This window comes from Heptranchias perlo, unplaced genomic scaffold (assembly GCF_035084215.1).
Source record: "Heptranchias perlo isolate sHepPer1 unplaced genomic scaffold, sHepPer1.hap1 HAP1_SCAFFOLD_66, whole genome shotgun sequence".
NCBI classification, from domain to species: domain Eukaryota; kingdom Metazoa; phylum Chordata; class Chondrichthyes; order Hexanchiformes; family Hexanchidae; genus Heptranchias; species Heptranchias perlo.
In genome coordinates, this window is record NW_027139688.1 from 2227364 (window position 1) to 2371542 (window position 144179).

General features: G+C 45.1%; 3 protein-coding genes across 4 annotated transcripts; 1 reads left to right on the plus strand and 2 right to left on the minus strand.

Moving 5' to 3' along the window:
* Positions 1-22209: 22209 nt before the first annotated feature.
* LOC137318193 (NACHT, LRR and PYD domains-containing protein 3-like) lies at positions 22210-58033 on the plus strand. 2 transcript variants are annotated; one of them, XM_067981149.1, is made up of 11 exons: positions 22210-22293; positions 34933-35028; positions 43291-43457; positions 43773-43944; positions 44038-44103; positions 51796-53533; positions 55249-55335; positions 55520-55690; positions 55834-56004; positions 56145-56312; positions 56485-58033. In XM_067981149.1, the coding sequence occupies exons 2-11, from the start codon at positions 34965-34967 to the stop codon at positions 56570-56572; spliced, it is 2892 nt and encodes a 963-aa protein (XP_067837250.1). In that variant the 5' UTR covers positions 22210-22293; positions 34933-34964; the 3' UTR covers positions 56573-58033. The 2 variants fall into 2 exon arrangements, with proteins under 2 accessions (XP_067837250.1, XP_067837251.1); XM_067981150.1 differs by lacking the exons at positions 22210-22293; positions 34933-35028; positions 43773-43944 and having other exon boundaries at positions 43373-43457.
* A 20989-nt stretch (positions 58034-79022) lies between these two features.
* LOC137318194 (beta-1,3-galactosyl-O-glycosyl-glycoprotein beta-1,6-N-acetylglucosaminyltransferase 3-like) lies at positions 79023-81341 on the minus strand. The gene is made up of 2 exons (XM_067981152.1): positions 80574-81341; positions 79023-79808 (listed from the first exon to the last, which is right to left on the minus strand). The coding sequence occupies exons 1-2, from the start codon at positions 81303-81305 to the stop codon at positions 79281-79283; spliced, it is 1260 nt and encodes a 419-aa protein (XP_067837253.1). The 5' UTR covers positions 81306-81341; the 3' UTR covers positions 79023-79280.
* A 50558-nt stretch (positions 81342-131899) lies between these two features.
* Positions 131900-133703, minus strand: LOC137318159 (probable G-protein coupled receptor 139). Its single transcript, XM_067981119.1, has 2 exons — positions 133634-133703; positions 131900-132801 (listed from the first exon to the last, which is right to left on the minus strand). Exons 1-2 carry the CDS (start codon positions 133701-133703, stop codon positions 131900-131902), a joined length of 972 nt encoding a protein of 323 aa, XP_067837220.1.
* Positions 133704-144179: the final 10476 nt, after the last annotated feature.

Sequence of the window (144179 nt, forward strand, 5' to 3'; positions counted from 1 at the left end):
GTGCTCATCCAAATGCTTCTTGAATGTTGTGAGGGTTCCTGCCTCCACAACCCTTTCAGGCAGTGAGTTCCAGACTCCAACCACCCTCTGGGTGAAAAAGTTCTTTCTCAAATCCCCTCTAAACCTCCCGCCTTTTACCTTGAATCTATGCCCCCTTGTTATAGAACCCTCAACGAAGGGAAAAAGCTCCTTAGTATCCATCCTATCTGTGCCCCTCATAATTTTGTACACCTGAATCATGTCCCCCCTCAGCCTCCTCTGCTCCAAGGAAAACAAACCCAATCTTCCCAGTCTCTCTTCATAGCTGAAGCGCTCCAGCCCTGGTAACATCCTGGTGAAAGTGCTTGAAAGGCTAGCTGCAATTAAAGTAGATTAGCACCCGGTCCGGATGGGATGCATCCTAGGTTGTTGAGGGAAGTAAGGGTGGAAATTGCGGAGGTACCGGCCAATGATCCGTGGATGTGGTGGTGCTGTCAGAGGACTGAAGTGTTGCAAATGTTACACCCTTGATTAAAAAAAGGGTGCAAGGATAAACCCAGGAACTACAGGCCAATCAGTTTAACATCAGTTGTGGGAGATCTTTCAGAAACGATAATCCGGGATAGAATTAACAGTCACTTGGACGAGTGTGGATTGATTCGGGAAAGCCAGGACGGATTTGTTAAAGGCAAATCGTGTTTAACTAACCTGATAGAGCTTTTTGATGAGGTAACAGAGAGGGCAGATGAGGGCAATGCAGTGGATGTGTTGTATATGGACATTCGAAAGGCGTTTGATAAAGTGCCGCACGGTAGGCTTATCATAAATATTGCGGCCCATGAAATAAAAGGGTCAGTAGCAACATGGATATAGAATTAGCTCAGGGACAGGAAACAGAGTTTAGTGGTGAACGGTTGTTTTTCGGACTGGAGGGAGGTGTACAGTGGTGTTCCCCAGGGGCCGGTGCTGTGACCACTGCTTTTCTTGATATATATTAATGACTTGGACTTGGGTGTACAGGGCACAATTTCAAAATTTTCAGATGACACAAAATTGGAAGGGTAGTAAACAGTGAGGAGGATAGTGTTAGAATTCAAGAGGATAAAGATCGGCTGGTTGCATGGGTAGACACGTGGCTGGTGAAATTTAACGCAGAAAAATGCGAAGTAATACATTTCGATAGGAAGAACGAGGAGAGGCAATATAGACTAGAGGGTACAGATCTAAAAGGGATGGAGGAACAGAGAGATCGGAGGCTTTATGTGCACAAATCGTTAAAGGTGGCAGGGTAGATTGAGAAAGCGGTTAAAAAAGCATAAGGGATCGTGGGCTTTATAAATAGAGGGATAGAGTGCAAAAGTATGGAAGACATGATTAACCTTTATAAAACACTGGTTCGGCCACAACTGGAGTATTGTGTCCAGTTCTGGGCACAGGATTTCAGGAAAGATGTGAAGGCCTTAGAGAGGGTGCAGAAGAGATTTACTAGAATGATTCCATGGATGAGGGACTTTAGTTACGTAGATAGACTGGAGAAGCTGGGGTTTTCTCCTTGGAACAGAGAATGTTGAGAGGAGATTTGATCGAGGTATTCAAAATCATGAAAGGTCCAGACAGAGTTGATAGAGAGAAATTGTTCCAATTGGCGGAAGGGTCAAGGAACAGAGGACATAGATTTAGGTGATTGGCGAAAGAACCAAAGGTGACATGAGGAAAAACTTTTTTAGACTGTGAGTGGTTAGGATCTGGAATGCAGTGCCTAAGGGGGTGGTGGAGGCAGGTTCAATCATGGCCTTCAAAATTGAACTGGATAAATACTTGAAAGTAAAAAAAAAATCAGGGCTACAGGGTAAGGGCTGGATTGCTCTTGCATAGAATCGGTGCGGACTCGATGGGCCGAATGGCCTCCTTCCTGCTGCAACCTTTCGATGATTCATATGATTCGACACCGGGATACTTATTACAGAATCCGACTCCTCACTGTGAAGGGCACACACTTTACCCATGGACACTTATAACAGAGTTCCACTCCTCGCTGGAAGGGACACATAATGTACACAGGGAGACTTGCTGCAGAGTCCGACTGCTCACCGGGAGGGACAGACACTGTACACTGGGACACTTGTTACAGAGTACAATACTCACTTGGAGGGACAGACACTGTACACTGGGACACGTGTTACAGAGTCCGATACTCACTGGGAGAGACAGACACTGTACACAGCGGCACTTGTTGTAGAGTCCGAATCCTCACTGGGAGAGGCATACACTGTGCACGGGGACACTTGTTGTAGAGTCCGAATCCTCAATGGGAGAGGCATACACTGTACACGGGGACACTTGTTGTAGAGTCCGAATCCTCACTGGGAGAGGCATACATTGTACACGGGGACACTTGTTACAGGACCCTACTCCTCAGATAATGAAGCTGTCCGTTCCCGCATGCAGCAAGACCTGGACAACATCCAGGCTTGGGCTCATAAGTGGCAAGTAATATTCGCGCCAGATAAGTGCCAGGCAATGATCATCTCCAACAAGAAAGAGTCTAATCATCTCCCCTTGACATTCAATGGCATTACCATCGCCGAATCCTCCACCATTAACATCCTGGGGGTCACCATTGAACAGAAACTTAACTGGACCAGCCATATAAATACTGTGGCTACAAGAGCAGGTCAGAGGCTGGGTATTCTGCGGCGAGTGACTCACCTCCTGACTCCCCAAAGCCTTTCCACCATCTACAAGGCACAAGTCAGGAGTGTGATGGAATACTCTCCACTTGCCTGGATGAGTGCAGCTCCAACAACACTCAAGAAGCTCGACACCATCCAGGACAAAGCAGCCCGCTTGATTGGCACCCCATCCACCACCCTAAACATTCACTCCCTTCATCACCGTCGCACAGTGTCTGCAGTGTAGACCATCCATAGGATGCACTGCAGCAACTTGCCAAGGCTTCTTCGACAGAACCTCCCAAACCTGCGACCTCTACAACCTAGAAGAACAAGATCAGCAGGTACATGGGAACAACACCACCTGCACGTTCCCCTCCAAGTCACACACCATTCCGACTTGAAAATATATCGCCGTTCCTTCATCGTCTCTTGGTCAAAATCCTGGAACTCCCTTCCTAATAGCACTGTAGGAGAACCTTTACCACACGGACTGCAGCGGTTCAAGAAGGCGACTCACCACTACCTTCTCAAGGTCAATTAGGGATGGGCAATGAATGCCGGCCTCGCCAGCGACGCCCACATCCCATGAACGCATAAAGAAACACACACTGTACACAGGGACACTTGTTACAGAGTCCGACTCCTCACTTGGAGAGACACACACTGCACACGGGCACACTTGCTAGCTTGCCTGACTCCTCACTGAGAGAGACAGAAATTGTGCGCAGATTGCGATTTATCACTGGACGATGCACATATTGTGGAGAGGAACACTTGTTTCAGAGTCCAACACCTCACTGGGAGGGGCACAGGCTATAAACAGTTACATTTGTTACAGGGCCAGACTCCTCACTGGGAGAGACACACACTGCACGCAGGGACACTTGTTACAGAGCCCGACTCCTCAATGGGAGAGACACACACTATACGCAGGGACTCTAGTCACAGAGTCCGACTCCTCACTCGGAGATACACACAATGTACGCAGGGGCACTTGTTACAGAGTCCGACTCCTCAATGGGAGAGACACACACTGCACACTGGCACACTTGCTAGCTTGCCTGACTCCTCACTGAGAGAGACAGAAATTGTGCGCAGATTGCGAATTATCACTGGACGATGCACATACTGTGGAGAGGAACACTTGTTTCAGAGTCCAACACCTCACTGGGAGGGGCACAGGCTATAAACAGTGACATTTGTTGCAGGGCCAGACTCCTCACTTTGAGAGACACACACTGTACGCAGGGACACTTGTTACAGAGCCCGACTCCTCAATGGGAGAGACACACACTATACGCAGGGACTCTCGTCACAGAGTCCGAATCCTCACTCGGAGATACACACAATGTAGCAGGGACACTTGTTACAGAGCCCGACTTCTCAATGGGAGAGACACACACTGTACACAGGGACACTGGTTACGGAGTCCGACTCCTCACTTGGAGATGCACACACTGTACACAGGGACACTTGTTACAGAGTCCGATTCTTCACTCGGAGATAGACAAACTTTACAGGGACACTTGTTTCAGAGTACGACTTCTCACCAAGCGAGGCACAGGGACACTTGTTACAGGGACTGATTCCTCAGTGTGAGGGGCACAAAGTGTTCACCGGGACACTTGTAACAGATTCGGACTGCTCACCGGGAGAGAAACACTCGGTACACAGATACACTTCTTACAGAGACTAATTCCTAACTGGGAGACACACACTGTACACAGGGACACTTGTTACAGAGTCCGACTCCTCACTGGTAGTCACATACACTGTAAATAAGGACACTTTTTACCGAGTCGGAAACCTCACTTGGCGAGGCACACACCATACACAGGGACACTCGTTAGAGAGTCCGACTCCTCTCTGAGCGAGACACACACCGCAATGAGGGTCACTTGTTACCGATTGGGTCACCTCACTGGGAGAGGCACACGCTACGCACAGGGCAATTTATTGCAGAGGCCGACACCTCACTGGGAGATCCAGGCATTGTTCAGGGAAACCTTTTACAGAGTCCGACTCCGCCGTATGAGAGACGCACACTGTACACAGGGACACTTGTGAGAGAGTCCGGCTCCTCAGTGGGAGAGGCACAGACTGTACACAGGGATATTGTAACAGTGTTCGACTCCTCACTGGGTGTGTACAAAAAATGTACACATGGAAACTTCTTACAGAGTCCGACTCCTCACTTCGAGAGACACACACTATACACAGGGACACTTGTGATAGAGTCTGACACCTCACTGGGAGAGACACACACTGTACAAAGGCACAACTGTGATAGACGTCTGACACCTCACTGGGAGAGACACACACTGTACGCAGGGACATTTATTACAAAGCCCGACTCCCCACTGGGAGAGACATATACTGTACACAGGGACAAATGTTACAGAGTCCGACTCCCCAATATTTTTGTATTCGTTCATTGGATGTGGACGTCGCTGGAAAGGCCGGCATTAATTTCCCATCCCTAATTGCCCTTGAGAAGGTGGTGGTGAGCCGCCTTCTTGAACTGCTGCAGTCCGTGTGGTGAACGTTCTCCAACAGTGCTGTTAGTTAGTGAGTTCCAGGATTTTGACTCAGCGACGATGAAGGAACGGCGATATATTTCCAAGTCGGGATGGTGTGTGACTTGGAGGGGAACGTGCAGGTGGTGTTGTTCCCATGTGCCTGCTGCCCTTGTCCATCTAGGTTGCAGAGGTCGCGGGTTTGGGAGGTGCTGTCGAAGAAGCCTTGACGAGTTGCTGCAGTGCATCCTGTAGATGGTACACCGGTGTTGAAGGGAGTACATGTTTAGGGTGGTGGATGAGTTGCCAATCAAGCGGGATGCTTAGTCCTGGGTGGTGACAAGCTTCTTGAGTGTTGTTGGAGCTGCATTCATCCGGGCAAATGGAGAATATTACATCACACTTCTGACTTGTGCCTTGTAGATGGTGGAAAGGCTTTCAGGAGTCAGGATGTGAGTCACTCGCCGCAGAATTACCAGCCTCTGGCCTGCTCTTGAAGCCACAGTATTTATGTGGCTGGTCCAGTTACGCTTCTGGTCAATGGTGACCTCCAATATGTTGATGGTGGCGGAATCGGCGATGGTAATGCCAAGGGGTGGTGGGTAGTTTCTCTCTTGTTGGAGATGGTCATTTCCTGGCACTTGCCTGGCGCGAATATTACTTGCCACTTATGAGCACAAGCCTGGGTTTTGTCCAGGGCTTGCTGAATGCCGGCACGGACTGCTTCATTAACTGAGGAATTCAGAATGGAACTGAACACTGCACAAACATCAGCGAACATCCCCATTTCTGACCTTATGATGGAGGGAAGGCCATTGATGAAGCAGCTGAAGATAGTTGGGCCTCGGACACTGCCTTGAGGAACTCCTGCAGCGATGTCCTGGGGCTGAGATGATTGGCCTCCAACAACCACTACCATCTCCTTTTTTGCTACGTATGACTCCAGCAATTGCAGACCGTTCCCCCTGATTCCCATTGACTTCAATTTTACTAGGGCTCCTTGATGCCACACTCGGTCAAATGTTGCCTTGATGTCAAGGGCAGTCACTCTCACCTCACCTCTGGAATTCAGCTCTTTTGTCAATGTTTGCACCAAGGTTGTAATGAGGTCTGGAGCTGAGTGGTCCTGGCGGAACCCAAACTGAGCATCGGTGAGCAGGTTATTGGTGAGTAAGTGCCGCTTGATAGCACTATCGACGACATCACTTTGCTGATGATTGAGAGTAGACTGACGGGGCGGTAATTGGCCGGATTGGATTTGTCCTGCTTTTTTGTGGACAGGACATACCTGGACAGTTTTCCACATTATCGGGTAAATGCCAGTGTTGTAGCTGTACTGGGACAGTTTGGTTCGAGGCGCAGCTCGTGCTGGAGCACACATCTTCACACTACAGCCGGGTTGTTGTCGGGGCCCACAGCCTTTGCCGTATCCAGTGCACTCAGCTGTTTCTTGATATCCCGTAGAGTGCATAGAATTGGCTGAATACTGGCTTCTGTGGTGGTTTGCATATCGGGAGGCCGAGATGGATCATCCACTCGGCACTTCTGACTGAAGATGATTGCAAACGCTTCAGCCTTGTCTTTTGCACTCACGTGCTGGACTCCGCCAACATTGAGGATGAGGATGTTTACAGAGCCTCCTGCTCCCGTTAGTTGTTTAATTGTCCACCACCATTCATGCATGGATGACAGGACTGCAGAGCTTTGATCTGATCCGTTGGTTGTGGAATCGCTTGGCTCTGTCTATAACATGTTGCTTCCGCTGTTTAGCGTGCATGTAGTCCTGAGTTGTAGCTTCACCAGGTGGACACCTCATTTTGACGTACGCCTGGTGTTGCTCCTGGCATGCTCTTCTACGCTCCTCATTGCAACAGGGTTGATCCGCTGGCTTGTTGGTAATTGTAGAGTGAGGAATATGCCGGGCCATGAGGTTACAGATTGTGCTGGAATACAATTCTGCTGCTGCTGATGGCCCACATCGCCTCAGGGATGCCCAGTTTTGAGCTGCTAGATCTGTTCTGAATCTATCCCGATTTGCACGGTGATAGTGCGACACAACACGTTGGATGGTTTCCTCAGTGCGAAGAGGGGATTTCGTCTCCGCGAGGACTGTGCGGTGGTCACTCCTACCAATACTGTCATGGACAGATGCATTTGCGACTGGTAGATTGGTAAGGACGTGGCCAAGTAAGTTTTTCCCTCGTGTTGGTTCACTAACCACCTGCTGCAAGCCCCGTCTAGCAGCTATGTCCTTCAGGACTCGGCCAGCTCGGTCAGTAGTGGTGCTACCGAGTCACTCTTGGTGATGGACATTAAAGTCCCCACCCAGACTACATTCTGTGCCCTTGCTACCCTTAGTGCTTCCTCCAAGTGGTGCTCAACATGGAAGAGGACTGATTCATCAGATGAGGTAGGTGCTAATCAGCAGGAGGTTTCCTTGCCCATATTTGACCTGATGCCATGCGCTGCCATACGCTGCTGTCTGAATTTCTTTCCACTGCATTGAATGGAAGGAAATCTGCTGGTTGTAGAAGAGGCGTTTAAAACTACCCCGAGACTTTACTCTATGCACTCCGTCCAAGCGATGTTTGAAGGCCAATCAGTAAAAATGAACTCCTGCTCCATTATTCCCTGTACGTGCCAGAGCAGGTCGATAAAGCTGCAAAAATGACATTTTCCATATAAATAGGAGCATATAGTACAAGTGTAAAGAGGGAATGATTAATTTCTACAAAATAAAGTTCAGGCTACTGTTAAGGCTTTGTGGAATGTTTGAGCGCTACATTATAGAAAGGACATCAAAGAGTGTGTGGCGTATATTGACCAGGATTGATCCAGAGATGGAACGCTATAGTTATGATGAGATTCTAGGACTATTTCCACTGGAGCAGATAAAAGCAAGGAGGATTCGCCCGCCAGATCTCTCTCTCTGCGCTCCATCATTTAGATGTTTAACGCCCGGGCGATAAGGACCCAAATCTTCCCCGTAGACACCCTCGTTATTTGCTTACAGATGCCACATCTGTGAATAATTGAACGACAAGGAGGGTAGGTTTGAAGAAGTAGAACACATGTTCCAATTTTCAAATGGTAAACTTTCTTTTGTTCAGAAAGATCATGAGCCGAGATATTCCTTCAAGAGGGAGCTGGACCGGTTCTTGTTCGGAGCAGAGATCGCATTATATAGAAGGAAAGTATTTTTATATATAACACTTGGTCCATCTGATCGACTGGACTGGTTTCGATCGCCTGAGTGAGTCGGAGAGGAATTTTCAGGGGCACTTTTTCACTCATTGGCCTTTTTGCCTCTCCCAGGAGATCACATTGCAGCGGGGGAGGGGGGGTGAGATGTCAAGGGGGTGGGAAGAGTGTTCAGTCATGAAGCTTCGGCCTTCACGGTGTGGGCCAAGCTTGACGCACCAGCTGGTCTTTCCTGCCTGTCAATTGCATACATTCGTAAATCATCGTTAATGATTGCGTATGGAACACCTTTACTGCTTTTAAGAAAGAGATGTCAACTTGTTTTCCTCTAAATTGGCCAACATCCATTAAGTAGGGAGTTAAGAATGCCATAGACGTAAGCGTTCCTCCATCAACTTGCACTATTTGCTCGCCTCTGGTTTCCATTGTCGAGTCCAGCTTAGTTCTATGATTTAAAACATCGACATATAAAGCTTAGTAACCTTTCTAACATATGGGCTAATTTGATACTTTGCCCTTGAAACTATTCAGGGCGAATATTTGCTTAGAAATTTTAAGCGCAAATAGGATCGGCCTCTGCTGGGAACTACAGGCCCATCCGCCTAACTTCAGGTGGTGGGGGAACTTTTAGCGACAATAATCCTGAACGTCAATAATTGCACTTGGGAAACGAGAAGGTAAGAAATGAAAGCGAGCACGGATTTGTTGACGGGATGTCGTGTTTGACTAACTTGATTGAGTTTTTTTGCTGAAGTAATGGAAAGGGTTGATGAGGGTAGTGCGGTTGATGTCGTGTATATGGACTTTCAAAAGGCCTTTGATAAAGTGCCACATAATGGACTTGTTTGCAAAATAGAAGACCTTGGGATTTAAGGGGCAGTGGCCACGTGTTCACGAAATTGGCTAATGGACAGAAATCAGAGAGTAGTGGTGAACAGTTGTTTTTCAGACTGGAGGGAAGTGTGGAGTTATGACCCCCAGGAGCCGGTGTTGGGCCCACTGCTCTTTTTGATATATATTAATAACCTGGACTTGGGTATACAAGGCATAATTGTAAAATTTGCAGATGAAATGGAACTCGGCAATGTAGCAAACAGTGAGGTGAACAGTAAGAGATTCCAGGATTCCAACGTGGCTGGCTGCGACAGCTTCTTTGAGTTTAAATCCGTACATGCAATTCTCTAATGTGGCTCATTCCTTAGTTCAGGACATTCCATAGATTGAATAGCGAGGCCCCATCCTGAGACAAAACCTCTGGAGACTACAACTGCACAATGAATATATCCTTAACGACCAGGCGGCGAGCATTGCTTGCCTTTCTCTATCTCACTGCTACCAAAGAGACAAGAGGCCAGCGATACCGTCATTCATTTTTACCTAAAGAATCATCGAGTTTGACGTGTTTTTTCCCCATTCTTGTAATGTCCTGCACAATATTTATCCCTCACAAAAAGACAAACAAATTATCTGCTGATTATCACATTGTTGTCTGTGGGATCTTGCTGCGAGCAGATTGGCTGCCACGTTTCCCAACATTACAACAGTGACTACACTTCATTGGCTGCAAAGCACTTTGGGACATCCCGATGTCCTGACAGGCGCTATTAAATGCAAATATTTTTAAAACTTTTACTTTACATTTACTTTTGACCTTTTCATTGTCTCTCTGTCTGGGCATTGCTGCTCATCGAAGTGAGGCAAGTTGGTTTTCAGGAGTGGAACATTGTCTATTCCGAGACCAGTGTCAGCACTCGGTAGTCTAAATCTTGTATAAAATAGAGCAACGCAGCCTGTAATCTGCTGCCATTTTGTGGCTACCTGCAGTACTGTCACTCTGCATCTTTTTCATTCCTTCTTTGGATGTTGGCGTCTCTGGCAAGGCCAGCATTTATTGCCCATCCTTAACTTCCTTTGAGAAAGTGGTGGTGAGCCTTCTTCTTGAACCACTGCAGACCGTGTGGTGAATGATCTCCCGCAGTGCTGTTCGGTATGGAGTTGCAGGATTTTGACCCAACGACGATGAAGGAACAGCGAAAACTTTCCAAGTCGGGATGGTGTGTGACTTGGAGGGGAACGTGCAGGTGGTGTTGTTCCCATGTGCCTGCTACCCTTGACCTTTTAGGTGGTAGAGGTCGCAGGTTTGGGAATTGCTGTCGAAGAAGCCTTGGCGAGTTGCTGCAGTGCATCTTCTGCATGGTACACACTGCAGCCACTGTGCGCCGGTGGTGAAGGGAGTTAATGTTTAGGGTGGTGGATGGGGTACCAATCAAGCGGGCTGCTTTGTCCTGGATGGTTTCGATCTTCTTGAGTGTTGTTAGAGCTGCACTCATCCTGTCAATCTGAAGCGTTCGGTATCAGTCCAGTAACGATTTATCTCTACCTTATTGTAACCAATGCAACCGCAGAAAATGCCATTGTCATAGTAACATAAGAATGTAGAACAGCTTTGTGTGTCATTACTCTGTGAAGTTAAGTTCAATAATTATGGCGATTTCTGGCCTGGCAGCAGCAAAGAAACAACAACTTTAACCATGAAAACTGCAGGACTGCCGTCGACCCTCAATTGGTTCACTGATGTCCTTCAGGGAGCAGAAGCTGTCCCGGCTCTCCAAGGAGTCATTTTAACTTTGGGAGATAGTGTAAATTGTGCGTAATCGTATTCGCCGCCTGTTCTACACCCCCTCCGATTTTGCATCCCATTGAAGTCATGGACGAAGAATTCGATATCCCCCATTTTACATCATCGCTCAAAGTTAACCACCCTCCCCTACCACCACGATGTTGTGGTCGTCACCTGACTCCAGTCCGCCATTATATGGTGAACCAATGGGTCTAAACCCTCTTCTGCGAAAGATACTGGAAAGTATTCATGGTGTTCTTTAAACGGGAATTGAGAACACAAATTGTCCTGGAGAGGAAGAAAATTCTCCCTGCTCTTCTTCCAAAAAGTTCTGCGGGATCTTTTGCGTCATTTCAGAGGACAGACGGTGAAATATCAGCCCACATTGTGTGCTCAAATCTTTGGACTGCGGTTTGTTCGCTGCAAACTTCTGACTCAGAAGCGAGAGTGTTACCTCCAAGCCAAGGCTGACACAGGCCGTGTGAGGGTTCGTCAGATTTTGGTACGGGGCTTTGCTTTTTACTTTATCTTTCACATTTCTGGCCCTCTGGATATCCAGCCTCGATTTGAATTATTACACCAACAAGGCAGAGATGGAAACAAGGCGGAACCGCGGTGTGAGCTCTCGAGTGTTGACGTTGGGGCATTGGAGACGAGATAGACCCGCTGATTCCAATGCTCGGACGCCATAAGCTGTGATGCCCATTCGGTGAAGGAGCTCGCGGAACATTCTCGGTTAAAATGGAGACCGTGTTATTGCAGCTGATGCTTTGGGCTTATTTCCAACGTATGTATCTTGCCGTGTACCTGTAATAAAACGATGCATTAACATTCCAGTTTACATATAATATTTGCAGATATTACAAGAACTACGGACCCCACAGCATTAACCACTCTGTCATGTGACTGTCGCGTTTCACGATTATTTGACTATTTTCCACTGGAAATATTTAGAAAAAGAGTTGCTTAAAAAAAGCGAAAAGTGCATTCATACAGTCTAAAAGAAGCACAGAGACGTTAAACAACCAGCGGACAGATGAGGAGAATGTCTTTTTCACGCAGCGAGTTGTTACGATCTGGAACTCACTCCCTGAAAGGGCGGTGGAAGCAGATTCAATAGTAACTTTCAGAAGGGAATTGGGTAAATACTTCAAGAGGACAGAATACCAGCGCTATGGGGAAAGAGCAAGGAAGTGGGCCTAATTGAATAGAACTTTCAAAGAGCCAGCAGAGATACGATGGGCCGAATAGCCTCCTTCTATGCTGAGTGACTGTATGATTCTCTACTTGGCAACGTAGACAGGGTGCTCGTTTATTGGTTAGTTGTCCTGCTCTACAACTAACTTGTTTGCTAGACCACTTCAGATGGCGTTAAGCGCCAACTACATGATGTGGGACTGGAGCCACATGCAGACTGAGTGAAGTACTTTGAGATGTCCCGAGGTTGTGAAAGGCGCTGTGTAAATGCAAGACTTCCTTTCTTTGATTTATTTTATTATGAGAAACGTTGTTTCCCATTTAGTTTCTATCGAATATCATTACTTTCTGATTATCCTATATTTTAGAGGGTCACTCGAAGCAAACACTGGTCAGTATCTCGACAGCCGAAGGGGACGCGGTCGAACTGCAGTGCCAGAGTGGAGCAACTTTGGCCGACGGGGAAATCCTCTTTTGGTTGAAGCAAGAGGAGATCGAGAGAGCCCCTTGGTGCTAATACTCGAAAACTCGAGGACACAGGGCACTAAGAACGGGTATGAGCTCGTCAGACGCTCCAAGAAGAAAACGATCTTACGAACCAAGAAAGCCGAGACAAAGGACAGCGGGATTTATTACTGCGTGTCCCAGGGAAAGGAGCCGCCATTAGATAAACCCAAGTTTGGAGATGGGGTCAGGTTCATTGTGGAGCCAATTAAGGAGGATTACTAATATTATCAACAGTCTCCCTTTTTTCGCTTTCCTCTTCGTCTTGTTCTTTCTTTCTAACGGCGTTTGTTTCCTGCTGTCTCTCTTCCCCCTAACACCCAAACATCGTCCATGTACTATAATCGAACAGGCCCCAGCCTGCCCCTGGAGCTTTCCCCGATTACTCGTTCCTAAATAGGGCTATAGGAACAGGAGGAGGCCATTGTCTTATTAATATTCTGGCATGGGTGGAGGATTAGTTATCTAACAGGAAGCAGAGAGTTGGGATAAATGGTTCATTCTCGGACTGGCAACCAGTAGCCAGTGGTGTTCCGCAGGGGTCGGTGCTGGGTCCCCAACTCTTTACAATCGATATTAACGATTTGGAGGAGGGGATCGAGTGTAACATATCAACGTTTGCAGATGATACAAAGATGGGAGGGAAAGTAGAGAGTGAGGAGAACATATAAAACGTACAAGGGGATATACACAGGCTGGGAGAGTGGGCGGAGATTTGGCAGATGCAATACAACATTGGAAAATGTGAGGTTATGCACTTTGGCAGTAAAAATCAGAGAGCAAGTTATTATCTTAATGGCGAGAAACTGGAAAGTACTGCATTACAAAGGGATCTGGGGGTCCTAGTGCAAGAAAATCAAAAGGTTAGTATGCAGGTGCAGCAGGTGATCAAGAAGGCCAAAGGAATGTTGGCTTTTATTGCTAGGGGGATAGAATATAAAAACAGGGAGGTATTTCTGCAGTTATATAAGGTATTGGTGAGACCGCACCTGGAATACTGCATACAGTTTTGGTCTCCATACTTAAGAAAAGACATACTTGCTCTCGAGGCAGTACAAAGAAGGTTCACTCGGTGATTCCCGGGGATGAGGGGGCGGACATATGAGGAGAGGTTGAGTAGATTGGGACTCTACTCATTGGAGTTCAGAAGAATGAGAGGCGATCTTATTGAAACATATAAGATTGTGAAGGGGCTTGATCGGGTGGATGTGGTAAGGATGTTCCCAAGGATGGGTGAAACTAGAACGAGGGGGCATAATCTTAGAATAAGGGGCTGCTCTTTCAAAACTGAGATGAGGAGAAACTTCTTCACTCAGAGGGTAGTTGGTCTGTGGAATTTGCTGCCCCAGGAAGCTGTGGAAGCTACATCATTAAATAAATTTAAAACAGAAATAGACAGTTTCGTAGAAATAAAGGGAATTAGGAGTTACGGGGAGCTTGCAGGAAATTGGACATAAATTTAGATTTGAGGTTAGGATCAGATCAGCCATGATCTTATTGAATGGCGGAGCAGGCTCGAGGGGCCGATTGGCCTACTCCTGCTCCTATTTCTTATGTTCTTATGTTCAGCCCTTGGAGACTGTTCCTCCAGATCATTGCGGACCTCTAACTCAATTAAATTGAATTTATATCCCTTAATACCCTCACCTAAGCAAAATCTACCGATCTCACTCAAGAAAAATTAAGTTGTCGCCCAGACATCCACAGCCATTTTGCGGCAGAGAGTTCCAGATTTCCACTGCACTTTGTGTGAAATAAACGCTTCCTGATTTCATTCTCGCAAGGCCTCGGCCTAATTTTAAGATTATGCCCTTTTAACATAGAAATATAGAAACATAAAAAATAGGAACAGGAGTAGGTCATTCGGCCCTTGGAGCCTACTCCACCATTCAATATGATCATGGCAGATCCTCAATCTCAATACCATATTCCAGCTCTCTCCCCGTACCCCTTGATGCCTTTTCTGTCTAGAAATCTATCTAGCTCCTTCTTAAATATATTCAGTGACTTGGTCTCCACAGCCTTCGATGGTAGAGAATTCCACAGGTTCACCACCCTCTGAGTGAAGAAATTTCTCCTCATCTCAGTCCTAAATATCCTACCCAGTATCCTGTGACTGTGACCCCTCGTTCTGGACTCCCAGACAGTGGAAACATCCTCCCTGCATCCAGTCTGTCTAGCCCTGTCAGAATGTTATATGTTTCAATGAGATCCCCTCTCATTCATCTAATCTGGAGTGAATACAGGCCGAGTCGACAAATAACTCCTCATACGACAGTCCTGCCATCCCAGGAATCAGTATGGTGAACCTTCGCTGCACTTCCTCTATGGCAAGTTGATCCTTTCATAGGTAACGAGACCAAAACTGCACACAATACTCCAGGTGTGACCTCGTCAATGCCCTATATAACTGCAGTAAGAAATCCTTGCTGCTGTATTCAAGTCCTCTTGCAATGAAGGCCAACATACCATTTGCCTTCCTAACTGCTTGCTGAATGTTTGCTTTCAGTGACTGGCGTACAAGGACACCCAGGTCCCTTTGTACATCAATATTTCTCAATCTATCACCATTTAAATAATACTCTGCCTTTCTGTTTTTTCCTTCCGAAGTGAATAACCTCACATTTATCCACATTATACTTCATCTGCCGTGTATTTGGCCACTCACTCAAATGTTCTAAATCGCCTTTTTGCATCCTCCTCACAACTCACGATCCCACCTAGTTTTGTGTCGTCAGCAAACTTGGAAATATTACATTCGCTTCCTTCATCCAAATCATTGATATATATTGTGAATAGCTGGGGCCCAAGCACTGATCCCTGCGGTATCCCACAAGTCACTGCCTGCCACCCCAAAAAAGACCTTTTTTTCTGAATTCCCCCACCAGAGGAAACAGTTTCACTGAATCTATCCTATCGAATCCCTTTAACATTTGAAACATTTCAGTTAGGTCATCCCTCAACTTTCTCAACTCAAAAGAATACCGAGGCCAAGTTGATGTATCCTGTCATGTAACATCATTTAACCCTTCCACACCCGTTATCGACACGTGTGGACCATGAAAAGGGAGCATGTCAGGCCATCCAAGGGCTACTTGTACCAGAGACTTGAGCACATAATCCAGGCTGCCACTCCAACGCAGTTGTGAGAGAGTGCTGCACTGTCGGAGCTACCATCTTTCGGATGAGATGTTAAACCGAGGTCCACTCAGGTTGAAGTAAAAGATCCCAAGGCAATATTTCGAAGAAGAGCAAGTTCGTTCGTACTTTCGTTCGTTCAGGAAGCCGCACAATTCGAACAAGGACAGTGATAACGGCTGACGTTTTCAGCCATGTTCTCCCCTTTATAAATCCATACTGGCTCCCTCTGATCAGCTGAACATTTTCAAGGTGTTCAGTCACTCGATCCTTAATTACAGACTCCAGTGATTTCCCGACAACCGAAGTCAGGTCTGTAATTCCCAGGTTTCCCTCTCTCAGCTTTCTTCGATAGTGCAGTGACATGTGCAATTTTCCAATCAAAATGAACAGTTCCTGAATCGAGAGAACTTTGGAAGATTAGAGTTAGGGCATCTGCAATGTTCTCACCTACTCCCTTAAAAACCCTCGGGTGGAAACCATCTATTTCTGGGGATTTGTCACTCTTCAATGCAATGCTGTTAATTTGATTACGTTAATTATAGTGAGTCCCCGTTCCTGATTCAAAATTAGTTTCCTTGGGGTGTCCGGCAGGGGATCCTCTTCTTCTACTGTAATTGCTGATGCAAAGTAATTATTTAACATGTCCACCATTTCCATATTTTCATTTACAATATCACCATTATCTGTTTTTAAGGGGCCCACGTTGGTCTGACCCCGCTCTTTTTCCTCATATAATTGTGAATTTATTTTTGTGAAGGTTTTTTTTTTGTTGTCACTGACCTCTTTTGTCGTTCAGGGCTGGTTTTTATTGGCAAATCGAGCATTTCCAATTCGGGGTATAAACTGGTTCTGTTTATCTGTTCAAGTCGAGCTTTTCCCCATTCGGGGTATAAACTGGTTTTGGTTATTTCCGGGCTCTTGTCTTTCAGTTTTACTTTTCAAAGATCCAATCAATTCTGCGAGGTGAAGCTTGTGTTTTTTACGTACCCCGAACAATAACTGACTGCCCCTTAAGATAAACTTGCTTAAAAATGGCGATAAAGTGCCATGAAAGTCTTTGGTTAAAATGTCAAACAGAACTAATGATAATTAGAAAGGAAGAGAGAAAGAGAAGGCAAGAGAGAAAAAAAGCAAGAAAGGAAGAAAGAGAGAAAGAAAGAAAGAGAGAGAGAGAGAGAGCTGGGTGGAACCTTAGAAAAAGCGAACGAGGTTATTAATTCATGGAACCCGAAGCTTTGCCGTACAGAAGGATATCAATCTTTTTCTCGGGCCTATGTTCCCTCTCCCAGAATATCCTCCTGGACCTGCTTCGATATAGTGAAAAAAACAACAGGCAGGTTTTGGAGTCTTTCATCCGAACTATAATCCTTCATTGCTGGCATCATTCTAGTTCATCTTTGTCGTCGCCTCCCCATAGCTCCAATATAACGGGATGCCCAATAAGGCCCAGTATTCTGTGGCCTGACTGATACGTGATATCAATTCAATCTCACTTGCTTCTTTTTATGTTCAACGGGCCCACATTTAACAACAGGTGTATAAACTCCGGAATGCCTTTTTAAAAATAGTCCTTTGTATCTGTCCTTTGGCTTTTAATAATCTGGTTATCTGGATTCCTTGAACCATCAATGCTTCGGGAACAAATATGCATCTCCGTTCCTCTACTCTGCTAAGAGTCTTAACCTTTGGGCTTCGCTGACTTGCAACGTTTCTGTTTTAATGTGCCGCTCATTGGTCTGCTTCATTTATTCCCCCAATAACAGTCCAGTTGAAAATTATATTAATCCAATGGTTGAACTAAGGTTCATATTTCTCAACGTGTCCATGAAATCTTCGTCCACGGCAGTCAATAGGTTGGGTTCATCCCCTCAGTACACAGGAAACGGCAGTTACACAGCGGCTGGTTTTATACGTTTAGACCCATGGAGACCGGGGATGTGATCGATTGCAAGATGAGACACGTCACCGCATCGGACGGCAACCTCCTGCAAACAGATTATGGAAAAGGTGCGTTTCAACATTTTACTGCTCGCCATTATCCATTGGAGTCGATCAATAATCGGAACAGGTGCTACCCGTGGCTCAGTGATCAGCACTCCCACCTTTGGGTCAGATGGCCGTGGGTTCAAAGCCACTTTGGAGACTTGAGCGCATAACCCAGACCGACATTCCGAGTGCAATACTGAGGGAGTCGTGCACTGACCGAGGGTCAGTACTGGAGTTCTACACTGTCCGAGGTTCGGTACTGTGGTTGTGCTGCCCTGTTAGAGATGCCGTTTTTCGATGAATCCTTAAACCGAGGTTCCGTCTGTCCCCTCAGGTTGACCTAAATGATCTCAAAGCCACTATTGGAAGAAGGGCAGTGGAGTGCTCCCCGATGTCCTGCTCAATATTTATCACTAAAACAGTTGACCTGGTCAATATCACATTGCTGTTTGTGGGATCTTGCTTTGCGCCAATTGGTTCACCGGTTTCCCGACATTACAACAGTGATCGCACTTCGAATGTTACTTCATATCACTTTAGGGCGTCCTGAGGTCGTGAATGGCGCCGTAGAAATGTCAATATTTTTATATGCGCCAAAAGGAAGAGGTTCCATTTATAAATCGCGTTAACTTTTTAAATGAAGTAACCGTTGTTTTGTACCGAATTGCCTGCCTGGATTATATACTGGAACCCGTGACTGGCGGAAAACCACTGAAGTATATCCAGGAGTCGGAATAAAGCGCCGTTAAAGTGCGTGTAGAGAAGAGAGCCCTGAAGGGCCTGAGCTCCAGTTCTGTTCATAGATTGGTGCATAATACGTCCAATCCACTTCCTTTAAAGATTTACCTTTCATTGGCCAGACGCGATGCCCAGTCAACAAATTAATATCATCTGGACTAGTCTGGAAGTGAGAAACGCAAAATGAGGTGAAGAAACCGCTCCGGTAATTGTTATATTTAATATGCTGTAAATATAAAGTATTATTCGGAGGGAATAAGTTCACTGTCTCACTGTGTGTTCGCGATATCATGAACATAGCAGGAGAATTGATATGTTCTTCATTTCGAGGGCAAAGCATTCGAAGAGGACGCGTTTTGGATTTCAGTAGAAATAGATCTGAGGAATCTTCCCCACATTTCGGATGCCGCTAACAGATTGCGGGAATATAAAATCTCCCTCCTCCAGTGAATACTTAGACCGGTATATACTTGCTCTAAGCTTCCCTCCTCCTTTAAGAAAATCTTTCTTTAAAGCACATATTTTTTCAATAGACCCATGACGGCTTCAGATGCAGAATTACTTACAAATAAATCACCCTCTTTTTAAATTTCATTTTGAGATCATTACTAATAAGTCCAGCAATAATAGAATTAGTAATAATAGGAGAAAAACAGCGATATTTCGGAGTTCAGGACTTCTCCCAATAAATAAAGGATTTGAATTAAGCATCGTACAGGTTTATTTCATGTCAATTATACCCTGGCTACTTAAGAGGTAAACCTGCTCTCATCCTGCCCCCATGCAGCCCATTCCCATTCCTTAGAAATGAATGTTCATCGTGCTCCCATTCTGTTCCAACATAATAGATAACATAACAGAGAGCAGTGTATCCAAGTTTGCCGGTGACACAAACATAGATGGCATAGTAAGTAGTGTAGACGGCAGCATAAAATTAGAAAGAGACATTGATAGATTAAGTGAGTGGGCAAAACTGTACAGATCGATTTCAACGCAGATAAATGTGAGGTCATTTTCGACCAAAACAGGATAGAGCTGAGTATTTTTTTAAAGCTAGGAACAGTGGAGGCCCAATGAGATTTAGGGGTCCATGTACACAGCTCACTAAAATGTAGTCGTCAGGTAAAAAAAAAAAAATTAAAAAGACGAATGGAGTGTTAAGTCTTCTATCTAGAGGGCTAGAATATAGTGGCAAGGAAGTTTTGTTACAGCTATACAAAGGCCTTGTTGGACCTCACTTGGAGTACTGTGTACAGTTCCCGGCAAAGCAGCTTAGAAAGGTTATAATGGCCTTGGGAGGAGCGCAGTGCAGATCCACCAGAATGTTACCTGGGCTCCAAGTATTAAATCAGGAGGAGAGATTACATAAACTAGGCTAACGTTCCATGGAATATAGAAGGTGAAGGGGTGATCTGATTGATAGTTTTAGGATTTTGAATGGAATTGATAGAGATAAAAATTTCACTCTGGTGGGGGAGTCCAGGACAAGGGGGAATAACTTTAAAATCAGAGCCAGGCCATTCAGGATAGAAGTGAGGAAACACTTCTTCACACAAAGGGTGGGAGAAGGGTGGAACTCTCTCCTACAAAAAGAAGTAGATACTAGCTGAATTAATACTTTTAAATCTGAGATGGATAGATTTTAGCTGGTCAAGGGTATTAAGGGATATGGAGCCAAGTTGGGTGGATGCAGTTAGGATACAGATCAGCCATGATCTCAATGAATGGCGGAATACGCTCGGGGGGCTGAATGGCCTACTTCTGTTCCTATGTATCTATGAATGAGAGTGCGAAGTGTTTTGATCAGAACAGATCAGATCAGAGTCTTCTACCCCCCACATTCACTAAGGCAGTGCTTCTCAGACTTGTTTTACTGACCCTATTCGTGATCCAGGTCCCATTTCCGTTGCCCCTTCTTTCTGAGACACAGGTTACATTTTACACACCAATACTCCTTGTTTGAAGTCTCATCCTATGGGGTGCGGAGGGGGGAGGGAAAATATCCGGGATTTCCGCCAATCCCTATCCCTTCCTATGTCTTTCTCTCCATTAAGTTAATGGAGCATAATTCATAACATTTACTCTGTGTGTCGTCTCCAAGTAGTGAGAAAAATATTTGAATATTAGCTATTGTTTAAATGCCTGTCTGTCTCCTTCACTCGATCTTCCTCTCTACCTCTCTCTCCATGCCTCTCTGTCTCTCCCTCTCCTTCTCTTTCCCTTTCCCTCACCCTCTGTCTCTCCCCTCTTTCTCTCCCCCTCTCCCTCTCTAACTCTCTCTCCCTCTCTATTTCTCTGCCTCTCTATCCCTGTAAAATGTCACGTATTGATTGCCAGGCCAGTTAGAATCGAGATGAGGAAATGACAGATTCAGGGAGAGTAGGGGGAGGAAAGACTGACAATAAACAGCTCCAGCAGCAGGTAGTGGTTATCAGATAAAAAGTGGGACTGCTCCAGTTTAATTGCTTGGGAAAATTGAGATGAACAAGCAGATCAGCTATGGGGAATATTAAATGTTCAATAATTAAATTACAAATTAAGCTCTTTCACGGTGATAACCGGTTTAAGTCAGAAGCAAATGTTCCATGTTTAAATATGTGGGTAGAACTAAGAAGCTGAGAAAGCGGTAGGTAGAAACGAAGAATGTGAGATAATACAGAACAGAAAAGTGAGGGTTTGAAGGGATAAAGAACGGGAACGTTAAAGACGAGATGGATGAGGTGCAGGTTAATAATCTCTGAAAAGGAGATAATGGGCGATCTCAAAGGAAGGCATTCATGTATAAATAGCGTTAAAATAAAGTTAAAAGGGAGCTTACAGTAAATATAAAGCAGATTGTTAAGGTGATAAGGGGACAGGAGCAAATGGAGACATTCGGAGGGTTCGTAGAAGAAGGTGAACATCAAGGAAAATAACAAGGGGATTTTGAACTATGTAAGAAATACAATGATAGTCAATGTAAAGGGTGGGAGACTTATAGAGTGAGGGGGGTCGGGAAATGTCAGTATTCTTTTTTTCAGGAGCCGTTGTGAACAAGGCCTTGCTCACTCCTCAGTAACATCTGACCACTCTGACCACTCTGGGCAGTGTGAGGCCCCTGATTGTTCTCTGGAACTTGAACCTTGTTCGACGATGTTGCCCGGCTGGATATTATTGAAATGTGAAGTTTTGTGGCCAGAGAAGGTGGAGGTTCAGTTGTCTATTTTAAATAAACCAATAGGAATGACGTTGGGTTGTGCAGTATCACTAACAGAAAATAAACTGCACAAGATCCGCTCAAACTGAGGAGACACCATTAATATAATTAAACATCAATCTCATTAACACTGTAATAAACTCTCAATTTAAATAACGGGGTCCAGAAGACACTCTATAATTTGCGGTGCCCACCAATCACGGATGACCCCGAGTGCCCCGTTGGACTGCGCAAGTTTCCTCTCCGAGGTAACCAGAGTGACCCCTCCCGGCAGTCGCGCGAAACTTCACTTTAGCTTTTACAACGGGAGGTGAAAGGCGGAATATCACGCATACGCAGTTTGGGCACAATCAGCATGAAATGACAAGGCGGCGCACTGGTGACAGAGCAGGCCTGCTCTCTCGCGCAGGCGCAGTGCTGGCAAAACGCCCTTGCTCTCCCGCGCAGACGCAGTATTGCATCCGCCGTGAATCCGGGGATTCCCAGTCGCGGGTCTGTTTGACTCTTGTGATCGGCGGCGCGGACTGACTGTGACTGAGGGTAAGAATCAGGATCGTTCCTCGGGTTACAGGGGTCGGGCTCTCTTACTGAGTTAACTCTGCTCTACCTTTCCTTCTAGTGTTTTATATAAAACAGGAAGTGACTTTAAAGTGTAAAAGTAACGGTTTTTACTCAGCAGAGAGCGGGTGCGAGCTCTGCAGGGCGGAGGTTGGAACCGCCTGTCTGGTTAATCTTAACTCATCAGCGCTATTTTACCCTCTGTGATCCTGTTCCAAGCTGTACAATCATTTAATTCCAGTTTCACAGGAGGCCATTTGGTTTATTAAACCAAGAGGGAGGATTACTGTCAGCATCAGCTACAGGGGAATGTACTGAACCGGGTCATGATAGAGGGGATCGTCCGCGATATGAACTCCAGGGGGATGGAATGAACCGGGCCATAATTCCTGAGATGGTCCGGGATATAAACTTCCGAGGAATGTACTGAACAGGTCAGTAAGTTCAGACAGTCTGTAAATCGGGGAGAATGGTCCAGTCAGATCAGACAGTATCTAACCCGGGGAGAATGGTCGCAGTGTGATCAGACAGTCTGTAACCCGGGAAGAATGGGCACGGAGAAACACAGAGTATCATAAGCTGCAGCATTCAACGGGGCAGAAGCTGGGCTGTGTGTTAAATAAGAAGGGATTGATTGACTGAGAGCGGCAGGGGGAGGGAATAGTTGGCATTTAATACAGGAAACTTTGGGGTGAAAACTGGCTGGTAATTTCGAGCATTTTGATGGGGTTTGTTGGGAACTCAGCAGTGCTGCTGCGGGGAGAGAACGAGCAAAGGACAGGCCCTTCACTGGGGGAGAACGAGCAAAGGACAGGCCCTTCACTGGGGGAGAACGAGCAAAGGACAGGCCCTTCACTTGGGGAGAACGAGCAAAGGACAGGCCCTTCACTGGGGGAGAATGGTGGAAACAGTAGCGAATAAATTAATAACAGGGCTGTGTTGGGTCACCTGGAGCGAGGGACTGAAGTTCAGTATTGGAGCTGATTTGGGAACAAGGGGCCCACCGAGCCTAGTGTTGCAGCTGGTGAGTTTCCGGGGGATGTGAATAATCGGAGGGAACAAACTCTTGTAAACAGAGTGGATCAAGAACTAATGAACTCGATCACTTTCAGTGCCAGTGTTGGAAGCCCGGCCCCTGCAGTAGTTTGAAGACGTCTCAGATTTAAAGCAAATTTTATGAAATTTATCCAAATTTTGTATCGTTTCAGTTGTACAAAGGTGGTGACTATCAGATATTTTGCCATCGAATTCAGTATTTTAGCAGTAATTTAAATGGTCACTGTTACAGATTTAGATGGTTTAAGACCATCAGATTTTCAGAGCTGTCAGGGCCTCTTTCTGTCAATGTAATTACTTTATCGATGTCCTTCTGTAGATGCGGCGCTGGTTAATGTTCTGTACTGGAACTGACGGTGCATTCAGTAAATCCGCAGTATCAGGCCTTGTGTAAAAAAAAATCCGTTATTGAATCGGAGCTTCATGGTTAGAAAAACTTCCTGAATGTTCAGGGTTAATCTTCGTCTTAACTAAACTCAGGAAACGTGAAGTTGGTTTTGTTATTTCCGTTTCAGTTATTTTCCGTGACTGGTTTCCTCTACTACCATGGTAACAATCTCTGCGATCTCAGAACAACAGATCTTGTTTCCAATCTACATCCGAACGGCCTTGAAACATTTGAGTGTAAACTCCTATATACGGTTTCGGCAGTGCAGTAGTAGGACCATTTTGTATCTGAGCAGTAGGTTATATAGATACATATAACATGTTAGACTCCCTTTTCCATGGTTTAATAATACTTTTCCTAAATTGATAAAGGCTGTTTCAATACCTTCCGAGGAGATAAGTTTGCTCCACGTGCTATTCAGTCCTCCTCGCCTGCCAATCTGGCTTGTTTCAACTAATGCAGTGAAATCACATTCCAGGTCATCTGTCCAAGTATGAGCAAGGCCATCGAGGTTCACTAGTAATGAATGAAAATCGTATTTACAACGCACACTTTCTGTAAGCGTCACACTTCCTCTGATATTCATTACCTGATACACATCAAACTTTACAATGCAGACATTAAAATTGGAGTGTCTGCTCTCACTCCCCGTTACTGCGTTGTTGGTGCAGGGCAGGTTCAGCGGGGTGTCGGTGTGGGAATCGGTCAGAGGGTTGTCGGTGTAGTGCTGGGTCAGTGGGGTGTCAGTGGGGTGTCAGTGTGGTGGCTGGGTCACTGGAGTGCCGGTGCGGGGCCGGGTCAGTGGTGTATCGGTGTGAGACTGGGTCAGTGAGTTGTCGGTGTAGGATTGAGTCAGTGGGGTGTCGTTGTGTGACTGGGTCAGTGGGGTGTCGGTGTGGGACTGGGTCAGTGAGTTGTCGGTGTAGGACTGAGTCAGTGGGGTGTCGTTGTGGGACTGGGTCAGTGGGGTGCCGGTGTAGGAATGGGTCAGTGAGGTGTCGGTGTGCGATTGGGTCAGTGGGGTGTCGGTGTGGGACTGTGTCAGTGTGGTGTCGGTTTAGGACTGGGTCAGTGGGCTGTGGGTGTGGGACTGGGTCAGTGGGGTGGGTGTGGGACTTGGTCAGTGGGATGTGGGTGTGGGCCTGGGTAAGTGCGGTGTCGGTCTGGGACTGTGTCAGTGGGCTGTCGGTTTTGGAATGAGTCAGTGCGGTGTCAGGTTGAGACTGGGTCAGTCACATGTCGGGGTGGGACTGGGTCAGTGTGGTGTGGGTGTGGGACTGGGTCAATGGGGTGCGGTTTGGGATTGAGTCAGTGAGATGTCGGTGTGGGACTGGGTCAGTGGGGCGTCGGTGTTGGACTGGGTCAGTGGGGTGTCAGTGTGGGACTGGGTCAGTGGGGTGTCAGTGTGGGACTGGGTCACTGGGGTGTCGGTGTGGGACTGGGTCAATGGGGTGTCGCTGCAGGTTTGGGTCAAAGGAGTGTCTGTGTGTCTGACTGTGTCAGTGGGCTGTCGTTGTGGCACTGGGTCAGTGGAGTGTGGGTGTGGGACTGTGTAAGTGCGGTGTCGGTGTGGGACTGGGTCAGTGGGCTGTCGGTTTCGGAATAAGTCAGTGGGGTGTTGGTGTGGGACTGGGTAAGTGCGGTGTCGGTGTGGGACTGGGTCAGTGGTGTGCCGGTTTTAAAATGAGTCAGCGAGGTGTCGGTTTGAGAATGAGTCAGTGGGGTGTCGGTGTGGGACTGGGTCAGTGGAGTTTCGGTCTGGGACTGGGTCAGTGTGGTTTCGGTGTGTGACTTGGTCAGTGGGGATTCGGTGTGGGACTGGGTCAGTGGGGTGTCGGTGTGGGACTGGGTCAGTGGGGATTCGGTGTGGGACTGGGTCAGTGGGGTGTCGGTGTGGGACTGGGTCAGTGGGGTGTCGGTGTGGTACTGGGTCAGTGGGGTGTCGTTGTGGGACTGGGTAAGTGCGGTGTCGGTTTGAGAATGAGTCAGTGAGGTTTCGGTTTGAGATTGAGTCAGTGAGGTGTCGGTGTGGGACTGGGTCAGTGGGGTGTCGGTGTGGGGCTGAGTCAGTGGGGTGTCGGTGTGGGACTGGGTCAGTGTAGTGTCGGTGTGGGACTGGGTCAGTGGGGTGTCGGTTTGGGACTGGGTCAGTGAGGTGTCGGTGTGGGACTGGGTCAGTGGGATGTCGGTGTGGGACTGGGTCAGTGGTGTGTCGGTGTGGGACTGGGTCAGTGGGGTGTTGGTGTGGGACTGGGTCAGTGGGGTGTCGGTGTGGGACTGGGTCAGTGGGGTGTCGGTGTGGGACTGGGTCAGTGGGGTGTCGGTGTGGGACTGGGTCAGTGTGGTGTCGGTGTGTGACTGGGTCAGTGGGGATTCGATGTGGGACTGGGTCAGTGGGGTGTCGGTGTGTGACTGGTTCAGTGGGGTGTGGGTATGGGACTGGGTCAGTGTCGTGTCGGTGTGGGACTGTGTCAGTGGGGTGTCGGTGTGTGACTGGGTCAGTGTGTTGTCGGTGTTGGACTGGGTCAGTGAGGTTTCGGTGTAGGACTGAGTCAGTGAGGTTTCGGTGTGGGACAGGGTCTGTGGGTTGTCGGTGTGGGACTGGGTCAGTGGGGTGTCGGTGTGGGACTGGGTCAGTGGGGTGTTGGTGCAGGCTTGGGTCAATGGAGTGTCTGACTGTGTCAGTGTGCTGTCGTTGTGGGATTGTGTCAGTGGGGTTTCGGTGTGGGACTGGGTCAGTAGGGTGTCGGTGTCAGATTTGGTCAGTGAGATGTCGGTGCGGGTCTGGGTCAGTGAGATGTCGGTTTGGGATTGAGTCAGTGGGGTGTCAGTGTGGGACTGGGTCAGTGGGGTGTCGGTGTGGTACTGGGTCAATGGAGTGTCGGTGTGGGAGTGGCTAAATGGGGTGTCGGTGCAGGTTTGGGTCATTGGTGTTTCTGTGTGTCTGACTGTGTCAGTGGGCTGTCGTTGTGGCAATTTTTCAGTGTTGTGACGGTATGGGACTGGGTCAGTGCGGTGTCAGTGTGGGACTGGGTCAGTGGGTTGTCGTTGTCGGACTGGGCCAGTGAGGTTTCGGTGTGGGACTGGGTCAGCGTGGTGTCGGTGTGGTACTGGGTCAGTGAGGTTTCGGTGTGGCACTGGGTCAGTTATGTGCCGGTGTGGCGCTGGGTCAGATGTGTTTCGGTGTGGGACTATGTCAGTGTGGTGTCGGTGTAGGACTGGGTCAGTGCGGTTTCGGTGTGGGACTGGGTCAGTGGGCTGTCGGTTTGGGAATGAGTCTGTGAGGTGTCAGTGTGAGACTGGGTCAGTGGGGTGTCGGTGTGGGACTCGGTCACTGGGGTGTCGGTGTTGGACTGGGTCAATGGGGTGTCGCTGCAGGTTTGGGTCAAAGGAGTGTCTGTGTGTCTGACTGTGTCAGTGGGCTGTCGTTATGGCACTGGGTCAATGGAGTGTGGGTGTGGGACTGTGTAAGTGCGGTGTCGGTGTGGGACTTGGTCAGTGGGCTGTCGGTTTGGGAATAAGTCAGTGGGGTGTTGGTGTGGGACTGGGTAAGTGCGGTGTCGGTGTGGGACTGGGTCAGTGGGGTGCCGGTTTGAGAATTTGTCAGTGAGGTGTCGGATTGAGAATGAGTCAGTGGGGTGTCGGTGTGGGACTGGGTCAGTGTGGTTTCGGTATGTGACTTGGTCAGTGGGGATACGGTGTGGGACAGAGTCAGTGGGGTGTCGGTGTGGGACTGGGTCAGTGGGGATTCGGTGTGGGACTGGGTCAATGGGGTGTCGTTGTGGGACTGGGTAAGTGCGGTGTCGGTTTGAGAATGAGTCAGTGAGGTGTCGGTGTGGGACTGGGTCAGTGGGGTGTCGGTGTGGGGCTGAGTCAGTGGGGTGCCGGTGTGGGACTGGGTCAGTGTGGTGTCGGTGTGGGACTGGGTCAGTGGGGTGTCGGTGTGGGACTGGGTCAGTGGGGTGTCGGTTTGGGATTGGGTCAGTGGGGTGTCGGTGTGGGACTGGGTCAGTGGGGTGTCGGTGTGGGACTGGGTCAGTGGGGTGTCGGTGTGAGACTGGGTCAGTGGGGTGTCGGTGTGGGACTGGGTCAGTGTGGTGTCGGTGTGGGACTGTGTCAGTGGGGTGTCGGTGTGTGACTGGGTCAGTGGGGATTCGATGTGGGACTGGGTCAGTGGGGTGTCGGTGTGTGACTGGGTCAGTGGGGTGTGGGTATGGGACTGGGTCAGTGGGGTGTCGGTGTGGGACTGGGTCAGTGGGGTGTCGGTGTGGGACTGGGTCAGTGGGGTGTCGGTGTGGGACTGGGTCAGTGGGGTGTCGGTGTGGGACTGGGTCAGTGGGGTGTCGGTGTGGGACTGGGTCAGTGGGGTGTCGGTGTGGGACTGGGTCAGTGAGGTGTCGGTGTGGGACTGGGTCAGTGGGGTGTCGGTGTGGGACTGGGTCAGTGGGGTGTCGGTGTGGGACTGGGTCAGTGAGGTGTCGGTGTGGGACTGGGTCAGTGGGGTGTTGGTGCAGGCTTGGGTCAATGGAGTGTCTGACTGTGTCAGTGTGCTGTCGTTGTGGGATTGTGTTAGTGGGGTTTCGGTGTGGGACTGGGTCAGTAGGGTGTCGGTGTCAGATTTGGTCAGTGAGATGTCGGTGCGGGTCTGGGTCAGTGAGATGTCGGTTTGGGATTGAGTCAGTGGGGTGTCAGTGTGGGACTGGGTCAGTGGGGTGTCGGTGTGGTACTGGGTCAATGGAGTGTCGGTGTGGCAGTGGCTAAATGGGGTGTCGGTGCAGGTTTGGGTCATTGGTGTTTCTGTGTGTCTGACTGTGTCAGTGGGCTGTCGTTGTGGCAATTTGTCAGTGTTGTGACGGTATGGGACTGGGTCAGTGCGGTGTCAGTGTGGGACTGGGTCAGTGGGGTGTCGTTGTCGGACTGGGTCAGTGAGGTTTCGGTGTGGGACTGGGTCAGCGTGGTGTCGGTGTGGTACTGGGTCAGTGAGGTTTCGGTGTGGCACTGGGTCAGTGGTGTGCCGGTGTGGCGCTGGGTCAGAGGTGTTTCGGTGTGGGACTATGTCAGTGTGGTGTCGGTGTAGGACTGGGTCAGTGCGGTGTCGGTGTGGGACTGGGTCAGTGGGCTGTCGGTTTGGGAATGAGTCTGTGAGGTGTCAGTGTGAGACTGGGTCAGTGGGGTGTCGGTGTGGGACTCGGTCACTGGGGTTTCGGTGTTGGACTGGGTCAATGGGGTGTCGCTGCAGGTTTGGGTCAAAGGAGTGTCTGTGTGTCTGACTGTGTCAGTGGGCTGTCGTTATGGCACTGGGTCAATGGAGTGTGGGTGTGGGACTGTGTCAGTGCGGTGTCGGTGTGGGACTTGGTCAGTGGGCTGTCGGTTTGGGAATAAGTCAGTGGGGTGTTGGTGTGGGACTGGGTAAGTGCGTTGTCGGTGTGGGACTGGGTCAGTGGGGTGCCGGTTTGAGAATGAGTCAGTGAGGTGTCGGATTGAGAATGAGTCAGTGGGGTGTCGGTGTGGGACTGGGTCAGTGGGGATTCGGTGTGGGATAGGGTCAGTGGGGTGTCGGTGTGGGACTGGGTCAGTGGGGATTCGGTGTGGGACTGGGTCAGTGGGGTGTCGGTGTGGGACTGGGTCAGTGGGGTTTCGGTGTGGTACTGGGTCAATGGGGTGTCGTTGTGGGACTGGGTAAGTGCGGTGTCGGTTTGAGAATGAGTCAGTGAGGTGTCGGTGTGGGACTGGGTCAGTGGGGTGTCGGTGTGGGGCTGAGTCAGTGGGGTGCCGGTGTGGGACTGGGTCAGTGTGGTGTCGGTGTGGGACTGGGTCAGTGGGGTGTCGGTGTGGGACTGGGTCAGTGGGGTGCCGGTGTGGGACTGGTTCAGTGGGGTGTCGGTGTGGGACTGGGTCAGTGGGGTGTCGGTTTGGGATTGGGTCAGTGGGGTGTCGGTGCGGGACTGGGTCAGTGGGGTGTCGGTGTGGGACTGGGTCAGTGGGGTGTCGGTGTGGGACTGGGTCAGTGAGGTGTCGGTGTGAGACTGGGTCAGTGGGGTGTCGGTGTGGGACTGGGTCAGTGTGGTGTCGGTGTGGGACTGTGTCAGTGGGGTGTCGGTGTGGGACTGGGTCAGTGGGGTGTCGGTGTGTGACTGGGTCAGTGGGGATTCGATGTGGGACTGGGTCAGTGGGGTGTCGGTGTGTGACTGGGTCAGTGGGGTGTGGGTATGGGACTGGGTCAGTGGGGTGTCGGTGTGGGACTGGGTCAGTGGGGTGTCGGTGTGGGACTGGGTCAGTGGGGTGTCGGTGTGGGACTGGGTCAGTGGGGTGTCGGTGTGGGACTGGGTCAGTGGGGTGTCGGTGTGGGACTGGGTCAGTGGGGTGTCGGTGTGGGACTGGGTCAGTGAGGTGTCGGTGTGGGACTGGGTCAGTGGGGTGTCGGTGTGGGACTGGGTCAGTGGGGTGTCGGTGTGGGACTGGGTCAGTGAGGTTTCGGTGTGGGACTGGGTCAGTGGGGTGTCGGTGTGTGACTGGGTCAGTGGGGTGTGGGTATGGGACTGGGTCAGTGGGGTGTCGGTGTTGGGCTGGGTCAGTGTCGTGTCGGTGTAGGACTGTGTCATTGGGGTGTCGGTGTGTGACTGGGTCAGTGGGGTGTCGGTGTAGGACTGGGTCAGTGAGGTTTCGGTGTGGGACAGGGTCTGTGGGTTGTCGGTGTGGGACTGGGTCAGTGGGGTGTCGGTGTGGGACTGGGTCAGTGGGGTGTTGGTGCAGGCTTGGGTCAATGGAGTGTCTGTGTGTCTGACTGTGTCAGTGTGCTGTCGTTGTGGGATGGTGTCAGTGGGGTTTCGGTGTGGGTCTGGGTCAGTTGGGTGTCGGTGTCAGATTAGGTCAGTGAGATGTCGGTGCGGGTCTGGGTCAGTGAGATGTCGGTTTGGGATTGAGTCAGTGGGGTGTCAGTGTGGGACTGGTTCAGTGGGGTGTCGGTGTGGTACTGGGTCAATGGAGTGTCGGTGTGGGAGTGGCTAAATGGGGTGTCGGTGCAGGTTTGGGTAATTGGAGTTTCTGTGTGTCTGACTGTGTCAGTGGGCTCTCGTTGTGGCAATCTGTCAGTGTTGTGACGGTATGGGACTGGGTCAGTGCGGTGTCAATGTGGGACTGGGTCAGTGGGGTGTCGTTGTCGGACTGGGTCAGTGAGGTTTCGGTGTGGGACTGGGTCAGCGTGGTGTCGGTGTGGTACTGGGTCAGTGAGGTTTCGGTTTGGGACTGGGTCAATGGGGTGTCGGTGTGGGACTGGGTCAATGGGGTGCCCTTGAAGGTTAGGGTCAATGGAGTGTCTGTGTGCCTGACTGTGTCAGTGAGCTGTCGTTGTGGCACTGGGTCAGTGGTGTGCCGGTGTGGCGCTGGGTCAGTGGTGTTTCGGTGTGGGACTATGTCAGTGTGGTGTCGGTGTAGGACTGGGTAAGTGCGGTGTCGTTGTGGGACTGGGTCAGTGGGCTGTCGGTTTGGGAATGAGTCTGTGAGGTGTCAGTGTGAGACTGGGTCAGTAAGGTTTCGGTGTATGGCTGGGTCAGTGAGGTTTCGATGTGGGACTGGGTCTGTGGGTTGTCGGTGTGTGACTGGTCAGTGTGATTTCTGTTTATGATTGGGTCAGTGGGGTGTCGGTGCCTGCCTGGTTTAGTGGGACCGAGCAACATCAAACCGTGAACTGAACAGGGTCGGTGACAAGGCAACTCCATTAACGGAGCCTCACTGCAAAGAAAAGTTGCATTCATGGGAAAGTTAGATGAATACATGAGGGAGAAAGGAATAGGGTGCGATGGAGAGTGGAAGGAGCAGGCTGTGTGCGGAGGATGTAGACCAGACCGAACGGCCTGCTTCTTTGCTTTACATCCGACATAATTCTGTGTAAAAAAGCGGAAGTGACGATGTTGCATTTTCTGAAGCGGTTTTTTAAAAAGAGAATATCTGAAGCTTTGCTCTGATTCTGTCGCCTGCATCAATCGAACTCCTTTCGAGGAACTGAGAGATTCCAGTCGCCCAGTCAGAGTGAATGGAATGTTATGTAAAAGTCAAATGAGTTTATCATGTTCTTTTATATGAAACCACAAATCAGACTTGTGTATTTCAGAGGAGGGCGTTTGATCAAAGAGACACGCCCAGTTTGTGACGTGGGTGAATAGTTAGACACGTGTATCTCCATCTCCCGCCTCCCTTTCCTCTCGATTTTTTTCATCTCCCGAATCTCTGCCCATCTTACCCACAACTCCATGTTTGAATCTCTCCAATCAGGTTTCCGCTCCTGCCCCAGCACTGAAATGGCAATAATCAAAGTCACAAAAGACACTTTCTGTGACTGTGACCGTGGTAAACTCTCCCTCCTCATTCTTCTCCACCTCTGTTGTCCAGCTCAGTGGGACTGCCCTCGCTGGTTCCAATTATACCCATCCAGTCATAACCGGAGAATCTTCATCAACGGCTTCTGATCCCACTCCCGCACTGTAACTCCTGGAATCCCCCATGGATCTATCCTCACCCCCTCCTATTTCCCATTTACTTCTGATCCCACTCCCGCAATGTAACTCCTGGAATCCACCCTGGATCTATCCTCACCCCCTCCTATTTCCCATTTACTTCTGATCCCACTCCCGCACTATAACTCCTGGAATCCCCCATGGATCTATCCTCACCCCCTCCTATTTCCCATTTACTTCTGAACCCAATCCCGCACTATAACTCCTGGAATCCCCCATGGATCGATCCTCACCCACTCCTATTTCCAATTTACTTCTGATCCCTCTCCCACACTGTAACTCCGGGAATCCCCCATGGAACTATCCTCACCCCCTGCTATTCCCCATTTACATCTGATCACACTCCCACACTGTAACTCCTGGAATCCCCCATGGATCGATCCTCACCCCCTCCTATTTCCCATTTACTTCTGATCCCACTCCCGCACTGTAACTCCTGGAATCCCCCATGGATCGATCCTCACCCTCTCCTATTTCCCAATTACTTCTGATCCCACTCCCGCACTGTAACTCCTGGAATCCCCCATTGATCGATCCTCACCCCCTCCTATTTCCCATTTACTTCTGATCCCACTCCCGCACTTTAACTCCTGGAATCCCCCATGGATCTATCCTCACCCCTCCTATTTCCCATTTACTTTTGATCCCACTCCCGCACTGTATCTCCTGGAATCCACCCTAGATCTATCCTCACTCCCTCCTATTTCCCATTTACTTCTGATCGCACTCCCACACTGTAACTCTTGGAATCCCCCATGGATCTATCCTCACGCCCTCCTATTTCTTATTTACGTCTGATCCCACTCTCGCACAGTAACCCCTAGTAACCCCCATGGATCTCCCCTCACTCCGTCCTATTTCCCATTTACTTCTGATCCCACTCTCGCATTGTAACCCCTAGAATCCCCCATTGATCTATCCTCACCCCCTCCTATTTGCCATTTACTTCTGATCCCACTCTCGCATTGTAACCCCTAGAATCCCCCATTGATCTATCCTCACCCCCTCCTATTTGCCATTTACTTCTGATCCCACTCTCGCATTGTAACCCCTAGAATCCCCCATTGATCTATCCTCACCCCCTCCTATTTCCCATTTACTTCTGATCCCACTCTCGCATTGTAACCCCTAGAATCCCCCATGGATCTATCCTCACCCCCTCCTATTTCCCATTTACTTTCTACCCCTTGGAGACATTATCCAAAGACAATGGATCAGCTTTCACATGTACGCGAACAACACTCTGCTCTTCCTCTCCTCCTCCTCCCTCGACCCCTCCACACCCTCTGCTTTGTCACGCTGCTTGGCCGACATCTATTCTTAGATGCGTTACACATTTATCCAATCAATCATTGGAAAGACGGAAGACACGATCTTCGATCCCCGCCACGAATTCTTTTCGTTCCAGTCAATGTCTCAGATTGAACCAGACTGTTCACCACCTCAGCGTTCGAATTGACGCCAAGCTGAGCTTCCGACCCGATATTCTCTCCATCACAAAGACCGCCTCTACTTCCACCTCCAGTAACATCGCCCACCCTTATCCCTGCTTCAGCCCATCTGCTGCTGAAACCCTCATCCATGCTTTTATCACATGTTCACTCGATATTTCCAATCCTCTCCGGGCCGGCCTTTCTCCTTTCACCCTCGGGAAACAAAGGTGCATCCGATCAGCACCACAATGGACGCACATGCGTGAGCACACACAGCGGGACGCACACAAGTGGAGAATATTCATTGTAAAACAGCAGTCAAATCTACCACTTGTATATTGATGGTGTTTTCTGAGATTGTAAGACCACTAAAGATATTAAAAACAGAAATAGTGTACTTCACCTAACGGATTAAAGTAACATGATCCCTCACATTGTACATTAGTGTTAATATTAGAAGAGTGGGAAATCTCCACATCTCCTACAGTGCTCATTAGTGTTAATATTGGAATAGTGGTAATTCTCCTCACCTGCGACAGTGCTCATTAGTGTTAATATTAGAACAGTGGTAAATCTCCTCACCTCCTACAGTGCTCATCAGTCAGTTACTGATACCATGAGAGTTATTATAAATATATTCAAATAGAAGTACCAACCAGGACACATCTCCATGAACATACGGACAATGTTACTGACCACAGAAAACAGAGGAATCACAGCCAGCGATATATTGTGTGGTGTGGATAGATATTATATTCATAAAGTACCAGAAATTACTATCAAAACTCAACAAATCAAACATATTAAACACAGATCTGTAAATAAAAATACAATACCACCAGACTGTGTGAAACCGAATTAAGGATCATTGAATTGACCAAATAACACCATGCTCCATATCTCGCTCCTGAATATTTTCTACCTCAGGAATAAGGCCGACACTGTGAGTAAATCTTACCAATGGGCGCTCCCAGTGCAGAGTCTCAGTCGACGGGAGCGCTTCTGGAACTGGGTTGTGGAGATCAGATGGACTCACTGGGTTTCACTGGGCAGTCTGTCTCACACTCGATGTGGAGAGTTGATCGTAACACTCGGGAAATGCTCGAACCGAAAGCTAACAGCTGTTGTACTGATGGGGGAGGAAGGACTTGATATGTTTCACACGACAACGTTCTCCTGCTCATTTCAACATTTCTGTCTAACCCTCCGATTAATATTATATTTATTACAGAGCATCGAAATCTGGGAACGCCTGTCACCACCATGGCTGAAGGTCCAAACAGGGGAGAAGATCCAACATCCTCAAAAAGAATGAGAATGGACACAGGTAGGTTCAGAAAATTCATCAAAATATATTTTCTGTCCTGATAAAGGATTCACATCTCGAGCAAGCACCAACAGCTCAGGAAGTGGTAACAGCACAGATACTGCGTAGATAGGGGGAAGTGAGTCACCATCTAGAGGGGCAGTGCAGCCACAGGTGGAGGGAGACCGTGAGTATTGGAACAGTTAAATAGATACCTGGTGTTGGGGACTGTAAGGTGAATAGAGACAGTGATCAGAGGAAGGTCTTCCTGAGTAGCAGTGTGAGACCGGGGATCAGGAGGACACCTATAGTGAGTTGGGGGTGAGAGGCAGGTGGGGACCAGGAAAACTAGAGCGATAGTGGTGGGAGATTATATACTGCGGGGGACAGACAGCCTGTTCTGCAGCTCTGAGCAGGTCCCGAATAGTAAGTTTCCTCCTTGGTGTCAGAGGAAAGAACATTCTGGAACGGACGGGACAATTTCTGGGAAGGGAAGGAGAGCCGAAAATAGTCATGGTCGGAACCAGTAACACGGATAGAAATACGTTTATAGGGGGAATAATAAGACTTAAGCACAAGCCTCAAAGACAAGGCCTACAGGTGGTGAACCCCGGATTGTTTTTCAATGGGCAGATGAAGGAGGGAAATATGAGGCAGGTCAATGTGCGGCTGCAGGGCAGGAACAGGAGGGGAGGGTTCACGGCCTTCACAGAATCATTGGGAGTTATGGCACCGAAGGAGGCCATTTGGCCAATCGTGCCTGTTCCGGCCGAAAAAGATCTGTTCAGCCTAATCCGGCTTTCCAGCTCTTGGTCCGCAGCCTCGTAGGGTGTGGCACTTCAAGTGCACATTCAAGTCCTGTTTAAATGCGATGAGGATTTCTGCCTCTACTAACGTTCCAAGCAGTGAGCTCCAGACCCCCCACCACACTCTGGGTGAAAAATTTCTCCTCAGCTCCCCTCTAATCCTTCTGCCAATTACTTCAAGTCTTTGTCTCCCGGTAATTGACCTCTCTGCTAAAGGAAATAGTTCCTACATGTCCTCTCTATCTATGCCCCTCGTAATTTTATACACGTCAATTCAATCTTCCCGCAGCCTCCTCTGTTCTAAGCAAAACAACCCCAGCCTATCCAAACGTTCCTCATAGCTAAAATTCTCCAGTTCTGGCAACAGACTCGTAAATCTCCTTTGTACCCTCTCGAGTGCAATCACATATTTCCTGTAATGTGGTGACCAGAACTGTATGCAGCCCGCTCGCTGTGTCCGAACTACTGCTTTATACAGTTCTAGCATAACCTCCATGCTCTTTGACACTATGCCTCAGATAATGAAGGAAAGCATCCCGTGTGCCTTCTTAACCACCGAATCTACATGTTCTGCTACCTTCAGGGCTCTGTGGACAGGCACTCCAAGGTCTCTCACTTCCTCTATACTTCTCAGTATCCTCCCATTTATTATGTATTCCCTTGCCTCGTTTCCCCTCCCAAAATGCGTTAACTCACACTTCTCCGGATTGAATTCCATTTGTCACTTCTCTGCCCACCTGACCAGTAAACTGAAATCTTCCAGCAGTCTTTTTTTTTTAATTCGTTCGTGGGATGTTGGCGTCGCAGGCAAGGCCAGCATATATTGCCCATCCCTAATTGCCCTTGAGAAGGTGGTGGTGAGCCGCCTTCTTGAATCGCTGCAGTCCGTGTGGTGAAAGTTCTCCCACAGTGCTGTTCGGGAGGGAGTTCCAGGATTTTGATCCAGCGACCGTTAAGGAACGGCGGTATATTTCCAAGTCGGGATGGTGTGTGACTTGGAGGGGAACGTGCAGGTGGTGGTGTTCCCATGTGCCTGATGTCCTCGTCCTTCTAAGAAGCAGAAGTCGCGGATTTGGGAGGTGCTGTCGAAGAAGCCTTGGCAAGTTGCTGCAGTGCATCCTGTGGATGGTACTCACTGCAGCCAGAGTGCGCCGGTGGTGAAAGTAGCGAATGTTTAGGGTGGTGGATAGGGTGCCAATCAAGCAGGCTGCTTCGTTTTGGATTGTGTCGAGCTTCTTGAGTGGTGTTGGAACTGCACTCATTCAGGCAAGTGGAGAGTATTCCATCACACTCCTGACTTGTGCCTTGTAGAAACGCTTTGGGGAGTCACGACGTGAGTCACTCGCCGGACAATCCCCAGCATCTGACTTGCTCTTCTCGCCACACTATTTATGTGGCTGGTACAGTTAAGTTTCTCGTCAATGGTGAACCCCAGGATGTGGATGCTAGGGGATTCGGCCATGGTAACGACGTTGAATATCGAGGGAATGTGGTTATACTCTCTTGTTGGAGTTGGTCATTGCATGGCAATTGTCTGGCACGAATGTTACTTGCAACTTATTAGCCCAAGGCTCGATGTTGTCCAGGTCTTGCTGCATGTGGGCACGGACCGCTTCATTATCTGAGTGGTTATGAATGGAACTGAACACTGTGCAAACATGAGCGCACATCCACATTTCTGACCGTATGATGGAGGGAAGGTCATTGATGAAGCAGCTGAAGATGGTTGTGCCGAGGACACTGCCCTGGGGAACTCCTGCAGCAATGTCCTGGGGCTGAGATGATTGTCCTTCAACAACCACGCCCGTTTTCCTTTGTGCTAGCTCTGATTCCACCAACTGGAGTGTTTTCCCACTGAGTCCCATTGACTTCAATATTACTCGGGCTCCTTGGTGCCACATTCGCTCAAATACTGCCTTGATGTCAAGGGCAGTCACTCTCACCTCACCTCTGGAATTCAGCTCTTTTGTCCATGTTTGGACCAAGGCTGTAATGAGGTCCGCAGCCGAATGATCCTGGCAGAATCAAAACTAAGCATCGGTGAGCAGATTATTGGTGAGTAAGTACCGCTTGATAGCACTGTCGACGACACCTTCCATCACTTTGTTGATGATTGAGAGTGGATTGATGCGGCGGGAATTGGCCGGATTGGATTTGTCCTGCTTTTTGTGGACAGGACATACCTGGGCAATTTTTCACATTGTCGGGTAAATGCCAGTGTTGTCGCTGTACTAGAACATCTTGGCTTGAGGTGCGGCTGGTTCCATAGCACAAGTCATCAGCACAAGAGCCGGGATGTTGTCGGGGCCCATAGCCTTTGCTGTATCCAGTGCACTCTGCCTTTTCTTGATATCACGTGGTGTGAATCGAATTGGCTGAAGACTGGCTTCTGTGATGATGGGGATATCGGGAGGAGGCCGAGATGGATCATCCACTCGGCACTTCTGTCTACAGCTTTCTTCCTTACTGTCAATCACACGGCCAATTTTGTATCAATTGCAAACTTGTTAATCATGCCCCCTACATTTAAGTCAGAATCATTGATATATGCCACAGAAAGCAAGGGTCCTAGTACTGAGCCCTGCAGAACCCTACTGGAATCAGCCTTCCAGTCACAAAACCACCCGTTGCCCATTACCCTTTGCTTCCTGTCATTGTGCCAATTTTGGATCCAGCTTGCCATTTTCCCTTGGATCCCATGGACCTTTACTTTTCTGACCAGTCTGCCACGTGGGACATTGTCAAAAGCCTTTCTGAAATCCATGTAGTTTAAATCATATGCGCTACCCTCATTGATCATCCTTGTTCCCTCCTCAAAATATTCGATCAACTTAGTCATACACGACTTTCCATTAACAAATGTATGCTGACTGTCCTTGATTAATCTATGCCTTTCTAAATGACGATTAATACTGTCACTCAGAATTTTTTCCAATAATTTGCCCAATGGCCTATACTTACTCGGTCTATCCCTTTCTCCCTTTTCAAACAACGGTACAACGTTAGCAGTCCTCCAATCCTCTGATATCACGCCAATAGCCAGAGAGGATTGGAAAATGATGGTCAGAGCCTCCGCTCTTTCCTCCCTTGCTTCTCTTAACAACCTGGGATACATTTCATCTGGGCCGGGGGTATTTATCCACTTTAAAAAATGCTAATCCCCTTTATACTTCCTCTCTCACTACGATTATCCCATCCAATATTTCACACTCCTCCTTAACTACAATCTCTGCATCGTCCCTCTCTCTTTCTGAAGACAGACGCAAAGTATTCATTTAGAACCATGCCAAAATCTTCCGCCTCCACACAAAAGTTACCTTTTTTGTCTCTAGTAGGCCCTCCTCCTTCCTCAGTTATCCTCTTGCTCTTTATGTATTTATAAAACTTCTTTGGGTTTTCTTTGATTTTACTTTTCAATATTTTTCATGTCCTCTCTTTACTTTCCTAATTTCCTTTTTAATTTCACCCCTGCACTTTCTATACTCCTCTAGGCTTTCTGTAGTATTGAGCTCTCGGTATCTGACTTCAGCTTCCCGTTTTTGCTTTATCCTACTCTATATGCTCCTTGGCATCCAGGGAGCTCTAGATTTGGGACTCCCACCCTTTTTCCTTTTGGAACATATTTGCCCTGAACCCTCACCTTCTCCTCTTTGAATGCCTCCCACTGCTCTGACACTGCTGTTTCCAGTCCACTTTTGCTAAATACCTTGTCAGCTTACTAAAATTGGCCTTTTTCCCAATTGAGAACTTTTACTCCTAGTCTATCTTTGTCCTTTTCCATAACTACTCTAAATCTAACTGAATTCAGATCACTACCACCGTGTTCTCGCACTGATACCCCTTCCACCTGCCCTGCTTCATTCCCTAAAACGAAATCCAGAACTGCCCCCTCTCTTGTTGGGCTTGCTACGTACTGGCTAAAAAAGTTCTCCTGAATGCATTGAAGAATTTTGCGCCCGCTATACTTTAACACTGTTTCTATCCCCGTTAATATTAGGGTTGTTGAAATCCCCTACTATTACTGCCCTATTAATTTTGCACCTCTCAGAAATTTGCCTTCACGTTTGCTCTACTATCTCCCTCTGACAGTTTGGGGGTCTATGGTACACTTCCAGCAGTGCGACCGCCCCCTTTTTGTCCTTCAGTTCCACCCATATGGCCTAATTTGATGATCCTTCTAACATATCTTTCCTCCTTACGGCTGCAATTGTTTCTTGAACCGATATTTCGACCTTCCTTCCTTTTATTATCCCCCTCTCTATCTCGTCTGAAAACCCTGCAACCTGGAATGTTGAGCTGCCATTCCTGCCCCTCTTTCAGTCATGTTTCAGTAACAGCTAAAATGTCATACTTCCACGTGTCTATCTGTGCCCTTAGCTCATCTGCCTTATTCACTGGACTCTTTGCGTTGAGGTAGATGCCATTAAGCACTGCCAAACTTCTTTGTTGTCTATTTTCCAGTCTTTGTTTCATCTGCCTTCCAAACTCGCTTACTAATTTTCTGCCTTTCATTTCCAGCTCTGCTTCTCTCCCTTCTGAATCTACGCTCAGGTTCCCATCCCCCTGCCAAGCTAGCTTAAACCCTCCCGAACAACAATGGCAAAACTCCCTGTGATGATATTGGCCCCGCCCCTGTTGAGGTGCAACCCATCCGACTTTCCAGCTCCCTCTTCCCCTAGAATCGGTCCCAATGCACCAGGAAATCAAGCCCTCCCCGCTGCACCATTTCTCCAGCCACGCATTCATCTTCACTATCCACCTATTTCTGTACTCACTAGCGCATGGCAACAGGAGTAATCTGGAGATTACTACCTCTGAGGTCCTGCTTATAATCTCTTTCCTAGCTTCCTAAACTCTGCCTGCAAGACCTCATCCCTTTTTCCACCTAAGTCATTGGTACCGATATGCGCCACGACCTCTGCTGTTCACCCTCCCCCTCAGAGTGTTCTGCAGCCGCTCAGTGACATTCTTGACCCTGGCACCAGGGAGGCAGCGTACCATCCTGGAATCATGTCTGCAGCCGCAGAAACGCCTGTCTAATCCTCTAACCATTGAATCATCGACCTCTATTGCTTCCCTGAATTCTTCCTCTCCCAAACGCCCCCACCCGGCCCCGCCTTGTACAGATGAGCCACCCATGGTGCCGTGGACTTGGCTTTGGCTGAACTCCCCAGAGGAACCATCGCCCTCACCAGTGTTCCCCGGTTAGAGAGTGAGATGCTCTCGAGGAACTCCTGCATTACCTGCCCGGTTCTCCTTGTCTGTCTGACGTTTACCCAGTTCCTTTCTGCCTGCACACTCTTAAGCTGTGGGGTGACCACCCCCTGAAACATGCTATCAATGTAGCTCTCAGCCTCGCGGATGCACTGCAATGACGCCAATCCCTGCTCAAGCTCCGAAACCCGGAGCTCGAGCTCCTCCAGCCGATGACACTTCCTCCGCTCAGGTCCGCGCTGTGTCCGGCGCGCCGCTCAGGTCCACCCTGTGTCCTGGGCCCCGGCTCAGGTCCGCGCTGTGTTCTGGTGCCCCCCCCTCAAGTCCGTGCTGTGTCCTCAGCGCCCGCTCAGGTCCGCGCGGTGTCCTGGGCCTCCGCTCCGGCACTATTTATAGCTCTGTGCCGCCGTTCCTCCTGCCGACTCCGCTCAGGTCTGCGCTTTCTCCTGGGCACGAGACTGAGTTCAGGGAGAGGGGAAGGGACGGCCACGATCTGAACCCACCAACAATGGTTTTACAGACGGGGTTAATGGAGCAGTGGGAAGGTTTCAGCTGATATGAATGGAGGATGGGGAACTATCTGGATCTGAGCCTGGAGAGAGGAATTCATCAATCTGTTGGATCAGGAATAGAAGACTTAGGAAATAGTGAAAAGTGATGAGCAGGGAAAAGGAAGGAGGTTTTGAAGTAGTGAGAGATAAACTCACTTGGTATTAAACAAAAAAGAAAGAAACAAAATCTGGTCAACATTCCAAAAAGTTGGAGTTGGGATTGAGAGTTAGGGTTCGGGTCTGTGAATCTACAAATCATTCCAAACACATTTGGAAAGTCAGAAGCACAAGAGATGTGATCTGTTATCTATAAAACAGGGCCTGGTTTGTCACAAGATTTAGAGCAAAATGTTCCTGGCTGAGGGGAGATCACAGATCGGCCATGATCTTATCAAATGGAGGAGCAGGCACGAGGGGCTGAATGGCCTACTCCTGCTCCTATGTTCCTATTTTCCTAAAACTAGTTGTAGACGGCGGTCTGAAGGACGGTTTCTATCAATAAGCGAGAACAACAACAACTTGCATTTATATCGCGCCATTAACACAGTGAAACGACCCAGGACGCTTCACAGGAACGATTATCAAACAAAACATGACACCGAACCCATAAGAAGATATTAGGACAGGTAACCAAAAGCTCGGTCAAAGAGGTAGGTTTTAAGGAGCGTCTTAAAAGAGGAGAGAGAGGCGGGCAGTTTTACAACATAAAGCTGTTCCAGGGAGCTGTGTTAAGATAGAATCCATATGTACGCAGTTAAAAAATAGGAAGGGAAATAGGACAATTGGTGGTGGGTTTTTCAGGCCAGCAGGCGGCGGAGCTGAGATAGCGGGGGAACTGGGGAAAACTCGTTGTGGAGGATGAAGTTTTTGGGAGATACAGTATATTTCCTTTAGTTCCTAAAAATGATGATGGAAGTGAGAATGTTGGTGGGCTAGAGGAGGATTCGGACCATAGTTAGAGCTAACTGTAGAGAAGGGTTTGGATCTGAGCCGAGATGGATAAATCACTGGGCCCAGAGATAATGATCCCGAGGTTGTTAAAGGAAGTCAGAGAAGAGACAGGAGGGACTCGGGCCACAATTTTTCAATCCTCGTTTGTTATCAAAATTATACAGGTGGACTGAAGGAGACCAAGTTATGTCTGTGTTTAAATAGGGAGAGAGGATTTACCGGGAACCTAGAGACCAATTAGTCTACGTCAGTTGTGGGCAAACCCATCAAATCTGTAATTCCAGGTCGAATCAGTGAGCATTTAGAGATACAAGAGATGATCAGGAGAGGCTGGAACGGATTTACTGCAAACAAGTCGTATTTGACAAATTTGACTCGAAAGAACGATGGACTGTAGCAGATGCGGTGTATTTGGTTTCACAGAAGGTGTTTTTTCTTATTCATTCATGGGATGTGGGCGTCACTGGCAAGGCCAGCATTTGTTGCCCATCCCTAAGTGCCATTGAGAAGGTGTGGGAAGCCGCCTTCTTGAACCGCTGCAGTCCGTGTGGTGAAGGTTCTCCAACAGTGCTGTCAGGTAGGGAGTTCCAGGAGTTTGACCCAGCGACGATGAAGGAACGGCGATATATTTCCAAGTGTGTGATTTCGAGAGTTTCATAATAGGGCTCACAGTAGGCTTTAGCCGTTCGGTATAAGAGGAAATGTAGCCGCCCGGATAGAAAGTCGATAATGTGTTTAATTTTCTCCATTTTTGTTCACAGATCCGAACACTGCAATCACTGAGTTCCTGACAAATTGCGGCGATTATCAACTGTTCCAGTTGACAAAATTCTACCGGGACAGACTGGAACAGGCGGTCGAAGGAGGGGTGGATGGAGTCAGCTCGTTGTTAACATTCGATAAGCATTTCGATGGGCTCGAACATCGGGTAAGTGGGAGGGGCACAGAATGAGTTTGGATCATTTAAACATCACAGAATTAACAGGACATCAGATCTTAGAATCATGGAATGTTACAGAAGTGAAATAGGCCAAAATCGACAGAAATGGATAAAACTGAAAATATTTTGCATCTGAACCAATGATAGGAAGAGGTGAAAACATCCAGCGAATCGGTCAGTATCTGTACAAAGGACAGGGGAATGGTTCGGGTACAACTCTTGTGTGGATTGAAAACAACGGGAAACAGTTTTAGTGGGACTGGGAAAAGGGGAGACCAAAATATTAATTATTACTCTTTACAGAAAATCGTTGATCTCGTGGAGAAGGGAAACAGGGCGGACAGTTCCAAACTGCTCATTAATCTGGTGATGGAGAAAGGATCTCGGGCCCGAAGGGTGATGTGGGAATCCTTTGTGAAAATGCACCATGCGGTCCCAAAGTTGGATAAAATACTGAAAGAAATGCAGGAGCTTGGTACGGTAAAATGACAAACTGAATTCAGTTTCAGGCCTGAACACTGCAGATTTTAATCTGATATTAGTGATCTGATTGCATTGATTTCAACAGGTTCTGATCCATTTGATTATATGAACATCGCACCAGGTTTATCCGAAATACCCAGTCACCTGAACGGTAAGTGATCAAATGGAGATTTCAAACCGTTTCTATCACTTCAGAGAGTCCGAATGTTTGACTGGAGCCGTTTGTTTCGAGTTTGGCAGAAACTGGAAATCAGAAGTTCATCGGCTGCGGAAACAGAAATTAACCTTTGATTGAGTTTTTTGAAGGGGTAACCAAGAAGATAGATGGGGGCTGTGCAGTAGACGTGGTCTACATGGACTTTAGCAAAGCCTTTGACAAGGTACCGCATGGTAGGTTGTTACGTAAGGTTAAATCTCACGGGATCCAAGGTGAGGTAGCCAATTGGATACAGAAGACAGAGGGTGGTTGTAGACGGTTGTTTTTCAGACTGGAGGCCTGTGACCAGCGGTGTGCCTCAGGGATCGGTGCTGGGTCCGCTGTTATTTGTCATTTATATTAATGATTTGGATGATAATTTGGGAGGAATGGTTAGTAAGTTTGCAGATGACACCAAGATTGGTGGCATTGTGGACAGTGAAGAAGGTTATCTTGGATTGCAACGGGATCTTGATCAATTGGTCCAGTGGGCCGATGAATGGCAGATGGAGTTTAATTCAGATAAATGTGAGGGGATGCATTTTGGTGGATCGAATCAGACCAGGACCTACTCCGTTAATGGTAGGGCGTTGGGGAGAGTTATAGAACAAAGAGATCTAGGAGTACAGGTTCATAGCTCCTTGAAAGTGGAGTCACAGGTGGATATGGTGGTGAAGAATTCATTCGGAATGCTTGGTTTCATTGGTCAGAACATTGAATACAGGAGTTGGGATGTCTTGTTGAAGTTGTACAAGACATTAGTTAGGCCACACTTGGAATACTGTGTACAGTTCTGGTCACCCTATTATAGAAAGGATGTTATTAAACTAGAAAGAGTGCAGAAAAGATTTACTTGGATGCTACCGGGACTTGATGGTTTGACTTATAGGGAGAGGTTGGATAGACTGGGACTTTTTTCCCTGGAGAGTAGGAGGTTAAGGGGTGATCTTATAGAAGTCTATAAAATAATGAGGGGCATAGATAAGGTAGATAGTCAAAATCTTTTCACAAACGTAGGGGATTCTATAACGAGGGGTCATAGATTTAAGGTGAGAGGGGAGAGATACAAAAGGGTCCAGAGGGGCAATGTTTTCACTCAAAGGGTGGTGAGTGTCTGGAATGAGCTGCCAGAGGCAGTAGTAGAGGCGGGCACAATTGTGTCTTTTAAAAAGCATTTGGACAGTTACATGGTTAAGAAGGGTATGGAGGGATATGGGCCAAGTGCAGGCAATTGGGACTAGCTTCGTGGTATAAACTGGGCGACATGGACATGTTGGGCCGAAGGGCCTGTTTCCATGTTGTAAACTTCTATGATTCTATAACCTCGTTTAGATTCCTCATCAATCGGCAACTATTCTATTTGGATTGATGTATCCTGTAAATATATGGAGGTTGTTTTATTTCATTTAATCCAGCTGCTGATCGCCAGCACTTGTGAAGCGTTTTGCACACCTGGCAAGATCCTGATCCACTGTGAATCCCCATACCCACCTGGCAGGATCCTGATACACTGTGAATCCCCATACCCACCTGGCAGGATCCTGATCCACTGTGAATCCCCAGACACACTTGGCAGGATCCTGATACACTGTGAATCCCCATACCCACCTGGCAGGATCCTGATCCACTGTGAATCCCCCTACACCTGGCAGGATCCTGATCCACTGTGAATCCCCATACACACCTGGCAGGATCCTGACACACTGTGAATCCCCAGACACACCTGGCAGGATCCTGATACACTGTGAATCCCCATACCCACCTGGCAGGATCCTGATCCACTGTGAATCCCCCTACACCTGGCAGGATCCTGATCCACTTTGAATCCCCATACCCACCTGGCAGGATCCTGATACACTGTGAATCCCCATACACACCTGGCAGGATCCTGATCCACTGTGAATCCCCCTACACCTGGCAGGATCCTGATCCACTGTGAATCCCCATACCCACCTGGCAGGATCCTGATACACTGTGAATCCCCATACACACCTGGCAGGATCCTGATCCACTGTGAATCCCCATACACCTGGCAGGATCCTGATACACTGTGAATCCCCATACACACCTGGCAGGATCCTGATACACTGTGAATTCCCATACACACCTGGCAGGATCCTGATCCACTGTGAATCCCCATACGCACCTGGCAGGATCCTGATCCACTGTGAATCCCCATACCCACCTGGCAGGATCCTGATACACTGTGAATCCTCATACACACCTGGCAGGATCCTGATCCACTGTGAATCCCCATACCCACCTGGCAGGATCATGATACACTGTGAATCCCCATACACACCTGGCAGGATCCTGATACACCGTGAATCCCCATACACACCTGGCAGGATCCTGATCCACTGTGAATCCCCATACAGCTGGCAGGATCCTGATCCACTGTGAATCCCCATACACACCTGGCAGGATCCTGATACACTGTGAATCCCCATACACACCTGGCAGGATCCTGATACACTGTGAATCCCCTTACACACCTGACAGGACCCTGATACACTGTGAATCCCCAGACACACCTGGCAGGATCCTGATACACTGTGAATCCCCAGACACACCTGGCAGGATCCTGATCCACTTTGAATCCCCATACACCTGGCAGGATCCTGATACACTGTGAATCCCCATACACCTGGCAGGATCCTGATCCACTGTGAATCCCCATACCCACCTGGCAGGATCCTGATACACTGTGAATCAACATACAAACCTGGCAGGATCCTGATACACTGTGAATCCCCATAGACACCTGGCAGGATCCTGATCCACTGTGAATCCCCATACCCACCTGGCAGGATCCTGATACACTGTGAATCCTCATACACACCTGGCAGGATCCTGATCTACTGAGAATCCCCATACCCACCTGGCAGGATCATGATACACTGTGAATTCCCATACACACCTGGCAGGATCCTGATACACTGTGAATCCCAAGACACACCTGGCAGGATCCTGATACACTGTGAATCCCCATACAGCTGGCAGGATCCTGTTCCACTGTGAATCCCCATACACACCTGGCAGGATCCTGATCCACTGTGAATCCCCATACACACCTGGCAGGATCCTGATACACTGTGAATCCCCATACACATCTGGCAGGATCCTGATACACTGTGAATCCCCATACACACCTGGCAGGATCCTCATACACTGTGAATCCCCTTACACACCTGACAGGACCCTGATACACTGTGAATCCCCAGACACACCTGGCAGGATCCTGATACACTGTGAATCCCCTGACACACCTGGCAGGATCCTGATACACTGTGAATCCCCAGACACACCTAGCAGGATCCTGATCCACTGTGAATCCCCATACACCTGGCAGGATCCTGATACACTGTGAATCCCCAGACACACCTGGCAGGATCCTGATACACTGTGAATCCCCTTACACACCTGACAGGACCCTGATACACTGTGAATCCCCAGACACACCTGGCAGGATCCTGATCCACTGTGAATCCCCATACACCTGGCAGGATCCTGATACACTGTGAATCCCCAGACACACTTGGCAGGATCCTGATCCACTGTGAATCCCCAGACACACCTGGCACGATCCTGATACACTGCGAATCCCCATACACAACTGGCAGGATCCTGATACACTAGGAATCACCATACACACCTGGCAGGATCTTGATGCACTGTGAATCCACATATACACTTCACTTAGTTCCAATACCCTCTTAATCTCAATACTCACCTCCTATGTTCCGCACAGACTCTCTGGGCTCACAAGTAAAGAGCAGTGCCTTGAGTCAGATGTTAAGGGTTACCCGCGCCCCTAGAAATCTGACCCACCAGTAAAGAAAAGAGGTGCAGAAATGAGAAACATTGAAAAGTTATCATTTCAAAGCACAGGACGAGACGTCAGTGTTAGATCTGTTCTGAGAATATGTGCAGATATTCACGCAACAGAATGTTAATCCGTGGAGAAATGTGAGGAAAGATAATGTTCAGGGTGTCGAGGAAGTTATTGGCTAGATTCCTAACGGCAGTGAAAGAGAGAACCTTATTCTACTCAAAGAATAGTCCTTAAATTCAGTTGTCTTTTAGACCCAATGGAATGTCTAACGGAAACATGTCTGTTATTTCCCAAACCTGCATTACAGGAAACTAAGACTAAAATGAAACAACTGAGTATAATTATTGGAAGAACAGCTCAAATGAACTGTGACTCTTTTCTGTTCTTACATTATACTGAGTGGAGTGGGCAGTAATTCTATTTCTAATTCTAATCGGTGAAATGGCAAGATGTAACGAGTGGAGTGCCACAAGGATCAGTGCTTGGGCCTCAACTATTATCAATCTATATCAATGATTTGGATGAAGGGACCGAATGTATGGTTGCTAAATTTGCTGATGACACAAAGCTAGGTGGGAAAGTAACTTGTGAAGAGGAGATAAGGAATCTGCAAAGGGAGATAGATAGGTTAAGCGGGTGGGCAAAAAATCGTCAGATGGAGTATAACGTGGGAAAATGTGAACTTATCCAATTTGGCAGGAGGAATACAAAAGCAGTATATTATTTAAATGGAGAGAGATTGCAGAACTCTGAGGTACAGAAGGATCTTGGTATACTAGTACATGAATCACAAAAGTTAGTATGAAGGTACAGCAAGTGATTAGGAAGGCAAATGGAATGTTGTCATTTATTGCAAGAGGAATGGAATATAAAAGTAGAGATGTTTTGCTGCAGGTGACAGTGGTGAGACCACATCTAGAATATTGTGTGCCTTTTCGGTCTCCTTATTTAAGAAAGGACATAATTGCTTTGGAGGCAGTTCACTCGACTGACTCCTGGGATGAGGGGGTTATCTTATGAGGAAAGGTTGGACAAGTTTGGCCTGTATACACTGGAGTTTAGAAGAATGAGAGGTGATCTTATTGCAATATCTAACATCCTGAGGGGACTAGAAGGGATATATGTTGAGAGGATGTTTCCCCTTGTGGGAGTCTGTGGAACTCTCTTGCCCAGAGAGCGTTGGAGACAGTTTCATTGAATATTTTTAAGGCTAAGTTAGATAGTTTCCTGATTAACAAGGGAGTCAACGGTTATGGTAGTTAGACGGGAAAGTAGGGTTGAGGTCGCATTCAGATCAGCCATGATCTTATCAAATGGCAGAGCAGGCTCGAGGGGCCGAATGGCCTACCCCTGCTTTCAATTCGTATGTTCGTATTCGTATTTTATCAAAACATATTCAATGTATGTGTAAAACTTGCTGAAAAATTGTTCGCAATTTCTGAAACACAATAATACAGAATAATACAGGAAAATGATTAGGGACAGGAAAAGGCCAATTGGCCCAAATAAGCCTGTCCCTGTTAGAGAGCTCATCCCACCTACCCCTCCTCTCAGTGTATACACAGAAACATGTTCAATTGTCTCTTCACCCCATTCACACTGCCCCTTTAGTGTCCGTCCCTGGTAATTGGTGCCCCGCTCTCTAACCCTTTGGGTGTGAAAATGACCCTGATTTCTCCCTTATTTCTGCCTTTCAATTTTCTCCATTATTAATTATTTTGCTGATTGTGAGCCTGTTTCCTATTTCCTGTTTCAATACATCCGCGACTGAGATCGATAGATTTTTAGACACAGAGGCAATCAATGGATATGGGGATAGGGCGGGAAAGTGGGTTTGAGGTTGAAGATTAACCATGATCTTAGTGAATGGCGGATCAGGCTCGAGGGGTCTTGTGGCCTACTCCTGCTCCTATTTCTTATGATCTTATATTCTTACTCATTTTGGGAATTCCAGTGAAACATTTCAAAGCTGAAATCTCTTGCCCAAACAAAATACATCAAACCCTCGCACCATTCGCTCAACCTAAACTCTTCATTTCTTAAATCATCATTCTGACTCCCCTCTGTACCTTCAGAATGGCAGTGACATTTACCTGTGATCAGCTGACTATAGAAGTGCAAGTAATACCCCAGATGACCTGCCCGAGTCCTGAAACAATAGCAATTTATCTCCTGTCCATTCACAGTCTGTCCCTCTCTCAGTGCACACAATACCCCAGATAACCTGCCCGAGTCCTGAAACAATAACAATTTAACTCCGGTCTATCCACAGTCTGTCCCGCTCTCAGTGCGCACAATACCTCAGATAACTTGCCCAAGCCCTGATACAAAAACAATTTAACCCCTGTCTATTCACAGGCTGTCTCTATCTCAGTGCACACAATGCCCCAGATAACCTGCCAAGCCATGATACAGTAACAGTGGAGCTTCTGTTAAGAGAGGAAGAGGCTTAGAGAGCGAATTCCAGAGCTTAGGAAGGTGAAGGCACAGCCGCCAATGGTGGAATGATGGAAATTGGGGATGCGCAAGTTGCCAGAATTGGAGGAGTGAAGAGATCGGAGGGTTGTGGGGCTCGGGGGTGGGGGGGGGGGGTTACAGAGATAGGGAGGGCGAGGGCCATGGAAGGATTTGAAAATCAGGATTACAATGTTTCAATCCAGCCGTTGCCATATCGGGAGCCAATAGAGGTCAGCGTGTGCAAGGGTGATGGGTGAACGGGGCTTGGTTCGAGTTGGAATGCTGGGAGCAGAGTTTTGGATGAGCTGAAGTTTACAGAGGATGCAAGATGGGAGGCCGGCCATCGGATCATTCGAGACTGGAGGCATTGATGAGGGTTTCAGCAGCGAATGAGCTGACGGAGCAACGGAGACGGGCGATATTACGGAGGTGGAAGAAGGCGGTTTCTGTGATGGAGAGGAAAGGGGTCAGAAGTTCATCTTCGGGTCAAATAGGAGTCAAGTGGAACTTATGTCCATTCACAGTCTGACCCTCTCCCAGTTCACACAATACCCCAGATTACCTGCCCGAGGTCTGATACAATGACAGTGGAACTTCTGTCCATTCACAGTCTGTTCCTCTCCCAGTACACACGATATCCCAGATAAACTGCCCGAGGTCTGATACAATGACAGTGGAACTTCTGTCCATTCACAGTCTGTCCCTCTCCCAGTGCCCACAATATCCCAGATAACCTGCCCGAGGTCTGAAACACTAACAGTGGAACTACTGTCTATTCACAGTCTGTCCATCTCCCAGTGCCCACAATATACCAGATAACCTGCCCAAGGTCTGATACAATAACTGTGGAATTACTGTCCATTCACAGTCTGTCCCTCTCCCATTACACACAATATCCCAGATAACCTGCCCAAAGTCTGAAACACTAACAGTGCAACAACTGTCCATTCATAGTCTGTCCCTTTCCCAGTGCCCACAATATACCAGATAACCTGCCCAAGTTCTGATACAATAACAGGGGGACTACAGTCCATTCACAGTCTGTCCATCTCCCAGTGCCCACAATCTAACAGATAACCTGCCGAGGCCCTGAAATAGTAACAGTTTAACTTCTGTCCATTCACAGTCTGTCCCTCTCCCAGTATTAGATTCAAGTGAAGATTTGAAACTTTTCTCGGCCATTATTCACTTTCTGGAGAGTTTTCCAGGAACACCGTTTAATTTCCACACGCATCTTTATTAAAGCTGTGAATTCAATCTTGCAATATTTCACTGAATAGTAGTGATATTGAGTAGTTGTTTTTATATTAATACAACTAACATTGAGAACCGTTTTCTGTCTGTTCTATTTGAAGATGTTCAACAGAAACACAAGGAAACACTCCGGGTCCAAACTGAAACAATGAGAGTGAACACGATCCGAATAAGGGAGAAGGTTAAGATTTTCCAGCTGGTCAATCTATACGCTGAACTAACGGTCATTTCGACTGTTCGAGATCGGACACTTGTAGAACATGAACTGCTGGCAAGAGGCCGAGACCATGAAGAGTGGAGAAAGAAACATCTCCGGAGAGAACTGGAAAAAATCCGAACTGGTCAATTGTTCCGGAGCAGTTTTTCCGGGAGAGAATTCAATTCTGGGAGTTCAGCAGCAGTGAGCGGAGTCCCGGGGATTGGAAAAACAACAATGGTACAAAAGATTGTTTATGACTGGGCCACTGGGAAAATATACCCACACTTTCAATTTGTTTTCAGTTTTAAATTCCGGGATTTGAACGCTATTAACTGTAGAATAAACCTGAGCAATCTGATACTGGATTTGTATCCATACTTTGGGAATATTCTGGCAGAACTCTGGAAGAATCCAGAGAGATTACTGTTCATATTCGATGGTCTGGATGAATTCAAGGACACTATCGATTTTGCTGACAATCGGAGAAATACTGAACCTCAGTCCATGTGCACAGATCCTGAAGACTGGTGTGAAGTGTCTGACATTGTGTACAGTTTAATACAGCGCAAGCTGCTCCCAGGATGCTCAGTGCTAGTGACCAGCCGCCCCACTGCATTACATTTATTGGAAAAGGCTGAGATCAGTGTCTGGGCTGAAATCCTGGGATTTGTTGGTGAGGAACGGAAGGAATATTTCAACAAGTTATTTGAAGATCAGACGGTGGCAGCAGCTGTTTTCAAACATGTGGAGGAGAACGAGATCCTGTACACCATGTGTTACAACCCTTCCTACTGCTGGATCCTCGGTCTGGCACTGGGCCCCTTCTTCACACAAAGAGACAAGAAACAGCAGCAAGTTCCCAAGACCATCACCCAACTATATTCTTACTATATTTACAACATTCTGAAAAACCATGGCCGAGAGATTGTCTCCCCCCGTGATGTGTTACTGAAGATCGGTGAGATGGCCTTCACAGGAGTCTCTGAGAAGAAGATTGTGTTTAGAAATGGAGATTTGATTAAATATAATCTGCAACCTTCTCAGTTCCTGTCTGGGTTCATGATGGAACTTTTGGAGAGAGATGAGTCTGTCCACAGCGTGGTGTACACATTCCCGCACCTCACCATCCAAGAGTTTGTAGCCGCACTCGCCGAATTCCTGACTCCAGATCCCGGGGACATCCGGAAACTCCTCACTAAGGCCCACAGTAAGGAAGATGGGCGATTTGAGATATTTCTCCGTTTTGTTGCTGGTCTCTCCTCCCCACGATCAGCTCGGCCCCTGGAGGAGTTTCTGGGTCCATTTCTTCATCAAACAATCTGCGGAGTGATTGACTGGGTGAAGGAGAAGGTTGAAGGACACATTCGAAACACAGAGAGTGAAACTGGCAAAAGGGACCTCCTGAATACATTCCACTACCTGTTTGAGTCTCAGAATAAACAACTGGCACAGGCCACCCTGGGGTCTGTGGAAACACTTACATTTAGTGAATTGCGACTTACCCCGATTGACTGTGCGGTCCTGTCTCATGTAATTGGACTCTGTGATAGAATAAAAAACCTCAGTCTGGAGAAGTGCTACATTCAGTGTGAAGGACTCCAGCGACTGGGACCCGTACTGTACAAATACCAAGAGTTGAGGTAACTGTTAATGTGTCTCTAACTGTTTGGCGAATTGCAAAACAGTCACGGATTGTGTTGCTCCGTAATGAAGGGAATGAAACAGTTCAGTCGAACCCGAAACAAGCAGATTCAACACAAATATACCAAATATAAAGAGGAACGGTTAGTGATTTCCAAAGGACTGGAAAATCTAAAATGGATCCTTGCGAACAAGTGGGGATTTTAGAGTCTTAATCGGATCAGCAAATATAGGTCACTGAAAGAGTCTGATAATTTAATTACAATAAATCATATTTATTATTATTTTTCTCACTGCCTAAGATATGTCCATTGAAGAGGCTCCTTCTCACTGTTACTTGCACGTAGCCGACACTAAGTACAACAGTCCGTGTGTCGGAACATCCCACTCTCTTACCGAGCTGTAGGGTCCAGTGAGAGTCACCGGCACCGGACTGTGAACGTGTGTAGGAGAGGGAAGTCGAAACATCAAACATTCAGTAACAAAGAGCAAAATACAACTTTCGGGCAGTCAATGGTCAGTGAGCGAGCTGCGCTTTCACCAGAGGACGTCAGCATGTTTTCTTAACTCATCAATTACACAGTCCTTCACTCGCGAATACATCCACCATCTCTTCACCCAGCTGGCAGCACTCAGACCTCTGAATCAGAAGGTCGTGGATTCAGGCCCCGATCTCGTAATCCAGGCCGACAATTCAGTGGCATTTGAGAGCTCAAATCTGCCGGGAAAAACGTTCAAACTTAACGGGTTGTTGGATATTAGCCCAGGAGTACAGACACACACCGGCCAGTGGTGGGTCCACCCTACAGCGGAAGTCTCCTGGGTAAACTTGGGGAAGTGAACCCGGGAATTACCCATAATCTATCCCCTGTGTGTGAGGTCCCGCTCGGGGAGGGAACTGCGGAAAATTCCCCCAAAACTCTTGGCCCAGTTACACCTGAAATAAACGTAGAGCCAGATAATGGGGAATAAAGTGAAAGACTCCCCACCCCTATAAACTAGGAGTACAGGTTCATTTAATAAAGTGAGAGACTCCCCACCCCTATAAACTAGGAGTACAGGTTCATTTAATAAAGTGAGATACTCCCCACCCCTATAAACTAGGTGTACAGGTTCATTTAATAAAGTGAGAGACTCCCCACCCCTTTAAACTAGGAGTACGGGGACATTTCAAACTTGTAAGGGGAAAAATAAACTCCCCTTGTTACATAAAATCCTGTGGGACGGATTTTTCAACAGCTGTTCCAGCTGTTTCACAATATAACTCATCCCAAGTTATTATACAGATCAATATAATGCACAGTCTATAAAGTGCAGTGAATCGCCGCTTTATCATTTCAATTCAGGGAAAATTGCCCCATTCCCTTAAAATCCGACGGGATCAGGTGCAGCAGAAATGAGATCCGTTTCCCCAAACATGACAGGGATGGTCACTGATCTCCAGGAGGGGAATTCTGATCAGGGAATGGGACCGGACTGAGGAACATTGAAAGGCTTCACATAGTCAGCACTTTATTTATTCAATACATTTACTGACAGTCCCTAAATATATGGGGAGTTAGATACACTGAGATTCATTGTCGGCGAGAGGAAAATCTGTTCATTCATTTCCTGAAGTTTTTTAAAAAACATTTTCGGTTATATCAGAGAGAGAAATTGTATCGGAACCGGGGTTTGATTCAGTTTGTTTCTCACTCTGTCTGTTTGTGTTTAGACTGGCGAACAATGAACTGGGAGATTCAGGAGTGAAATTACTGTCTGCGGCTCTGAGGAACCCGGACTGTAAAATACAGAAATTGGTGTAAGTATCAGACTGTGAGATTGTGTTTATAATAACCTAATGTCTAACACTGCATATTAATATTAGTATCAGTAATAATGTTATTAAACACTGGCGATTTACCCTGATTCCTGTTCTTCTTCTGTTTCTCTTTCTCTTGTTCTCTCTCTTTCTCCCTTTATCTCTCTCTCTCTCTGAACTCCAGGCTGGCTGAAAACGCTCTCACAGATTCTTGTACCGAGGATCTCGCCATTGCTCTCAGTACAAACCGGTCTCTGACGGTTCTGGACCTTGGTGTCAATGAAGTGGCAGATTCGGGAGTGAAACTATTGTCTGCAGCTCTGAGGAACCCGGACTGTGTAATACAGAAACTGTGGTAAGTAACGGACTCTGTGCGAGATTGTCTTCATAATAACTGGACGTCTAACACTGTACATTATTATTAGTATCAGTAACTTTAATAAATCGTGGGGATTTACTCTGATTCCTGTTATTTCTCTCTCTCTCTCTGATCCCCAGCCTGGATTACAATGATCTCACAGATTCTTGTGGCGAGGATCTCGCCTCTGTTCTCAGTACAAACCGGTCACTGACAGAGCTGTCCCTGAACAATAATAAATTGAAAGATTCAGGAGTGAACCTACTGTCTGTGGCTCTGAGCAACCCACACTGTAAAATACAGAAACTGGGGTAAGCATCAGACTGTGTGAGATTGTGTTTATAATAACTGGATGTCTAACACTGGATACAATGAGTATCAGTAATAGTATTAATCATAAACATTGGAGATTTACCCTTGATTCCTGTTATTTCTCTCTCCCTGACCCCAGTCTATGGGAAAACGGTCTCACAGATTCTTGTACAGAGGATCTCGTCTCCGCTCTCTGCACAAACCGGTCACTGACGGGTCTGTCCCTCGGGTTAAACTCCTTCACAGACCGATCTGTCCCCGCTCTCCGCCGCCTAATAATGACCTGCAGGAGTCTGGAGCGGATCCGGTGAGTGCATGTGTTAATGTTTAATGTAATAAATAAAATATAGATGCGATTCAGTCAATATCATGGGTGATATTTGTCTGTAATTATTATTAAAATATTAAGCCCAGTCTCCCTGTTATTGACACTGTTCTTCAATCTGTTTATTTCCTGTTTAATCAATAATCTGTTTCAGGCTGGAGAAGAACCAGTTCAGTTCAAACGGAAAGAATCAGCTGAAGTCGCTGCAGGACACAAGACGCGGACTGAAAGTGGACTTGTGATCGTTTCAATTGATGAACATCATTGGTTTCATTATATGAACACATTTGGCCGATTTTCTGTCCCTCCCCTTTAAACGGCCGCGCTCCAGTGAGGAGTCTGTCTCTGTATATAGTGTACAGTGTGTGTCTATCCTCGTGAGGAGTCAGTCTTTGTATATAGTATATAGTGTTTGTCTATCCTAGTGAAGAGTCGGACTCTGTATATAGTGTATAGTCTGTGTCTATCATAGTGAGGTGTCAGTCTCTGTATCTAGTGTATGGTGTGTCTCTATCCCAGTGAGGAGTCAGTCTCTGTATACAGTGTATAGTGTTGGTCTATCCTAGTGAGTTGTCAGTCTCTGTATATAGTGTGTAGTGTGTGTCTATCCTAGTGAAGAGTCGGACTCTGTATATAGTGTATAGTCTGTGTCTATCACAGTGAGGTGCCAGTCTCTGTATCTAGTGTATAGTGTGTCTCTATCCTAGTGAGATGTCAGTCTCTGTATATAGTGTATAGTGTGTGTCTATCCGAGTGAGGAGTCAGTCTCTGTATATAGTGTATAGTGTGTGTGTCTATCCTAGTGAGGAGTCAGTCTCTGTATATAGTGTACAGTGTGTGTCTATCCTAGTGAAGAGTCGGACTCTGTATATAGTGTATGCTGTGTGTCTATCACAGTGAGGTGTCAGTCTCTGTATCTAGTGTATAGTGTGTCTCTATCCAAGTGAGGAGTCAGTCTCTGGAGATAGTGTATAATGTGTGTCTATCCTAGTGAGGAGTCAGTCTCTGTACATAGTGTATACTGTGTCTCTATCCCAGTGAAGAGTCGGACTCTGTAACAAGTGCCCCTGTGTATAGTGTGTGTCTATCCTAGTGAAGAGTCAGTCTCTCTATATAGTTTATAGTGTGTGTCTATCCGAGTGAGGAGTCAGTCTCTGTCCATAGTATATAATGTGTGTCTATCCTTGTGAGGAGTCAGTCACTGAATATAGTATATACTGTGTCTCTATCCTAGTGAAGAGTCGGACTATGTAACAAGTGTTCCTTCAACCCTCACATCTCTGCGCCCTTCCAATTCTGGCCTCTTGTGCATCCCCGATTTTAAACGCTCCGCCATTTACCATCGTGCCTTCAGCTGCCGAGGCCCGAAGCACTGGAATTCTCTCCCTGAACCTTTCCATCTCTCCACCTTTCTCTCCTCCTTTTAAGACGCTCCTTAAAAGCTCCATCTTTGACCAAACTTTTGCTGATGCATGGAGCCGGCGGGGACTGGATGGGCTGAATGGATTGCTTCCGTGCTGTCACTTTCCATAATTCTATGATTTGGTCACCTGTCCTAATATCCCCTTGTGTGTCTCAGTGTCAAATTATGATTGTTAACCGCTCCTGTGAAGCACTTTGGGACGTTTTCCTACTGTAAAGGCACTCTATAAACACACGTTGTTATCCCTGTGCTGTGTTAATAAAACTTCCCGCTTACTTCAGCTCGGACATGATCTTGTCGTTATTTTCAATAAACTGGTATTATTGTTTCAAAATATTGAATAAAGGTTCCTCGAAACTACATCCCACCTCCTCTAAACAGCATCGCAGATACAACCGATTTGCCTATTGAAGTGCGTGAGTTTTGCTCGAGAGGCTGGATATCAATTTGCACAAAATGGTGAGACTGTGAGCGAAAGAGCTCAGCTGGGACTCAACAAAATGGCCGCCATGCACCTGCTGCAAAATGGCCGACATGCATCGGACACAAAATGGCCGCCATGAACCTGAAGCAAATCATGGAATGAAACAGCACTGAAGGAGGCTTTTCAGCACATCGTGCCTGTGGCAGCTCTTTGAAAGCGCAATCTAATCAGTCCAACTCCCCCCCCCCCCCCGCACTCTTTCCCAATCGACCTTCATGGAATTTTTTAAAGTATTTATCCGATTTCCATTTGAAAGTTATTATTGAATCTGCTTCCTCCACTCTTTGAGGCGCTACATTCCAGATCAGAACTCGATGAATGAAACATTGTCGCCTTCAAACCAATTATTTTCAATCTGTATCCTTTGGTTAACGACCCTCCTGCCAGTGGAAACAGTTTCTCCGTATTTACTCCACCAGAACCGCTCAAATGGCCGCTCTGTTCCCTTAAATTTGCCGCATCTCCCCGAAACACGAACATTGCCACAGAGAGGGGAGGATGTGGACTGGGACCCCGCAGTTACCCTCAGGTGAGCAGTATGTTGACTGCAGACTGGAGCTCCTTTCCTGAGCCTTTGATCTGTTAGGATGTCTCTCTCTCTCCCTTTGGGTTTCTGCCCACTGTTAGGTTAATCTGGGCTAATCCTGCCCAGGACAGGCCTGGTTTGTCCAGGAACACCAGGGGGCTGTTTGTTGGGACTTGTGACATTCCTGGGGGCGATTTTGCTGATTTGAAAGCTTTAACTCTAAGACCTTGTTGGGAATATTACTGCAGTTTGAAAATATTAAATTCTGATCCCACTCACAGGCCCCACACAGGGCTGGGCAAAGGACAGGCCCCAGTGACACAGATCAATTCTACCCACAGCTCAAACCAAACCCCACAGACAGGGCTGGAAGGAGCAAGTGTGACATGGGGCACACTGCTTCCCCATCCCCACCCCCCTCGCCTGCTCCAACCCCCGCTATATGTATTTCCAGTCTAGGTATATCCCCTCCCTCCCTCTCCCTCGCCTGCTCCAAACCCCGCTGTTTGTATTCCCAGTCTGGGTATATACCGTCCCTCCCCCTCCCTCCCCTGCTCCAACCTCCGCTGTGTGTATTCCCAGTCTGGGTCCACCCATTCCCTCGATCCCCAGAAAGTACTGAATTTTCCCTATAAACTGGGGATTAACCTGCTGATTCATTTGGGCACTTTTTAAACTCACTTCCACGATTCAATTTTTCAACTCAGACGTTCTGGAAGTGTGTGAGAGAGGGACGTTTTTCTAGAAGCTGCGAACTGGGCAGGCTGACTACACACTGGATATATCCTCAGCCTGTATCTCTCCCTCTGCGTTTAACCCGGTCACCTCCGTGTTTTTTCTCCCCCTGTTTCTCTCTCTGACTCTACTGCTTCTCTCTTTCTCTCCCTTTCCGTTAATGTACATCTCTCAGCCTCTCCATTTCTTTCTCTCTGCCTGTCTGCCCCCCTGTATCTCCCTCACTATCAAAACACAAATCCTGGGGATTCCCACCCCTCTCACTCTCACTGCCCTGTACCCGCTTGCTCCAAGATTGGTGCTAAGCGAACATTAAACGTTACAGTGAATGTTCCAATTCTGATATTTAACCCAGTCACCTCCATCTGTGTGTCTCTCTCTCTGACCCACTGTTTCTCTCTGTTCCTATCTGTGCTCCTCGCCCTCATTCTTTCTCTCTCCTCATCTGTTCCTATTTAAATCCCGAGCTCTGTCCCTCTTTCGTTTTCTTTCACTTCCTCTCTCTCTCTGTCCCTATCTCTCTGTTCTTCTTTCTCACCCCCTCTCCCTGGCTGCAGAGATAGTGGATGCATTGGTTTTAATCTTTCAAAATTCCCTGGATTCGAGAACTGTTCAAGTGTATTGGAAGGTCGCAATTGTAACCCCGCTGTTGAAGAAAGGAGGTAGAGAGAAAACAGGGAACTACAGGCCAGTTAGCCTGACATCAGTTGTCGGGAAAACGCTGGACTCCATTATTAAGGACGTTATCGGGGCACTTCGGAAGTCGTAATATGATTAGGCGGAATCAACATGAGTCAACATCGAACATCATCGTGTTCCGACTTGTACAAACATGGTGGAGAACTTCGCGCGTGTTGCACCGCAACTATTCAAGTATTTCGGCCCGATTATGCAATAGATTCCCAGCAATCATTTAAATCTGTTACTGAGGCTAAGAAATTGTGAAAGAATAGATTTTGTCATCGACCTGAAATGTTGATTCTATTTCTCTCTCCACGGGTGCTGCGTATTTCTCGCATATCAATCAATATCTGCGGTGCCCATCAATCACAGTGTGTGTAAAGATCGAGCGGACACAGCGCTGGCTGTATTCCATGTGTAACCGGGTATACTGAATAGAACAGTGGAAGCAGTCAGAGACATCTCCTCTGATGATCTAACACATCCTACGGTGGATTTAACCAGTCCCAGGGGCAGCATCCCCACGACATCTTTCAATCTGCAACCAATAAACTGCAGGATAAATTTGGAAACAGTTTCATCCGAGACACGGAAACTGGCGGGCGGACAAATTGCTGGTTAATTGGCACAATTCTTCATCTGATGCCTTTGCACCGAGCAACGCTCTCAAACCCCGGTATGCAGTGTTACCGGTAGAAGCTCCGAAGACACAGCCTTGCTTTTCGGATGCCCAAACAACACCAGTTGATAAAAGGGAAGGGATATTACATGTTACTGTCTGTGCACCAACACACAGAGCGGTTTATTCGATTCCAATATATGAGAGCATTGATTGCAGATCAATTGTCCTGATTATTAATGTTATTAAACATTCTTGGTCCTTACATTACTTTACCAGTTTTAACGGGTCGCTGATTCAGATTAATAACAATCAAATACATTCAGTAACAACAGGTAAAGACTTTATTTTTAATTTTGCTGGACAGCTTTCAATTATTTCTCAATATCGAGATGACAGAAAAAAGCAGATCAAACAAGGCAACAACTGTTAACATTCGATAATGGCGGAACATCGCAAGCACTGCGAACGATACTGATGAAATGTATCCCAGGACGTTATGGGAGGTTAGGGAGGAAATTGCGGGTCCCCTAGCAGAGATATTTGAATCATCCACCGCTACAGGTGAGGTGCCTGAAGATTGGAGGGTAGCAAATGTTGTGCCTTTGTTTAAGAAGGGCGGCAGGGAAAAGCCTGGGAACTACAGACCAGTGAGCCTGACATCTGTAGTGGGTAAGTTGTTAGAGGGTATTCTGAGGGACAGGATCTACAGGCATTTGGAGAGGCAGGGACTAATTAGGAACAGTCAGCATGGTTTTGTGAGAGGAAAATCATGTCTCACGAATTTGATTGAGTTTTTTGAAGGGGTAACCAAGAAGATAGATGAGGGCTGTGCAGTAGACGTGGTCTACATGGACTTCAGCAAAGCATTTGACAAGGTACCGCATGGTAGGTTGTTACATAAGGTTAAATCTCATGGGATCCAAGGTGAGGTAGCCAATTGGATACAAAATTGGCTTGACGACAGAAGACAGAGGGTGGTTGTCGAGGGTTGTTTTTCAAACTGGATGCCTGTGTCCAGCGGTGTGCCTCAGGGATCGGTGCTGGGTCCGCTGTTATTTGTTATTTATATTAATGATTTGGATGAGAATTTAGGAGGCATGGTTAGTAAGTTTGCAGATGACACCAAGATTGGTGGCATTGTGGACAGTGAAGAAGGTTATCTAGGATTGCAACGGGATCTTGATAAATTGGGCCAGTGGGCCGATGAATGGCAGATGGAGTTTAATTTAGATAAATGTGAGGTGATGCATTTTGGTAGATCGAATCGGGCCAGGACCTACTCCGTTAATGGTAGGGCGTTGGGGAGAGTTATAGAACAAAGAGATCTAGGAGTACAGATTCATAGCTCCTTGAAAGTGGAGTCACAGGTGGATAGGGTGGTGAAGAAGGCATTCAGCATGCTTGGTTTCATTGGTCAGAACATTGAATGCAGGAGTTGGGATGTCTTGTTGAAGTTGTACAGGGCATTGGTGAGGCCACACTTGGAGTACTGTGTACAGTTCTGGTCACCCTATTATAGAAAGGATATTATTAAACTAGAAAGAGTGCAGAAAAGATTTACTAGGATGCTAGCGGGACTTGATGGTTTGACTTACAGGGAGAGGTTAGACAGACTGGGACTTTATTCCCTGGAGAGTAGGAGGTTAAGGGGTGATCTTATAGAAGTCTATAAAATAATGAGGGGCATAGATAAGGTCGATAGTCAAAATCTTTTCCCAAAGGTAGGGGAGTCTATAACGAGGGGGCACAGATTTAAGGTGAGAGGGGAGAGATACAAAAGGATCCAGAGGGGCAATTTTTTCACTCAAAGGGTGGTGAGTGTCTGGAACGAGCTGCCAGAGGCAGTAGTAGAGGCGGGTACAATTTTGTCTTTTAAAAAGCATTTGGACAGTTACATGGGGAAGATGGGTATCGAGGGATATGGGCCAAGTGCAGGCAATTGGGACTAGCTTAGTGGTATAAACTGGGCGACATGGACATGTTGGGCCGAAGGGCCTGTTTCCATGTTGTAACTTCTATGATTCTATGATTCTATGATACAGCGGCTCCGCTCCTTATTCCCTGGAGAAGGGATGAAGTGGCCGGTGCAGCTGACGTCAGTCCAGGCACCGTGTTCATCAAACCTCCGAGTAAAAGTAAATTCACCAGGAATTTTAAACAATCGAATCTTTCCCTAAAACTGGTGGATCTTCCTGTCAATTACACGGTAGAATTGAATTGCATTCCTCGCACAGTGATATTAAACTCGTTGATCAAATATTCTATTCCACTATTAATGTTCATTTCATCACTGACACTTTTCATACTTAAGGGGGATGTCCTTATTTGTCAAGAGTCACTCGGCCAATGAACTGTAGAAACTGTAGAAACCCACGGTCAATGTTGGCGTTAAATGCTACAAAGTGCATGAAATATAGTCGCGTTCCTGTGAGTTTTTACGAGAACCATCTTTATCCCCAGTCTAAACTGGAATAGGGGCTGAAAGTGAATTCTAATGTTCCAACGGGAGCTCAAGTTCGCATTTCTTTCATTTTTTCACCAATCTTAGAATCAGTGTCCAGAGAGATTTCAGCAGCTTCTTCAGCTCTTCTCTGAATTTCCTCTGGGTCGCTGCATAAATACACGTGTTTGGACAGCAACTCAAAAACTTTAGCATAGCTCCGAATTCTGTAGCGATATACCCTGGGTATGTGCGGTATCCTCTGTAATAATTGGGGTTTGTAAATTTGGTAGTTAATAAACTCACGACAGTTGTCAACCACAAGAATATAAAACTGCCCGATATAGTGAAGAGTAAAATGATGGATTTCCTTCGGTTCTCCATCTCTGGATCACACTTATTCTCACTGCTGTTACCCCGGAGTCTCCTGCGGGCTCGACTGGTCACTAAAATCCGTCTGATGGTCAAAGTATTAAACAAGACAATTAAGGTAAAGGGAAGCCAAACAAGCGACATGCCGTGAAACGAGCCGTACGCTGTGATGAGAGGTGAGGTGAAAATAGCCTCACTTCCCCAACAGCCCCACTGCACTTTGTTAATTATTCGTTCCGGTGCATATAGAAACAAAACGGGGATGTTCTTTAAAAAGGTCAGAACAGAGACCGTTGTTAGAACCGCGGCCGCAGTTCTCTCGGTGCAATACTTGGTTTTAAACTTCTGGCAGCAAAGAGCAACAAAACGGTCAAATGTGAAGGAGACGGTGAAGCAAACAGACGAATCGAGGGTGACAGTGGCCATGTACAGAATGAACCTACACACGGGAGTGTGGGAGAGGAATGAAAGTGGGAAGTGATAACTGAAAATATGATACACTATTATATTGATGATCATGACCAGTAGATCCTCTGTTGCCATGGCCACCATGTAGACGGAGATACACTTGGAAAGGCAGCAATTTCCTCGTGAGAGAATCACAATTGACATCGAGTTCGCTGTACGAAAGAGAGAGGAGAGACATAATATTCCAGCGTCTGATTGAAATACTGCATGCAGTAAATGGAGATAACCGTTGAGAGCAGTTAACTCCATTCAGTGAGATTATTAACAGGGAGCAGTGTGAGAACAGGATTACTATTGGACCATTGCAAAGGTCAAGGGCAGCAGGCGCATGGGAACAACACCACCTGCACGTTCCCCTCCAAGTCACACACCATCTCGACTTGGAAATATATCGCCGTTCCTTCGTTGTCGCTGGGTCAAAATCCTGGAACTCCCTTCCTAACAGCATTGTGGGAGAACCGTCACCACACGGACTGCAGCGGTTCAAGAAGGCGGCTCACCACCACCTGCTCGAGGGCAATTAGGGATGGGCAATAAATGCCGGCCTTGCCAGCGACGCCCACATCCCGTGAACGAATAAAAAAAAAGGGCAACCTACCCACACATGTTAATGAGCTGTTGCAGCGCTCACTCTGCAAGGGATGACAAGACGTTCCAGAAATCCACCAAAATCCTTCTGTGAGAGCTGGAAAGAGCATTGTAACATCAGTAAAATTATCAGATTAAGGGGAATGCAGAAAGGGCGGACCAACTGTTCACAAATTGGTCCCAGTCAATGCCGACCGTGTAAAGCTGACGTCCGGGAAAACATGTTCCCTTTTCCAACATGCAGTAAGAACAGTGAGACAGTTAACATGGATTAACAAGAAACAGGGTACTATGGCTCACCGGGGATAATGATGGCTGCGAGAATCGGGTAGTAAATCTCTTTTATCAGCAGAATAGTTACTTGCCCCATTTTCTATGAGAATGGATGAATTCTGTCGGAGCTGCAAGACTCTGACTAGCGCATGGTCTAGGCGGGAGAAGGGATCCCTATATTTACACACACATCAATCATCCAGGGAGTCAATCAGGTTAGATCACAATGAACAATAGTTACAGTCATTGAACAAATAGACTCAGGGAAGTTGTTTTCTTAATTGATACATCAGATTTTAAAAAAAAAGTTATAATTGTATTGGACAGTTTCAAAAAAACACAATCAATTAAAACATTCTTTGCAAATGGAAAGTTGAATCTCCCAGTCCTGCTCCTGACCCTATTGCCACAGGACTGGTGTCAGCAGCTACCATTGAAGTAATCGCCCTGACCCTGCTCTTGATTCACTCCCAGTGCCCCAACTCATACAGCAGAAGCGCTGAACTTAATCCTGCCGCTTTGGTGACGGCCCCAGTCTTGCAGTAGTGAACTTACGCCTCCGGCAGTAGTGGCAACCTACAATTGCAGTAAAGGAGACAGTGCTCTTCCGACACTAGTTGTACCTACATTTACACTAGAGGTGATCGTGTTCCTCTGGTACTAGGGGTACCCTGCACTTACACTACAGGTTACCGTCCTCCTCTGATATTGGACAGGCCTACACTTACACCAGAGGTGATCGTGTTCCTCTGGTACTAGGGGTATCCCGCACTTACACTAATGGTTACCGTCCTCCTCTGATATTGGACGGACCGGCACTTACACCAGAGGTGATCGTGCTCTTCCACTACTGGTAGAACCCGACACTTAAACTACGCTTACTCGAGAGGTGACCATGCTCTCCCAGTACTAATGGTACCACTACACTTACACTAGATGTGACCATGCTCCTCTGATACTGGTGTTATCCCTACACTGACAATACAGCTGACTGTGCTTCTCCGGTCCTTGTCGCACCCAATACTTATACTGGAGGCGACCGTGCTACCCCGTTACTAGTGATACCGTGCTCTTACACCAGAGGTAAGTTGCTGCTATGGGACCAGTGGTTTCATACACTTACACTAGCGGTGACCGTGCTCCTCTGGTTCTCGTGGAAACCCTACGCTTGCACTGGAGGTGAGCGTGCTCCTCCTCTGATTCTAGTGGTTCCTCCACACTTACACTCGAGGTGACTGTGCTCCTGCAGTTCCAGAGTAACCCGACACTTACACTGGAGGTGAGACTTCTCCTCCAGTACTACTGGTCCTTTTATATTACACTAGACGTGAACGTTATCCTATTGTACTCGTGGTATTGCCACACTTACACTAGAGGTGATTTGCTCCTCTGGTACTAGTCTTATCATACACTTGCACTCGGGGTGACCGTGCTCCTCCGGTACTTGTGGTAACCCTACACATACACTAGAGGTGACAGTGCTCCTCCTGTACTTGTGGTAACCTTACACATACATGACAGGTGAACGTGCTCCTTCTATACTTGCTTTAAACCGACACTTACACTAGAGGTAACCGTGCTCCTCTGGTACTCGTGGTAACCCTACACTTACACGAGAGGTGACAGTGCTCCTCCGGTACTTGTGGTAACCCTACATATGCACGAGGGGTGACCGTGCTCCTCTGATACTTGCGGTAACCCTACACATACACTAGAGGTGACCGGGCTCCGACCGTACTTGTGGTAACCGACACTAGAGGTGACCGTTTTCCTCCGGTACTTGTGGTAACCCTGCATATACACGAGGGGTGGCCGTGCTCCTCTGGTACTTGTGTTAACCCTACATATACACCAGAGGTGACCGTGCTCCTCTGGTACTTGTGGTAACCCTACATATACACCAGCGGTGACCGTGCTCCTCCGGTACTCATGGTACCCTACACTTACAAGAGTGGTCACCGTTTTCCTGCGGGACTGCTGCTCCACCTACAATTGCACAAATGTTGATCGTGTTCCTCCCTTGCTAGTGTACCCCGGCAGTGACAAAAAGAGGTTATTGTCCTCCTCCGGTACTTGTGGTAGACCTACACTAGAGGTAACATTTCTCCTTCGGTACTGGTGCCCCTCTACATTACACGAGAGGTGACCGTTTTCCTCTGGTACAAATTGTACATCTACACTTAGAGCTCTCCCAATTTTGGCACAAGCCCCCAGATGTGAGTGAGGAGGAATTTGCAGGACGGACTGGGCTTGATTTGCCTTTGTCGTGTCCGGTGTCTTGCAGTACCACTGCTGACCGAGCTGGCCGAGTCCTGAAGGACAGAGCTGCCAGACTGGGCCTGCAGCAGTTTCGAACATTCAGAAGAAATAGGAGCCGAAGTAGGCCACACGGCCCCTCGAGACTGTTCCGCCATTCAATAGGATCATGGCTGATCTTCGACCTCAACTCCACTTTCCCACCCAATCCCCATATCCCTTGATTGCCCAAGAGTCCTCAAAAATATATCCATCTCAGCCTTGAATATGTTTAATGACCCAGCATCCACAGCCCTCTGGGGTCGAGAATTCCAAAGATTCACAAACATCTGTGTGAAGAAATTCCTCCTTATTTCAGTCTTGAATGGCCGACCCCGTAGCCTGCAATTATGCGTGGTGAGAGAACCAACACGAGGGAAAAACCTACTTGACTTGATCCTCACCAATCTACCTGTCGCAGATGCATCCTTCTATGACAGTATTGGTAGGAGTGACCACCACACAGTCCTTGTGAAGAAAAATTCACGTCTTCACACTGAGGACACCGTCCATTGTTTGAGTGGCACTAACTCCTTGCAGAATGGTCACTGTATGTGGTGGTTTATTTAATATGATTAAAAAGTATTAACCCGACGTCTCAATGTTTCCTCGTTTTCGGCCGATGTTTAAGGGTCATCCTGTAAAAAACCCACTGTACATTTAGCCTATTGGATTCGGGGGGCAAAAACCTAACATTGATGGCGACCGCTTGAACAGGACTAGAGCCATTTGAGCGTTTGAGTGTTTAAAGTTGAGTATGCATTTTGGGGACTGGCCATCTCTAGCCAGGAAAACCCAACATTATCCCTATACCGAGCAGATTCAGGAAATATGGAGGATCTGTGTAAATAAGCAGATGCATCCTCAGTGCGACATGGCGGTATGACTTTAAAGGTAAATTAACGGCCTGAAAAGACAGGTCCTTGAATTGAATCCGCTCAGATTCTTCAAAGCAATCTTCTGAAGACTTGAAAGAAAGGTAGATCCAAAGTTAGAAAAGTGGTTTATGTAGCGGATCGGGCTCCAATCCGGTTTCGGTGACATCAGCCCGCCTCCTCCATCCCCCGGCCTTATCCGCCGCGCTCATTCGTCCGTTGACCAGCGGTCCGGCCCGGATAACTCGCCCATTTTAGGCCCGCGGGGCCGTTCACTCTTCAACCCAATTTTACTGGGAAACAGCGCGCGATCGAGTGGGCGGGCCAGGGCATGCGCACTGCTGCCTCAGAGCGCCATCTCGGCATAAATTACTGTCACGTCGGATAGTTACAGAATACAAATTGATTATTTCTCCAGTAAAATGCAGTGAGTGGGGGATAGTTACATAACACAAATTGATTATTTCTCCAGTAAAATGCAGTGAGTGGGGGATAGTTACATAACACAAATTGATTATTTCTCCAGTAAAATGCAGTGAGTGGAGGATTTTTACTTAATACAAACTAGGACCATAAATATTAAGTAGTCACTAATAAATGCAATAAAGTATTCAGGAGAAACTTATTTTCCCAGAGAGTGGTGAGAATGTGGAATTCGTGCAACATGAAATGTTTGGGCGATTAGCATGGATGCGTTTAAGGGGAAGATTGATAAACACGTGAGGGAGAAAGGAATCGGAGGAGATGCCGATTGGGTTTGATGAAGAGGGGTGGGAGAAGGCTCATGTGCAGCATAACCACCAACACAGACCTGTTTGGCCGAATGGACGGTGTCTGTGCTGTAAATTCTATGTTATTTTTCACTCAAAGGGTGGTGAGTGTCTGGAACGAGCTGCCAGAGGCAGTAGTAGAGGCGGGTACAATTTTGTCTTTTAAAAAGCATTTGGACAGTTACATGGGTAAGATGGGTATAGAGGGATATGGGCCAAGTGCAGGCAATTGGGACTCGCTTAGTGTTATAAACTGGGCGGCATGGACATGTTGGGCCGAAGGGCCTGTTTCCATGTTGTAAACTTCTATGATTCTATGATTCTATGATAATTCTACGGAATGAAAAACTTGAACGTGTGCAGAGGTAGTTTTTTCCCGGATTTGCAACTGTTAGTCATGCATTGAGACTTCATATATGTGCTTACAGCCACAGTAATTGTACAAGAATCATAAACTTGCAGAAGGGCCGATAATGTGTGTGGTCCAAATCCACAAATCAAGGCAAAGCAGGATCAGATTGGCGACATGAATAAGTGGACTATCACATTCATCACCAGATGGACTGCCAGCTTCGAGGAATAAACAATATTTTATTGAGATATCTGTACTTGGTGATTCCGGGAACTATCGATCAGTTGGCTTAACATCGGTGGTGGGAAAGATAATAGCATTTTTACTCAAAGATATAAACATCCTGAATCGAAAATATAATAAAGGAGAGTCAGCACGGATTTCAAAAGGGACAGTCATGCTTGACCAATCAGATTAAATTCTTTGGAGGAGTCACAGAGAGAATAGGGAAGTGTCATACATTGGAGGGAATATACTTGGATTTTCAAAAGGCCTTTGATAAGGTACCATATCTCTCGAGATTTTTATTCCCATTCGGCCCAACACAATGCTCCAGACCAACATGCTTCTACCTTCTCACTCTATCAGCATGTCCTTCTATTCCTTTTCACCTCGTTTGTTTATCCAGCTTCCCATAAAGGCTTCAAGATTAAGGGTCTCAACTACTCCATGTGGCTCCGAGTTCCACATTCTCAACACTCTCTGAGTAAAGTGTTCTCGCCTGAATTGATTATTGGATTTATTTGTGACTATCTTCTATTTATGGCCCCTAGTTATGGACTGCCCCACAAGTTGGGAATGTTTTTCCCTCCGTCTAACTTATAAAACACTTCCATTTTCTATACTCTCTGCCTGTTAAGCCTTTCCTGATCAGCATATCCTCACAGTTCTGGTATCATCCTTGTGAATCATCTTAGCACCTACGTCAATGCCTCATTTACCATTTTATAACATGGATACCAAAAATGTCCAAATAATCCAAAAAAGTCGAACTAAGCTTGTACAAAAGTTCAACATAACTTCTCTGTTTTTCAATTCTATCCCGTTACAAATGAACCCCATTGCTTGGTTTGCCTTTGTTATGGCATTATCAGCATGCGTCGGTACTTCTGGTGATTTGTGTACATGTACCCCGAGATCTCTTCGCTTCTCTCCCCCATTTAACATGCAAGCAGTTTGTGACCTCCATATTATTCCGGCAAAATGCAACACTTCAGATGGTGTCAGCATCAGAGAGGTGACCAGTTAAACTCCGCAATTGTCCAACTTTAGGTAATCGGCCCATCGAGAGGTGGGTTAGCTGCAAGTTTTAAATCTCGGTAATGTTGGAGTAGAGCAACCACCGGTAATGTCAGAGTAGGGTAACTACCAGTACCGATAGAGTCGGGTCGACACAAATAATGTTGGAAAAAGGTCACAAAACCGGAAATGATGTCACAGAGTCACCACCAGTAATGTTGGGTTAGGGTCATCACCAGTAATGTTAGAGTCGGGTCACCACTAGTAATGTTAGAGTAGGGTCACCACCAATAATGTTGGAGTAGTGTCACCACCAGTAATGTTAGAATAGGACCACCACCAGTAATGTTAGAGTAGGGTCACCATCAGTAATGTTAGAGCAGGGTCACCATCAGTAATGTTAGAGTAGGGTCACCACCAGTAATGTTAGAATAGGACCACCACCAATAATGTTAGAGTAGGGTCACCATCAGTAATGTTAGAGTAGGGTCACCATCAGTAATGTTAGAGTAGGGTCACCACCAATAATGTTAGAGTAGAGTCACCATCAGTAATGTTAGAGTAGGGTCACCATCAGTAATGTTAGAGTAGGGTCACCATCAGTAATGTTAGAGTAGGGTCACCACCAATAATGTTAGAGTAGGGTCACCACCAGTAATGTAAGAGTAGGGTCACCATCAGTAATTATAGAGTAGGGTCATCACCATTAATTTTGGAGCAGGATCACCACCGGTAATGCTGGAGTGGGATCACCACCAGTAATATTAGAGTAGGATCACCACTAGTAATGATTATGTATGGTCAGCACCAGTAATGTTGGAGTAGGGTCACCACCACTAATGTTATAGTTGGGTCACCACCAGTCATGATGGAGTAGGATCACCACCAGTTATGTTAGAGTAGGGTCACCACCAATAATATAAGAGTAGGCTTACACAAGTAAACCTAGAGTAGGGTCACCACCAGTAATGTTAGAGTCGGGTAACCATCAGTAATGATATAATTTGGTCACTGCTAATAATTTTGGATTACGGACCAAAAAATAAGGTGTGAATAGGACTACTGTCAATAATGTTGGAGAAGGTTCAGCTGATTAATGTTGGAGTAGGTTCACCACTAGTAATATTAGAGTAGTGTCAGCACAAATAATGTTAGAGTAGGATCACCAAAAGTAATGTTAGAGTCGGGTCATCATCAGTAATTTTACAATAGTGTCACCACCAGTGACATCGGAGTAGGGTCAGGACCAGAAACAGTCGAGTGGGATCACTATCGGTAACGTTAGAGCAGCTTCACCACGAGTAATGTTAGAGTAGGATCACCACCATTAATGTTCGAGTAAGGTCACCACCAGTAATGTTCGAGTAAGGTCACCACCAATAATGTTGGAGTTGGGTCACCACCAGTCATGTTGGAGTAGGATCACCACCAGTAATGTTAAAGCAGGATCACCACCAGTAATGTTATAGTTGGGTCACCACCAGTAATGTTAAAGTAGGGTCACCACCAGTAATGTTAGAGTAGGATCACCACCAGTAATGTTATAGTTGGGTCACCACCAGTAATGTTAAAGTAGGGTCACCACCAATAATGTTAGAGTAGGGTCACCACCAGTAATGTTCAAGTAGGGTCACCACAAATAATGTTAGAGTTTGGTCCTACGAGTAATGTCAGCGTAGAGTCGACTTCACTAATGTTACAATTCGTTCACCCACAGTAACATTTATGTCGGGTCATGTTGCTATCAGATTGACCATCATCAGAACTGCGGTTCTCTTGGTACTAAGCCAATAACCGTTACCTGTAACCTCCGGTCAACACTCACCAACAGTGATGTTAGAGTAGGATCACGACCAGTAAAGATATGGTAGGGTCACCACCAGTAATATTGGAGTCGGATCACCATCGCTAATGATAGAGTAGGATCACCACCAGCAATGCTAGAGTATGGTCCCACAAGTTTTGTTAGCGTAGAGTCACCATCTTTAATGTTAGAGTCGGGTCACCCCCAGCAATGATAGAGTAAGGTCACCACCAGAAATATTTGAATAGGATCACCGACATTAATATTAGAGTAGGGTCACCACCAGTAATGTTCGAGCAGTGTCACCATTCGTAACGTTAAAGTAGGGTCACTATCAGTTACGTTGGCGTATGGTCATCACCGTTATTATTAGAGGAGAATCGCCACCAATAATTTGATAATAGTATCACCACCAGTTACATTGGAGTCGGGTCACGACCAGAAATATTAGAGTAGGATCACCATCAGTAATGTTAAAGAAGGGTCACCACCAGTAATGTTACAGAAGGGTCACCATTAGTAACGTTAGAATAGGGTCACCATCACGAACGTTAGAGTAGGGTCACCCGCAGTAATGATAGTGTAAGATCACCACCGGTCATGTTAAAGTAGATTGACCATCAGTAATGTGAGAGTAGAATCGCCACCAGTAATGTGAGATTAGGGTCACCCGCAGTAATGTTAGAGTAGGTTCACCACAAGTAATGTTAAAGTAGGGTCATCACAAATAATGTTCGATTCGGGTCGCACGAGTAATGTCAGCATAGAGTCACCTTCACAAATGTTACAATTGGTTCATCACCAGTATTGTTAGAACCGGGTCACCACCAGTAATGTTGGAGTAGCATCACCACCAGCAAAGATAGAGTAGGGTCATTACCAGTGAAATAGAGAAAGGTCACCACCAGTTTTGTTAGAGTAGTGTTACCGTCAGTGATGTTGGAATAGGGTCACCACCAGTAATGTTAGTGTATGGTCCCACGAGTTACGTTTGCATAGATTCACCACCTTTAATGTTAGAGTAGGATCGCCATCAGTAATGTTGAAGAAGGGTCACCATCAGTAACAATAGAGTAGAGTCACCATCAGTGATGTTGGCGCAATGTCACCACCATTAATGTTAGAGTAGGCTCACCACCGGTAATGTTAGACTGGGATCAGCAAAATTAATCTTAGAGGAGGGTCCACATCAGTGATGTTAGAGTAGGGGAACCACCAGTAATATTAGAGTAGGCTCACCACCAGTAATATTAGAGGAAGGTCACGATCAGTAATGTTAGAGTAGGGTCACCACCAGTAATGTCAGAGTAGGATCACCACCAGTAAATTTAGAGTCGGGTCATCACCAGTAATGTTAGAGTAGGGTCACCACCAGTAATGTTAGAGTAGGATCACCACCAGTAAATTTAGAGTCGGGTCATCACCAGTAATGTTAGAGTAGGGTCACCACCAGTAATGTTAGAGTAGGATCACCACCAGCATTGTTAGAGTCGTGTCACCGGCAGCAATGTTGGACTGGTGTAACCATCAGTGATGTAAGAGTAGGATCACCACCAGTTATATTAAAGTTGCATCACCGCCTGTACTGTTAGATTATGGTCACCATCGGTGATGTAATAATAGGGTCGCCATCAGTCATGTTCGAGTAAGGTCTCCACCAGTAATGTTAGAGTAGGGTCACCACCGTCAATGTTAAAGCAGGGTCACCATCAGTCATGGTAGAGTAGATTCACCACAATAATGTTAAAATAGGGTTCCCACAAATAATGTTAGAGTAGGATGCCATCAGTGATGTTGGATAGGATCACCACCGATAATGTCAGAGTAGCGTCACCATCAGTAATGTTAGAGTACGTTGTCCACCAGTAATGTTAGTGTAGGGTCACCCAATGCAAGAGCCGGGTCATAACCACTGATCAGTGTAGTACATAACACATTTGAATTATGGAAGTGAAATCATGTTTGTCCAAATTTTTCGAGTTTTTTGAGGATGGAACTAGCAGGATAGATAAAGGGGAACCAATGTATGTCGTGTATTTGGATTTTCAAAAGGCATTTGATAATGTGCCACGTAAAAGGTTGTTCAGCAGTATAAGCTGCCATGGGGTTGGGGGTAACATATTAGCGTGGATAGTGGATTAGTTAATGGACAGAAAACAAAGAGGAGATATAAACAGGTCATTTTCACGTTGGCAGGCTGTAACGAGTGGGGTACCGCGTGGACCGGTGCTTGGGCCTCAACTATTTACAATCTATATTAATTGCTTAAATGAAGGGACCGAGTGTCATGTATCCAAGTTTGCTGACGATACAAAGCAAACTGAGAGGAGGACAAACAGGGTCTGCAAAAGGTTATAGAAAGTTTAAGTTCTTGGGAAAGAACGTGGCAGATGGAGCATAATGTGGGGAAATGTGAGGTTATTCACTTTGGGAGAAAGAATAGAAAAAAAAAATTCTAAATGGTGAGAAGCTTTTAAATGTTGATGTTCAGAGAGACTTGGGTGTCTTGGTACAAGAAACACAAAAATGTAGTCTGCAGCTACTGCAGGCAATTCGGAAGGCAAATGATATGTTGGACTTTATTGCAAGGGGTTGGAGTACAAGAGTAAGGAAGTCTCAATACAATTGGTGAGACCACACCTGGAGTACTGCGTACGGTACAACTTATCTAAGGAAATATATACTTGCCTTGGAGGCGGTGCAACGGAGGTTTTCTGGATTAAATCCTGGGACTTGGGAGTACAGGAACAGATGGATCTGGGGGGATATGGGCATAAATCGTTGAAGATGGCACGCCAGGTTGAGACAGCGGTTAAAAAAGCATCCGGAGTCCTGGACTTTATAAATAGCGGCATGCAGTACAAAAGCAAGGAAGTCAGGATGAACCTTTATGAAACAATCGTTCGGCCACAATTGCAGTATTTTTTCCAGTTCTGGGCACCGCAGTTTCGGAAAGATGTGAAGGCCTTAGAGGGTGCAGAGGAGATTTACCCGAATGATTCCAAGGATGAAGGACTTAAATTACGTGGATAGATTGGAGAAGCTGGGGTTGTTCACCCTGGAACAGAGAAGGTTGAGAGGAGCTTTGATAGAGGTATTCAAAATCATGAATGGTTTAGTCAGAGAAGATAGAGAAAAACTGTTCTAATTCGTGGAAGGGTCAAGAACAAGGCATAGATTTAAGGTGTTTGGCCAAAAAACCAAAGGTGTCATGAGGAAAATCATTTTTGCACAGCGAGTGGTTATGATCTGGAATGCGCTGCCCGAGGGTGTGGTTGAGGCAGATTCAATCATAGTCTTCAAAAGGGAACTGGATAAGTAATTGAAACGAAAAAAAATGTGCAGGGCTACGGGATAGGGCACGGGAGTGGGACGAGCTGGATTGCTCGTTCATTGAACCAGCACACACTCGATGGGCCGAATGGCCTTCTTCCGTGCTGTAACATTGCTTTGATTCTATTCTATGATGAGAGCGTTGTCCTATCGGGAGAGGTTGAGTAGAATGGGCCTACACTCTCCAGAGTTTAGAAGAATGAGAGGTGATCTCATTGAAACATATAAGATTCTGAGAAGGCTTGACAGGGTAGAGACTGAGAGGTTGTTTCCCCTGGCTGGAGAGTATAAAACTAGAGGGCATCGTCTCAGGATAAGGGGTCGGCCATTTAAGACTGAGATGAGGAGGAATTTCTTCACTCAGAGGGTGCTGAATCTTTGGAATTCTCTCTCTCAGAGGGCTGTGGATGCTGAGTCGTTGAGTATATGCAAAGCTGAGAGATTTACATTTTTGAAGTCTAAGTGGGATCAAGGAATATGGGGATCGGGCGGGAAAGTGGAGTTTAGGTTGAAGATCAGCCATGATCTGATTGAATGGCGGAGCAGGCTCGAGGGGCTGTGTCACCTATTCCTGATCCCTTTTCTTATGTTCTTGTGTCTTTAGATGCACGTAAGGGAATCCATTTATTTATTGACCGCCGAAATTCAACTAGTTATAGAACCATCCAAAGATTCCCATTAAGGCGCTTTTATCTGCACTTGTACTGTCCCTGCGAGGTGCTCCAGCTTCGCGTGGACCGCACAGTTATGTGTGAGTGGAACCTCAATCAGGCGTTCCGGGTGATGGAGATAGAAATGAAATTCTGGAGAGAGGTAACAAGGAGTGTCGATGAGGTTGATGCATTTATTGTAGTACGTGGATATTAGCAAGGCTTTTGACAAGGTCAAATATGGCATACTGGGCAAAAAAGCAAAAACCCATGGAATCCATGGGAGAATGGCAAGTTGGATACAAAATTGGCTGAGTGGCATTCGGCAAAGGGGCCTAGCTATTCACAATCTACATCAATGATTTGGATGAGGGAACCAAATGTAATGTTTTCAAGTTTCCTGATGACATAAAACTAGGTGTGAATGTGAGTTGTGAGAAGGAGGCAAAATGGTTACAAGGCGATATAGACAGGCTAAGCGAGTGGGCAAGAACATGGCAGGTGGAATATAATGTGGAAAAATGTGAAGTTATCCACTTTGGTAGGAAAAACAAAAAAGCATAGTATTTTTAAATGGTGAGAGATTGGGAAATGTTGATGTTCAAAAGGACCTGGGTGTCCAAGTACATGAGTCACTGAAAGCTAACACGCAGGTGCAGCAAGCAATTAGGAAGTCAAATGGTATTTTGGCCTTTTTTACAAGAGGTTTTGAGTACAGGACGAAAGATGTCTTACTGCAATTATATAGGGCCTTGATGAGACTGCACCTGGAGTATTGTGTATAATATTGGTCTACGTACCTAAGAAAGGATATTCCTGGGATGGCGGGATTGTCGTATGAGAAGAGATTGAGTGGACTTGGCCTGTATTCTCTCGAGTTTAAAAGAATGAGAGGTGATCTAATTGAAACATACAAAATTCTTACAGGGATCGACAGCGTAGATGCAAGGAGCATGTTTCCTCTGGCTGGGAAGTCCAGAGCCAGGGATCACAGTCTCAAAATAAGGGGTAGGCCATTTAGGATTGAGATGACAAAGCAATTTCGACACTCGAGTGTGGTGAATCTTTGGAATTCTTTACCCCAGAGGGCTGTGGAGGCTCAGTCATTGATTACATTCAAAACAGAGACAGATAGACTTCTGGACATTAAAGGCATCACGGGATATGGGGATGGTGCTGGAAAATGACGTTGAGGTAGAAGACCAGCTGTGGTCTTGTTGAATGGCGGAGCAGGCTCGAGGGGCCGGGTGTTCCACTCCTGCTCCTATTTCTGATGTTTTTTTGCTCTTATATAAAGGTTGACGGGTGTTTTTGTGACTGGAAGGCTGTTTTAAGTCGGGTTCCACAGGGCTCAGTACAAGGTCCCTTGCTTTTTGTGATATATATTAATGATTTGGACTTAAATGCAGGGGGCATGATGAAGAAATTAGCAGTTGATCCGGAGACGTGTGAGGTAATGCATTTCGGGAGGGCAAACAAGGCAAGGGATTACACAATAAATGAGAGGAGACTTAAGGGTGTAGTAAAAGTAAGGTACCTTGGAGTGCATGTCCACAGGTCCCTGAAGGTAGCAGGACAGGTAGATAAGGTGGTTAAGAAGGCATATGGAATACTTTCCTTTATTCGCCGAGGAATATAATGTAAGAGTAGTGAGGTTATGCTGGAACTGTATAAAACACTAGTTAGGCCTCAGCTTGAGTGCTGAGTACAGTTCTAGTCACCTCATTACAGGAAGGAAGTAATTGCACTAGAGAGGGTGCAGAGGAGATTTGTGAGGATGTTGCCAGGTTTGGAAAATTTTAGCTATGGGGAAAGATTGGATAGGCTGGGGTTGTTCTCTTTGGAACGCAGGAGGTCGAGGGTTGTTTTAATTGAGGTGTACAACATTATGAGGGGCCTTGGATGAGTGGATAGGAAGGACCAATTTTCCTTAATAGAAAGGTCAATAACCAGAGGGCATAGATTTTAAGTGATTGGTAGGAGGAGTAGCGGGGAGCTAAGGAATAAAAAAACACCCAGAGGGTGGCGGGGGTCTGGAACTCACTGCCTGAAAGGCAGAAATCCTCAAATCGTTTCACAAGTCCCTGGCTGTGCACCTGAAGTGCTGTAACCTACAGGGCTACGGACCAGGTGTTGGTGAGTGGGATTAGGCTGGATGGCTCGTTTTCGGTTGGTGCGGACACGATGGGCCGAATGGCCTCCTTCTGTGCCGTAAATTTTCGATGATTCTATATATGACGGAGGCTGATCCGATGTCGCCTGTTTTACACTATCGCCAAATTCAATATCCCCCCGTTGACTCATCAGTGCCTGGGTGTCGATAGTCATGGGGTCGCTCTCCCTCACTATTCCCCAGACTGATTCCTAGCGACCCTCCCCCCGCTGTCTTGACAGAGTTTGACTGAAGGATGCTGGAAGGACGGCTGATTTTCAGTCCCTCTGTATTGAGTATGTAAAGTGTCCCTTCATCGCTTGCCTAAATTAAAAATAAAACTAAGTGCATTACCCGAAGTGGGAACGCATCGGAACATTTAAGTTACAATGCTCCAGTTCCAACGATTTATACAGCCTCTATTACAGTCCTATTCATTACAATACCCCAGTTCCAACGATTGATGCAGCCACAATTAGAGACCTATTATTTACAATAATCCAGTTCCAACGATTGATGCAGCAACTATTACAGTCCTACGATTTATAGTGCTCCAATTCCAACGATTGATGCAGCCACTATTACATTCCGTTTATTTACAATGCTCCAATTACAACGTTTGATGCAGCCTCTATTACAGTCCAATTCTTTACAATGCTCCACTTTGAATTAATTATGCATTCACTATCATGCTCATATTCATTACAAGGGTCCTCATTGCCCTAACAATAGGTCCCCTGTTATTTATTTTGTTGATGTGTGACATATTCCCCCATTATTACTTAGCACAATGCCTCATCAGTAATCGTAATCGATTCGCTGTTACAGCCCTGCTTTCTGCCTGGGGCTCATATCTCCCCATTCACTCTTAACTTCCTGTGCCGTGAATCGCTCCATGTCGGACATATTCCTCCATGCATTGCACCGCTGTGTTGTCCAGTTCAGGATCAAACTTGTTGGCGAACAGGGGTTTCTGTTGGGAGATCCAGTGCAAATCTGCAGAAGCATAAACACACAGTAGATGACGGAACCTCCCTCTACAAGACGGATAAAGGGCTCCTTTCTCTACATCACCAGCCTCAAAAGACCACTTCACTGCTCGAGTAAGGATTGGTGGGTCACCCATGCGGTGCCCGGGAGTGTATGGAATGGAGCCGGGTACCTCGGGCATTCTCTGCAGAGTTGCCCAGATGTGTTCATCGGGACTGTAGGTGTCCGCCGACCACTTGAAAAACGCCTGGATTTCCGAGTTCACAAATAAATTACTCACAAATTCTCTGGTGACCAGAATGTATGCGGCCCCCACAAACATGGGGCTACGTATGGGAGGGGGGCTCTTCTCTCGATCTGTTAAGACCACAGTTCCACGAATATCATAATGAAACTTCCATCGTCTCTGAAAGTCAATAAAAGAGCATTCATTTCTCATTATTCGACTTCATCCTATTTTTGTAACGCACCACAACGAGCAGCAGTAACGATTAACAATACATTGAAACTTTAGCTAATGTTTTTTGCTTGTATAAAGTTTGCCTACAAAATTCTGATACATAGAGCGGCTCACAAGAGGAATATCGAGCAGAAATGATAAGGCGGAGGCACAATGCATTGCGACAAATGGCCTCTTGAAGGGAAATGATATGGGAGATGTTAGCAGATTGGTTATTTCGAATTGCTCTGGTCACCCACAAGCCTGGAATTTAGACACGTGAAATTAAATAAGCCAATCAACAATCACACCTGAAAGGACAGTATGTCAAGGCTTTGAAAATAAAGTAATAAACAGCAAATAATCATCTGCCACGTCTTCAGTTGCCTGGGAAGAAGGCCCAATACCGTTAAGTATGAAGTTATCCTCCTATTCTCGTGCCCATACCGAATGATATCAAACATACGATGTGAGGCATGAGGCCGCCGAACTGGAGGTTCAGGTCAGCGCTTGATTCTCCAATGCAGTGAAGCGGGAGATGTGAGACCACCGGACGGGGGTAGTGTCACATTCCTTGTGCTTCAGGTGACGTGTGGTGTCACTGCAGTTTGATGATGAGCACGTTCCAATCATCCAGTCCTTCAAATATCCATTCCGTTCCTTTTGATTACATTGAACCGCTTTCGCTGCCCCCCTTTGGCGGCTGGGCAGATATGAAGCTGGCCCAGTTACCTGTTTATATCCCGGTGGAGGGATCGAATCTATCACATTTGAGCCGTTCATGGCCATGAGAGTGTTGACCACCTCTCGGTTGGTTTTCATTGGAAAGTCTTGTCCACACACATTGATGAGATATCTCCACGGGACTGAGCTCCTCAGCAGCTCTTCCATACAATTCAGATCAGCCTGAACCCTGGACCATGAGGCGTACGTCACTGTCTCTAATTTACTGACAACGAAGACATTACTGAAACAAGAGGCGATGGCCTGGACGGCCGAGTGAAACGGCTTTGGAGACTTCCTGTCCACATGGACGCAGTACACGTTCTGAGGGGCGTAAATACTTCTTAGGAGCCGCTCAAACATCTCGATCTTTTCAAAGATCACCATGGAATAGGCCAGAGGGAAATCGCGTTCCTCGGTGCTTAAGGAGAAAGTGATGTATTTCCGGTTTTTAACAAAAGAATCGCAGTCTCGGGTCATTTTTAAATAATCGATTTCAGTGAAGACTTTATGTTTGTTTGCGATTGTAATCGAATTGATAAGAGCTTTTTCAAGGGATTCTGGGTCACCGCTGATTATCTTCAAGCAAGTCGAGTTCATTTCTGACAGATCGAGAGATGCATAGCGCACGTCATAACCTGGTTTTAGTTTAACTGGTTTCCAATAGTTTACGAACATATTTCCTCCATGGCAAAAATATCCAACAAGAAAAGTCACAGAGAGTCCGCCCAGGATTGACATCAGTACCGCCCGCCTGTAGGAACACCATGCCAATATCAACATTGCTCTTTCAAGGGTATGTAAAAGATAAATATCTGATCCGATTCCCAGATAAAATTCTTTTGCAAATATACAAATAGAGGAATTGTGCTCTTGACCATTCGGCACTTTGTTCCAGCGATTTTCAGCCACCAAATAATTCAAGTCGGATGAAAGCAGCAATTGTGGCTTCATTGGGTTTCAGCTGTCAGCTTTGTTGGACAGGTCCCACCTGCTCCTGATGCCTTGTTCCCACTTCCGATGTGATTTTTGTCGGTCAGACTTTACACCTTCCCTCACTCTCTCACTCATTCACTCCCTCACTCTATCCGCTTTTTAGCGGCACTTGGTGTCGCAATTTCTTGGCGCAGAGATTCAATCTTCGCTTCCCAAAATGTCATTGTAAAAGGTTTCTCCTTCATGTAACTGCTATCAGTTAGTGTAGAGATTCCACATTCTCTGTTGCCGTTTTTTGTAATTTAGGCCTTTCCATAAACTTTTCCTTGAAGATGTTACGAGAAGGCTCGGGCGGGACTCATAAAAGATTCAAAATCCTAAACAGTAAGGACAAGAAAATCAACAACATGTTTCCCAGAGTCGAGAGCAAGAGAACTTGGCGTCAAACATGGGAGGGAAAAGAAAGAAAGACTTGCATTGATATAGCGCCGTTCACCACCTCAGGACGACCCAAAGGCTTTTACAACCAATGAGGTACTTTTGAAGTGTAGTCACTTTGTAATTTAGGAAAACTGACAGGCAAATTGCGCACAGCAAGATCCCACAAACAGCAATTCGATAATAACCAGATAATCTGTTTCAGTGATGTTGGTTGAGTGATAAATATTGGCTGGGACACTGAGGTCATGGGATCCTTTACGTCGACCTGAGAAGGCAGACTTGCCCCAGATTTGGTTTAGCTCTCATCCGAAACAGGGCAACTCGGACAATACACCACTCCCTCAGTACTGCCACTGGCAGGAGAGCACTCCCTCAATATTGCCCAACACCACCTCCACCCTTCGGTATTGCCCCTCCAAGAGTCGAGCATTCCCTTCGTACTGGCACTAGAGTGTGGTACTGCCTCAGCACTCCCTCCCCCCACAGTCATCCCCGCACCCCGACAGCGCGGCACTGCCTCAGCGCTGCCCACCCCGCTCCCGACAGCGCGGCACTGCCTCAGCGCTGCCCATCCCCCCCCCACAACCGGACAGCGAGGCACTGCCTCAGCGCTGCCCATCCCCCCCACCCCCAACCCCGACAGTGCGGCACTGCCTCAGCGCTTCCCCTCTCCCCCACCCCGACAGCGCGGCACTGCCTCAGCGCTGACCACCCCCCCGCAACCCCGACAGCGCGGCACTGCCTCAGCGCTGCCCTCGCCACCCCCGACAGTGCGACACTACCCCTCCGACAGGACTTGCCTTCAGTTAATCCGTTCCAGCATCATTTGATCATCCGCTATGAATCAACATTCACTTATTCGACCTTAAATTTCGGTTTTGATGTGTTTGCCCCCAGCGGAAGCAGACTAATGGGTCTCTGATTACTTGATTTATCCTCTCTCCTCCAATCTTGAACAGATTCATCACCAACGGATCTGTAATTACCCAATTAATCCTCTCTCCTCCAATCTTGAACCGATACATCACTAAAGGATCTGTAATTACCCGATTTCTCCTCTCTCCTCCAATCTTGAACAGATTCATCACTAATGGATCTCTGATTACCCTATTAATCCCCTCTTCCCCAATCTTGAACAGATTAATCACTTGGTCTCATTCAGTGCACAAGTGTATTATTTACGTCTCAGAATGTTTGAGGAATTGTGCAGAGTCCCTCTGACTTCCTTTAACAGCCTCGGGTGCGTCATCTCTGGGCCCAGTGATTTATCCACCACGGCAACTTCATCAGATCCCAATCCTTCTCTTCATTTATCTCTCACTGTTGTCCCCAAACAGTCAGAGGGAGATAGAAGAGCAAATATGCACACAAATTGCTGAGCAGTGCAAAATAAATATGGCAGTAATAGTGGGGGATTTGAACTCCCCTAATATTAACTGGGATACAAAAAAAGTGAATGATGTAGAATGCATAACATTCTTAAATTGCATTCTGGAGAACTTTAGCCAGCTTATAGCAAGCCCAACAAGAGAGTGGGCATTTCTGGATTTAGTTTTAGGAAATGAAGCCGAGCAGAAGGAAGGAGTATCAGTGGGAGAGCATTTTGGTGGTAGTGATCATGACTCAGTTAGTTTTAGCATAGTTATCGAAAAGGACATAGATAGAACAGGTGTGAAAGTTTTCAAATGGGGAAAGGCCAATTTGACTAAGCTGGGAAGTGATTTAGCAAAAAAGGTCTGAAAACAGCCACTTAAAGGTAAATCAAAGTCAGAGCAATGGTAGACATTCAAGTGTGTTTCAAGGAGTTCAGAGTAAATTTGTTCCGAAAGAATCAGGGTTGGACTGTCAAATCCAAAACCCCTTGGATGTCAAGGAGCATACAGGGTAAGATAAGGCAAAAAGGGAAGCTTATGTCAGGTACCGAGAGCTCAATACTGCAGAAAGCCTAGAGGAGTATAGAAAGTGCAGGGGTGAAATAAAAATGGAAATTAGGAAATCAAAGAGTGGGCATGAATAAATACTGGCAAGTAAAATTAAGGAAAATCCAAAGAAGTTTTAAAGAATACATTAAGAGCAAGAGGATAGCTAAGGAAAGTGCATGTGTGGAGGCGGAATATGTGGGTATGGTTCTTAATGAACACTTTGCGTCTGCCTTCACAAAAGAGAGAGACGACGTATGATTGTAGTTAAGTAGAAGGAGTGTGGAATATTGGATGGGATAAACATCGTGAGAGAGGAAGTATTAGAATCTTTGAAAGTAGATAAATCACCAGGCCTGGATGAAATACATCTCAGGCTGTTAAAGAAGCAAGGGAGGAAATAGCTGAGGCTCTGACCATCATTTCCAATCCTCACTGGATACAGGCGTGGTGCCGCAGGATTGGAGGCTTGCAAACATTGTACCGTTGTTGAAAGTGGGAGAGAGTTATAGACCAAGTAATTACAGGCCAGTCAGTCTAACCGCGGTGGTGGGCAAATTATTGAAATCAATTCTGTGGAACAGGATAAATCATCATGTAGAAAGGCACGGACTAATCAAGGACAGTCAGCATGGATTTGTTAAGGGAAGGTCGTGTCTGACTAGAATCATAGAATCATAGAAGTTTACAACATGGAAACAGGCCCTTCGGCCCAACATGTCCATGTCGCCCAGTTTATACCACTAAGCCAGTCCTAACTTGATTGATTTTTTTTGAGGCCGTAAGAAGGAGGGTCTATGAGGGTAACATGGTTGATGTAATCTACATGGATCTTACCAAGGCTTTTGACAAGGTCCCACATGGCAGACTGGTCAAAAAAGTATAAGCCCATAGGATCCAAGGGAAAGTGGCAAAGGTGGCAGGAAGCAAAGGGTAATGGCCGATGGGTGTTTTTGCGACTGGAAGGCTGTTTCCAGTGGGCTTCCGCAGGGCTCAGTACTATGTGCCTTGCTTTTTGTGGTATATATTAATGATTTGGACTTGAATGCAGGAGGCATGATTAAGAAGTTTGCAGATGATACAAAAATGTGTGGTTGATAGTGAGGAGGAAAGCTGTCGGCTGCAGGAAGATATCAATGGACTGGTCATGTGCGCAGAAAAGTGGCAAATTGAATTCAATCCGGAGAAGTGTGAGGTAATGCATTTGGGGAGATCAAACAAGGCAAGGGAGTACACAATAAATGGGAGGATACTGAAAGGTGTAGAGGAAGTGAGGGTCCTTGGAGTGCATGATCCCTGAAGGTAGCAGGACAGGTAGATAAGGTGATTAAGAAGGCATGCGGGATACTTTCCTTTATTAGGTGAGGGATAGAATATAAGAGCAGGGAGATTATGATAGAACTTTATAAAACAGTAGTTAGGTCACAGCTTGAGTACTGTGTACAGATCTGGTCACCACATTACAGGAATGATGTAATTGCACGAGAGAGGGTGCAGAGGAGATTTACGAGGATGTTGCCAGGACTGGAGAATTGGAGCGATGAGGAAAGATTGTACAGGCTGGGGTTGTTTCATTTGGAACAAAGAGACTGAGCGGAGATTTAATTGAGGTGTGCAAATGATGAGGGCCGAGATAGAGTGGACAGGGAGGACCTATTTCCCTTCGCAGAGCGGTCAATAACCTTGGGGCACCGATTTAAAGTGATTGGTAGAAGGATTAGAGGGGAGCTGAGGAAAACGTTGTTTTACCCAGAGGGTGGTGGGGGTCTGGAACTCATTGGCCGAAAGGGTGTTAGAGGCAGAAACCCTCATCACATTGAAAACATACTTGGATATGCACATGGAATTCGGTGATCTACAATGCTGCGGACCAAGAGCTTGAAATTGGGATTAGGGTGGGTGGCTCATTTTCGGCCGGGACGGACACGATGGGCCGAATGGCCTCCTTCTGTGCCGTAAATGTTCTATGATTCGATGACTCACCACCCGGAATGGAGCGCTTCTAGAAGAAGGGCCCCGACCACATTCACAAGGGCAAGTAGGGATGGGCAATTAATCCTGGCCTTGAACGTCCCGACAATGATTAAAATAAACGTACTTCTATTCACGTTACTGTTTCTGACCAGGACTATTAAATGCTCTCCTCGCCTTCCCAGAAAAGACCTCATGCGTTCCAGGATATTCTTCCGACTGACATCAGAATCTGCCTATTCCCCGAACTCGACAACCTGACAACACGATCGTTCTCCTATTCCTGTGGGTAAACTTCTCTCAACTTGCCCCCGATACTCGGGGCGTCCCCCTGCTTCCTGGTGCCACACTGTTGCTGAGGAAGATACTCCTCTGATCACTGTCTCTATCCACCTTACAGTCCCCAGTACCAGGTGACTTTTGAACAGTTCCAGTACTCAGGGGCTCCCACCAACTGTGACTGCACTGACCCTCTGGATGGTCACTCACTTCCCTCTTTCTGCAGTTTATCTGCACTGTTCTCAATCCCTGTGGGAGCTGGAGGGCCTTGACCGATTTATGGACCCCTTGTGAGGACAGAATTGATATTTCAAAGAATGTTATGAACATACCTAAGCCCATTTTCATTCTCGTTGAAGATTTTTGATTTTCCAGCTGTTTGTTCATACTGCCCTAGCGGTGACAGGAGTTTTGAAATTTTGTTGCTCTGTAATAAATCTAATACAATATTAATAGGAGGTTTAGATGGAAATATTAAAGCGAGAAGGAGAAAATTTCTTTAAATATGAAATCAAGCCCCTCCTGCCCCATCAGTACAACAGCTGTTAGCTCTGGGATCGAGCATTTCCCGAGTGTTACCATCAACTCTCCACATCGAGTGTGAGACAGACAGCTGCCCAGTGAAACCCAGTGAGTCCCGCTGATCTCCACAACCCAGTTCCAGACGGGCTCCTGTCGGCTGAGACTCTGCACTGAGAGCGGCCATTGGTAAGATTCACTCACAGTGCAGGCCAGCACCAGCCTTATTCCTGAGGTAGTGAATATTCTGCAGGGAAATACGGAGCGGGACGGTCATTGTGGAATTAAAACATTCTTCACTAGGTTTTATACAAACTGGCGCTGTTGTATTACTTTATTCACATATTTTTGTTGGACGCTATCGTTTGTGAAGTTTTGCTTTTAAATTATGCATTTGATCAATATGCTCTCTAGCCACATTCATAATATGTAGGTGGGAGTGATTCCATGGTCTGTATGGACAGTGACATTGTCTGTGTATTTATGGAGCTGTGTCCTGGTTGGTGCTTCCATTTGATTATAGTAAACACATCTGTCAGGTGTCAGCACCTGAATAATGAACATTGCAGGAGGTGAGGAGATTTACAACTGTTCTAATATTACCAATAATGATCACTGTCGGAGGTGAGGAGATTTACCACTGTTCTAATATTATCAATAATGAGCACTGTAGGGAGTGAGTAGATTTACCACTGTTCTAATATTGCCAAGAACGAGCATTGTACGAGGTGAGGAGATTTACCACTGTTCTGATGTTAACACTAATGACCACTGCAGGAGGTGAGGAGATTTACCACTATTCTAATATTAATACTAATGAGCACTGTTAGAGGTGAGGAGATTTACCACTGTTCTAATATTAACAATAATCGACACTGCAGGAGGTGAGGAGATTTACCACTGTTTTAATAATAATACTTATTAACTTTATAGGTGGTGAGGATATTTACCACTGTTCTACTCATATTAACACTAATGCGTAATGTTATGAATCATGTAACTTTAAACAGTTACTTAAGGCGTAGCATTTATGGTTAGGCCCACCTTCCTGTTGGTAATTTGTGTCGTTACTTGTCATTTAACGATTCGTGATGGACCTTCCATACCTGTTGGTAATTTGAATAGTTTCTTTATATATAAAGATGCCTGACGTACCCTCCCACCTGTTGTCAATTTGAGTAGTTATTTTTTTCTGTGAAGGTTAGTGATGGACCATCTTTACTGTTGGCAATTTGAGTGGTTAGTTATCAATATAAGGATGAGTGATGGCCCCTCCTACCTGTTGGTAATTTGTGTACTTACTTTCACATAAATTTTAGTGCTGGACCATCCTACTTGTTGGTAATTTGACTGGTTACATATTTTTTAATAAAGGTTGGTGATGGTCCCTCCTACCTGTTAGTAATTTGGGTATATTTTTTGTATAATGACTGGTATTGGACCATTTTAACTATTGGTAATTTGAGAGGATATTTTTATATAAAGATTATTGATGGACCCTCCTGCTTGTTGGTAATATGTGTAGTTACTTTTCATGCAAAGATTAGTGATGGAACCTCCTACTTGTTGGTAATTTGTGTAGTTAGTTTTTACATAATGATTACTGATGGGCCCTCCTAACTGTTGGTAATTTCTGCAGATAGTTTTTATATTAAGGTTAGTGCGGACCCTCCAACCTGTTGGTAACTGAGTAGTTAATTTTTATATCAAAATTAGTGCTGGACCCTCCTACCTGTCGATAATTTGAGAGGTTACTTTTCATATCTCGATTATTGATGAACCGGTTGGTAATTTGAGTAGTTTCTCATTATATAAAGAATAGTGATGGACGCTCCTACCTGTTGAGAATTTGAGTATTTTTTTTATATTTTAAGATTAGTGATTGAACCACCTACCTGTTGGTAAGTTGCGTAGAATATTTTAAGATAAAGGCGACTGATGGGCCCTCCTACCTGTTGGAAATTTGTGTCGTTACTTTTTATATGAAGATTAGTGGTGAAACCTCCGGCGTGTTGGTAATTTGAGGAGTTACTTTTTACATAATAATGAGTGATGCGACCCTCCTAACTGTAGGGAATTTCAGTATTTACTTTCGATATAAAGATTTGTGATGGACTCTCCTACCTGTTGGTAATTTGAGAAGTCACTTTTTATATAAAAATAGTGATGTACCCACCTACCTGTTGGTAATTTGTGTAGTTACTTTTTACATATAGATCAGTGTTGGACCCTCTTACCTTTTGGTAATTTCAGTGGTTAGATTTTATATCAAGATTGGAGATGGACCCTCGAACCTGCTGGTAATTTTAGTGGTTAGATTTTATATCAACATTATTGATGGACCCTAGTACTTGTTGGTAATTTGAGTGGTGACTTTTACTGAAAGATTAGTGATGGACCATTCTACTTGTTGGTAATTTGACTGGTAACGTTTTACATATAGATTAGTGTTAGACCCTCTTTCATTTTATTAATTTGAGTGGCTAGATTTTATATCAAGTTTGGTGATGTACCCTCGAACCTGTTGGTAATATGTGTAGTTACTTTTTTATATAAAGATTCGTGATGAATCCTCCTACCTGTTGCTGATTTGTGTAGTTATTTTTTGTATGGATGAGTGATGGACCCTCCTACCTTTTGATTATTTGTGTAGTTTATTTTTACATAAAGATTAGTGATGGACCTTCCAAACAGTTGTTAATTTGCGTCGTTACTTTTTAAATAAAGTTTAGTGTTGGACCCTCCTACCAGTTCGTAATTTGTGTAGTTACTTTTTTAAAATAAAAATTAGTGGTGGACCCTCCTGCATGTTGGTAATTTGAGTATTTTTATTAAATATAAAGATGCCTGATGGACCATTGCATCTGTTGTCCATTAAGTAGCTATTTTTTATATAAAAACTGGTGATGCACCCTCCTGCCTGTTGGAAATTTGAGCAGTTACTTTTTATATAAAGTTTACTGATGGAACCTCCGACCTGTTGGTAATTTATGTAGTTACTTCTTATGTAAAGATTAGTGATGGACCATCTTAACTGTTGGTAATTTGAGTGGCTACTTTTTTATATAATGATTCATGATGGTCCCTCCTACCTCTTGGTAATTTGTGTAGTTACTTTTTATGTAAAGCTGAGTGATAGGCCCCTCATAGCAGTTAGTAATTTGAGTGGTTATTTTTTATATACAGATTAGTGATGGAACCTTCAACCTGATGGTAATATGTGTAGTTACTTTTGATATAAATGTAAATGATGGATCCAGCCAACTGTTGGTAATTTGAGTAGTTACTTTTCATATAACGATTAGTGATGGACTCTCCTACCTGAAGGTAATTTATGTGGTATGTCCTGATTTAAAGAGCAGTGATGGACCTTCCTACCTCTTGGTAATTTGTGTAGTTACTTTTTGTGTGAACATTAGTTATTGAAACTCCCACCTGTTAGTGATTTGATAGGTTCCTTTCTATATATATATATATATATTAGTTATGGACCCTCCTACCTGTTGACAATTTGTGTGGTTACTTTTTAAATAAAGATTATTGATGCACCCTCCTACCTCTTGGTGATTTGTGCAGTTACTTTTTATATAAAGCTTGGTGATGGGCCCCTCCTAGCAGTTGGTCATTTGTGTGGTAACTTTTTAAACAAAGATTACTGATGGCCCCATCTACCTGTCGTGAATTTCTGTAGTTACTTTTTGTGTAAAGAATGGAGATTGACCCACCGAACTGTTTGCAATTTGAGTCGTTATTTTTCATATAAAGATTAGTGATGGACCCTTCTCCCCGTTGGTAATTTGAGATATTAATTTATATATATAGATTATTGATGGAACCTACTACTTGTTAATAATTTGAGTATTTACTTTTCATATAAAGATAAATGATGGACCCTCCTACCTGTTGGTAATTTGAGTAATTCATTTTTCTATAAAGATTAGTGATGTGCCACCTACCTGTTGTTAAGTTGTGTAATTATTTTCGATATAAAGATTAGTGATGGACGCTCCTCCCAGTTGGTAATTTGTGTGGTTAAATTTTATATAAAGATGAGTGATGGACCATCCCACCTGTTGGTAAATTGTGCAATTACTTTTTTTTAAAGATTATTGATCGACCCTACTGCCTGTCGGTAATAAAGTGGTTAGTTTTACTATAAAGATGAGATATGGACCCTCCTCCCTGTTGGTAATTTGAGTGGTAACTTTTTATATTAAGATGCCTGATGGACCGTCCCAACTGTTGTCAATTTTATTAGCTAATTTTATATAAAGATTAGTGATGCACCCTCCTACCAGATGGAAATTTGTGCAGTTACTTTTTATATAAAGATTACTGATGGACCCTCCTACCTGTTGATAACTTGTGTAGTTACTTTTTATTTTAATGTAAATGATGGATCGACCCACCTGTTGGTAATTTGAAAAGTTACTTTTTATATAAAGATTAGTTATGGGCCCTCCAACCTCTTGGTAATTTGAGTGGTTACATTTTGTATAAAGATTAGTGATGGACCCTCCTACCCGTTGGTAATTTGAGTAGTTTCTTTATATATCAAGATGCTTGATGGACCATCCCACCTGTTGTCAATTTTAGTAGCTAATTTTCTTTTTAAAATTATTCATGCACCTTCCTACCTGTTGGAAATTTGTGCAGTTACTTTTTCTATAAAGATTACTGATGGACTCTCCTACCTCTTGGTAATTTGAGTGGTTACTTATTATATAATGATTAGTGATAAACCCTCCAAATTTTGGTAATTTGAGTGGCTACTCTTTATATAAAGATTCGTGATGGACCCTCCAACCTGTTGGGCATTTGAGTTGTTACTTTTTATATAAATGGAACTGATGGACCCACCGACCCGTTGGTAATTTGAGTAGTTACATTTCATAATGGACACTCCTACCAGTTGGTAATTTGAGTGGTTCCTTTTTATATAAAGATTAATAATGGACCCTCCTACCTGATGGTAATTTGAGTAGTTACTTTTCATATAAAGATTAATAATGGACACTACTACCAGTTGGTAATTTGAGTGGTTACTTCTTATATAAAGATTAGTGAAGGACCCTCCTACCTGTTGGTTATCTGAGTGGTTACATTTTATATAAAAATGAGTGACGGACCATCCTACTTGTTGGTAAGTTGTGTCGTTACTTTTTATATAATGATTCGTGGTGGACCCTCCGATCTCTTGGAAATTTGAGTGTTTACTTTGTATATAAAGATTAGTGATGGAACCTCCTACCTTTTGGTAATTTGTGTAGTTACTTTATATATAAAGTGGAGTGATGGACACTTCTACCTGTTAGTACTTTGTGTACTTACGTTTTATATAATGATTAGTGATGGACCCTACTACCTGTTGGAAGTTTGAGTGGTTACTTTTTATACAAAGATTATTGATGGACCCCGTTCCTGTTGGTAATTTGTGCAATTTCGTTTTATATAAAGATTAGTGATGGACCCTCCTACCGTTGGTAATTTGTATCGTTACTTTTTATATAAAAATTCGTGATGGACCCTCCTACCTGTTGGAAATTTGAGTGTTTACTTTGTATATAAAGATTGGTGATGGACACTCCTGCTTGTTTGAAATTTGGGTGGTTACTTTCTATCCAAATATTGGTGATGGGCCCTCCTGCCTGTTGGTAATTTGTGTACTTACTGTTTATCTAAAGATTATTGATGGACCCTTCTACCTATTGGTAATTTGAGTAGATTATCTTTATGTCAAGATTAGTGATTCACCCTCCTGCCTTTTGAAAATTTTCAGTATTTACTTTTCATATAAAGATTAGTGATGGACCCTTGTCCCCGTTTGTAATTTGAGATATTACTTTATATATATAGATTATTGATGGAACATCCTACTTGTTGGTAATTTGTGTAGTTACTTTTCATATAAAGCTTTGTAATGGACTCTCCTACCTGATGGTAATTTGAGTAATTCATTTTTATATAAAGATTAGTGATGTGCCACCTACCTGTTGGTAAGTTGAGTGGTTACATTTTATATAAAGATTAGTGATGGACCCTCCTCCCTGTTGGAATTTTGAGTGGTTGCATTTTAGATAAAGATTAGTGATGGACCATCCCATCTGTTGGTAAATTGTGTAATTACTTTTTTAAAAGATTATTAATGGACCCTACTCCCTGTAGGTAATACAGTGGTTAGTTTTTACTATAAAGATTAGAAATGGACCCTCCTACCTGTTGGCAATTTGAGTGGTTACTTTTTATATAAAGATGCCTGATGGACCATCCCACCTGTTGTCAATTTTATCAGCTAATTTTATATAAAGATTAGTGATGCACCCTCCAACCTGATGGAAATTTGTGCAGTTACTTTTTATATAAAGATGACTGATGGACCCTCCTACCTCTTGGTAACTTGTGTAGTTACTTTTTATTTTAATATAAATGATGGATCGACCCACCTGTTGGTAATTTGAATAGTTACTTTTTATATAAAGATTAGTTATGGACCCTCCTACCTCTTGGTAATTTGAGTGGTTACATTTTGTGTAAAAATTAGTGTTGGACCCCCCTCCCCGTTGGTAATTTGAGTGGTTACTTTTTATGTAATGATTAGTGATGGACCCTCCTACTTGTTGGTAATTTGAGTGGTTACTTATTATATAATGATCAGTGATGGACCCTCCTACCTGTTGGGAATTTGAGTGGTTACTTTTTATATAAATGGAACTGATGGACCCACCTACCTGTTGGTAATTTGAGTAGTTACATTTCATATAAAGATTAATAATGGACACTCCTACCAGTTGGTAGTTTGAGTGATTCCTTTTTATATAAAGATTAATGATGGACCCTCCTACCTGTTGCTAATTTGAGAAGTTACTTTTCTTATAAAGATTAATAATGGACCCTACTACCAGTTGGTAATTTGAGTAGTTACTTTTCATATAAATATTAATAATGGACCCTACTACCAGTTGGTAATTTGAGTAGTTACTTTTCATATAAATATTAATAATGGACCCTACTACCAGTTGGTAATTTGAGCAGTTACTTTTCATATAAATATTAATAATGGACCCTACTACCAGTTGGTAATTTGAGTGGTTACTTCTGATATAAAGATGAGTAATGGACTTTCCTACCTGTTGGTAAGTTGTGTCGTTACTTTTTATATAATGATTCGTGATGGACCCTCCTATCTCTTGGAAATTTGAGTGTTTACTTTGTATATAAAGATTAGTGATGGAACCTCCTACCGTTGGTAATTTGTGTGGTTGCTTTTTATATAAAGATTCGTGATGGACCCTCCCACTTGTTGGAAATTTGGGTGGTTACTTTCTATCCAAATATTGGTGATGGGCCCTCCTACCTGTTGGTAATTTGTGTAGTTACTTCTTGTACTATGATTATTGATGGACCCTCCTACCTTTTGGTAATTTGAGTAGTTTATCTTTATGTCAAGATTAGTGATGCATCCTCCTGCCTTTTGAAAATTTGAGTATGTACTTTTTATATAAAGATTAGTGATGGACCTTCCTAGTAGTTGGTAATTTGTGTAGTTACGTTTTGGATAAAGATTAGTGATGGACCCGCCTACCGTTGGTAATCTGTGTAATTACTTTTATATAAAGATTAGTGATTGACCCTCTACCTGTTTGCAATTTGTGAAGTTACTTTTTACATAAAGCTTAATGAGGGACTCTTCTACCTGTTAATAATTTGAGTATTTACTTTTTATATAAAGCTTCGTGGTGGACTCTTCTACCTGTTGGTAATTTCAGTGGTTACTTTCTGTATAAAGATTACTGATGGGCCCTCCTACCTTTTGGTAATTTGTGAGGTAACTTTTTTATGTAAAGATTATTGATCGACCCTCGTAACTGTTGTTAATTCGTGTCCTTACTTTTTATTGAAACATTAATGATGAACCCTCCTAACACTAGTTATTTTGAATAATTGATTATATAAAAAATAACCAGGATCCTCCTGTCTGTGTGGGAGTTGATTTCTGTCCTGTGGTCGGTTTCGAACTAAAACATTCTTTTATTCCATTTCTCTCAAAAGGGAGCCGGCTCGCTTTGAAGTTGAGCCAGTTTCAAAATAAACGCCTCATTAACCTCAACTTATTTCAGCATGAACAGGAGATCCTGTTCAATTTTCCCAATCAATTCACATCCGTTTCTAAATGACCGAAACTGACAATGCCACGTTAACCAGGAATAATTATCACATTAATCGGGGGAAAGCTTTATCTTCGCAGTGACTCTGATCCTCTGACGGTGTTCCGTCCTCAGGTAACCAAAGGCTGATTTTCCAGGTGCTCGGCAGAGAGCGATAATCGGTCTGTGCGAATGTCGAGGTAGAGGGTCAATCACTAATCTTTATATTAAAGTAATTACACAGATTACCAACGGTAGGCGGGTCCATCACTAATCTTTATCTAAAAAGTAACTACACAAATTACCAACAACTAGGAAGGTCCATCACTAATCTTTACTGAGCTAAACTAGTTGTTCGCTCTGAATTGTTGGTCCCGCCTTTGATTGTTAAAAAAAAATGTTCTGGGAACAAAGAGGTTGAGTGAGTATTACAGTGAAAATCCGTCTGGAGCGAGAAGGACCAGGTTCCAATGCCTGCTGTCTGAACTGCAAATTCTAAATGAAGCGCCATTGGTGCAGGATGGAGTAAATCCCCAATGTCCGTGTTCTTGATTTCTGCCCCGCAACCGCTCTTAAAAGGTGTTTGTGGGGAGACTGGTGGGGACAAGATGGGTTTAGCCCTGAAAGCCCGGTTGTAAAATGGACTGCCTTCAGTCGCGGTCTGATCTCATACTCACAGAATTTTCGGTTCTCCGGCGCTGGAGAACATGATCAGATCGCTGGAAATAGGCTTTAGAGAGCAAGGTGAACGGGAGGAATGAAAGAATAAAACACAGGACAGAAGCAGGGAATTTATATCAATCTTACCTCGATCCCGCAATAAGACACAGGACAGAAGCTGGGAATTTACATCAATCTTACCTCGATCCCACAATAAAACACAGGACAGAAGCTGAGAATCCAAATCCACCTTCCCTCGAGCCCGCAAGGATTGTCAGTCTCTTTATTTCGCTGCAGATTTTTCAGCTTGTTTCCTTATTTCATTACAACCAATCAGGCTCCTTGTTCATTTTAACAGGTCACATGTTTAGAATTTGACCTGACCATTGTTTTGTGAGATTCAGAGTTCGGCCCTCTGGGTGAAAGCTGCTGCCAAACCGCAGGATGGATTTCAGTTATTCAAAACTTCAGAACAGGGAGCGGCCTTTCTGGTAAAATCACATCCAACAGGTTTGAAAATTTGCTGCCAATTCAACTGTGAACAAAGTTTGTTGTACATTTTACTTTATCTCAGTGTGAATGGGGTAGAGCGCGCAGAATTCTTCAATTGAACACAGGAGAATTTTTTTTAGCCGGTATATAGCAAGCCCAACGAGAGACGGCGGTGGGATGGGGGAGAGGCGGGGTGGGGGGGGGGGGCAGCTCTGGATTTAGTTCAAAGAAACGAAAAGGGGCAAGTGGAAGGAATATCAGTGGGAGAGCATTTTGGTGGTCGTGATCATAATGCAGTTAGTTTGAGCATAGTTATAGAAAAGGACAAAGACAGAGCAGGAGTTAAAGTTTGCAATTGAGGAAAGGCCAATTTTACTAAACTGAGAAGTGATTTAGCAAAAGTAAAGTGTAAACAGCGACTTGAAGGTAGGATGACCTGTAGTGAGGGCCCAGTGTGAAGAGGGGAGGTGAGCGGTAGTGAGGTTCCAGAGTGAGGAGAGGGGTTGGCCAGATGTGAGGATACGATGTGACGAGGAGGAGTGACCAGTAGTGAGGGTCTGTTGTGAGAAGGGGGAGGGTGACCTGTAGTGAGGGTCCAGTGTGAACAGGGGGGTTGTCCGCTAGTGAGGTTCTGCTGTGACGAGGGGGAGGGACCGGTCGGGAGGTTCCGCTGTGACGAGGCGCGGGGGGGGGGGGGGGTGACCTGTCGTGAGGTTCCGCTGTGACGAGCGGGTGTGACCTCGAGTGAGTTTCCGCTGCTACGAGGGGGGTGACCTGTAGTGAGTTTCCGCTGTGACGACGGGGGGTGACTTGTAGTGAGGTTCTGCTGTGACGAGGGGGTGACCGGTAGTGAGGATCCATTGTGATGAGGGGGTGTGACCGGTAGTGAGGTTCCGCTGTGACGAGGGGAGGTGACCGGTAGTCTCTGTCAGCATTAATGGAGGCCACTGACAGTATATGTTATTGACATCAGATCGTCTGCCTCCATCTTACATACCTCACACCCTCGGACTTATGGTTAGAGTACAGATCGTTTCCTCCTTTAAGGAGCTTTTCTGGACATCCTACACTGGCTGATGTGTCACACTCGTGTTACTTAAGTTATCCATGTTCGGATTAAGGATCTTCTCATAATGGATATTTTAGGCCATCGGGGGTTGTTGGGTTCGGGCGCGTTGGGTTATATGGAGCGTGTGGGGATTAAACGTAATGATGGACTGAAGTGTGGGACAGGGGCCAAATGTGGAAGTGTCAGACACTCATTCACTGTGAGCCATTAAATGGCCTGAGAGCTCTGAATCTCCTGTCCACGAGAACAGAGCCAATAAGATACCATTCGCCAGCAACAATTCACTCCCGTCTGGTATTGCACGGCCCGTGTGCCTCTCAGTATCATCTCCTGTGCATGTATATTACACAGTGGGTAAAAGGTAACGATTCACTCCTGTCTGTTACTGTATGGCCCGTGTGTCTCGGTATCAGCTCCTGTACGTGTACAGTACACAATGGGTAAAAAGGAATGAGTCACTGCTGTCTGGTTCTTTCGGCCCGTGTGTGTCTCGGTATCAGCTCCTGTACATGTACGGTACACAATGGGTAAAAGGGAACGATTCACTCCTGCCTGATACTGTACGGTCCGTGTGTGTCTCAGTGTCAGCTCCTGTACATGTAGAGCACACAGAGGGAAAAGGGAACGATTCACTCCTGTCTGGTACTGTACGGCCCGTGTGTGTCAGAATATTTCAGAATACTTTTCAAACAAGTATAGATATTGTGGGAATGAGAAAGAAAGTGAAAGAGGGTGAGAGCTAGGCATTTAAATAGGAACAGATAAGGATCGAGAAAGAAAGAGGGAGCGGGGGAGAGACAGGAACACAGAGGGACATAGAGAGAGAGAGAAAGGGAGACACACAGATGGAGGTGACTGAGTTAAATACCAGAAGTGGTATATTTCATGTACCGTTTAATGTGCGCTCAGCACCAATATTGGTCCAAGCGGGTACAGGGCAGTGAGAGTGAGAGGGGTTTGGAATCCCCATAATTTGTGTTATTATAATGAGGGAGAGACAGAGGGGCAGACAGGCAGAGAGAAAGAAATGGAGAGGCAGAGTGATGTAGATGGACTGAAAGGGAGAGAAAGAGAGAAGCAGGAGAGACGGAGGGAGAAACAAGGGGAGAGAGAAGACACACAGATGGAGGTAACCGGGTTAAACGCAGAGGGAGAGACACAGGCTCAGGATATCTCTAGTGTGTAGTCAGCCTGCCCAGTTCCCAGCCTCTAGAAAAACGCGCCTCTCTCACACCCTTCCAGAATGTATGAGTTAAAAATATAAATCCTGGAACGGTGAGTTTAAAAAGCGTCCAAAGGAATCAGCAGGTTAATCTCCCAGTTTATAGGGAAAGTTCAGCACTTTCTGGGGAGCGAGGGAAGGGCTATCCCCAGGCTGGGAATACACACAACGGTAATTGGAGCAGGAGAGGGAGGGAGAGGTAGGGGATAGCCCCAGACTGGGAATACACACAGTAGGATTTGGAGCAGGGAGGGAGGGAGAGGGAGTAGATATACCTAGACTAGGAATACACACAGAGGGATTTGGAGCAGGCGAGGGAGGGAGAGGGAGTGAATATACCTAGACTGGGAATAAACACTGGAGGGTTTGGAGCAGGCGAGGGAGGGGGAGGGAAGGGATCTCCCCAGACTTGGAATACACACAGTGGGGTTTGGAGCAGGCGAGGGAGGGAGGGAGGGAGGTCGAGAGAGGGTGTATCTGAAGTCTGGGAATACAAACAGGGGGTTTGGAGTAGGGGAAGGAGGAAGGGAGGGGATATTCCCAGACTGGGAATACACACAGGGGGTTTGGAGAAGGGGAGGGAGGGAGTGTTGGACGGGATGACCCCAGACTGGGAATACACACAGGTGGGTTTGGAGCAGACGAGGGGGGAGGGGATGGGGAAGCAGTCTGCCCCATGTCACTCTTGCTCCTTCCAGCCCTGTCTGTGGGTTTTGGTGTGAGCTGTGGGTAGAATTGATCTGTGTCACTCGGGCCTGTCCTTTGCCCAGCCCTGTGTGGGGCCTGTGAGTGGGATCAGTATTAGATATTTTCAATCTGCAGTAATACTCCCAACAAGTTCTTCAAGTTAAAGCTTTCAAATCAGCTGAACAGCTCCCCGGAATGTCGCACATCCCAACAAAAAGCCCCCTGGTGTTCCTGGGCAAACTAGGCCTGACCTGGGAAGGATTAGCCCAGATTAACATGACAATCGGCAGAAAGCCAGGAGTAGAGAGAGATAGAGACATCCAACAGGTCAAAGGCTCGGTAGAGGAGCTCCAGCCTACAGTTAACAAACTGCTCACCTGAGGGTAACTGCGGGGTCCCATTCCCAATCCAAACCCTCCCCTCTCTCTGGAGGGAAAACATATCAGTCTTGATCAGCCTTGTGTCCTCAATCTCTCTCTTGCCTCTCACTCTATAGAGTAACTGGTTTATAACTGCGAATTATTTGTAAATGGTGTTGCTGACAGATTGGCTGTGTTACTGAGAGAGTGAGGGAGCCCTGGGCTCTTGCTGTGTTTTTTATGTTTTTACTTTGTTTCAATCAATTTATTTTCTTGCTCCTGAGAATTTGTTTTGAGAAACTGCGACAAGAAAATTCAGAGAGAAAGTTTTCGCAAAGAGGAATCTTTGGACAACGGCCTCCCCTCGAGGCGGCGGGCCGGGGCTTCCCCCAGAGCGGGCGGGCCGGGGCCTCCCCGGAGTCTGCACCCACGAGCTCTGTCTGTTTATTACCTCGGGGTTTAATTGCCTCTCTGGGCCTTCGTTTTGGTGTTTCGGTTTAAAATGTTGAAAATTAATTGGGGCCCTTGTGTTTTAAACAGGTTAAAGCCTGGGATTAAAGTATCCCGGCCTGCAATGTTACACATACAGGGCCTGAGAGGTAATTATAGTTGGAAACGTGAACCGATGTATGGGCTTCGGGGTTTATTCTAATTTTAGAGCAATGCTGGTGTTTCGGGGAGATGCCTTGAGGGAAGACAGCGGCCATTTGAGCGGTTTTGTTGAGAGTAAATAAGGAGAAACTGTTTCCACTGGCAGGAGGGCCGGGGACCAGAGGAAAAAGAGTTAAAATAATTGGCAAATATGTCACGGGATTGAAGAGGACCAATTTTTTTACTCATCGAGTTCAGATCTGGAATGTGCTGCCTGAAAGGGCGGAGGAAGCAGATTCAATAATAACTTTGCAAAGGGAATCGGAGAAATATTTAATAATGTGGAAACTATGCAGGTCAAGGGGGAAAAGGCGGGGGTGGTTGGACTAATTGGATAGCTCTTTCAAAGAGCTGGCACAGGCACGATGGAACGAATGGCCTCATTCTGTGCTGCATCATTCCATTATTTTTTGTCAGGTTCATGTCGGCCATTTTGTGTCATGTTCATGTCGGCCATTTTGTGGCAGGTTCATGTCGGCCATTTTGTGTCAGGTTCATGACGGCCATTTTGTGTCAGGTTTATGTCGGCCATTTTGTGTCTGATTCATGTCGGCCATTTTGTTGAGTCCCAGCTGAGCTCCTTCGCTCAGTCTCACATTTTGTGTCAATTGCATATCCAGCCTCTCGAGCAGCACCCACACGGATCAATACACTTATCGGTTGTATCTGCGATGCTGTTTGGAGGAGGTGGAATGTCGTTTTTATCAGTATTTTAAAACAATATAACCAGTTTATTGAAAATAATGACAAAATCATGCCCGAGCTGAAGTAATCGATGGAGTCTTATTAACTCAGCACAAGGATAACAAGTTGCATTTATATAGCGCCTTTATAGTAAAATGTCCCAAAGCGCTTCACAGGAGCGATTATTAAACAACATTTGACAGTGAGCCACTTGGGGAAACATTAGGACACGTAACCAAAAACTTGGTCAAGGAAGTCGGTTTTAAGGAGCATCTTAAAGCAGAGAGAGGCAGAGAGACAGAGAAGTTTAGGGAGAGAATTCCAGAGCTTCGGGCTTAGGCAGCTGAAGGCATGGCGGTCAATGGTGGAGCGTTTAAAATTGGAGATGGGCAAGAGGCCAGAATTGGAAAAACGCAGAGATCGCGGAGGAATGTAGGGACACTTGTTACAGAGTCCGACTCCTCACTGGGAGAGACACACACTATGCACTTGTTACAATGTCCGATTCCTCACTGGTAGACACACACGGTACACAGGGACACTTATTACAGAGTCCTGCACGTCACTGGGAGACACACACATTGTAAAATGACCCAGTGAGCCCCATTGCAGCCAAGACTGAGTCCCATCCTGGGCCCTTCCTGTCTGTACATTTCCCCGGTGAGTCCCACTGCAGCACAGACTGAGACTCACCCTGGGCCCTTCCTGTCTGTACATTTACCCACTGAGTCCCACTGCAGCCCAGACTGAGCCCCACCCTCGGCCCTTCCTCTCTCCACATTTACGCATTGCCCCATTGGAGAACATTCAGCCCCGGATATCCTGCAGAATCAGCGCTGGGGACCTCGGTGACTGAGTCTCGTGACCCTGTTGCTGGGCCTCATGACGTCACAACGGGAGATGGCGTTCGCTCAGCTCGAGCTGGAAACCGTTCAACGGCCGTTCGGATTTAAACCTGGAGCGCGGCCATTTAAAGGGGAGGGACAGAAAATCGGCCAAATAATGAGACCATTAATGTTCATAAATTGAAACGATGACAAGTCCACTCTCAGTCTGCATCTTGTGTCCTGCAGCGACTTCAGCTGATTCTTTCCGTTTGAACTGAACTGGTTCTTCTCCAGCCTGAAACAGATTAAAGATTAAACAGGAAATAAGCAGATTGAACAATAGTGTAAATAACAGGGAGACTGGGCTTAATATTTCAATAATAATTACAGACAAATATCACCCATGATAGTGACTGAATCCCATCTACATTTTATTTATTACATTAAACTTTAACCCAAACTGTGACCGGATCCACTCCAGACTCCTGCAGGTCAGTATGAGGCTGCGGAGAGCGGGGACAGATCGGTCTGTGAAGGAGTTTAACCCGAGGGACAGACCCGTCAATGACCGGTTTGTACTGAGAGCGGAAACCAGATCCTCCGTACAAGGATCTGTGAAACCGTTACAATGCAGCCTGGGGATCAGAGAGAGAGAGAGAGATAACAGGAATCAGAGTAAATAGCCAGTGTTTATTAATAACACTATTACTGAAACTAATAATAATCTATAGTGTTTCTTACTAAACTATTACTACCACTAATAATAATGTACCGTGTATATTAATAAAACTATTACTGTCACTAATAATAATAATATACAGTGTTTATTAATAACACTATTACTGATACTAATAATAATTTACAGTGTTTATTAATAATACTATTACTGATACGAATAGTAATCGACAGTGTTTATTAATAATACTATTACTTACACTAAAATAATATAGTGTTGATTAATTACACTATTATTGATACTAATAATAATGTATATTGTTTATTGATAAAATTATGACTGACACTAATAATAATGTACAGTGTTTATTAATAAAACAATTACTCACACCAATAATAATTTACAGCCTTTATTAATAGTACTATCACTGACACTAATAACAATGTACAGTGTTTATTAATAACACGACAACTGATACTAATAATAACGTGCAGTGTTTATTAATAACACTATTACTGATACTAATAATAATGTACAGTGTTTATTAATAACACTATTACTGACAGTAATAATAGTGTTTATTAATGACATTATAAATGATACTAATAAAAATGTACAGTGTTTATTAATAATAATACTATTACTGACTAATAATATACAGTGTTTATTAGTAAGACTATTACAGATACTAATAATAATGTACAGTGTTTATTAATCACACTATCAATGACACTAATAATAATGTAGTGTTTATTAATAATACTGTTACTGTCACTAGTATTAATATACAGTGTTTATTAATAACACTATTACTGATACTAATAATATGTACAGAGCTTATTAATAAAATTATTAATGACACTAATAATAATGTAGTGTTTATTAACAATACTGTTACTGTCATTAGGAATAACATACAGTGTTTATTAATAAAATTATTGCTGATAATAATAATATTGTACAGTGATATTAATAACACTATTACTTACACTAAAATTAATGTACCGTGCTTATTAATAACACTGTTACTTACACTGATATTAATGTACCGTGTGGGACATTCAAGAACGACAACAACTTCCAATTATACTAGGCGTTCAATGTAGTAGAACAACCCCAGGTGGGTCACGGGAGAGTTATCAGGCAACATTTGACACCGAGCCACCGAAAGAGATATTAGGACAAGAGGCAGTTTTAAGGAGAGTCTTTAAGGAGGAGAAAGAGGTACACAGGTTTAGGAGGGAATTCCCGAGCTTACGGTCTGGACTGCTGAAGGCCCGGCTGCAGTGGTGGAGGTGAGGAAACTGTGGACGCAAAAGCGGCAAGAATTGAAGGAGCGCGGAGATCTCGGAGGATTCTACAGAGATACGGATGGGTGAGGCCATGCAGTGCAGATGAGAATTTTAAATTTGAGGCTTTCGCGGAACAGGGGCTAATGTTGGTCAGCAAACACAGGGGTGATGGGAGAACGGGACTTGGTGCGAGTTACGATATGGACAGCAGAGTTTTGGATGGGCTCAAGTTGTCGGAGAGCATTGGAATAGCCGATTCTGGAAATAACAAAAGCGTGGTTGTAGGTTTCAGCAGCAGATGGGTTGAGGCAGGGGCAGAGACGGACATTATTCCACAGGATGGAGTAGGCGGTCTTGGTGATGGATTTTGAGTTGAAAGCTCAGCTCAGTGTCAAATCGGCCCTTGATGTTGCGAACAGCCTGGTTCAGCCAATGATAGACCCCAGGGAAGGGCATGGAGTCGGTGTCTGGGGAACGGATTTAATGGTGGGGCCGAGGGCAATGGATTCAGTCTTCACAGTATTTAGTTGGAGGAAAGTTCTGCTCATCCATTGCTGATTGTAGGACAAGCAGTTTAATAAATCAGAGGCAGTGGAGGGGTCGACAGAGGTGGTGGTGAGGTAGAGTTGGGTGTCGTCAGCGTACATGTGGAACCTGACGGTATGTTTTCGGATGATGTCATCGAGGGGCAGCATGTAGATGAGAAATAGGAGGAGCTCAAGGATAGATCCTTGAGGGACTCCAGAGGTAAAAGTGCGGGAGCGTGAAGAGAAGCCATTGCAGGTGATTCTCTGGATACGACTGGACAGATAAGAATGGAACCCAGGCGAGGGCAGTCCCACCCAGCTGGACGATGGAGGAGAGGGATTGGAGGAGGATGATGTGGTCAACCATTTCAAAGGCTGCAGAGAGGTCGAGAAGGATGAGGAGTGATAATTTACCATCGTCACAATCACATAAGATGTCATTTGTGACTTTGATAAGGGCCTTTTCAGTATTGGGGCGGAAACCTGATTGGAAGGATTCAAACATGGAGTTGCGGGAAAGATAGGCAACGATTTGAGAGGCGACAACACAATCAATGACTTTGGAGAGGAAAGGGAGGTTGGAGACGGGAGAGGAATCAAGGGTGGATTTTTTGCCTGGTTCAATTCCTTTCTATCCAGTCGTAACCAGAGAATCTCCTGCAATGGCTTCTCTTCCCTCCCGCACCGTTACCTCTGGTGTCCCCCCGTGATCAATCCTTGTCCCCCTCCTGTTTCTCATTTACAGGCTGCCCCTCAACGAAAACATCCGAAAACACAACGTCAGATTCCACATGTACACTGACGACACCCAGCTCTACCTCAACCCCACCTCCCTCGACCCCTCCACTGTCTCTCATTGCTCACATTGCTTTTCCGACGTCCAGCACTCAATGAGCAAAAATTTCGTCCAACTAAATACTGGGACGAATGAAGCCATTGTCTTTGTTCCCCGGTGTCAACTCTGTTCCCTAGCCACCGACTCCTTCCCTCTCCCTGGCCACTGTCTTCGGCTGGACCAGACCGTTCGCCTCTTTGGCGTTCTATTTGAGCTTGAGATGAGCTTCCGACTACACATCCGCTCCATCACAAAGAACCCCTGCTTCCCCCTCCGTAACATCGCCCGTTTCCACCCTTTCCTCAGTTCATCTGCTGCTGAAACACTGATCCATGTTTTTGTTACCTCCAGACTCCACTATTCCAATAGTTTTCTGGCTGGTCTCCTATCTTCCACCCTCATAAACTAGAGCTCATTTAAAACTCTGCTGTCCATATCCTAACTCGCACCAATACCCGTTCTCCCATCACCCCCTATGCTCGGTGTCCATCATTGGCTCCCGATCTTGGAACATCTCGATTTTAAATGTCTCATCCTTGTTTTCAAATCCTTCCATGGCCTCGCCCCTACCTATCTCCGTAACTTCCTTCAGCTCCACAAAGCTCCGACATTTCTGCATTCCTCCAATTCTTGCCTCTTGCGCATCTCTGACATTAACCGCTCCACAATTGGAGGCCTCACCTTCAGCTGCCTAGGCCCTAAGCTGTGGAATTCCCTCCCTAAACGTCTCCGCCTCCACACCCCTCTCTCCTGCATTAAGACGCTGATCAAAACCTACCTCTTTGACCGAGCTTTTGGTCACCTGTCCTAATATTTCCTTATGTAGCTCGGTGTGAAATTTTGTTTGATGATCGCTCCTTGGGACGTTTTCCTGCGTAAAAGGCGCTTTATAAATGCAAATTGTTCTTCTTGTTGTTGTAAGGGTGGAGGAGACAGGGGCGAAGGGTTTAAATAGTTGGTTTATAATGAAGAGAAGCTGAGGTTGTCTTTGCATTCCGTGATGATCCTGGAGTAGCGAGGAATTCTGACAGAGGAGAGCGGGATTCGATAGTGTTTAATGCGATCCAGCCAGAATGGCTAAAACAGTTGTCCGTAATAAGCGTTCAAATCTTGGACAAGGGAGCGGTGATGGTTGTGGGGAGCAGAGGGAACAGCCAGGGTGAGAGAGAGCAATGGTTTTAACGGGTACAAGGTCATCACAGGTGGAGGTGAGGATGCGATTGAGCAGATTGGCAGCTGCAGAAATATCGTGGTGGCTGGAGGGCCAAAGGTCGAAGTTCGGAATCTGAAAGTGTCGTTGTAAGTGACTTGGGGAAAAGCTTTTTCCAGGCATGGACGCAGAAGGAAGTGAGGTTTGGGAGAGAGGAGGGTATGTGAGTGATGAGTGAAACAAGGAAGTGACCAGAGATTGCTAAACATTTATAAAACACTGGTAGGCCTCAGCTGGAGTATTGTTTTCAATTCTGTTTTCAACACCGCACTTTAAGAAGGAAGTCAAGGCATTAGAGAGGGTGTAGAGGAGATTTCCTAAAATAGTACCAGGGTTGAGGGACTTCAGTTATGTGGAGAGACCGGAGAAGCTGGGATTGTTCCGCTCAGAACAGAGGAGGTCAAGGGGAGATTGAATAGAGGTGTTCAAAATCATGAACGGTTTTGATAGAGTAAATAAGGAGAAACTGTTCCCAGTGGCAGAAGAATTTAAGGTGATTGGCAAAAGAGCCAGAGCCGACATGAGGAAACATGTTCTACACAGCGAGTTGTAATAATCTGCAATGCATTGACCGAAAGAATGGTGGAAGCAGATACAATGGAAAATTTCAAAAGGGAATTGGACAAATACTTGAAGGGAGAACAAAATACAGGGCGATCGGGAAAGAGTAGGGAGTACGATTAATTGGATAGCTCTTTCCAAGAACTGGCACAGGCACAATGGGCCGAATCGCCTCCTCCTGTGTTTTACCGACGATGATACTTTGGCCTTATCTGTGATTGAAACGATGGGAATCGGGAGGCCATGCGAGATGGGAAGGTCGAGGGGCGGCCGTGAATCGGGGTAGGAGAGTTTATATGGAGGGAGAAGTTCTGTCAGATACGACGGCAAAGAATTCAGATCAGATCCAGTTATTCAAAACATGCAGTCTGGTACTTACTCCAATTTCTGCATTTTACAATCCGGGTTTCTCAGAGCCGCAGATAATAGTTTCACTCCTGAATCTCCCAGTTTATTTTTACCCATGTTCAGAACCGTTAGTGAAAGGTTTGTATTGAGAGCGGAGGAGGTATCCTCGAAAGAGGAATCTGTGAGATCGTTATCATACAGACTGGGGATCAGAGAGAGAGAGAGAGACAGAAATGACAGATATTAGCGTAAATCAAAGCGTAGATTAATTAATAATATTACCGATATTATTAATAATAATAATAATCAGTGTTAATTAATAATACTATTGCTGATAATAATGATGTGGAGTGCTTATTGATAACATGATTGCTGATATTATTAATAATGTACAGTGTTTATTAACACTTTTTCTGATCCTAATAAAAATGTGCAGTGTTTATTGATAACACTATTACTGATACTAATAATAATGTGCAGTGTTTATTAATAACATTATTAATGATATTAATAGTAATGTGCAGTGTTTATTAATAACACTATTGCTGATACTAATAATAATGTGCAGTGTTTATTAATAACACTACTACTGATACTAATAATAATGTACAGTGTTTATTAGTAACACTATTACTGATACTAATAATAATTTACAGTGTTAGACATGCAATTGTTATAAACACAATCTCACACAGTCTGATGTTACCCCAGTCTCTGTATTTTAAGGTCCGGGTTCCTCAGATCCGCAGACAGTTGTTTCACTCCTGAATCTCCCAGTTTATTTTTGCCAATGTTGAGAACCGTCAATGACCGGTTTGTATTCAGAGCGGAGGCGAGATGCTCGGCACAAGAATTTGTAAGACCAACATCTTCCAGCCGGTAGATCGGAAAGATTAAAAATCACGGACATGAAAGTACACGTGCGGGGACACACAACAGACGGTGTCACATTTGGCGCCTGTTATACGCTCCGTCCGATATTGCATTTCACAGATTAGACTGGATATCCGGCGTGTCATTGAACGGGCAGTAAAAGTGATTCCGCCGATTGTGCGTCCTCGCCCAAGTACTATTTCAACTCCAGCATTTATTATGTTCTAATTGACACTAATAATAATATACAGTGTTAGACAACCAGTTTCTGTATTTTACAGTCCGGGTCCCTCAGAGCCGCAGACAATAGTTTCACTCCTGAATCTCCCAATTCAATATTACCTAAGTTCAGAACCGTCAGTGACCGGTTTGGAGTGAGACCGAAGGCGAGATCACCGGCACAGGAATCTGTGAGACCAACAGCCCATCGACTGGGGATCAGACAGAGAGAGACAAATAAGTAGAGAGAGAGAAGACGAAATCTGGAAAAAATCTCTGTTTATTAATAACGCTATTGCTGATAATAATGTACAGTGCGAATTCATTATATTACTGATACCAATAAAAATGTATACGGTGTTTATTCATTATATTACTGATATCAATAATAATGTGCAGTGTTTATTCATTATATTACTGATACCAATAATAATGTCCAGTGTTTATTCATTATATGAATGATACTAATAATGTACAGTGTTTATTCATTTTATTACTGATACGAATAAACATGTATAGTGTTTACTCAATGTAATAATGATAGCAATAATATTGTACAGTGTTTATTCATTATATTTCTAATACCAATAAAAATGTAAGGTGCTTATTCACGATAATAATGATACCAATAATAATGTACCGTGTTCATTCATTATATTACTAATACCAATAATAATGTACAGTGTTTATTCATTATTTTAATGATACCAATAGTAATGTATATTGTTTATTCCTTATATTACTGATACTAATAATAATGTACAGTGTTTATTCATTATATTACTAATACCAATAATAATGTACGAAGTTTATTCCTTATATTACTGATACCAATAATAATGTACAGTGTTTCATCATTATATTAATGATACTAACAACAATGTACAGTGTTTATTCATTATATTACCGACACCAATAATAATGTACAGTGTTTATTCATTGTATTACTGATACCAATAATAATGTACAATGTTTATTCATTATATTACCGACACCAATAATAATGTACAGTGTTTATTCATTATATTAATGATACTAATAATAGTGTACAGTGTTTATTTATTATATTACTGATACCAATAATAATGTACAGTGTTTATTCATTATTTTAATGATACCAATAGTAATGTATAGTGTTTATTCCTTATATTACCGACACCAATAATAATGTACAGTGTTTATTCAGTATATTAATGATACTAATAATAGTGTACAGTGTTTATTTATTATATTAATGATACCAATAATAATGTACCGTGTTCATTCATTTTATTACTAATACCAATAATAATGTGCATTGTTTATTCGTTATATTACTGATGCCAATAATAATGTACAATGTTTGTTCATTATATTAATGATACAAATAATAGCGTACAGTATTTATTCATTGTATTACTGATACCAATAATAATGTACACTGTTTATTCATTATATTACTGATACCAATAATAATGTACATTGTTTATTCATTGTATTACTGATAGCAATAATAATGTACAATGTTTATTCATTATATTACTGATACCAATAAGAATGTACAGTGTTTATTCATTATATTGATGATGCTAATAATAGTGTACAGTGTGTATTTATTATATTAATGATACCAATAATAATGTACAGTGTTTATTCATTATATTACTAATACCAATAATAATGCACAGTATTTATTCATTATGTTACTGCTACCAATAAAAATGCACTGTGTTTATTCATTGTATTACTGAAAGCAATAATAATGTACATTGTTTATTCATTGTATCACTGATATCAAGAATAATGTAGAGTGTTTATTATTTATATTAATGATGCCGATAACAATGCACAATGTTTATTAATAACACCATTACTGATACAATAATAATGTACAGTGTTTATTAAGAACACAATTACTGATACTAATTTAATGTACAGTGTTTATTAATAACACTATTACTGATACTATAGGTAATGTACAGTGTTTATTAACAACACTATTACTGATACTAATAATAATGTACAGTGTTTACTAATAATAATGGAGAGTTTATTAATAACACTATTGTTGATTCTAATAATAATGTACAGTGTTTATTAATAATACCAATATTGATACTAATAATAATTTGCAGTGTTTATTAATGACATTATTACTGATAGTTATAATAATGTACGGTCTCTTTTAATAACACTTTTATTGACACCAATAATAATATGCCGTGTTTATTGTTAACACTATTAATGACACTAATAATAATTTGCAGTGTTTATTAATAACACTATTAGTGATACTAATAATAATGTACAGTCTTTTTTAATACTCATAATAATGTGCAGTGTTTATTAAGAACACTATTACGGATACTAATAATAATCTACAGTGTTTATTATTAACACTATTACTGACACGACTAATAATATACAGTGTTTATTACTAACAATATTACTGATACTAATAATAATGTACAGTGTTTATTAATAACACTATTGCTGATACTAATAATAATGTACAGTGTTTATTAATAATACTATTACTGATACTGATAATCATGTACAGTGTTTATTATTAACACTGTTACTGATACTAATAATAATTTGCAATGTTTATTAATAACACTATTACTGATAGTAATAATAATGTAAAGTCTCTTTAAATAACACTATTATTGATACGAATAAAAATGTGCCGTGTTTATTGTGAACACAATTAGTGATACGAATAATAATTTGCAGTGTTTATTAATAACACTATTACTGATACCAATAATAATGTACGGTCCTTTTTAATAATATTATTAGTGATACTAATAATAATGTGCCGTTTATATTGTTAACACTATTATTGATACTAATAATAATTTGCAGTGTTTATTAATAACACCATCATTGATACTAATAATTAAGTACAGTGTCAGAAATCCAGTTATTATAAACACAATCTCATACAGTCTGGTACTTACCCCAGTTTCTGTATTCACTCCTGAATCTTCCAGTTTATTCTTCTGCAGACGAAGCACAGACAGAGAGTGAGAAACACATCGGGGTAAATTTTTAACAGGGAGCCGGGAAGAGGGCGCGTGGGAATTCCTGACAGGGAACCCGGAAGAACGATTAATCTGACGTCTCTTTGATTTCGACATAGGACGTTTTTTATTTTTCCTATAGATTTCCCCCCGACAGGCTTGCTGTCAGTCGGACTGCAGCGCAGGCGGGCGGATGTCAGCCTTCGATGTGGGGGATGGAATCGGAGATGGGCGGGGGAGGGATCGGAGGTAGGGGTGAGGGGTCGGAGATCGTGGGCTCGTTGGTTGATCACGTGTTTGGGATCATGGCCAATGAGCTTATTGGGCCTGGGGGAAGCACTCCTGCTCCTCTGGGCCCACAAGCAGTGCAATTAAGGCACTTACCTGTTGATCCAGGGGTTCTCGCCTCCTCTCACGTGAAAAGAAACAGAAGGCCAGGAAATCCCGACCCCCAGGAGTTAAAAGTAAAAAAATAACAAATAAAATGGAGGCCCGCAGCCTCCTTCAAAGATTTCAGTGACCGACCCTCCTCGATCTGCCTCCACTAAAACCGGAAGTGGGCGTGTTGGATGCGTTTTGGGGTCGGGTTTTACTTTTTCACCTTTTTACCTTCCCAGCCCAACTCACACCCATTGGTGGGATTAAAATTTACCCCATTGAATCAAACACCGGATCCGATTCAAATTCTGTGCCTCAGATATTACAGGAAGCAGAGATGAATCATCAGAAAATTGATGAATCTATTTCACTGTTACTGGGTATTTCGAACTATTGGTGATAATGTGAAACTGGCGTCATCAGATCGGCCGCTGGATATAAACGGCATCCGTTATATACACCGCACATTATACACACCGCACATTATACACGGCATCCGCTATACACACCGCCCATTATACACAACGCCCATTATACACGGCATCCGCTATACACACCGCCCATTATACACACCGCCCATTATACACTCCTCCCGTTACACTCTCCTCCCGTAATACAACTCGCCCATTATACACTCCTACCGTTATACAACTCGCTCATTATACACTCCTCCCGTTTTTCCACCGCGCCCATTATACACTCCTCCCGTTATACAACTCGCTCATTATACACTCCTCCCATTGTACAACTCGCCCATTATACATTCCTACCGTGATACAACTCGCCCATTATACACTCCTACCGTTATACATCTTGCCCATAAAACACTCCTCCCGTAATACAACTCGCCCATTATACACATCCTCCCTTTATACACAACGCCCGTTATACACTCCACCCGTAATACAACTCGCCCATTATACACTCCTCCCTTTATACACAACGCCCGTTATACACTCCACCCGTTATACAGTCCTCCCTTTATTCACTCCTTCCATTATACACACCTTCCGTTTATTCACTCCTTCCATTATACACACCTTCCGTTATACACTCCTCCCTTTATACATTCCTCACGTTATACACAACGCCCGTTTGCACTCCTCCAGTTATACACACCTCCCTTCATACACACCGCCCATTATACACTCCTCCAGTTATGCACTCCACCCATGATACACCTCTCCCGTTATACACGACGACCATTATATACACCGCCTATTATAAACACTGCCCTTTCTACACTCCTCACAGAATACACGACACCCATTATACACTTCTCCCATTGGAAACACCGCCCGTTATACACCGCGCCCATTATACACACCGCCCGTTATACACTCCTCCTGTTATACACTCCTGTGTCCATCCCCCTCTCAAACAGATATGCCACTTTGGATGCTGTTGGGGGGGATGACTTATCAGGGGAAGGCAGCAGCAGCCAACTTCCTGGCACCACGGGTAGCTCTGCTGCACAGGCTGGGAGGATAAAGAGTGGCAGAGCTATAGTGATAGGGGACTCAATTGTAAGGGGAATAGACAGGCGTTTCTGCTGCCGCAACCGAGACTCCAGGATGGTGTGTTGCCTCCCTGGTGCAAGGATCAAGGATGTCTCGGAGCGGCTACAGAACATTTTGGAGGGGGAGGGCGAACAGCCAGCTGTCGTGGTGCACATAGGCACCAACGATATAGGTAAAAAAGGGGATGAGGTCCTAAAAGCAGAATATAGGGAGTTAGGAGGTAAATTTAAAAAAAAAGACCTCAAAGGTAGTAATCTCAGGATTGCTGCCAGTGCCACGTGCTAGTCAGAGTAGAAATAGGAGGATATTTCAAATGAATACGTGGCTAGAGGAATGGTGCAAGGGGGAGGGATTCAAATTCCTGGGACACTGGAAACGGTTCTGGGGGAGGTGGGACCAGTACAAACCGGACGGTCTGCACCTGGGCAGGGCCGGGACCGCTGTCCGAGGAGGAGTGTTTGCTAGTGCTGTTGGGGAGGGTTTAAACTAAAGTGGCAGGGGGTTGGGAACCTGAGCAGGGAGAGAGAGGAAAGCGTAACAGGAAGGGACAGAAGGTATGGAGTAATAGGTAAAGTGTTAAAAAAGGAAAAAGCAGGAACTAAGCGTCACAAAACAGATTTGAAAGTTCTTTATCTGAATGCACGTAGCATTCGTAATAAAATGGACGAGTTAACGGCACAAATAACTACGTATGGGTATGATCTTGTGGCCATTACAGAAACATGGCTGCAGGGTGACAACGACTGGGAATTAAATATGCCAGGGTATTTAACAATCAGGAAGGACAGGCAGGAAGGAAGGGGAGGTGGGGTGGCTATGTTAATAAAGAAAGGAATCACTGTAATACAGAGAAATGATATTGGGACAAAGCATCAAGATAATGAAACAGTTTGGGTGGAGATAAGGAATAATAAGGGAAAAAAACATGAGTGGGCGTAGTATATAGGCCTCCTAATAGTTGCAACTCTGCTGGAAGAAGTATTAATCAGGAGATAGTCGGGGCATGTAATAAGGGAACAGCCATAATTATGGGGGATTTTAATTATCATATTAACTGGACAAATCAAATTGGGCAGAGCAGCCTTGAGGACGAGTTCATTGAGTGCATCAGGGATGGATTTCTTGAGCAGTATGTAACTGATCCTACAAGGGGGCAGGCAACCTTGGACCTGGTCCTGTGTAATGAGTCAGGATTAATTAATAATGTCCTAGTTAAGGATCCCCTTGGAACGAGCGACCACAACATGGTTGAATTCCATATCCAAATTAGAGGGTGAGAAGGTTGATTCTCAAACAAGCGTACTGAGCTTGAATAAAGGAGACTATGATGGTATGAGAGCGGAATTGATTAAAGTGGACTGGGAAAATAGATTAAAGGGTAAGACGGTACATGAGCAGTGGTGTTCATTTAGGGAGTTATTTTACAACTTTCAAAATAAATATATTCCACTGAGGACAAAAGGGTGTAAAAGAAATGACAGCCACCCGTGGCTAAGTAAAGAAATCAAGGATAGTATCCGACTAAAAACAAGGACATATAAGGTAGCCAAACTTAGTGGGAGGATAGAAGATTGGGAATTCTTCAAAAGACAGCAAAAAGTAACTAAAGGATTGATTAAGAAAGGGAAGTTAGATTATGAAAAGAAATTAGCAAAAAATATAAAAACAGATAGCAAGAGTTTCTATAGTTATATAAAAAGAAAAAGAGTGGCTAAGGCAAACATAGGTCCCTTAGAGGATGAGACCGGGAAATTAATGGTGGGAAACATGGAGATGGCAAAAATGCTGAACAAATATTTTGTTTCAGTCTTTACAGTAGAGGACACTAAGAATATCCCAACACTGGACAAACAGGGGACTCTCGGGGGGGAGGAGCTAAATACGATTAAAATCACTCAAGAGATGGTACTCAGTAAAATAATGGGACTCAAGGCGGATAAATCCCCTGGACCTGATGGCTTCCATCCTAGGGTCTTGAGGGAAGTGGCAGTAGGGATTGTGGATGCTTTGGTGATAGTTTTCCAAAATTCCCTGGACTCAGGAGAGGTCCCGGCAGATTGGAAAACTGCTAATGTAACACCGTTATTTAAAAAGGGTAGTAGGCAGAAGGCTGGAAATTATAGGCCAGTTAGCTTAACATCTGTGGTGGGTAAAATTTTGGAGTCTATTATTAAGGAGACAATAACGGAACATTTAGATAAGCATAATTTAATAGGACAAAGTCAGCATGGCTTTATGAAGGGGAAGTCATGTCTGACAAATTTGCTTGAGTTCTTCGAGGATATAACGTATAGGGTGGATAAAGGGGAACCAGTGGACGTAGTGTATTTAGACTTCCAGAAGGCATTCGACAAGGTGCCACATAAAAGATTATTACTTAAGATAAAAAATCACGGGATTGGGGGTAATATTCTGGCATGGGTGGAGGATTGGTTATCGAACAGGAAGCAGAGAGTTGGGATAAATGGTTCATTTTCAGACTGGCAACCAGTAACCAGTGGTGTTCCACAGGGGTCGGTGCTGGGTCCCCAACTCTTTACAATCTATATTAACGATTTGGAGGAGGGGACCGAGTGCAACATATCAAAATTTGCAGATGATACAAAGATGGGAGGGAAAGTAGAGAGTGAGGAGGACATAAAAAACCTGCAAGGGGATATAGACAGGCTGGGTGAGTGGGCGGAGATTTGGCAGATGCAATATAATATTGGAAAATGTGAGGTTATGCACTTTGGCAGGAAAAATCAGAGAGCAAGTTATTTTCTTAATGGCGAGAGACTGGAAAGTACTGCAGTACAAAGGGATCTGGGGGTCCTCGTGCAAGAAAATCAAAAAGTTGGTATGCAGGTGCAGCAGGTGATCAAGGAAGCCAACGGAATGTTGGCTTTTATTGCTAGGGGGATAGAATATAAAAACAAGGAGGTATTGCTGCAGTTATATAAGGTATTGGTGAGACCGCACCTGGAATACTGCATGCAGTTTTGGTCTCCATACTTCAGAAAAGACATACTTGCTCTCGAGGCAGTACAAAGAAGGTTCACTCGGTTAATCCCGGGGATGAGGGGGCGGACATATGAGGAGAGGTTGAGTAGATTGGGACTCTACTCATTGGAGTTCAGAAGAATGAGAGGCGATCTTATTGAAACATATAAGATTGTGAAGGGTCTTGATCGGATGGATGCAGTAAGGATGTTCCCAAAGATGGGTGAAACTAGAACTAGGGGGCATAATCTTAGAATAAGGGGCTGCTCTTTCAAAACTGAGATGAGGAGAAACTTCTTCACTCAGAGGCTGGTAGGTCTTTGGAATTTGCTGCCCCAGGAAGCTGTGGAAGCTACATCATTAGATAAATTTAAAACAAAAATAGACAGTTTCCTAGAAGTAAAGGGAATTAGGGGTTATGGGGAGCGGGCAGGAAATTGGACATGAAGCTGAGTTCGGATCGGTCAATGCCCTGTGGGTGGCGGAGAGGGCCCAGGGGCTATGTGGCCGGGTCCTGCTCCGACTTCTTGTGTTCTTTAGATTTGTGGTTGGGATCAGATCAGCCATGATCTTATTAAATGGCGGAGCAGGCTCGAGGGGCCGATTGGCCTACTCCTGCTCCAATTTCTTATGTTCTTATGTTCCTCACGTTATACAAACCGTCCGTTATACAATCCTCCCGTTATACAAACCGTCTGTTATACGCATCGCCTTTTATACACTCCTATCGTTATACAAACCGTCCGTTATACACACTTCCCGTTATACAAACCGTCCGTTATACTCATCGCCTGTTACACACTCCTCCCGTTATACACACCGTCCGTTATACACTCCTCTCGTTATACAAACCGTCCGTTATACATTCCTCCCGATATACAAATCGTCCGTTATATGCTTCGCCTGTTACACACTCCTCCCGTTATACACACCGCCCGTGAAACACTCATCTTGTTATACACTCCTACCGTTATAAACCCCGCCCGTTATACTCTCCTCCCATTATGCACTCCTCCCGTTATACACCCCTTCCGTGAGACACGCCGCCCGTTATACACGCCGCCCGTTATACAAACTGCCCGTTAAACACCCTGCCGCTTATACATACACTCCTCCTGTTATACACTCCTACCGTTATACAAAACGTCCGTTATACACTCCTCCTGTTATACAAACCGTCCGTTATACACTCCTCCCGTTATGCACTCCTCCTGTCATACACTCCTCCCGTTATACAAACCGTCCGTTATACACTCCTCCTGTTATACACTCCTACCGTTATACAAAACGTTCGTTATACACTCCTCCTGTTATACACTCCTCCCGTTATACAAACCGTCCGTTATACACACTTCCCGTTATTCACACCTCCTGTTATACACACCTCCCGTTATACAAACCTTCCGTTATGCACTCCTCCTGTTATACAAACCGTCCGTTATACACCACGTCCGTTATACACTCCTCCTGTTATACACTCCTCCCATTATACAAACCGGCCGTTATACACATCTTCCTGTTATACACTACTCCTGTTATACACTCCTCCCGTTATACACGCCTCCTGTTATGCACTCTTCCCGTTATACAATCCTCCCGTTATACAAACCGTCCGTTATACACACCTCCCGTGAGACGAACCGTCCGTTACACACTCCTCCCGTGAAACACACTGCCCGTTATACACACCGCCCATTATACACTCCTCCCATTATACACTGCTTCCGTTACACACACTGTCCGTTATACCCCACTTCATTGCACACCTCTCCCGTTATACACTCCTCCCGTTATACACTCCTCCCGTTATACCCCTCGCCCATTACACACCTCTCCCGTTATACACTCCTCCCTTGATACACTCCTCCCGTTATACCCCGCGCCCATTACACACTTCTCCCATTATACACTCCTCCCGTTGTACCCCTCGCCCATTCGACTTCCCTTTCAGTTGAAGTCAATGGAAAAGAAATTGGGGCGCGATGTCATTAGATATTTACCTGTCATATTCTCCAATCAGCGATCCAGTGCTGTTCTCCACTCATTAAATTAGAAATCACCCATTCAGTTACAGCGCTCGTTTTGGCGGAAAGTTCCATTAACTGAGAGATCAAATAACATCAGAGTTCTTTCCCGGGCTGTGTGAGTGGTGAAAGGATCTCTCAGGCCCATCAATCTATCAAGTTGAAGCTGTGAGAACCAGGAAGTGCAGTTCATTCACAAACTTCGCACTGGAACATAGGAACATAGGAAAAAGGAACAGGAGTAGGCCATTCAGCCGCTCGACCTGCTCCGCCATCTGATATGCTCATGGCTGAACTATGATCCAACTCCATATACCTGCCTTTGGCCCATATTCCTCAATACCTTTGGTTGCCAAAAAGCTATCCATCTCAGATTTAAAATTAGCAATTGAGCTAGCATCATTTGCCGTTTGCGGAAGAGAGTTCCAAACTTCTACCACCCTTTGTGTGTAGAAATGTTTTCTAATCTCACTCCTGAAAGGTCTGGCTTTAATTTTAGACTGTGCCCCCTAATCCAAGAATCCCTAACCAGCGGAAATAGTTTCTCTCGATCCACCCTATCTCTGCCCCTTAATATTTTATATGCATCGATCAGATCACCACTTAACATTCTAAACTCTCGATAATGCAACCCCAATTTGTGTAATCTCTCCTCGTAACTTAACCCTTGAAGTCCGGCTATCATTCGAGTAAACCTACGCTGCGCTCCCTCCATGTCCATTATGTCCTTCCGAAGGTGTGGTGCCCAGAACTGCTCACAGTCCTCCGGGTGCGATCTAACCAGGGTTTTGTATAGCGGCTTTAAAAAAGTGTAAGGAGAATCAAGGTAAACAGACACAGAACACAAGCTCAAAATTCGCAATAAACTAACCTTGATTCCCCAGAATTTTCCCTCTCAGTTTCCGGATATTGTGTGCAAGTCCTGCTTTGTAATTTCATTGCATCCAATCCTTGGTTTTCTTCGAGTTTGATCATTTGAGCTGATCCTTGTTGTTTGAGATTTGTTCCCTAGTTTCACCGTCTGGTGAAAGACGCTTTCCGCTCCATGGCTATTAATCAGCTGCAGCACTTTGTTCATTTAGACAAGGAAGTGGCTTTTCTCGTGAGAAAAAAACAAATGGAACCGGCCTGACAACCGCCACCCCGTTCAACTGTGAACATAGTTCGTTCCAAACGTTTCTTTATCACTCAATGTTCAGCGAGTGCAGTAAAACAGACACATCGTTAAACAGCAATTGTTACTTTTCAATGTAGAACATTATTAAAAGCCCACTTTAATTCTCCATCCCTCTCTCTCTCTGCCCTCTCTGTCCTTGGCCTCCGGCACCGTTCCAAAGAAGCTCAACACAAGCTGGAGAAACAGCACCTCAACTTTCGATTCGGCTCTTTAGAGCCGTGCGGTCTCAACATTGAGTTGAACAACTTCAGATCAGAAGCACCATTTTCTGAGACAGCAGGTGCTGGGAATGGTTCTGCTGTAATCATTTACACCTCCTCTGGACCCACCTTTTGTTTCTTGACCTGTCCTATTACCGCCCCCCTTGGCCTTGCACCATCATGCCTTTTGTCATTTAATCACTCTTTCCCTCTATCCTATCACAGACCTTCCCTTGGTCTTAACTCCTCCTCCTTTCCACTGGCTCTGTACTTTCTTAAAAATGTTAAAATCTCGATGTGCCCTCAAGGGGAAACATCCCCTCTATGTCTAAACTATCAATCTCTTTTATAACATTAAAGACCTCTATCAGGTCACCGCCCCGACTTCTCTTTAATAGAGAGAAGATCCCCAGTCTGTTCAGCCTTTCCTGATAGTTGTTAGATAAATAGTACATTGAAGAAGTGACGCCAGAAATGAATGAAATGAATTGATAGGAAGGAACACCCAGACCATAATATTCTCCCCCAGGACCGGATTAATGCAGACAAACTCGGCACGGGGCAGAGCACCTTAGGGTGGGTCCTTAAAACCGCAGAAAGAAAACGGCCGGATCCGGCAGGCCGTGTCCCTGCGTTGCTGCGGTTAAAGCAGATCAGTGAGAAGGACTGCACTGGGCCACTCACATATAAAACAACCTTCTGTACAAGTGCTGTCTTGTCCCGCCAGGTGGGTGCGGGAGAACTGCTGGGACTCCCCGGCAGAGGCGGAGACTCCGAAAGGGCGATAGAGAGAGTGTGGTGTTCTGACCTGCCTCATTGTTTATCGACTGAACAACAAGATTTTTATTATAAGGTGGGTTTGGGTGTGCGGTGAATAACGATCAAGAATTCTGGGCCCATAACATCTGAGCAGATGATAAAACGAGCAGTTTCAGGACATTTGGAATTAAAGTCTAGAGATAGAGACTCTCTTGTCCCGAACCTCTGACCTCTGTCCCACAGATAAAACCACATTAATGATTCAGGGTTCCACTGTTTAATTCTGACCGGACACTGGGGGGAGCGGTGGGTGTGATTTTACCAAACGATATTTAACAAAGTTTACCCTCGATTCTCGCACCGATTACCTGAACTTTACTGTCCTGGAATTCTGCGAAATTCACAACAGATGGAGCTCAGCCTTAAACAAAAACAGCCAAACACATCCGTTTAAAGGGAACGGTCAAACCCACCAGTGCTGAAGTCATTGTCCTGAAACTCTGGTTAACCTTCACATTTACCAAACACCGGAATTAATCATCCAATAGATGATTAAATACAGGAAAAGGAGTTGGCCATTCAGCCCCTCGAGCCTGTTCCCCCAATTAATTAGATCAAGGCTACCAGATTTCACCCTTGAATGACCCAGCTCTAATTTAAAGATTGTGTCTCCTTGTTCTGGATTTGCCCACCAGAGGAAATAGATTCTCTGCATCTGCTATCGAATCCATTTATCATCTTAAACAAATCAATTTAGGCACGCCGGCTGCATGCAACCCCGCCATTCAACGCACCGTACAATTAACAGTGAACTTAATGAGAAATTCTTGTTCGTTTGAATGTTTTTTTATGAATGGAAAACTCTCAGCTCAAAACAACGATAGACTGAAACAAGCAAGAAAGAGAAGGTCTGTGGCGAGAGAGTTCACTTGTGGATAAATATTGGGGGATATTTGGGAGCATCGCTTCAGGGTGTGTCTCCGGCCCAAGAGAATCCTTCATCCTGGTCAAAAGACAAGAAGGAGAAGGAGAGATAAAGGGAAATGTCGCAATCGGTCCCTTGGAATTATCACCACAATCCAGAACCAAAGGTGACATGAGGAAAAACTTTTTTACACAGCGAGTGGTTAGGATCTGGAATGCACTGCCCGAGGGGGTGGTGGAGGCTGATTCAATCATGGCCTTCAAAAGGGAATTGGATCAGTACTTGAAAGGAAAAAAAATCAGGGCTATGGGGATTGGACGGGGGAGTGGGACGAACTGGATTGCTCTTGCATTGAGCCGGAGCGGACATCCGTGCTGTAGCCTGATGATATGGTTCTAATCAACCCTCGGAATTATCACCACAATCTGTCCTCAAACACTTACTCTCTTCGGACACTTCCATCACTGGGAGGAGATATTTATTACTGTCTGAAAACCCCCTTAAAATAAGGAAAATCCAACCTTTATTCCGACTACAGAACCGGAATGGTCCCTCCTGTATTCAAAACTGTATCTGCTGAATATTTACCATGATAAACGTAACTGTTGAAATTCAATATTCATTCCCCCACTAGTTGAGGCGATTGATGCTCAGGGAGACTTTACTTCGGCGGTTAAATGGTTAATATCCTCAAGAACAGAAACAGCCTCCCCCTCAGCTCGCTGACAAGACATTGGCTCTTGGGCCCTGGATTGAAAGCGCAAACATGAGAAATTGATAGGAATTTTATTAAAAATATTTCCATCTGGGACATTAATAATTTCTTTCTAACCATGTGTCTGTTTTAGTGAACTTCCCTGGAACATGAAGAGATAAAGTAAACTGAATAATAAACTCTGTTCACAGTGGTAGCGAATTGTCAAACTGGTTCGATGTGATTTTACCAGAAAGGCCACTCCCTGTTCTGCAGCAGATGAGGAATGTTTGAGTTGAAATTCATCCTGATATTTGGCAGCTGTTTTAACACAGAGGGCGGAGCTCTGAATCTCACAAAATAAGGGTCAGATCAAATACAGAATTTGTGACTTGCTAAAATAAAAAAAGGAACTTCTACCTGGTTGGTTGCAATGAAATAACAAGGATACAACCCGCAAAATCTACACGGAAATAGAAACAGAAATTCCTTGCGGGATCATGGTCAGGTTCACGCTTTTTTTATTTTCTCCCTTTCCTTTTTCATTCTAAAGCAGATTTCCCGCGGTCAGATATGTTCCCCGGCGTGGGGAGCTCTCTATTCCTCGCGGATAGAACAATTCTTTCAGTGTTCGCGTTGACAGTGACCGGGGCAATGTATTTTCGAACGGTGATTTCCGGGCCGAGCCCACTCCTGGCCCCCACCAATCTCCCCATAGACACATTTTAAGAGTGTTTGCGTGACAGAAAGCGACAACACGAATTCTGGTGATTTACCCCATCCTGGTCCAGTGACGCCTCCTCCACATTTTAGAATTTGCAGTTCAGACAGCTGTTGGTACCTGGGTCTTTCTAACTCCTTATGATTTTTAATTGTAACGCGCGGTATTTTTATTCACTGATCCGTTTAGTGCCCAGAACATTTTTATTAACAAATCAACGGCGGGACCAGCAGTTCAGAGCGAACAAATAGTTCACCTCAGTAAAGGGTTGATACATTCGCTCAGATCGATTATCGCTCTCTGCCGAGCACCTGAAAAATCAGCTCCTGGTTACCTGAGGACCGAACGCAGTCATGTCGCTTGTCCGACATCCAGTCTTGGATGAGCTACAAGTTTCTCAAATTAGACATTGGGAATGCGGAAGACATGGTCACAAATTATGTTCCCTCGCCAGTGATTCCATCCTGGTCTCAGCCAATGTCCCACTTTGAACCAGACTGTTCACAACCCCAGTTCTATTTGACGCCAAGCTGAGCTTCCGAACCGATATGCATCAAAAAGACGGACTACTTCCACTTCCGTAACATCGCCCATCTTTGTCCCTGCTTCAGGCCATCTGCTGCTGAAACCCTCATCCATGCTTCGATCACCTCTGGACTCGTCTATTCCAATGCTCTCTGGACCGGCTTCACACTTTTCCCCCTCTGTGAACTTCATCTTCCAAACCCCTGCTGCCTGTGTCCTAACTGGCACCATCGAGAACTCCACCTTCCTCCAATTTAGGCCTTTTGTGTATTTTGTTATAAATTGGAAAGCCAGGTGGTGAAGGTTGGAATACTAGAACCCGGTCTTCAGTTGCTTCCAAGCCTTTATTCACAGGGATCCACATTCCAAACCCCACACCCAAGGTAAGGTCTCATAAATGGATACGAGAGGGTCCCCAAATGATATGCCGCACCTGAATATGATTAACACTAATTGATATAAATCATACAATTAATACATTTCACTCACTCTTCACCTCGTCTATGGCGGCCGCGCCTCCGGCTGTTCAGGCTTCATGATCTCCAACTCCCCCCACCCAATGCGCTCTACCTCTCTCCTCCTTTTAAGATCCTCCATAAAAAAACACTTCCTTGACCAACCTTTTGATGCTCCCTCGATTCAGCTACCATTTTCTAACTGATTCCGCTTCTGTGAAGCGCCTTGGGTCGTTTTTTGATGCGTTACGTAAATTTATTTTGGTGTGAAGAATGAGGGGGCTATATAAAATAATTGGCACACTTTAAACTTTTTCTGAAGAAAAAGCATAGAATATCCTTGGCTTTATAAACAGAGGCGTAGAGTACAAAAAGTAAGGAAGTTACGTTGAATCTTTATAAAACGCTAGTTAGGCCTCAGCTGGAGTATTGTTTCCAATTGCGGGCACCACACTTTAGGAAGGATGTTAAGGCCTTGAAGAGGGTGCAGAGATTTACTAGACTGGTACCTCGGATGGGACTTCAGTTATGGAGAAACTGGGGTTGTTTTCCTTGGAACAGAGAAAGTTATGGGGAGATTTAACAGAGATGTTCAAAATCATGATGGGTTTTGATGGATTAAATAAGGAGAAAATGTTTCCATTGGCAGAAGGGTCAGTAAACAGAGGACACAGATTTAAGGTAGTTGGCAAAAGAACCAGAGGCGAGATGAGGAAAAGTTTGTTTGCTCGGCGAGTATGATCTGGAATGCACTGCCTGAAAGGGCAATGGAAGCAGATTCAATAATAACTTTCAAAAGCGAGTTGGATAAATACTTGAAACAGAAAGAGTTGCAGGGATATGGGGAAAGAGCAGGGGGATTGGAGTAATTGGATAACTCTTTCAAAGAACCGGCACAGGCACAATGGGCCGAATGGCCTCATGCGCTGTATCATTCTATGACTATACATTCGCGAAAATATTAATATAACAGTGTTAAATACCCTCACCCCCTACAGTGTTCACTCGTCAGTTGCCGATAATGAGAGATGTGATAAATATATTCAGATAAAAGCACGAACCAGGACATATCTCCATGAACACACGGACAGTGTCACTACCTATAGAGACCGGAGGAACCACAACCCAGCTACTGAGTACGTGGATTGATGTTATGTTCCTAAAGTACCAGAATTTAATACCAATACTCAACAAATCAAAAATATCCAACACAGGTCTCTAAATAAAAACCAATAGAGCAGCATCAGGCTGTAAAACTGAGTGACGGATCGTTTAATTTATCAACGACCGTACGCTCCATATTTCCCTCCAGATTATTGACTAACTCAGGAATAAGGCTGGTGCTGGCCTGCACTGTGAGTGAATCTTACCAATGGGCGCTCCCAGTGCAGAGTCTCAGCCGATGGGTGCCCTTCTGGAACTGGGTTGTGGAGATTAGCGGGACAAACTGGATTTCACTGGGCAGCTGTCTGTGTCACACCTGATGTGGAGAGTTCATGGTAACACTTGAGAAATGCTCGATCCCAGAGCTAACAGCTGTTGTACTGATGAGGGAGGAGGGAATGGATATCATGCTTAACACGTCAACGTTCTCCTTTTCATTTTAATATTTCTGTCTAACCCTCCGATTAATATATTTATTACAGAGCATCGAAATCTGGGAACGCCTGTCACCACCATGGATGAAGGTCCAAACAGAGGAGAAGATCCAACATCTTAAAAAGAATGAGAATGTACACAGGTAGGTTCAGAAAATTCATCAAAATATAATTTCTGTCCTGATAAAGGGTCCAGATCTCGAGCAAGAACCTGTAGCTCAGGAAGATGTAACAGCACAGATACTGTGTTGATAGAGGGAAGTGAGTGACCATCTAGAGGAGCAGTGCAGTCACAGGTGGAGGGAGCCCCTGAGTACTGGAACTGTCCAATAGATACGTGGTGTTCGGGACTGTGAGTTGAATAGAGACAGTGATCAGAGGATGGTCTTCCTGAGTAACTGTGTGAGACCGGAGAGTAGGGGGGCACCCCGAGTGAAGTGGGGGTGAGAGGCAGATGGGGCGAAGGAGTAGGAGAGCTATCGTGGTGGGAGATTCTATAGTCCGGAGAAGGGACAGAATCTTCTGCACCCCTGAGCAGGTCCCGAATGGTAAGTTGTCTCCTTGGTGCGAGTCTCTGGGAAGGAAAGGAGAGCAGAAAATAGCCATGGTCGGAACCAATAGCACGGAATGAAATACGTTTATAGGGGGAATATTAAGACTTAAGCACAAGCCTCAAAGACAAGGCCTCTAGATTGTTTTGCACTGGACAGATTAAGGAGGGAAATATGAGGCAGGTCAATATGCGGCTGCAGGGCTGGAACAGGATGGGAGGGTTCACGTTCTTGGGGCACTAGAGTGAGTTCACGGGGAAGGGAAGGGACGCTCACGATCTGAACAGAGCAACAATGATTTTACAGACTGGGTGAATGGAGCAGTGGGAAGCTTCCAGCTGATATGACTGGAGGGTGGGCACTATTTGGATCTGAGCCTGGAGAGAGGAATTCATCAATCTGTTGGATCAGGATCAGAAGATTTATGGAATAGTGAATAGTTATTCGCAGGAAAAAAAGGAAGGGGGTTTTGGAGCAGTGAGAGCTAAAGTTATTGATGTCGGGGAAAAAAACGAACAATGGTTAACATTCCAAAAAAAATCGGAGTTAGGATTAAGCGTTATGTATGTGAATGAATGAATCATCCCAAAAACATTTAGAATGTCAGAGGCATAAGACCAGGAGCTATGAGACCATGTGGTTTAGGTCTACGCGGGACTCGGAGCGAAATCTTCCTGGATATAACATTTTGAGAGCAGAGTAATGAAGATTCTAACAATGATGGTGGTGTGAAAATGTGGGACCAGGGTTAGAGATAACTGGAGAAGGAATTGGATCTGAGAAAAATAGTCAAAGTGAATAAACCACTGGACTCATTGCTAATGCACCACAGGTGGTTAAAGGTGTCGAGAGGAGATTTCACATCTAATAATTGTGCTGATGGACGAGAAAGAGTCAAGTTGATGTTTCTGTTCAAGGGGGAGAGAAGATAAACCGGGGCACGAGAGACCAATTAGTAATGAAGAAAATAACAGAACGAAAGAGTGACAAATCCCTAGGACCAGATGGTTTCCATCCCAAGGTTAAAAGGAAGTTGGTGAGCACATTGCAAATGCCCGAATTATAATCTTTCAAAGTTCTCTAGATTCAGGACCTGTCCCTCTAGATTGGAAAATTGCACATGTCACTCCGCTTTTTAAGAAAGGAGAGAGAGGGAAACCGGGAATGAGAGATTAGTTCGCCGAACATCTTTTGTGGGGAAAATGCGGGAGTCTATAATTAAGGATAGGGTGACTGAACACCTCGAGAATTTTCAGTTAATCAGAGAGAGCCAGCATGGATTTGTGAAAGGTAGGTCGTGCCTGACAAACCGGATTGAATTTTTTGAAGCGGTGTCTCAAGTAGTGGACAGGCGAAAGTCAATGGATGTTATTTATATGGACTTCCAGAAGGCATTAAGGTGCAGCAGGTAATCAAGAAGGCCAACGGAATGTTGGCGTCTATTGCTAGGGGGATAGAATATAAAAACAGGGAGATATTGCTGCAGTTATATAAGGTATTGGTGAGACTGCACCTGTAATACTGCATACAGTTTTGGTGTCCATACTTCAGAAAAGACATACTTGCTCTCGAGGCAGTACAAGGAAGGTTCAATCGGTTAATCCCGGGGATGAGGGGGTGGACATATGAGGAGAGGTTGAGTAGATTGGGAGTCCACTCATTGGAGTTCAGAAGAATGAGAGGCGATCTCATTGAAACATATAAGATTGTGAAGGGGCTTGATCGGGTGGATGCGGTATGGATGTTCCCAAGGATGGGTGCAACTAGAAATATGGGTCATAATCTTAGAATAAGGGGCTGCTCTTTCAAAACGGTGATGTGGGGATGCTAGTGATGGACTGGGGTGTACAAAAGAAAAATAGGGTGGTAATAGTAGGGGACTTTAACTTTCCCAACATTGACTGGGACAGCCATAGCATTAGGGGCTTGGATGGAGAGAAATTTGTTGAGTGTATTCAGGAGGAATTTCTCATTCAGTATGTGGATGGCCCGACTAGAGAGGGGGCAAAACTTGACCTCCTCTTGGGAAATAAGGAAGGGCAGGTGACAGAAGTGTTAGTGAGGGATCACTTTGGGACCAGTGATCATAATTCCATTAGTTTTAAGATAGCTATGGAGAAGGATAGGTCTGGCCCAAAAGTTAAAATTCTAAATTGGGGAAAGGCCAATTTTGATGGTATTAGACAGGAACTTTCAGAAGTTGATTGGGAGAGTCTGTTGGCAGGCAAAGGGACGTCTGGTAAGTGGGAGGCTTTCAAAAATGTGTTAACCAGGGTTCAGGGTAAGCACATTCCTTATAAAGTGAAGGGCAAGGCTGGTAGAAGTAGGGAACCTTGGATGACTCGGGAGATTGAGGCACTAGTCAAAAATAAGAAGGAGGCATATGACATGCATAGGCAGCTGGGATCAAGTGGATCCCTTGAAGAGTATAGAGATTGCCGGAGTAGAGTTAAGAGAGAAATCAGGAGGGCAAAAAGGGGATATGAGATTGCTTTGGCAGATCAGGCAAAGGTGAATCCAAAGAGCTTCTACAAATACATAAAGGGCAAAAGGGTAACTAGGGAGAGAGTAGGGCCTCTTAAGGATCAACAAGGTCATCTAAGTGCGGAACCACAAGAGATGGGTGAGATCCTGAATGAATATTTCACATCGGTATTTACGGGTGAGAAAGGCATGGATGTTAGGGAACTTGGGGAAATAAATAGTGATGTCTTGAGGAGTGTACATATTACAGAGAGGGAGGTGCTGGAAGTCTTAACGCGCATCAAGGTAGATAAATCTCCGGGACCTGATGAAATGTATCCCAGGACGTTATGGGAGGTTAGGGAGGAATTTGCGGGTCCCCTAGCAGAGATATTTGAATCATCCACCGCGACAGGTGAGGTGCCTGAAGATTGGAGGGTAGCAAATGTTGTGCCTTTGTTTAAGAAGGGCGGCAGGGAAAAGCCTGGGAACTACAGACCAGTGAGCCTGACATCTGTAGTGGGTAAGTTGTTAGAGGGTATTCTGAGGGACAGGATCTACAGGCATTTGGAGAGGCAGGGACTAATTAGGAACAGTCAGCATGGTTTTGTGAGAGGAAAATCATGTCTCACGAATTTGATTGAGTTTTTTGAAGGGGTAACCAAGAAGATAGATGAGGGCTGTGCAGTAGACGTGGTCTACATGGACTTCAGCAAAGCATTTGACAAGGTACCGCATGGTAGGTTGTTACATAAGGTTAAATCTCATGGGATCCAAGGTGAGGTAGCCAATTGGATACAAAATTGGCTTGACGACAGAAGACAGAGGGTGGTTGTCGAGGGTTGTTTTTCAAACTGGATGCCTGTGTCCAGCGGTGTGCCTCAGGGATCGGTGCTGGGTCCGCTGTTATTTGTTATTTATATTAATGATTTGGATGAGAATTTAGGAGGCATGGTTAGTAAGTTTGCAGACGACACCAAGATTGGTGGCATTGTGGACAGTGAAGAAGGTTATCTAGGATTGCAACGGGATCTTGATAAATTGGGCCAGTGGGCCGATAAATGGCAGATGGAGTTTAATTTAGATAAATGTGAGGTGATGCATTTTGGTAGATCGAATCGGGCCAGGACCTACTCCGTTAATGGTAGGGCGTTGGGGAGAGTTATAGAACAAAGAGATCTAGGAGTACAGATTCATAGCTCCTTGAAAGTGGAGTCACAGGTGGATAGGGTGGTGAAGAAGGCATTCAGCATGCTTGGTTTCATTGGTCAGAACATTGAATGCAGGAGTTGGGATGTCCTGTTGAAGTTGTACAGGGCATTGGTGAGGCCACACTTGGAGTACTGTGTACAGTTCTGGTCACCCTATTATAGAAAGGATATTATTAAACTAGAAAGAGTGCAGAAAAGATTTACTAGGATGCTACCGGGACTTGATGGTTTGACTTACAGGGAGAGGTTAGACAGACTGGGACTTTATTCCCTGGAGAGTAGGAGGTTAAGGGGTGATCTTATAGAAGTCTATAAAATAATGAGGGGCATAGATAAGGTCGATAGTCAAAATATTTTCCCAAAGGTAGGGGAGTCTATAACGAGGGGGCACAGATTTAAGGTGAGAGGGGAGAGATACAAAAGGATCCAGAGGGGCAATTTTTTCACTCAAAGGGTGGTGAGTGTCTGGAACGAGCTGCCAGAGGCAGTAGTAGAGGCGGGTACAATTTTGTCTTTTAAAAAGCATTTGGACAGTTACATGGGGAAGATGGGTATCGAGGGATATGGGCCAAGTGCAGGCAATTGGGACTAGCTTAGTGGTATAAACTGGGCGACATGGACATGTTGGGCCGAAGGGCCTGTTTCCATGTTGTAACTTCTATGATTCTATGAATCTTATAACACCAGGTTATAGTCCAACAGTTTTATTTGAAAATCACAAACTTTCGGAGGTTTTCTCCTTCGTCAGGTGAGTGTCGAGATTTATTGAAAATTACCGCATATATAGTCATAGACCAATGCCTCGTGATTACAGATAATCTTTCCAACTGCCCGTTATCAAGGCCATCAAATTAATTGAATAGTGTTCAGACAGAGAAACCTTAGATACCCCAGACAACTGAATCTACAAACGGCCAGAACCAAAGAAAAAGAGGGAGAGAGAGAGAGAAAACCATCAGAAAGGAAGAGAAAGAGAGAGAATGACCAGTCGTATTAAAAAAAAATAACTTTTTTTTCCCCTGGTGGGGTTACGTGTAGCGCGACATGAACCCAGATCCTGGTTGAGGCCGTCCTCATGGGTGCGGAACTTGGCTATCAATTTCTGCTCGACGATTTTGCGTTGTCTTGTGTCTCGAAGGCCGCCTTCAGAACGCTTAGCCGAAGATCGGAGGCTGAATGTCCTTGACTGCTGAAGTGTTCCCCGACTGGGAGGGAACCCTCCTGTCTGGCGATTGTTGCGCGGTGTCCGTTCATCCGTTGTCGCAGTGCCTGCATGGTCTCGCCAATATACCATGCTCCGGGGCATCCTTTCCTGCAACGTATGAGGTAGACAACGTTGGCCGAGTCAGAGGAGTATGAACCATGTACCTGGTGGGTGGTGTCGTCTCATGTGATGGTGGTATCTGTATCGATGATCTGGCATGTCTTGCAGAGGTTGCCGTGGCAGGGTTGTGTGGTCTCGTGGAAGCTGTTCTCCTGAAAGCTGGGTAATTTGCTGCGAACGATGGTCTGTTTGAGGTTCGGTGGCTGTTTGAATGCCAGAAGTGGAGGGGTGGGGATGGCCTAAGCGAGGTGTTCGTCGTCATCGATGACATGTTGAAGGCTGCGGAAAACATGGCGCAGATTCTCCGCTCCGGGGAAGAACTGGACGACGAAGGGTACTCTGTTGGTTGCGTCCAGTGTTTGTCTTCTGAGGAGGTCTATGCGATTTTTTGCTGTGGCCCGTCGCAACTGTCGATCGACGAGTCGAGCGTCATATCCCGTTCTTAAGAGGCGTCTTTCAACGTCTGTAGGTGTCCATCGCGTTCCTCCGCGTCTCCTTTGTCGTCCAGTACGTCCCCGGAGCGGAGAAACTGCGCCATGTTCTCCTCAGCCTTCAACATGTCATCGATGACGATCAACAAGTGACCGATAGAATTTAATGCAGAAAAGTCTGAGGTGATGTATTTTGGAAAGAAGAATGAGGGGAGACAATATAAACTGAATGATACAATTTTAAAGGAGGTGCAGGAACAGAGATAACTGGGCCTTTACGTACACAAATTTTTAAAGGTGGCGGACAAGTTGATGAGGCTGCTAAAAAATCACTCCGACCTTCGGCTTTCTAAAAAGAGGCAGAGATTACAAAAATAAGGAAGCTATGCAAAACCTTTATAAATATATCGTTAGGCCTCAGCTGGGGTATTCTGTCCAGTTCTGGGCACAACACTATAGGAAGGATGTCACGGACTTAGAGAGAGTGAAGAGGCGATTCACTTGAATGGTACCAGGGATGGGTGACTTCAGTTATGTGGAGATACTGGAGAAGCTGGGGTTGTTCTACTTAGAACAGAGAAGGTTAAGGCGTGAGTTAATAGAGGTGTTCAAAATGGTGATGGGTTTGAAAGAGTTTATTGGCAGAAACTCGATACAATGGCAGAAGGATTCATAACCAGAGGACACCGATTTAAGAACATTTGCAAAAGAAGCAGTTTGGAGATGAGGATTTTTTGAACCAGCGAGTTGTTCTGATCTGGAATGCACTGCCTGAAAGGGTAGCGGATGGAGATTCAATCTTAGCTTTCAAAAGGCATTTGCATAAATACTTGAAAAGTAAAAAAAATTCTGAGAAATTGGGAAAGAGCACAGAAGTGGAACTAATTGTATCGGTCTTTCATGAACAGGCACAGGCACGCTGGGCTGCAAGAATCTATAATTCTATATTTGAGCTTCAGTTAGGAGAGGAAGCTTAGGTTAGATTTTTCATTCATTTCACCAATCTCAGAATAAAAGTCCAAGGAAATGTCATCATCTTCTTCAGTTCTTCCCTGAATTTAGTTTGGGTAGCTGCATAAATACACGTGTTTGTGCAGGAACTCAAATACATAAGCAGATATCCGGTTTCAGTGCTGATATATGCAGGGGTTTCATAATCGCCTGGATAATGCACGGTGTTTGTCAGTTTGGTCGCTAAAAAACTCACTGCAGCTGTCAGCCACAACAGTATGAAACAGCCCGAAACCGTGAAGAGTAAAACGATGGATTTCCTTCGGTTCTCCATCTCTGGATCGCTCTGATTCTCACTGCTGCGACCGCGGATTCCCCTCCGGGCTCTACTGGCTACTACAATACGTCTGACTGTCAAACAATTGAACAGTAACATCAAAGCAAAAGGAAGCAATGGAATTAAAATACTGCGTAACCAAGAGTAGACGACGCCTGCAGGCTTTGAAAAAAAGTCCACTCTGGTGCGGCAACCCCAGTGAACATTGTTAATGATTCGTTCAGGTTCATATGCAAAGCAAAAGGGGATGTCCTTTAAACAGAACAGGGCACTGACGGTTGTTAAAACCGCAGACGCAGTTCTCACTGTGCAATATTTTGTTTTAAACTTCTGACAACATATCGCTACAAATCGGTCAAATGTGAACAAGACTGTGAACCACACCGTCATATCCAGCGCAGCAGCATTCATGTAAATAATGAACTTACAAACGGCAGTGTAGGACAGGAATGAATATGGAAAGTGATAACTTAAAACGTGATACACTATTACATTGAAAATGATGACCAGCAGCTCTGCTGTTGCCATGGCCACCATGTAGACAGAAATACATTTGGAAAGGCCGCAATTTCCTCTGGAGAGAATCACGATTGTCACCAGGTGCGCTGTAAGAAAGAGGAACAAGACGAAATTACCGGGGACACTCAGATAAATCTCAGAGCATATTGTGGAGAAATATTTAGATGTGTCCCTACGTGGGTTATGTGCACGGATTCTTTTTTTAATATAGGCGAACATTGACAACAGTTTGTTTAAAAGAAAGCAATCATGGAACAATGGAGGTACGAAAAACCCGCCGTCCTTCCAGTATCCTTCAGTCAGACATCGTCAAGTACTAAATATCATTTCATAGCAATTAATGGAAAGATATGAATTCAAATAAAACATTCAGCTGAGGCAAAGGCATTCAATTCAGGTCGAGACTGAGTTTTTTCTATTCATATTCGGCCCGAGGGAGCTGCTCGGTACCAGAGCGGGAGCTGGTGGAAAGGCGAAGGTTTTTTGCAGCCGTGGGGAAGAGAGCAGCTCCCTGAACGGCAATTATTTCTGAAATGATCTTACAAAGGCCCTTGTTGGGTGGAGGTGGCTGCAGACCGAGGAATTATTAACTTAAAGTGGACCGGGAACAAAGTTACAAATAAAATGATGTCCATGGATACTAAGCAACACGTTCTTTAATGATCGATGTATTGTTAATGGGGCCGGGGAATCAGTCTCTCCCTCCCTCGGTATAATGAAGAAAGTTGATCGCTCGTTGCCCACAAACTATCGACCAGAGCAGCGCCTCGCCGGCCTTGAGGACCGGTAAGATTCCTGCTGATATTCACCAACTTATCCCGGTGGATAAGTGACTCTGCAATGAGAACAATCTCGGAATCTGTTTCATTAACATTGAGACAGTCAACAGCTATTAAACAACAGGACTCATTGACTTACCGGGAACACCAAAGGCCGCGAGAACAGGGTAGTAGGTATTCTTTATCTGTAAAATTATTGGCAGTTCCATTATATATAATAATGGGTGAATCCTGTCCGGCTTTACGGTTCCGATTGGAGTGTATCTGAGATCCGTAAATATTCCCCCTTTATAGAACAATCGGTGTCCGGTGAGAAAATCAGGTTACGCAATATTTGGCATTAGTTACAGTCACTTAACAAACAAAGCGCGATTTTCGCTTCTGTGCGTTGGGAAGTCAATGGGGAAATTGCACATCTCCGTCCATGAAACTCCGTCGAATAACATCAATGAGCAGAAAGGAATCCAAGAGAAAATGCCCTGTGCGCATGCTCAGTGATACCGAAAGGATGCATTCCTCCCAGACTCCACGTTCAGTTCTTGAGGCATCCAATAATTCGGTGAAGTCTTCGATCATTCATTGCATAATGCCATTTGTTTTGTACTTTGATGATCACTGGTGATGACTCCGCTCTGATATTACTGGTGATGATTCGGCACTGACATTACGGGTGGTGACAGTACTGTAACATTAATGGAGATGACCCAAGGCTAACATTACTGGTTATCACCCTACCCTAACATTACTGATGGTGACCCTACTCTAACTTTATTGATAGTGGCCCGACCCTAACATTACTGATGGTGACCCTACTCTAACTTTATTGATAGTGGCCCTACCATAATATCGTGACCTTATCGATGGTGACCCTACAATAACAATACTGGTGGACACTCCACTCTAACGTTACTGGTGATGACCCTACACTAACATTACAGTTCGTGACCCTAATCTAACATTACTGATGGTGATCCGACCCGAACATTATTGATGGTGAACCTACCTTAACATTACTGGTAGTCACCCTATATTGCTGATGGCGATCCTACGCTAACATTATTGGGGGTGACCCTCTCAGCATCTACCTTTATAGTCTCCTCAAGGTCTTATATGTTTCCATAAGATTACCTCTCATTCTTCTCAACTCCAATGTATACAGGCCCAACTTGTCCAACCTTTAATCATAAGATAACACCCTCCACCCAGGAATCAGTGAAGTGAACCTTCTCTGAACCACCTCCAAAGTAATTATGACCTTTCTTAAATAAGGAGACCAAAACTGCACAAGGTATTCTATGTGTGGTCTCACCAATGCCCTGTACAACTGTAGCAAAACATCTCTACTTTTATATTCCATTCCCCTTGCAATAAACGACAACATTCCATTTGCCTTCCTAATCAGTTGTTGTACCTGCATACTAACTTTTTGTGATGCATGTACAAGGAAACCTAGATCGCTCTGTACCTAAGAATTCTGCAGTCTCTCTCCCTTTAAACAATACATTGCTTTTCTATTCGTCCTACCAAAGTGGACAAGTTCACGTTTTCCCACATTGTAGTCCAACTGTCAAATTGTTGTCACTCACTTAACCTCTCTATATCCCTTTGCAGACTCTTTATGTCCTCTTCACAAATTACTTTCGTACCTACTTTTGTGTCATCAGCAAATTTAGCAACCATACATTCGGTCTCATCATCCAAGTTATTGATACAGATTGTAAATAGTTGAGGCCCAAGCACTGATTCCTGTGGCTCTCCACTCGTTACATCTTACTAACCTAAAAAGGACCCATTTATGCCTACTCCCTGTTTCATGTTAGCTAACCAATCATTTATGCATGCTAATATGTTACACCCTACACCATGATCTCCAATTTTGTGTAGGAGCTTTTGATGTGGCACCTTGTCAAAAGCCTTCTGGAAATCCAAGGACACCACATCCACGGGATCCCCTTTATCCACGTTGCTTGTTACTTCCTCAAATAACTCTAATAAATTAGTCAAACACGATTTTCCTTTCACAAAGCCGTGTTGACTCTGCCTGATTGCATTGAGATTTTCTAAGTGCCCTGCTATAACCTCTTCAATAATAGATTCTAGCATTTTCCCCATGACAGAATTTAAGCTAACTGGCATATCGTTTTCTGCTTTCTGTCTCCCTCCTTTCTTGAATAGAGGAGTTACATTCGCTATTTTGCAAACTGATGGGACCATTCCAGAATCTCGGTAATTTTGGAAAATTAATACCAATCCATCTTCCATCTCTGCAGCCACTTATTTTAAGATCCTGGGATAATGTCCGTCAGGGCCTGGGGACTTGTCAGCTTTTAGTTCCAATATTTTTTTCAGAACCCTTTCCCTGGTGATTGGAAATGTTTTAAGTTCCTCCCTCCCTTTCACCTCTTGATTCACAATTATTTCTGGCATGCAATGTGTTTCCTCCACAGTGAAGACGGACTCAAAATATCTGTTCAATTCATCCACCATTTCCTTATTCTCCATTATTAATTCCCCAGACTCACTGTCTAGAGGACTGAAGCTCACTTCATTACTCTGTTCTATTTAAACTACCTGTAGAAACTCTAACGATCAGTTTTTATATTTCTAGCGAGCTTTCTCTCCGACTCCAAATTGTCCCTCCTTGGCTGTTTTTTATATTCTGTCCAATCTTCTGATCTGCCACTTATCTTCACGGAGTTGTATGCTTTTTCTTTCAATTTGATACTATCTTTAACTTCCTCAGTTTGCCATGGATGGTACGTCCTTTCCCTAGAGTCTTTCTTTCTCACTGGAATGTGTCTTTGCTGAGTGTTATGAAATATATCATAAAATGTCTGCCACTGCATCTCTACTGACCTATCCCTTAACCTAAGTTCGCAGTTCACTTTAGCCAGCTCTGCCTTCATGCACTCGCAATTGTGCTTATTTATGTTTGAAACACGAGTCTCAAACTTACTCTTCTCTCCCTCAAACTGAATGCGAAATTCAATCATATTGTGATCACTGCTACCAAGAGACTCCTTTACAATGAGGTCATGAATTAATCCTGTCTCATTACACATTACCAGATATAGAATATCCTGCCCTCTGGTTGGCTCGAGAAAGTGTTGCTCTAAGAAACTGGCCCGAAAGCACTCTATGAACTCATCTTCCAGGCTACCTTTGCCAATCCCATTCTTCCAATCTGTATGTGGAATAAAATCACCCATGATTACCGCTGTTCCTTTCTCAAAACCCCCATTATTTAGCCCTGTACACCCTGTCCTCTGTGTGGTTACTGTTAGGGGGCCTATAACCACTCCCACAAGTGATTTATTGCCTTTATTATGTCATATCTCCACCCAAAATGATCCAACATCTTAGTATTTGGAACTAAGGTGATTTCTCTCTATTACACTCATGTCATCCTAAATTAACAGACCTACCCCTCCACCTTTTCCCAGATTCCTGCACTTCCTAAATGTCAAGTAACCTTGAATATTTGTCATCTTGCAGTCATTGTCTGTTGGTGACCCTATTCTCACATTACCGATGGTGACACTACTCTAACATTAACTGGTAGCGACTCTACTCTAACATTATTGGCGGTGACCCGATTCCAACATTACTGGTGATGACCCCATTCTAATATTACTGGTGATGACCCGACTCGAAAATTACTGGTGGTTACTCTACTCTAGCATAACTGGGGGTAACCCGACTCCAACATTACTGGTGATGACCCGACTCAAAAATTACTGGTGGTTACTCTACTCTAACATCACTGGTGGTAACCCGACTCAAACATTATTGGTGGTGACCCTACTCTAATATTAACGGTGGTGACTCCACTCTAAAATTACTGGTGGTGACCCTACTCTAACATTACTGGTGTTGACTCTACTCCAACATTACTGGTGGTGATCCAATTCTAACATTACTGGTGGTGAATCTACACCAATATTAACAGTGGTGAAGCTACTCTAATATTACTGGCGGTGACTCAACTCTAACATTACTGGTGGTGACCCTACTCCAAAATAACTGGTGGTGAACCTACTCTAACATTATTGGTGGTGACCCCATTCTAACATTATTGGTGGTGACCCTACTTTAACATTACTGTTAGTGATCCTACTTTAACATTACTGTTAGTGATCCTACTTTAACATTACTGGTGGTGATCCTGTTCTAAAATTGCGGTTCGTGACACGATACCAACATGATCATAACAGGACAGAAGGAGGCTGTTCGCCCATCCTGCATATGCTGGCTCTTTGAAAAAGTTGTCCCCTCAATCCAAATCCACAGGCCTTTCCCCAAAACGGTGTACACATTTTCCATTCACAACGAATAAAGTTAATTTTGAGAAACATACTGTACGATTAGCGGTGATGAACCAACAATAACATTACTGGTGATGACCCTATTCCCTCATTATTGGTGGGGACCGTGCTCTAACATTACTGGTGGGGACACTAGTCTAACATTACTGGTGATGACCCTACTCTAACATTACTTGTGGCGACCCTACTCTAACATTACTGCTGATGACCGTATTCTCACATTACTGGTGGAGACCCTACTCTAATATTATTGTTGGTGAACCTACTCTCACATTAATGGTGGTGTCTCTACTCTCACATTACTGGTGGTGACCCTACTCAAAGAATACTGGTGGTTACCCTACTCTAATATTACTTGGGGTGACTCAGCGCTCACATTACTGGTGGTGATTCGACTCCAACATTACTGGTGGTGATTCTACTCTAAAATTGCGGTTCGTGACACGATACCAACATTATCATAACAGGCGATAAGGAGGATGTTCGGCCCATCCTGCATATGCTGGCTCTTTGAAAAAGCTGCCCAACCAATCCAACTCCACAGCCCTTTCGCCAAAGCGGTGTAAACATTTTCCATTCACCACGAGTAATGTTACTTTTGATAAACATTCTGTACGATTAGCGATGATGAACCAACAATAACATTACTGGTGGTGACCCAATTCCCACATTCCTGGTGGGGACCATACTCTAACACTACAGGTAGGGACCCGACTCTAATATTACTAGTGGGGACCCAACTCTAACATTAATGGTGGTGACCCTATTCCCATATTACTGGTGGGGACCATACTCAAACATTACTGGTGGGGACACTATTCCCACATTTCTGGTGGGGACCATACTCTAACATTACTGGTGGGGACACGAGTCGAACATTACTGGTGATGACCCTACTCTATCATTATTGGTGGTGACCCTACTCTAATATTAGTGGTGATGACCCTACTATCACATTACTGGTGGGGACCCTACTCCAACATTAATAGTGGGGACCCGACTCCATTATTAGTGGTGGGGATCCTACTCTAACATTACTGGTGATGACCCCACTCTATCATTACTAGTGGGGATCCTGCTCTAACATTACTGGTGATGACCCTACTCTAACATTACTGGTGATGACCCTACTCTAACATTACTAGTGGGGATCCTGCTCTAACATTACTGGTGATGACCCTACTCTAACATTACTGGTGATGACCCTACTCTAACATTACTGGTGATGACCCTACTCTAACATTGCTAGTGGGGACCCGACTCTAATATTACTGGTAGTGATCCTTCACTAACATTACTGGTGGTGACTCAACGCTAATATTAATGTTGGGGATTCTACTCTAATATTACTGGTGGTGACCATATTCTCACATTACTGTTGGTGACTCTACACTAATATTACTGGTAGTGAACCTAATCTAACATTAATGTTTGGGACCCTACCCTAATATTACTGGTGGTGACCCTATACACACTTCACTGGTGGTGACCCTATATTACCTTTACTGGTGGTGACGCTATAATCACTTCACTGTTGGTGACCCTGTACTTACATCACTGGTGGTGACCCTATACTAAATTCACTGGTGGTGACCCTGTACTAAATTCACTGGTGGTGACCCTATACTAAATTCACTGGTGGTGACCCTGTACTAAATTCACTGGTGGTGACCCTATACTAAATTCACTGGTGGTGACCCTATAGTAAATTTACTGGTGGTGACCCTATACTAAATTCATTGGTGGTGACCCTATGCTCACTTCACTGGTGGTGAGCCTAAACTAAATTCACTGGTGGTGACCCTGTAATAAATTCACTGGTGGTGACCCTATACTCACTTCACCGGTGGTGACCCGATACTAACTTCACAGGTGGTGACGCTACAATCACTTCACTGTTGGTGACCCTGTACTAAATTCACTGTTGGTGACCCAATACTAACTTCACTGGTGATGACCCTGTACTCACTTCACTGGTGGTGACCCGATGTTACCATCACTGGTGGTGACCCTATAATCACTTCACGATGATGACGCAAACATCCCTTCAATAGTTTTTTTTTTCATTGCATGTGGGCGTCGCTGGCGAGTCCACCATTTACTGCCCATCCCTAATTGCCTTTGAGAAGTTGGTGGTGAGCCGCCTTCTTGAACCGCTGCAGTGAGTTTGGTGAAGGTTTTGCCCACTGTGCTGTTAGGAAAGGAGTTCCAGGATTTTGACGCAGCGACGATGAAGGAACGGCGATATATTTCCAATTCGGGATGGGGTGTGACTTGGAGGCGAACGTGAAGGTGGTATTGTTCCCATGTGCCTGCTGCCCTTATCCTTCTAGGTGGTGGAGGTCGCGCTTTTGGGAGGTACTTTCGAAGAAGCCTTGACGAGTTGCTGCAGTGCATCCTGTGGATGGTATACACTGCAGCCACAGTCAGCCGGTGGTGAAGGGATTGAATGTTTCGGGTGGAGGATGGGGTGCCAATCAAGCGGGCTGCTTTATCTTGGATGGTGTCGAGCTTCTTGAGTGTTATTGGAGCTGCACTCATCCAGGGAAGTGGAGAGTGTTCCATCACAGTTTTGACTTGTGGCTTGTGGATGGTGCAAATAATTTGGGGAGTCGGGAGGTGAGTCACTCGCCACAGAATACCCAGCCTCTGACCTGCTCTTTTAGCCACAATACTTATGTGGCTGGTCCAGTTATGTTTCTGGTCAATGGTGATCCCCAAGATTTTGATGGTGGGGGATTCGGCAATGTTAATGCCGTGGAATGTGAAGGGGGGGGGGAGGTGGTTAGACTCTCTCTTGTTGGAGATCGTCATTGCCTGGCACTTATCTGGCGCGAATGTTACTTGCCACTTCCCATCCCAAGCCTGAATGTTGCCCAGGTCTTGCTGCATGCGGGCTTCTGTAATGGTGGGGATATCGGGAGGAGGCCGAGATGCATCATCCACTCGGCATTTCTGGCTGAAGATGGTTGCAAACGCTTCAGCCTTGTCTTTTGCACTCACGTTGTGGACTCTGCTGTCATTGTGGGTGGTGATGTTTACAGGGCCTCTTCCTCCCTTCGTTTTTTAATTGTCCACCAGCATTCTCGACTGGTTGTAGCAGGACTGAAGATCTTTGATCTGATCCGTTGGTTGTGGAATGGTTTAGCTCTATCTATAGCCTGTTGCTTCCGCTGTTTAGCATGCATGTTGTCCTGTGTTGTAGCTTCACCAGTTTGGCACCTCATTTTTAGTTACGCCTGGTGCTGCTCCTGGAATGGTATTCTACACTCCTCATTGAACCAGGGTTGATCCACTGGCTTGTTGGTAATGGTAGAGTGAGGAGTATGCCGGGCCACGAGGTTACCGATTGTGCTGAAATACAATTCTGCTGCTTCTGATGGCCCACAGCGCCTCATGGATGCCCAGTTTTGAGTTGCTGGATCTGTTCAGAATCTAACCCGTTTCGCACGATGATAGTGCCACACAACTAGTTGGATGGTGTTCTTAGTGCGAAGGCGGGACCTCGTGTCCACGAGGGCTGTGCAGTGGTCACTCCTACCGATACTGTCATGGACAGATGCATCTGCGGCAGGTAGATTGGTGAAGACGAGTTCAAGTAGCGTTTTCCATCGTATTGGTTCGCTCACCACCTTCCGTAGTCCCAGTCTGGCAGTTATGTCCTTCAGGACTCGGCCAGCTCATTTAGTAGTGGTGCTACCGAACCACTCTTGGTGATGGACATTGAGTACCCACCCAGACTACATTCTGTGCCCTTGCTACTCGCAGTGTTTCCTCCAAGTGGTGTTCAACGTGGAGGAGGACTGATTCATCAGCTGAGGGAGGGCTGTCGGTGGTAATCAGCAGGAGCTTTCCTTGCCCGTGTTTGACCTGATGACATGAAATTTCATGAGGTCCGGACTCAATGTTGAGAACTCCAAGGGCCACTCCCCCCTGACTGTATATCACTGTTCCGCCACCTCTGGTCTGTCTGTCCTGCCGGTGCGTCAGGACATACCCAGGGATGGTGATGAAAGAGTCTGGCATGTTGGCTGAAAGGTATGAATCTGTAAGTATGGCTGTGTCAGCCTATTGCTTGACTAGTCTGTGGGGCATCTCTCCCAATTTTGGGTCAATTCCCCAGATGTTAATGAGGAGAACTTTGTAAGGTCGACTGTGCTTGGTTTGTCTTTTTCGTGTCCGGTGCCTAGTGGTCCGATAACGGATGGCCTGTCCGGTTTTATTCTAATGATTACTTTTTTTTGGCGTGATTGTACAACTGAGTGGCTTGCTAGGCCATTTCAGAGGGCAATTAAGAATCAACCACATTGCTGTGGATCAAGAGTCAAATATAGGCCAGACCGAGTAAGGGCAGCAGGTTTCATTCCCGATCGGACATTAGTGAACCAGATGGGTTTTTACGACAATCCGTTCGTTTCACGGCCACCATTACTGATATTATTTTTTTTATTCCAGACTTAAATTAATTTTATTAATTGAATTTGAATTTCCCAGCTGCCGTGGCGGGATTTGAACTCGTGACCCTATAATCACTTCAATGGTGGTGACTCTTTACTAAGTTCACTGGTCATGACCCCATATTAACTTCACTGGCGGTGACCCGATATTAACTTCACTGGCGGTGACCCGATTTAACTTCACTGGCGGTGACCCTATAATAAGTTCACTGGTCTTGACCCTTCAATAATTTCACTGGTAGTGACGCTACACTAACTTCACTAATGGTGACCCTATACTAATCTCACTGGTCGTGACCCTATATTAACATCACTGGTGGTGACCCTGTACTAACTTCACTGCTGGTGACCCTGTACTCACTTCACTCGAACCGTAAGCTCAAGCTATGGCCCAACTAATGTTTTATACAGTTCTAGCATAACCTCCCTGCTCATATATTCTATTTCTCGGTAATGAAGGAAATTATTCCATATGCCTTCTTAACCACCTTATCTACCCATCCGGCGACCTTCAGGGATCTGTGGACATGCACTCCAAGGACGCTCACTTCCTCTACACCTTTCAGTATCCTCCATTTATTGTGTACTCCCTTGCCTTATTTGCACTCTCCAAAAGCCTTATCTCACACTTCTCCCGATAAAATTCCATTTGGCACTTTTCTGGCCATTTGCCCAGCCCATTGATACCTTCCTGCAATCTACAGCTTCCCTCCTGACGTTTAACCACATGGCCAATTTTTGTATCATCTGCAAACTTCTTAATCATGCCCCCTGCCTTTAATCAAAATCATTAATATATATCATATAAAGCCAGGAACCTGGAACTGAGCCTTGTTAAACCCCACTGGAAACAGCCTTCTTCCAGTCACAAATACACCCGTCGACCATTACACTTTGCTTCCTGCCACTGAGCCAATTTTGGATCCAACTTGCCACGCTCCCTTGGATCCTATGGGCTTGTACCTTTTTGACCAATCTGCCGTATGGGACCTTGTCAAAGGCCTTGCTTAAATATAATACCCTCATCGACCCTCCTTATCACCTCCTCGAAAAATTCAATTAAGTTAGTCAGACACGACCTCCCCTTAACAAATCCGTGCTGACTGTCCTTGATTAGTACCTGCCTTTCTATGTGACGGTTTAGCCTGTCGTTCAGAATTGATTCCAATAATTTGCACACCACCAAGTTTTCATTTTCCTCTTTGGTTTACGTTTTCGCAGGCGAAGAAACAATTTTTGAAATTGATCCAGAAATATTGAGGTTGAGTTAATGATGCCAATGGAGGATTGGATAACTTGAGGAGATGTGGAGCTGTGTCCTCTCTTCACTGGCCAGACTGATCCTGAGTTTGTACCTCTACAGATTCGGCCTTTCCTATCCTGTCCCTTACTGTCCTGATGCACTGGCTTAGTTCTCAGCACTGAAACTGGGGTCTTCCCCGAGACCAGATGCTGTCACTCTGAGATCTTCACGCACATTGTACCTTCAATCCTATTCATATCTTGATATCTGTAGCATTGCTCATTTATACAGGTCTATTAACCTTTCATTCCACACTGGTGTTAACTGTGAGTCAGTGGGAGCACAGTCGCTTCTGAACCAGAGGGCTGTTGCAACCCTGGTATTCAGTGTCCCAACAAATACATGTCAAGGGACCAGATCAACCTTTAACCCCTTCACCATACCTCCTCACTAAGGAACCGTCTGGGTTTAACCTCCCATCTTATATCTAGAAGTGAATGATGCCTCATATTGCTCGCTGAACTTTCTTACATCTCTCAGTTCGGATTGAATGAGTTCACCTCACCGACCCGGAATTAGGACCCCCACAAGTTACTGAGTGAATGAATTAACACTTTTACACTTTCTTACCAAATCTTCAAGGGAGAAGTCTTGTGGTGT

Coding starts and splice junctions, on each gene's coding strand:
- LOC137318193 (XM_067981149.1), top strand. CDS start 34,965: ATGGCTGAAGGTCCAAACAGGGGAGAAGATCCAACATCCTCAAAAAGA. Junction 43,458..43,772: donor TCGATGGGCTCGAACATCGG/GTAAGTGGGAGG, acceptor TACTCTTTACAG/AAAATCGTTGATCTCGTGGA. Junction 56,005..56,144: donor TGTAAAATACAGAAACTGGG/GTAAGCATCAGA, acceptor CCCTGACCCCAG/TCTATGGGAAAACGGTCTCA.
- LOC137318194 (XM_067981152.1), bottom strand. CDS start 81,305: ATGTCAATCCTGGGCGGACTCTCTGTGACTTTTCTTGTTGGATATTTT. Junction 79,809..80,573: donor CTCCACCGGGATATAAACAG/GTAACTGGGCCA, acceptor ATTGACTTTCAG/AGACGATGGAAGTTTCATTA.
- LOC137318159 (XM_067981119.1), bottom strand. CDS start 133,703: ATGGAACTGCCAATAATTTTACAGATAAAGAATACCTACTACCCTGTT. Junction 132,802..133,633: donor CGCGGCCTTTGGTGTTCCCG/GTAAGTCAATGA, acceptor TCTTTCTTACAG/CGCACCTGGTGACAATCGTG.